The sequence below is a fragment of the Pteronotus mesoamericanus genome, unplaced genomic scaffold (assembly GCF_021234165.1).
Source record: "Pteronotus mesoamericanus isolate MK-2021 breed Mesoamerican mustached bat unplaced genomic scaffold, CSHL_Meso_final scaffold_12, whole genome shotgun sequence".
NCBI lineage: Eukaryota > Metazoa > Chordata > Mammalia > Chiroptera > Mormoopidae > Pteronotus > Pteronotus mesoamericanus.
In genome coordinates this window covers 1,410,479-1,554,657 of record NW_026555303.1, presented here as the reverse complement: position 1 = coordinate 1,554,657, position 144,179 = coordinate 1,410,479, and the positions used below count along the sequence as shown (strand labels likewise).

Below are 144,179 nucleotides of genomic sequence, written 5' to 3'. Positions count from 1 at the left end.
TAGATGCAGGAAAACATTTGACAAATTGTTTTTCAAATTTATGACACCCACTTATGATTAAAAAAAAAAAAAAACCCAGCAAAGTGGGAATAGAGGGAGTATACCTAAACATAGTAAAGGCCATATATCAGAAACCTACAACTAACATCATTCTCAGTGGGAAAAACAAAAGAAAGGAAAAATAAAGTGTTTCCCTTAAGGTCAGGTACAAGACAAGAGTATACAATTTCATGACCTTTATTCAAGATATTGCTGGGATTTCTAGCCACTGCAATCAGACAAGAAGAAATAAAAGGCATCCAAGAAATAAAGCTGTCATTATTTGCAGATGATATGATATTGTATGCAGAAGACTTACAGGTTCCACCAAACTACTTGACCTTATAAATGAATTCACTGAAGGAGTGGGATACAAAGTCAATATTAAGAAATAGATAATAATTTCATACACCAATAATGAATTATCAGAAAGAGAAACTAAGAAAACAATCCCACTTACTAATTGCAATAACAACAACAAAAATACCGAGGAGTAGATTTAACCAAAGAGGCAAAGGACATGTACTCAGAAAATGTAGGGCACAGAAGAAACTGTGGAAGAAACAAATAAGTGTAAGCATATATGATGTTCATCGACTGTAAAAATTGATATCATTAAAATGCTCATACTACTCAAAGTGATCTATAGATTCCGCGTAATTTGTATTGAGATACCAATGGTATATTTCACAGATTTAGAACAAATATTCAAAAAAAAAATGTATACGGAACCAAAAAAGACCCTCAACAGTCTCAGCAAACTTGAGAAAGAAGACACGATAGAAGGTGTGACGACAACACCTGATATCAAAAATACTGCAAGGTCACTGTAATCAAAACAGTCTGCTACTAGCATAAGACCAGACACATAGATCAATAGAACAGAATAAAGAGCCCAGAAATAAACCCATGCCTTCATGTTTACTTAATACTTGACAAACGAGGCAGGAGCATACAGTGGAAGGAAGACAATCTCTTCAATAAATGGTGTTGGGAAAATGTGACTGGAACATGTGAAAAATGAAACTAGATCATCGTGTTATACCATTCATCAGAATTAAACTCAAAATTAATAACAGACTTAAAAATCAGTTGTGATACCATAAAAATACTAGAGGAAAACATAAACAGTAAAATGTCAGATATCTCACATAGAAATATTTTTGATGACATATTTTAAGGTCAAGGGAAATAAAGGAAAAAAATAAACAATTTGAACTACATCAAATTAAAAAGTTTCTACACTGCTAAAGTAACCATCATCAAAATAAAAAAGGAACCAAATGTATGGAGAACATATTTGTCAATGATACTTTAGAAAATGGTTTCATCTCAAAATACATAAAGAATTTATACAAATCAATGCCAGGAAGACAAATAGTCAAATTAAAAAATTGACAAAGGGCCTGAATAAATACTTCTCCAAGGGGAACATACAAAGGTCCATAGACATGAAAAATGATCCATGTCCTACCTGGTATGGCTAAGTGGATTGAATGCTGGCCTGAGAACCAAAGCATTACCAGTTTAATTCTCAGCGTAGAGCACATGCCTGGGTTGCAGGCAAGGTCCACAGAAGGGGGGCATGCGAGAGGCAACCACACATTGATATTTCTCTCCCTCTCTTTCTCCCACCCTTCCCTAAAAATAAATACATAAATAGATAGATAGATAGATAGATAGATAGATAGATAAATCCTTACATAAAGGAGAGAACTATTCTTTAAGGAAAAATGTTCTACATGATTAATCATTAGAGAAATGCAAATTAAAACTTCAGTGAGATATCACTTTCTACCTGCCAGAATTGCTACCATCAATAAATCAACAGAAAACAAGTACTGGTGAGGGTGTAAAAAAAGAAAACCTTAGTGTTCTGTTGTTGGGAATGTAGACTAGTGCATCTACTATGGAAAACAGTATGGAATTTCCTCAAAAAAACTAAAAATTGAACCACCTTTAGACCCAGCAATTCCACTGCTAGGAGTATACACAAAGAATCCCAAAACACCAATTCAAAAGAATTAATACATCCTCATGTTCATAGAATTTCTATTAACAATCAGCCTAAGTGTCCATGAGTAGATGAATGGTTAAAAAAACCGTGCTGCATCTACACAGAAGAAAGAAAAAAGGAATCCCTACCTTTTGGGACACCATGGATGGAACTGGAGACTATTATGCAAAGTGAAATAAGCCAGTCAGTGAAAGACAAGTACAATATGATATAATTTATGGAGAATCTAATGAAAAAATAAATATAATAATGAACAAAATTGAACCAAAGATATAGAATCATGGAAGAGACAGATATCTGTAAGAAGGGAAGAGGGAGGTGGGGACCAATTCAAAGAAGGTGATGGGATTGGTTAAAGAATATATATATGTACCCATGGACATGAACAATGGCAACGGGACCGATTATGGATTTGGAGGGCTGGTTGCTTGTAGGGGATGTAGTGGGAATAGGTGTGTCAGTTGTAATAGTATAAACAATAAAATTTTAGAAAGCATGCCTAAGTGGGTACATATATGTTGAATCAGGCCTGAACTTGTAAAACTTGTGTGGAACTTCTGAAAAAAATCTAAAGCATGAAGGTAAAGAAAAATTACCATGCCATCTCAGGAATAAAAAAAATACTTATTATAATAATTTCATATAAATATACACATGAAAGTTCTAGAATATATGCGATTTTTACTCTCAGAGGTAAAATAATAGGACATTAAGTGTAAAATAGTATCAGATAGCTGTAGAAAGAGAGCAGACTGAAGTAAAAGAAGACAGGCAAAGTAGGCTCACTAAAATGATGAAAGAACACAAAGAAACACATATTATAATAGAATATTTATAATCATATTATAAGCAATATATTGATAGAACAAGAAGTCAGTAGAGTATCAAACCAAGAATATAAAGAACATTCTTCACCACAGAAGAAACAAGAAAACATGTCTTAAAGTCTCAAAAAGTGGTCCATAACATTTCAAGAGTGATTATTTCTTTTCAGAATTTAATATATTTTTTAATAAAAAATACACTCACAAACGAGTAAAATATTAGCCTAAAATTTCAAGGTATTTAGAGGAACGAAGATGGCAGACAAGTGAGTGGAAGTCACACTGAACTCCTCCCAGGACCAATCTGGAATTACAACAAAACTGAGGAGAAATCATCTGGAAGAAACAACTGAACAACAGAAAAAGAGGAGCCTTTGAACCTCAGACAGACAAAATAATCAGATTTAGCACAACCTAACTGAAAGAGAGTGTGATAGAGACTCAAGAAGGTGGGTGGAGTGCTCATGGGTGGCAGCACCTGAAAGATATTGAAATGGTCAGTTGCATCCCCATGAGAAGAGCAAGGTCTAAACCATAAGTGGGGATCTTCAGTCTACAGCACCAGATTCCAAAAGTACACAGATAACAGCCAACTGTGAAGAGCTGCAGGGTTGCTTTCTTCCAGAGATGAGCAGCTAGAGACACAAAAAGCTGTTTAAAGGCTAACACATAAATTTTTATGTGCAGCCACTTACTCTGGGCTCCAGCAAAGGTGGGGGCATAGTGGTCTAGAGTCACATGAGAGGAGACAGGGGAAGAAGACTTTGGGAAGGGAACTGAGAGAGTAGCTGCTGGGATCCCAGTGCTGTTTTGTCCCCCAGACAGCAGCAGCCATCTTGCTCAGGCAGACCACTCCCCTGAGCAGCAACAGTGTGAGAGACCCAATAGCCCTGCCACAAGGAGGGCTTTGGCCCCACCCTGTGGTGTATTTCAGTCAGCCTTCTGAGTGTGTAGTGACAGCCACAGATAGTAGGTCCCTGGCTAAAGGGGACACAGAGTGATCTGGAGACATGAGGAGAGGCTAGAGATGGAAGCTTTGGGGAGAGAATTGAGAGAGTAGCTGTTGGGATCCTGGTGCTGACTCCTTCCTCCTTTGGCAGCAGGCCTCAGGATTAGGCAGACCACTCCCCTGAATAACATCAGTGTGAGAGGATCCAATGACCCTGCCCCCAGGGGGGACTCTGCCCCTCCCTGTGGTGTCTCCAAACCAGCCTGCTGAGTACAGAGGGAATAGATTAATAGATGAAGGAGACAGCCACAGACAGCAGATTCTGGGAAGTCTCGAATAGACTGCCTAAGGTCAGACAGGGGCAACATCTGACATCATCAGGTGCAGATCCAGAGAGAGAGAGAAAAAAAAAAAACACCACCACAAAAAACAGTGGTCTCCTGCCATAGAAGTTCACACCACAAAGTCAGGAAATGAAGACAAAACAATTTAAGAAACAGAAGCAAAAGAGAAGAGCCTCACAAATAAAGGGAAGACAAAGAAACAACCCTCAGTCAAAGGGAAAGTAGGAATTCCCAGAAAGAGAACTAAACAAAATAGAGGCAAGTAAACTATCAGACATTGCGTACAAAACAATGGTTCTAAGGAAGCTCAATGAGCTCAGTGAGCTCAGCGAGAAGTTCAAAAAAATTCAGGGAAACTATGAGGAACATACTACAAACTATATGAGCATGAAAAAGGACATAGAAACTATCAATAAGATATAAGAGGAAATGAAGAATACAATTTCTGAATTGAAGGGCACAATAGAACGAATCAAAAGCAGGATCGATGAGGCAGAGGATCAAATAAGTGAGCTGGAGCATAAGGTAGAAAAAAGGTCCGAGAAAGAGCAAGAAAAAAAAAAAAAACTCAAAAAGAATGAAGAAGCATTGAGGGAAATGTAGGATGACCTGAAACATAATAATATCTGTATAATAAGGATATCAGAAGGAGAAGAGGAGCAAGAGATAGAAAACCTGTTTGAAAAAGTAAAGATGTAAAACTTCCCTAATTTCAGGAGAGAAAAAGTCAAACAAGTCCATGAAGTACAGAAGGTCCCATACAAGAGGAATCCAATGAGACCCACTCCAAGACACATCATCATTAAAATGGTAAATATCAAAGACAGACAGAGAATCCTAAAGCAAACAAGGGAGAAAGAAACAGTAACATCTAAGGGAGCCCCAATACAGCTAGCATCTGACTTCTCAACAGAAAACCTGCAAGCCAGAAGGCAATGGCAAGAAATATTCCAAGTCATGGAAAGCAAAGGTCTGCAACCAAGACTGCTCTACCCAGCAAGGCTCTCAATTAAAATGGGAGGTGAAATAAGGAGGTTTCCTGAGAAAAGAAGGCTAAAATAATACATCTCCACCAAACCAGCACTGCGAAATATGCTAAAGGGACTGCTTTAAGTAAAGAAAAAGAATCTATGAATACCTAGTTCCTCTTACAGTCACCAATACTTGATATTACCAATATTTTTAATACTTATTAATCTGATTGTGACAATGATGTGTTAATTTAACTATTACTTATTTGTTGAAACTAAACCTGTTGTTGTATATTTCTTGCCTATTTCTATTATTTTTAAAAAAGCTTTAAATGACTTTTTGATATTTTTATCCATCTTTCTTATGGAAGGTTTGAAGAATTTTTGCCCTAACAAAGCAAAACAATCTATTAACCCTGTTTTAGATGTGTTGCAAATATTTTGTATTCTATTACTTGTCCTTTAATTTTTAATAGTTATATTACTAAATAGCCTTAAATGTTTAATGTCATCATATGGTCAATATTTTGCTTTATAGCTTCTGGGTTTGAATATGTTACTTCAGGGTAAGAAAAATATCATTTTGTATTTTCCCCAAAAACTCTTTAGATTTTACATATTGATTTTTAACTCACCTGAATATTTCTTGTATAATGTGTGAAATAGGGCTCTATATTTTGTTTTATTTAAAGCAATAGTGGTCCAGGCACCTTATTTGTTGAATAAGCCTCATTTTTCCCATCTATTTGAAACATCAATTAAATCATATATTACATTATTAGACATATAGGTATGCACACATACATTTGTTTCTAGAATGATCATTTTATTTCATTGATCTACTTGGTTACTTCTGTGCTAGTGTCATGTTGTTTTAATTGCTGAAACTTTATAATGGATTTAATTTTTTTAAATATTTTATAATGGATCTTGACAAAAAAGTAAATAAAAAGAATCAATTTTCATTGAAAGAAAGAAAGAAGAAAAGAAGGAAGAAGGGAAGGAAGGAAGCAAGGAAGGAAGGAAGGGAGAAAAAGAAAGAAGAAAAATAAGATCTACCTTTTGCAACATCAGGGATGGAACTAGGGAATATTATGTTAAGTGAAATAAGCAAGTCAGTGAAAGAAAAATGCCATATGATCTCATCTATAAGTGGAATCTATTCAACAAAAACAAACTAAGAAACAAAATTAATGATAGCAAAAGAATTATGGAGCAGTATGAAAGTGACCAGAGGGGATGGGGAAGGTGGACAATGGTGAAAAGAAGGAGGAGGGACTAAACAAAGACTATGTATGAATGACCCATAGACATGGACAACAGAGTGAGAATTGACTGTGGGTGAGGGTGGGCAGGGTGAGATGGGTGGAGGCTGGCAATGGGGTAAAAATTGAGATGCCTGTAATAGAATAAACATAATTTAAAAATAAAGTATAATAAATAAAAAATAATGTTATATAGGTAAATCGATCCTGTTTCAAAGGGTATTTTTTTTCTTTTTTTATAATTGAGTAGTATTCCATTGTATAAATGCACCATGGTTGTTATATCTACTCATCTACTGATGGACATGAGCTGCTTCCAAATCTTGGCTAATGTAAATAATGCTGCAATGCCTATATTTTTTCAAATTAGTTTTGTGGGGTTTTTGGGATAAATTCTCAGAAGTGGAAACACTGAGTTGTAAGGCGGTTCCATTTTTAATATTTTGAAGTAACTCTATAATGTTTTACGCAGTGGCTGCACCACTCTGCATTCATTCCAACACTGTGGAAGTGTACCCCTTTCTCCACATCCTCACTAGTTCTTGTTTCTTGTCTTTATTAATTTTTATTGTATTTCTTCCATTATCACTTAACCCTTCTATATCCCCTTCCCTTTGCAATCACCACAGTGCTGTCTATGTTCATCAACTTTTTTTTTTCATTTTTCCTTGATCTCTTCACCCCCTAGTCTCCCCTCACAAATAGCTATCATCCTGCTCTCTATCTATGAATCTGTCTCTATTTTTCTTGTTAGTTCAGGTTATTCATTAGATTCCACATATGAGTGAAATCATATAGAATTTGTCTTTTTCTGAAAAATGATTGTACTGGTATATGGAATATTAAGAACAATATAGGAAATGAACTTTAAACATACTTTTAGATAAGAGGACATAATGATGGTTGCCAGAGCATTGGGAGTTTGTGGAAGTGGGTTAAAAAGATGAAGGGATTAAAAAGTACAAGTTGATAGTTACAGAATAGTGAAGAGAATGTAAAGTATAACATAGGGAATAGAGTCAATATTGTAATAATGATGTATGTTGCCAGGTGAGTACTGGAAATATTGGGGTGAATACTTTATAAAGTATATGATATTCAAATTACTATACTGTATACCTGGAACTAATACAAAATGATATGGAATATAAACTGTAATTTAAAAAGAAGAAAAATAAATAAACATAGTAAATTCTCAAAATTAATGTAATGCTGTATTTCATATTGCCATACAGTTTACAAATACATCAAAAAGCATTCTCTACTTCGCTCCAAGTATTGACATTGCTGTTTTGTTTTTATTAATAACATTCCTATTTTACAGATGAGGACTGTTCTACTTATAAGTTCATAACTTCCACAATTAAATTTAGTATCATAATTGGATCATTACAAATGCTGGACCGATATCATTATTTTCTGACTCCTAATTCAGTGTTTTCTTTATAATAGAAATTCTTCAGCATTTTAAAAAAACTAAAGATGCATGCATTCACAAATCAAATACTTATTGGGCACCTTCCATGCATCACACAGTGAAAAGTTTAGAAATACAGGTGTGAATATGTGAAGTTTGAATATTATATATTCAGCAGACAGAACCAGCTTTGGATGAGAAAAGTTGATGATGGATCCAAGCCAGTTTACAGAGAAAACAATGCCTTTTGAAGAAGATCATATATTTCCAAATGCATTGAAATAAAATATCATGTTAGCTTCAAGTATACAGTATAGTGATTACACATTTATATACCTTACAAAGTGCTAAGTATAGTATCCATCTGTCACCATAGTTATTATAATATTATTGATGTTCCCTATGCTGAACTTTACATCCTTGTGACTATTATAATTGGCAATTTGAACTTTTTAATCCTTTTCACATTTTGAAACCATCACCCAAGCCTACTCACAACTGGCAACTATCAATTTGTTCTCTGAATTTATATTTTTCTGCTTTGTTCATTTATTTTGTTTTATGAATTTCACAGATAAGTGAAATCATATATTTTTTTCTTTGTCTGACTTATTTCACTTAGCATAATACCCTCTAGGTTCATAAATGTTATTGCAAATGACAAGATTTTATTCTTTTTTTGGCTGAGTATGTTCCATTGTGTATATCTATCACCCCTTCTTTATCCACCTGTCTATCAATGGACACTTAATTTGTTTCCATATCTTGGCTATTGCAAATAATGCTTTAATAGACATAGGGATAAATACATATTTTAAAATTAGTGTTTTGGATTTTTAAATCATTTTTTAAAGATTGCATGTACTTATTTTTAGAGAGAAGAGAAAGGAGGGAGAAAGAGAGGGAGAGAAACATCAATGTATGGTTGCCTCTTTTACATCCCCAACTGGGGACCTGGAACATAACCCAGGCATGTGCCCTGACTGGGAATTTAACCTGTGACCCTTTGGTTTGCAGGACAGCACTCAATCCACTGAGCCACACCAGCTAGGGCAAGAAGATATTTTATTTTTAAGATAAATAAAAATATATGAAAAGAACTCTTAAGGTTAATGTGGTCCCATTTGTTTATTTTTTTCTTTTGGTTCCCTTGTTCAAGGAGACATATCCAAAAATTATTCCTAAGAATAACATCAAAAAGTTTACTGCCTATTTTTTACTCTATGAGGTTTATGGTTTCAGTTCTTATATTTAAGTCTTTAATTCATTTTAAGTTTATCTTTGTATTGTATAAGAAAGTGTTCTATTTTTTGTAGTTTTTCCAATATCATTTATTGAACAGTTTTTTCTCTCTCATATATTTTGTATTGCTTTTAATAGATTAGTTCACCATGTAGATGTTGGTTTATATCCACTCTCTCTATTCTGTTCCATTGATCTATGGCTGTTTTTATGCCAGTACTAGGTTGTTTTATTAAATGTAACCTTGCAGTATAGTTTAATATCAGGTAGCATGATACCTCCATCTTTGCTCCTTCTCAAGATTGTTTTGGCTATTTGGAGTCTCATGTAATTCCATATAAATTTTAGGATTACTTGTTCTAATTTTGTGGATCAAAAAAACTATGGTACATTTATACAATGGAATACTACGCAACAGAAAGAAAAAAGAACTACCTTTTGCGACAGCATGGATGGAACTAGAGAGCATTATTCTAAGCAAAATAAGCCAGGGGGTGAAAGATGAATACCATATGATCTCACCTATAAGTGGAACCTAATCAACAATACAAAGATGCAAGGAAAATAAGTCCAGCAACACTGAAAGGAAAAGAAATGAACAGAGACAAGAGGGATGGAGGGAGGGGGGGACGGGGGGAAAAGGAACGGAATGGGAGGGTCAGGGAACATGTAGCAAGGTCTCATGGACAAAACCAAAGGGGAAGGATTGAGGGAGGGAGGGGGAGGGGGCAGGGGAAGGTGGTGGGGGAAAGGCAGAGACAAATGTATTTGAAAAAATAAAGAAAATAAATTTAAAGAAAGAAAAAATACCATTGGCATTTTGATAGGGATTACATTGAACCTATAAATTTCTTTGTGTAGTATTAACAGTTAACCCATGAGCATGACATATCTTTCCTTTTATTTTTGTCTTTTTCAATTTCTTTCTTCAATGTCTTATAATTTTCAAAGTATATGTCTTTTACCTCCTTGGTAAAATTTAATCACTGTTTTTATTGACCAAGGAATCAACAGGCAAAATTCTCATGAGGTTTGTTTTTCATTTTCAGTACTCATAAACCAAGATCTAACTCCATCTCTTTCAGTTTATGTTAACCAGTCAGTTGCTAGAATGGCAAGCGAGCTATCCATATTTGTTTGAATATTTACTAAGAACTTGAACATTTTATTATAATTTCTATATAACCCAAAAGTTTTATAAAGAAACACAATAACTGAGCATGAATATACTTGACAGAGGGCAGCTGTGAGCATGCATATACAAGGTCTGTCCAGGAGGTATACAACCATGTAAAATGAAAAAAAATAAAGACATTTATTTAAGAAGTATGAAATACAAGAAACATTGTATATAGGGCAATGATGCCTCAGTCCCCTTCAAAGTAGGCACCTTCAGACATCACAGTGTTCTCCCAATCACCATCAGCTGCTGTATCATATTTTCCTGAATCTCATGGACAGTCTTAAACCTCTTTCCTTTCAAAGGTGATTTTAGATTTGGGAAAATTCAGAAGTGGCAGGGTGCCAAATCTGGGCTGTAGCAGGTCTGAGTCATCTGGATGATTTGATGTTTCACAAAAAAACTCTGCCTGAGATGTGATACATAAGCAAACAGATTGTTGTGATGAGCCGCCAATCACCAGTGACCCATAGCTGTGACCTCCTGAAACATCTGGATAGTTTCTGAGGAGGAATGTTCAAGCTTAATGCAAAATTTGATGGAGATTTGTTGCTCTACTCACTCAGCCACTTTGAATGTGGTGGCCACACTATACACATGCTCACTCAGTGGTGTCTACCACCCCACTGACTGGTGCAGTGAAGTCACCATTGTTCACACATATGCATTCCAGTCCACTCTCCTTGGCTGCCAGGTTACATCGGTGTCATGCAAAACCATTCTTTATACATTAACAATGGCTGGACTTTTTCCCAATAGACCTCATATATACAGCTATCTTATGTAATGACATAAAAATTTTAAAAAACTGGAAACAAAGGTTCTTTGTTTTTGAGGACATGAGAATTTTTTTAATTGGTGATAAAAAAGACATAATATAAAATTCACCACTTTAATACTTTTTGAATGTGCAATTTTGTAGTGTTAAGTATATTCACATTGTTGTGAAACAGATCTCTAGATTTTTTCCAACTTACAGTTCTGAAACTTTATATACAATAAACTAAAAACCCCCTTTGTACTTCCCCCTATTCCCATAACCACCATTCTTTCTTTTTCCATAAGTTTGACTATTTTAGATACCTCATATAAGTGAAATCATTCAGTATTTGTCTTTTGATATCTGACTTATTTCACGTTGTCTAATTTCCACAAGGCTCATCTATGTTGTAGCATGTGACAAAATATTTTTTCCTGTTTAAGTCTAAATAATATTTCATTGTGTGTGTGTACACAATATATAAACACACACACACACACACACACCAAAATGTGCTTACTCATTTTTCCAATGATGGGCATTTGGCTGGCTTACAGCTTTTGGCTATTGTGAATAATTCAGATATAAACCTTGATGTGCTTGTAATATGTTTTATAATTAGGAAGCATGAGTCCTCCAAGCTTTTTATTTTCTTTTGTACAGTTGATTTGGCTATTTTAAACCCCTTAAGATTCCACGTGGATTAACATGAGAATTCCTCCCTGCCAACAAAAAGTGAGAATACATTAATTTTAAATTTTATTTTTTTACACATTTTTGTACTTTAAATATTTTTTAATTTTAAATGGATTTTTTTATATTTTCATAATAATTTACTATAAGCTTTTAACTAAATATTTAAATTATGTTTATTCAATTACAGTTGTCTCAATTTTTCCCCCATTACCTCCTCTGCCCTTCCCACGCCCACCGCCACACAGTCAATTATCACTCTGTTGTCCATGTCCTTAGGTCATTCATACATGTTCTTTGTTTAGTCCCTTCCCTTTCTTTCCACCATTGTCCTTGTCCCCCATCACCTCTAATCACTTTTCGACTGCTCCATGTTTCCATGCTTCTGTTTTATTTTGTTTGTTAGTTTATTTTGTTGAATAGATTCCACTTATTGGGGAGATCATATGGTATCTGTCTTTCACCAACTGGCTTATTTCACTTAGCACAATATTCTCCTGTTCCATCCATATTGTCGCAAAATGTAGGTGTTCCATCTTTCTTTCTTTCTTTTCTTTCTTTCTTTCTTTCTTTCTTTCTTTCTTTCTTTCTTTCTTTCTTTCTTTCTTTCTTTCTCTCTTTCTTCTTTTTTACATGTAGATTGATTTTATTTTTTAATATCAAAGTCAATTATACAATATTAAAAAAAATGAAATCCATTATAAAGTCTCAGCAATTCAAACATGATACCAACAGAGAAACACTGAAGTAGAGCAATGAAATATGAGCATTCTAGAAAAAAACATATATATATATATATATATATCTCTAAGAATGTAATATATGATTAAACTGATATTTCAAATAAATGGGGAAAATAAGGTTAAATGAACAGCAAAGGTGCATGGACCAATATTACTTGAAATAAAAAATCTAGAGCCCTATTTCACACATTACTGAAGAAATATTCAGGTGAGTTAAAAATCAATATGTAGAATCTAAAGAGTTTTAGGAGAAAATTCAAAATAATATATTTTTATCCCAAAGTAAAATATTCAAATCCAGAAGCTATCAAGAAAAATATTGATAATATGACTATATTAAACATTTAAGAATATTTAGTAATATACAAATTAAAAAAAGTAAAAAGACAAGTGATAGAATGGGAAAGTATTTGCCACACATCTAAAAAAGGGTTAATAGTTGTGCGTGTTTTTTTGTTTTTTTTAGGGAAAAAAATTCTACAAATCTTTAATCACAAATGGATAAAGAATACAAAAACATCATTTAAAGCTTTTTTTTAAAATAATAGAAATAAGCAAGTAATATGCAAAAACAGGCTTAGTTTCAACAAATAACAAAGTAACAATTAAAATAACATATTGTTGTCACAATCAAAATAAAAAGTATTAAAATATTGGTAATATCAAGTATTGGTGACTTTGAAAAGAACTGGGTATTTCATAAACTCTTTTTCTTTGTTTTTTTAAAGCAGACCCTTTAGCATATTTTGCAATGATGGTTTCTTGGAGATGTATTCTTTTAGCCTTCTTTTGTCTGGCTTTTGGCTGGCTTATTTTGCCTTGCATTTTGAGAGCCTTGCTGGGTAGAGCAGTCTTGGCTGAAGGTTCTTGTTTTTCATGACTTGGAATATTTATTGCTATTCCCTTCTGGCTTGTAGTGTTTTTGTTGAGAAGTCAGCTGCTACCACATTGGGGTTCCCTTGAATGTTTTTTTTTAATTTATTTACTTTTTAAATACATTTGTCTCTGCCTCCCCCCCCCCCACCTCTTTCCCTTGCCCCCTCCCTCCTTCCCTCCCTCAGCTCTTCCCCTTTGGTTTTCTCCATGAGTCCTTGCTATATGTTCCTTGACTTTCCCCTTCCCTTCCCTTTCCCTGCCCCCCCCTTCCCTTTTGTCTCTGTTGATTTCTTTTCCTTTCAGTGTTGCTGGTCATCTGTTTCCCCCTTGCTGCCTTTAGGATTCTCTCTTTGTCTTTGATAGATCCCATTTTAATTTCTACGTATTTGGGATGGACCTCATTGGGTTCCTCTTGAATGGGACCCTCTGTGCTTCCTGAACTTGTGTGACTTTTTCTTTCCTCCAATTTGGGAAGTTTTCTATCATTCTTTTTTCAAACAGGTTCTCTATCCCATGTTCCTCTTCTTCTCCTTTTGGTATCCCTATTATATGGATTTTTTTACATTTGAGGTTGTCCTGCATTTCCCTCAATGCTTCTTCATCCTTTTGGAATCTTTTTTCATTTCTTGCTCATTCTGGGAGCTTTCTCCTACCTTACCCTCCAGCTCACTGACTCGAGTCTCTGCTTCATTAAGCCTGCTTTTGATTCCTTCTACTGTTTTCTTCAATTCAGAAATTGGATTCTTCATTTCCTCTCGCTCTTATTGATAGTTTCTATGTTTTTTTTTTTTTCATGGTGATATGGTTTGTAATAAGCTCCTCATACTTTTCCTGTAGTTTTTAGTAATTCTCTTTGAGCTCACTGAACTCACTGAGCTTCCTTAGAACCATTATTTTGAACTCAATATCTGATAGTTTAATTGCCTCTATTTCATTTAGTTCTCTTTCTGGGGATTCCTCCTTTTCATTTGATTGAGGATGTTTCTTTTTCTTCCCACTATTTGTGAGACTCTTCTTTTTTGTTTATCATCCTTAAGTTGATATGTATTGACTTCCTGACTTTATGGTGTGAACTTCTATGGTAGAAGACTGCTTTTTATTTATTTATGTATGCATGCATGCATGTATGTATGTATGTATGTATTTATTTTTGTTGATCTGCTTCTGATGATATCAGCTGTTAATTCTGTCTAACCTTAGGCAGTCTTTAAAAGATTTCCAGGAATCTACTATCTGTATCTTTTTCTTCCAGTTGTTAATCTAGCCACTCTGCCCTCAGCAGTAAGAGGTGGGCAGAATCCCTTCTTGAGTGGGGCTATTGTGTCCATTCACTCTACTGCCACTCAGGGGATTAGTCTGCCTGAGGAAAATGGCAGCTGAAGAATGGGAGAGGAGTCAGCACCAGCATCCCCTCAGCTACTGCCTCAGTTCTCTCCTTAATACCTCCATCTCCAGAATATCTTTAAGCATCTCTAGGTCACTATGCGTCCCCTTTAGCCAGGTGTCTACTATCTGTGACTGCTGCTCTGTACTCAGCAGTTGGTCTTGCCCAACATCCAGCCATGGCTGAGCCTCCTGGGGTGTGTCTATTGTGTCCTTTCATCTGCTGCTGCTCAGGGGAGTGGTCTGCCTGAGCAAAATTGCTACTGTTGTATGAGGGAAGAGTCATCACCAGAATCTCTCTCACTACTCCTTCAGTTCTCTCTTCAATTCCTGTGTCTCTGGACTCTCTTCAAGTGCCTCTTGACTGCTCTATATTCCCTTTAGACAGGGACTTACTATCTGTGACTGCCTCTCTGTACTCAGCACCCAGGACTGTGGAATGCCTGACCAGGGCAGAGCCTCCGTTGGGCAGGGCTATTGTGTCCTCTGACACTGCTGCCACTCAGGGGAGTGGTCTGCCTGAGCAAAATGGGAGATGTATAATGTGGGGCGAGTCAGCAACTGGGCCCCGCCATCCACTTTCTCAGATCTTTCCCCAAAGCCTCCTTGCCCAGTTTCTCCTCAGGCGGCTCCAGCCCACTCTGCCCACACCTCTGCCAGAGCCCAGGGAAAGTCACTGCCACTAGTAATTCATGTGTTGGACCTTTAAATGGTTCTTTGTATCTCTAGCCACCTGTCTCTGCCAGAGAGCACACTGCTGCTTTTCACAGCTGGCTGTTATCTGTGTTCTTTTTGGGCTCTGGTGCTGTAGGCTGTAGATCTGTGCTTATGGTTTAGATCCTGCTCTTCTCAGGGGGATCCAACTCACCATTTTAGTATCTTTCTGATATTGCCACCCATGGGATACCAGTCTACGTTCTCGAGCCTCTACCGTATTCCTTACCAGGTAGGTTGTGCTAAAGCTGATTCCTCTGTCTGTCCAAGGTTTTAAGGCTCCTCTGTCGCCATTGTTCAGTTGTTTGTTCTAGGTGATTTCTCCACAGTTTAGTTGTAATTCCACATTGGATCTGGGGGGTGGTCAGTGTGACTTCTACTCACTCCTCCACCACCTTGAAGTCCCCCAGTTAAATATTTTTTAAGCATCATATAAATCAGTGCCTCTAAAATTATCTGGAGTGAAAGAGCTGTTAATCTTCCACACTTTCAATTTGTTCCAAGCCAAAATTTTGTAAAGTACAATAAAAATGACTAATAAAATAGAATAAAAATAATAAAGATATACAAAAGACATGGCAATATTTTTTTTTAAATTATAGGTTCGATGAATACAGAATCACTCTATCAAGTTGCTACTAAACTTTCTGAAACTTACTTTTAAATTCTATATTTGCTTGTCGTAGGCCAGTAACAGTTAGTAGATGCATATATCTGAAATCTCACCATAGGTATTATTTAATACAAAAATAAAGAAATGTTTTTAGTAAACATATACTCATGAAAAAGAAACCCCAAAAAGTTAAACAGTTGGTAATGAACTTTACCAACTAAAAATATTTTACATTATATGGAAAGGGACTACTCTCTCTTGGCTTAAGTGTAAAGAAACAATTTGTTTTGCATGATGTGTAAAACACCTCTTTTAAGTACAAACCTTATAAGTACACAATACAAATATTTCTAAGATCTTTCCTAATCCCTAAACAGTAAAACATTATCTGTATTTGCAATCAATCAACTATCTGTATTAAAATGATAAATTTATGTTAATTAATTTTATAATATTAAAATTATAAAACCAATCTTTTAAAATAAGTTTCAAATAAGATTTATGCAATAGATATTTATGGATAGTCCATTATAAGCCAGGTACAATGCTAAGCACTAAAGCAGTGTGTGTCAAATCTGGCTATAAATAATGTTGGTGAAACACTAAAACGTTATGCTTACAGATTCTTTACTACCAAAGGTATACTAGGTGAGGCCATCTCCAGTTTCATTAAAATTTGGATTACTACAAGTTTTATGTGGGTCTACCATTTTTCTTTTTTTGATGTTTTTTCTTTAATAAACACAATACACTAAACCATTAATAATATGTCATCTGTTCCTTAACTGATTTGCAAAAAAAAAAAAAAATCTAAGTATTAATACATTATTGCAAGAATTTGGAGAAATATGCAGTAGTATTCTACTGTTGGCTGAGCAAACAATTAGCACTTCTTTAATGATAATATGACAAAAATTACCAGTAATTAAAATGCGTATGCTGTTTGATGCATCGATTTTTCTTGTATTAACTTATCCTCTAGATATCCTTGTACATGCAAATTTTTGTGATTAAGGATGTTTATTTCATCATTATTTTAAAGACTGAACAAAACTAGAAAACCACTTAAATACTGATCAGTACAGAACTGCTTTTATAATACACATATAATCACACCATATTTATAATGTCATGCTAAGCAGGATATTGCTGGAATGAAAAGAAAACTCTCTTTTTGCCATATACCTTTTAATTTTACTGTAATATTTTCATGTCCATGTGTTATTAAATAATATAAAATTAATAAAAAGGTGAATGGATTACATGTCAGAAGTTTAGGACCATGTCAATTGAGAGAAAAGTACAGAAATCATAGGGTAATATCATGCAGAATTTATTTATTTATTTATTTATTTATTTATTATTTTTATAGACAGAAGAAGAAAAGGAGAGAGGAAGAGAAACATCAATATGTGGTTGTGTCTTGCACACCCGGGTTGGGAATTGAACCAGCAACCCCTTGTTTCTCAGGCCATCACTCAATCTACTGAGCCACACAAACCAGGGCTGGAATTTAATACATACATGCAAAGATATAAAACTCCAATTTTATTGAAGAAAGGGAATGGTTTAATAGACTAAACTTCTACAAAGTTTTGAGCAGTGTTATAAAATAACATTAAACTTCTAGATCTCTAGTAAAAAAAACACTTTGGTCAATGTCACAATAATATCTGAGTTTGAAAGGTTATGAAAATATTTACCTAGCAAAAATGATATTAAAAAATCTGTCCTCATTGAAAAATAAGAGGGGAAAAGGCCTGAATGGGAAAAAAAAAGAAAAGAGGGAGAAAGACAGAGAGAGAGGGGGGGGGAGAGAGAGAGAGAGAGAGAGAGAGAGAGAGAGAGAGAGCCATATATATGCTATCACCAAGAAACCCATCTCAGAAAGAAAGATACACATAAATTAATAGTAAAGGAATGGAAAATATATTTTATACAACACAAAATGAATAAAAAGCTGAGGCAGCAATATTTATATTTGACAAAATAAACCTTAAAAAAACCTAGAGTAAAAGACAAAGAAATGTACAAATAAACATAAAAAAAGCAATTTAACAAAAAAATAACCCTTTAAACATTAATACACCCAACATAGGGACACCTAAATACATAAAGCAAATTCTGATGGACAAAAAGGAAGAGATTAACAGAAATACAGTCATACTAGGAGGTTTTAACATCCCAGGGACATCAGTTGATAGATCTTCCAGGCAGAAAATCAACACACTATATCAGGTGGATTTAACTGATATTGTCAGAGAATTTCATCCCAAAGCAGCAGAATATACATTCTTTTTCAAGTGCACATGGAATGTTTTCTTGGATAGACCATATGTTAGACTGCAAAACAAGTTTCAGTACATTTAAGAAGACTGAAATAATATCAAGCATCTTCTTTGACCAAAATGGTATGGAACTAGAAATAAATCACAAGAAAAAAAACTGAAAAACAAACAAAAATATGGAGGGTAAACAACATGTTTTTAAACAATGAATGGGTTAGCAATGAGATCAAGAAAGAAATCATAAGATAAATTGGAGCGAATGAAAAATTGAGAACACAATAACCCAGAATCTATGGGACACAGTGAGAGAAGTCCTAAGGGGAAAATTCATAGCACTACATGCCTATCTCAAAATATTAGAAAAAACTCAAATAAACAATTTAACTTTACACTTAAAGGAATTTGGAAAAGAACAAGAAAACCCAAAGTGTGTACTATAAAGAAATAATTAAGATCAAAACAGAAATAAGAAATTTAGAGTCTAAAAAATGATCAAAGAAACCAAGAGCTGGTTCTTTGAAAAAATAAGCAAGATTAACAAACCTTTAACCAGAATCATCAAGAAAATAGGAGAGAGAACCAAAATAAATAAAACCACAAATGAAAGAAAAAGTAACAATAGACACCAAAGAAATGCAAAAGATTGTAAGAAAATGTTACAAACAACTATATGCCAACAAATTGAACAATCTGGAAGAAATGGATAAATTCTTTGAAACATGGAATCTTCCAAACCAGAATGAGGAAGAATCAGAAAATATTAACTGATAGATTATAATGAAGCAGTAATAAAAAAAGCCCAAATATACAAACGCCTTAGACCAAATGGCTTCACAGGTGAATTTTGTCAAACATTAAAAGATCTAACACATCCCCTCCTCAAACTATTCCAAAAAATCCTAAAGGAGGAAAAAACTCCAAAGCTCATTTTATGAGGTTAACATTATTCTCATTGCAAAACCAGATAAAGACAATGCAAAGAAACAAACTTGTAGACTAATATCCTTGTTGAATGTAGATGCTAAAAAATGTCAACAAAGTATTAGCAAACTTAAACAATACATTAAAACAATCATACACCATGATCAACTGGGATTTATTCCTGGGATGCCAGATTGGTACAGTATGCACAAATCAGTAAATGTGATACACCACATTAAACAAATGATAAAAACACATTATCATAACAATATACAGAAGCTTGGTAAAATTCAGCACTTATTTATGATAAATCTCTCAAGAGAGTGAAAATAGACAGACCATACCTCAATGTAATAAAAGCCATATATGACAAACTCACAGCTAGCAAAATGAGCAAAAACTCAATGAGCAAAAACTAAAAATGTTTTTCTTAAGATTGAAAACTAGGCAGGGATATCCCCTTTCACAATTCTTATTCTGCTAGTTTCTGTAGTGGAGTGGTTTTCACATTAGCCTCACAATTCTTATTCAATATATCACAGGGAGTCTTGACCATGATAATCAGTTAAGAAAAATAAATAAAAGACATCCAATTTTTTTAATTTTATTTATTTTTAGAGAGAGGGGGCAGGAGGGACAAAGAGATGGAGAAAGGCATCAATGTGTGAAGGAAACACTGATTGGAAACTTGGGTGAATCAGGCTGTTATCAAACTACTAGAAAGCTATAGTAATCCATATAATATGGTAAAACAATATAGTATAAAAACAAGCATATAAATCAATGAAACAGATCAGATACCCAATAAGTAAACCCACACCTTTTTATTAAATTAATAGTTGACACAGAAGGCAAAAACATACAGTGAGTTTAGGGTTAAGGTCTATTCTAAAAACAGTAGTGAAAATACTGAACAGATACATGCAAAAGAAAAATGAAAAAAAGAAAGAAAGAAACTAAGCTACCTTTTTACACCATACACAAGAATAAACTTAATATAGATTAAACTTAAATGTTATCTCCAAACCATAAAAAATCTAGAATAGACCATAAGCAGTAATATCTCAGACATATTACTTGTAGAAATATTTTTTTCTGATATATCTCCCTAGACAAGGGAAACAAAAGAAAAATGAAAAATGGAACTATCTAAAACTAAAAATATTTGCAAAGCAAAGGAAACCATCAACAAAATGAAAAGACAACACACTGAATAGGAAAACATATTCATCAATGACACATATGACAAGGAAACCCTAAACACTAATTGAAAAGAACATATATACCCCTAAATTTATTTATTTATATGTTTGTCTGTTTGTTTATATTTATAAATCATGTTTATTCTATTACAGTTGTCTCAATTTTACCCTTTTACCCCTCCTCCACCCATATTACCCCAACCCGCTAGTCCCACAGTCAATTCCAACTCTGTTGTCCATGTCCATCAGTCATTCACGCATGTTCCCTGTCTAGCCCCTTCCCCTTCTTTCCACCATTGCCCCCTTTCCTCATCTACTCTGGTCACGTTCAGTCTGCTCCACGTTTCCGTGCCTGTGGTTTATTTTGATCGTTAATTTTATTGAATAGACTCCACTTATGGGTGAGATCATATGGCATTTGTCTTTCATCAAATGGCTTATTTCACTTACCTTAATATTCTCCAGTTCCATCCATGTTGTTGCAAAAGGTAGGAGTTCCATTTCTCTCTTTCTTTCTAAAATGCAGATTGATTTTATTTATTTCTGTACATGTCAAAGTTAATTATAAAATATTAAAAAATTAAAACCATTACACAGTCTCAGCAATTAAAGCAACATGACATTGACACAGAAATAATGAAATATATTAATGAAATATAATGAGCATTCTAGAGACAAACATATATATCTAATAATATAATATATGATTAAGTTGATATTTCAAATCAATGGCTTAAATAAGGCTTATTAAATAAATAAGATGCATGGGCTACTATTACTTGAAATATAACAAATATAGAGCTCTATTTCACACATTATACAAGAAGTATTCAGGTGAGTTAAAAATCAATATGAAGATTTAAGGAGTTTTAGGAGAAAATACAAAATTATATTTTTCTTATCCTGAAGTAAAATATTCAAGCCCAGAAGTTATAAAGTAAATATTGAAAATAACACTATATTAAACAATGAACTATATAGTAATATGCATATAAGAAAAGTTAAAGGACAAGCAATAGACTAGAAAACTATTTGCAAAATATCTAAAACATGGTTAATAGAGTTTGTATTTTTTATTGTTTTTTAATTATTATTTTTTTTAGGGAAAAATGTTCTCTAAACCTTTAATCAATAAGTGGATAAAGAATGCCAAAAAGCCATTTAAAGCTTTTTTTAATAATAAAATTAGGCAAGAAATACACTAAAACAGGTTTAATTTCAACAAATAGTAAAGGAACAATTAAAATATCATTGTCACAATCAAATTAATGAGTATTATTGTTGGTTAGGTTCTGCTTATAGGTGAGATCATATGGTATTTGTCTTTCGCCCCCTGGCTTATTTTGCTTACCATAATGCTCTCCAGTTCCATCCATGCTGTCACGGTTTAGTAGTTCTTTTTTTCTTTCTGCTGCGTAGTATTGCATTGTGTATATGTACCATATCTTTTTGATCCAATCATCTACAGATGGGCATTTAGGTTGCTTCCAACACTTGGCTATTGTAAATTGTGCTGTGATGAACATTGAGGTGCATAGGTTCTTTTGTATTGGCGTTTTGGTATTCTTAGGGTATAGTCCCAGCAGGGGAATCACTGGATCAAAAGACAGTTCCATTTTCAGCTTTTTGAGGAAATTCCACACTGCTTTCCACAGTGGCTGCACCAGTCCACATTCCCACCGACAGTGTACTAGAGTTCCCTTTTCTCCACAGCCTTGCCAGCACCTGTTGTTTGTTGATCTGTTTATGATGGCCATTCTGACTGGTGTGAATTGGTATCTCATTGTGGTTTTAATTTTCATTTCTCTGATGGCTAGTGATGTTGAGCAACTTTTCATATGTCTCTGGGCCCTCCATTTCTCTTCCTTGGATAAGTGTCTGCCCAGGTGCTTGCCCATTTGTTTAAAAAAATCATAGCTTTTTAAATCAAGGAAATACAATCTTTATTAAGAAGACAAGATAAATACAAGTGGAATGAATCATAACACACAGAATATGATCAAATTCAAAACATACTATTCAGCCTCTATATGATATGGGACCTACCTAAAGGTACCTGTTTGAGTCTGGGATCAGTCATGAGGTGAAATTAAAACTGGATATTACTTAGGTAGATATTATCTTTTGTAAGCATGAAAGGGAGAAAAGAAAAATTCTGTCCTTCATTCCCCATCACACCATAACACACACAGATGCACACTAAAAATGGGTTTTAGTTTTTGTTTCCAAAATCTGTAAAGTTTATATGAATAGTAGAAAGATACATGAGAAATTAGACATATAAACTATATTATTACAGAAGAGAAATTTATATTTCCCAAATAGCTTTGAGTACCTCTAAGTCCTTTGGGTAACAGGAAATGTGAGATAATTGGAAGTTGAAATACTAAAATAATTTAGTTGGTTTTTCACAGAAGACATAAAATGAAACTTTACAACCTTAGTCATGGACATTGTAGGTACCGAAAAGGCTGCATGCAAGTAGCCTTGCATTTCCAATTGAAGATCTATGGGTCTCTTTTTCAAAGGGCTCTTTAATTGCCCTTATGATCAAGAATACCTGTAGGTGAATTAAGCAGTTTAGAGAAAATATCTTCAATATACTAAATAATTGCAAATGATTATTTCTAATATTTTTATAACTCAGCCATATATGTAACTAGGCATGATTATATTTATAATACATTATCCAATACATGTACCACAGTAAGTATATATTCAGCTATAAATCCAAGGTTTTCTATAACATATACACCTACATACACTTGTTATTTTCATTTTTATATATTTTTTTTTACTTCAGCGATATATCCATGAGCTGGATCAGAAGTATCAAAGCATAGTAATAGAAGTTATGCACAAACAGCCTAATCAGTATAACAGTCTACATTCTAAGTCTAAATCAGATGTAACAAACTCTCATTATTTAATTTGATTAGCACTAACAGTCATCCCAGAATTCTGAGTAATATGAACCTCTTTCTGTCCAGCCTGCATGTATGAATGCCAATAACACTACATTGTGTGAATGTTATCAGTCCTCTTTAAGTATCACAGACTACATTAAAACTTTCTCTCAAGATCTTTTCTCCTTTCTAATATGTCCATTATGGTTGGTGGCACTGCAATTATTTCTGTCTATCAGTTTCATAAACTGTAAGTCATCTTGGATTTATGTCTTGTTTTAACCCATTATTTATACTCAGTAACAATTATTGTGTTCTTCACCCTTAGATTCACTGGGATTTCACATTTCTGTTGACTTTCCTTTTTCTTCTCAGATGAATTTTCTTGTCAGACTTCTAGACTCTTCTTTTTGACAATCCCTTAAATACTCATATTCTATATATCTTTGTTCTTAACCATCTTAGTTTTTCACTCTCTCTTCCTTGGTAAACTCATCTAAGAACACAGACATCAACACAACATTTGAAAATTCTAAATTCTATCTCTAACACAGGCACCTTTCTAACTTACAGATTTGTTTTACAGAAGTTCCAAATTTCCTATTCAAAAATATTTCTTCATTTTTTCTAATTCATTTGATTGACTCATACTTCACTTAGTCTTTAAACTTAACTCATTCCTCCCTCTCATTTTCCTTTACATATAACTTCTATACAATAGGTCACAATGTTTTTAAATTTCCATCAGAAATATGTCTGACTGGCATTTAGTCATTCTCCATCTCCACTGTCACTGACACTGTGTCTAATTTGAAGACCTAATTTATCCTTAACTTGGACAGTTAAACTACATTTTAATTGGTCTTTTGCTCCCTGTAATTTACCTTTCATATTTTCTCCAGAATTGCATTCTTAAAATGGAAATTTGATTTTATTTCCTTCTGGGACAAAGCCCCTTAACTCACCATTGATTTGACTTTAGCTATAAAATTCAGATTGTTTCACAAGGTTCCAAACTTCCCCTTCACCATCATTTTTCACCATTACCTGCAATGCAATTTTAATCTAGTAACACTGAATTATTTATTATTCTCTTGCTATTACTCTCTTCTTTCCCATCTTCCCAATTTATATTAAAACAACCCAATCGTTCTGTAAGACTGAACCTGAATCACTTCCTCCATGAAACTGCTGTTCTTTTTGTAGGCAGAAAATTTCTCCATCTTTTCTAATTCTATAGAAAAACACATTAAATTGTACTGACATTAATGTTTATATACATATGCCGCCCCTCATGCATTAGAATACGAAATTCTCCAGAGTGAAGGCTGTCTTGTTTTAATTGTATATCCAGAGTTTGGGAATTAGTAAGCATGAAATAGGTGTCAGGGGGAAATAAGGAAAGTAAGAAGAAAGTGAGGAAGAAAATAAAAAAAAAATATGGAGGAAGAAAGGATTTCTCAACTATGCTATTTTTTTCCTAATTACCATAGCCATTAAGTTATCAGACCCTCATAACATCACAACTACATTACTTGTTTTGGCTGTTATGCGCTTGTAGACCTTACATAAAATTTAAAACAAAGCCTAAAGATAAATAGAATCACTGCTAAAGTATAGGGCTTAAAGTGTCTTGGAAGAAAATGTCACTTGATTTAATGGGGATATAAAGTACAGCACTAGGAAATGTAGTCAATAATATTGTAGAAACTATGTATAGTGCCAGGTGGATACTGAAAATATCAGGGGAAAGACTCTGTAAAGTATAGGATTATATAACTACTATGCTCTATACCTGAAACTAATACAAAATAATATTGAATGCAAATTGTAACTGAAAACAATTAAAACTTAAAACTAAATAATACAAATATTAATTTAAGAAAATATTGAAATTAGAAAATTTCTCTTACAAACACTTAAGAGATGAAAAGATTAGTCAGAGATAACTCAGGGCAGGAAGAAATGCTAGTATCAATCCTCCAGTACTTTGTAGTGATCTGTGACATTTCATTGCTTAAGTTTAAGCTAAGGGAGAAGAAGAACAAAAGAAAAATCATTATTAGTACAAATAATGCATGTATTAAAAAATGAACCTACTCATTCATCCCTTCAAAAATATTGATTTAATATCAACTATTATGCTAGCTGATTATGAGTGCAACGGTAAATAAGACCATTTAAATTCCCTCAAAAGATTGACAGATCAAACTTATTTTATAAAGATATATACATGGGGGTGGATGAGTATGTGGAATCTGCACAGACCCTTCCTCAGGACCAAACTGGAATTACAAGTAAATTGTAGATAAATCATCCTGAATAACCAACTGAACACTAGCTGGAGAAAAGCCTTGTAATCAAGGTAGACAGAAGAAACCACTTCACGACAACATGACTGGTAGGGAGTGTGGAAAAGGTGTGAGAGAGCTGACTGAGCTCCCACAGATGGCAATTGAAGTGTCAAAGGAATATTTCATTTCAGTCGCTGGGGTGTTTCCCCTGAGAGGTGGGGTCTGAACTCCAAGCTGCACTCCCCATATGACACCCAGCTATGAGAATCAGGGGGGTTTCTGTCCAACAGGGAGACATTACTGGAGATGAAGAGAGCTTCTTAAAGGGCCAGCACACAATATTGCATTTGCAACCACTTACCCTGGACTATGGCAGAGAGGGCGGTGAATGGACTAGACATACATGACGAAAGACTAGGATTGGTGGCTCTGGGGAGAGAATGGAAGAAACACCTGTCAGATTCCCTGTGCTGAGTCATTTCTCATACTGCAGAGGCCATTTTTCTCAGGAAGAGTAATTCTCTCCTTGTGTCATCAGGCTAAAGAGAAGCAATAGCCCTGCTTGCATGAATTATCCTGCCCCACACTTTGGAACTTAAGCTGTGCTGTTGAGTAATGTTTAAGGTTATATCAGTGATTAAGTTTAACTAAGGTGGATCTCTGGGAGCTCTGAAACTTTAGCTGATACTCCCCCAAGACCAACACTGGTAAAAGCCAGCCTGTGTGCACAGCAGGTTCTTTCTGTACACACCCAGATCCAGGAGAGAAAGTCACAAGCTTTAGATTGCTGATAGTTCCAAACAGGTTGTCTAGAGTCAGTCACAGGCAGCATCTGATATAGATCTGAAACAAGAGTCTTTGCATATCTACCTAATATATAGAAACAAACACAAAGGGACAGCCAATATGGAAATACAAAGAAACAGACCCCAAATGAAAGAAAAAGAAACCTGTAGAAGAAAAACTAAATGAAATGGATATAAACAATTTATCACATACAGAGAGTTTGGAGTAATGCTTATAAGGATACTCAACAGTATGGAAAAAAAACCAGATATAGAAACCATAAAAAAGGAGCAGTCATAAATAAATAAAGGATTTGTTTCTTACCTACTCAACTAGTAAGATGTTAAAATAATTAGCTTTATTTGATGTGTTAAATTACATGGGAAGTATTATCAAACAGAGTGATGTTAACCTTAAATTATATTTATATGGGTGTATGTTATTATAATCATTGTTCTAGAAATTGTATGGAATTCCTAGAAATCTGTTATGTCCTGATATTATCAGTCATAAATCTAGTTATCTTAAAATGTCATAATTAACAGAAATAAACAAACTTCCTTGTCAATTCCATGAAAAAGAAAAAAAGAATGCACTATCAGAAATAAATAATGCACTGGCAAGATTAAAGATTATGTTATATTAAGCAGAGGACTGAATCATTAATATGTAAATCAAAGAGAGAAAAACCTAAGTAGTGCAGCAAAAAGAAAAAAAATAAAAATAATAAAGATAGCTTAAGAAACCTTTGAGGCAACAAGAAGCAAATCAATATCTGAACCATGGGAATACCAGAAGGAGAAGAGAGTAAGCAAGGATTAAAGAACATATTTGAAGGAAAAAAATGACCAAGAACTTCCCTTTTCTAGTGAAAGAAAAAAAATGAAAAAAACAAAAAACAAAAACAAACACAAGTCCCAGAAGCTCAGAGAGATCCAAACAAGATATACTAAAAGAGGTCTACACCAAGGTACATCATAATAAAAATGGCAAATTTTAAAGATAAGGAGGAAATCCTGAAAACTACAAGAGAAAAACAGGTGGTCACTTAAAAGGTAGTTAATATTTCACTGTCATCTGATTTCTTCACAGAAATATTCCAGGCTAGAAGGGATAGGCATGAAATATTTGAGGTGATGTAAAGCAAGGACCTACAACCAAGGTTACTTTACATAGCAATACTATCATTTAAAATCGCAGGTGAAATGAAGAGTTTCCCAGACAATAAAAAATTAAAGGAGTTTTCTTATAACAAAAAAGTACTGCAAAAAATGTTAAAGGACAAGAAGAAGAAGAGGAGGAGGTAGGGGAGGGGAGGGGAGGGGAAGAGGAAAAAGAAAAACAGAGAAAGAACAATCAAGACAGCAGAGGAGTGAGTGGAAGTCTCATTGATATCCTTGCAGGGTCAACCTGGAATTACAAGTACATTGTGGAAAATCAGCTGGAAAAAACAACTGAACGATAACGAGAGAGGAGCCTTATAACCTCAAAGAGAGAAGAATCAGCTTTAGCACAACCTAACTGGTAAGGACTGTGGTGGACTCAAGAAGGTGGGTGGGGCTCCCATGGGTGGCAGCAACAGAAGATATTGAAACCCAGTTTGATACCCCTGAGAAGAGCAGGGTCTAAACTATAAGTGGCAATCTCCAGCCTATAGTACTAGAGCCCAAAAGGTACACAGATAACAGGCAACTGCAAAAAGTGGCAAGGTTGCTTTCTGTAAGAGATGGGCAGCTTGAAATACAAAGAGCCATTTAAAGTGCCAAAAAACAAATTTTTGTTGGCAGCGACTTACCCTGGGCTTTGGTAAAGTCGGGGTCAGAGTGGACTAGAGATGCTTGAGCAGAGACTGGGGAAGGAGGCTTTGGAAAGAGAATTGAGAGAGTAGCTGGTGGGATCATTGTGCTGACTCATTCCCCATTCATCGGCAGCCATCTTGCTCAGGAAGACCATTCCCCTGAGCGGCAAAAGCATAAGAAGACACAACAGCCCCACTCCCAGGAGGGACTCAGTCATGCTAAATACAGAGTGGCAGCCACAGATAGTATATCCTTGGTTAAAGGGGGGACAGAGTGGTCTGGGGACACTTGAGCAGAGACTGGAGAAGATTTTGGGAAGAGAACACAGAGAGTAGCTGTAACAATCCTGGTGCTGACTCCTCTGAAATATGGCAACCGCCATCATGCTCATGCACACCATAACAATGGGTGGCAGCAGCATGAAAGGAATCAATAATTCTGCCCCCAGGAAGCACTCTGTCCCACACTGTGGTGTCTCTAAGCCAGTCTGCTGAGTGCAGAGAGACTAGATTAACAGATGAAGGAGACAGTCACAGACAGTAGATTCCTGGAAATCTCTAAACAACTACCCAAGGTCAGAAAGGGTCAACATCTGACATTTTCAGAGGGAGATCCAGAAAGTAAAAACAGCAGTCTCCTCCTCTAGAAGTTCACACCACAAAGTCAGGAAATCAAGACAGATCAATTTAAGAAGCAGAATATAAAAAGAACAGTCTCACAAATAATGGGAAGATAAAGAAACACCCCCTAGTCGAACAGAAAGGAGGAATCCCCAGAAAGAAACTAAGTGAAACAGAGGCAAGTAAACTATCAGAGATAGAATTCAAAACAACAGTTCTAAGAAAGTTCAATGAGCTCACTGAGCTCAGAGAGAATTACAGAAAAACTACAGGGAAACTACAAGGAACATACTGCAAACTATGTCACCATGAAAAATGACATAGAAACTATCAAGAGATAAGAGGAAATGAAGAATACAGTTTCTGAATTGAAGAACACAGTAGAAGGAATCAAAAGCAGGCTAGATGAAGCCAAGGACCAAATCAGTGAGCTAGAGGATAAGGTGGAAAAAAGCTCCCAGAAAGAGCAAGAAAATGAAAACAAGACTAAAATAGAATGAAGAGGCATTGAGGGAAATGCAGGACAACCTGAAATGTAATAATATCTCATAATAGAGATGACAGAAGGTAAAGAGGGTGAGGAAGGGATAGAGTACCTGTTTGAAAAAAAAAATGATGGAAAATTTCCCTAATTGGAGGAGAGAAAACGTCTCACAAGTCCAGGCAGCAGAAAGGGCCCTATTCAAGATGAACCCAATGAGGCTGACTCTAAGACATATCATTAAAATGGCAAATATCAAAAACAAACAGAGAATCTCTAAGGGAAGCAAGGGAGAAAGAGGTAGTAACATATAAGGGAGCCCCCATGTGGGGCCAGCTGACTTCTCAACAGAAACACTACAAATTAGAAGGGAATGGTAAGAACTGTTCCAAGTCATGAAAAGCAAAGGCTGCAACCAAGAACGCTCTACCCAGCAAGATTCTCAATTAAAATGGAAGGCGAAGTAAAGAGTTTCCCAGACAAAGGAAGGCAAAAAGAATACATGTCCACCAAACCAGCATCACAAAATATGCTAAAGGGCTGCTTTAATAAGATGAGGAAAAAGAATCTATGAATGCCCAGTTCTTTATGCAATCACCAATACTTGATATTATCAATATTTTTAATACTTAGTAATCTGATTGTGACAATGATGTTATTTTATGTTTCTTTATTTTTTGTTGAAATTAAACCTGTTATTGTGTATTACTTGCCTATTTCTATTATTTTTAAAAAGATTTAAATGACTTTTTGATATTCTTTATCCACTTTTTAATTAAATGTTTGTAGAATATTTTTCCCTGAAAAACAAACAAAAAAACTATTAACCAGTTTTCAGATGTTTTGCAAATACTTTCGTATTCTATTACTTGACACCTAACTTTACATATATATATATATATATATATATATATATATATATATGTAACTATATAACTGTATAGTCTTGAATGTTTTTCTGTTCATATTGTCAATATATTAATTTATATCTTCTGTGTTTGAATATGTTACTTCAGGGAAAGAAATATGTTATTTTGAATTTTCTCCTAAAACTGCTATGATTTTACATATTGATTTTTAACTCACCTGAATATTTTTTGTGTAATGTGTAATAGGGCTCTATATTTGTTTTATTCAAATAATCGTGGTCCATCCACCTATGTGTTGAATGTCTTATTTTCCCCATTGATTTTAAATATCAATTTAATCACATATTACATTGTTAAACAGATATATACATTTGTTTATACAATGCTCATTTGAGTTCATTGATCTAGTTGATTATTTCTGTGATGGTGTCATTTTGTTTTAGTTGCCAAGAGTTTATAATGAATTTAATTCTTTTAATATTTTATAATGGATCTTGACATTAAAAAATAAATAAAATTAATGTGCATTTAAAAAGAAAGAAGAAAGAAGGAACTCTTACCTTTTGTGACAACATGGGTGGAACTGGAGAATATTATGCTAAGTGAAATAAGCCAGTTGGTGAAAGACTAATACCATATCACCTCACCTATATGTGGAATCTATTCAAAAAATAAACAAACAAAATAAACCACAGGTATGGAAACATAGTGCAGACTGAAAGTGACCGGGGGGATACGGAAGGTGGACAGTGGTGTAAAGAAGTAGAAGTGACTGAACAAAGAACCTGTATGAATGACCCATGGACACGGACAACAGTTTGGGAACTGTGTGTGAGGGGGGTAGAGTGTGATGAGTTGAGACAGCAAAGAGTGAAAAATTGAGACAACTGTAATAGAATAAACATCATTTAAAAATTTTAAAAAAAGGTAAATCAGAGGAAAAAGTTTTAAAATATAATGGCATTACATAGATATCTATCAATAACCACCTTAAATAAAAATGGCTTATATGCTACAAACAAAAGACGCAGGGTAGCAGAATGAATAATAAAACAAGATTCCTATACGTGCTGTCTCTAAGAGACTCACCTCAGATCAAAAGGTGCACACAACCTAAAATTAAAGGGATGCAAAAACAGATATTTCAAGCAAATGGGAAGGAAAAAAAAAAGCTGGGTAGCAATTCTTATATCTGACAAAATAGACTTTAAAATCAACGTTATAGTAGGAGACACTACTATATAGTACCAAATGATACAGGGAACAATTTATCAAGACAAAATAATCCTAGTACACATTTGTGCACCCAATGTAGGAGCACCAAAATATGTAAAGCAAACCTTAACAGGCATAAAAGGAGAGATCAACAAATATACAGTCATAGTCAAGGATTTTAACACCCCATTGACATCAATGTGTACATCTTCCAGACAGAAAATCAACAAGGAGACAGTGGTCTTAAATGACACATTAGATCAAATGGATTTAATTGCTATCTTCAGAGAATTTGACACAAAAACAGCTAAATATACTGCTTTTCAAAACCACGTGGAACGTTTCCTAGGCTAGACCACATGTGAGGTCACAAAACAAGTCTCAACAAATTTAAGAAGATTGAAATCATCAAGCATTTTATCTTACCACAACACTTAGAAATATAAATCAATCACAGGAAGGACACTGAGATATATACAAAGACATGGAAGCCAAATAACATGTTATCAAACAAAGAATGCAACAACAAAAGATCAAGGATAATATAAAGATTCCTTGTAATGAATGCAAATGAGAACACAAAAATCCAAAACCTGTGGGACACGGGTTTAGTGTCCTAAGAATGAAATTCATAGCATTACATTACTACTTCAAGAAACAAGAAAAAGCTCAAATAAGCAATCTAACTTTACACCTAAAGGAACTTGAAAAAGAGCAAAAAACAAAGCCTAAAGTGAGAAGAAGAGAGGAAATGATAAAAAATCAAAGCATTTATAAAAAGATGCAATATGTCAATGAATTCAAGAGCTTCTTCTTTGAAAAGAAAAACAAGACTGACAAACATTTAACCAGATTCATCAGGCAAAACAGAAAGAGAACCCAAATAAATAAAATAAAAATGAAAGGCTAGAAATAATAACTGACACCAAAGAAATAAAAAGGAGTATAAAAAATATTATTAAAAATATGTCAACAATTTGACAAAATGGATGAAATGGATGAATTCCTAGAAACATATATCTTCTAAAATTAAATCAGGAAAAATTCAGAATATCTGAATAGAGAGATTACATGTAGTGGAATTGAAGCAGTAATCAAAAATCTCAATCAATCAAAAGTTCTGGACCACATGACTTCACAGGTAAATTTTACACAATATGCTGGAAAAAACTAACACTCTTTTTTCTCAAACTATTTCAAAAAATCAAGTGGAGGGAAGGATCTCATATACATTTTTTTTATTATTGTTCAAATACTTTTGTCTCAATTTACCCACCACCACTTTAACCTTCCCCTCTCACCCCCATCTCCCTCCCTCAATCCCTCCCCACCTTGGCTCCATCCATGTGTCATTCATACATGTTCCTTGATTTGACCCTTCTCCTTCATTTCCTCACTACCCCCTCTCTCATTCCCTCATACCACTATCAGTTTATTTCTTTTTTTTTCAATATTGCTGATTATATTTTCATTGCTTGTCTGTTTTGTTGATTAGGTTCCACTTATAGGTGAGATCATATGGTATGTGTCTTTGGACCCCTGGCTTATTTAACTTAGCATAATGCTCTGCAGTTCAATCCATGCTGTCATGAAGTGTAGTAGCTCTCTCTTTCTTTCTGCTGAGTAGTATTCCATTGTGTTAATGTACCGTGGTTTTTTGATCCACTAATCTACTGATGGACACTTAAGTTGCTTCCAACACTTGGCCATTGTAAATTGTGCTGCTTTGAACATTGGGGTGCATAGGTTCTTTTGTATTGGTGTTTTGGGATTCTTAGGGTATAATCTCAGCAGCAGGATCACTGGGTCAAAAGAGAGTTCCATTTTCAGCTTTTTGAGGAAATTCCACACTGCTTTCCACAATGGCTGCACCAGTCTGCATTCCCACCAACAGTGTACTGGGGTATCCTTTTCTCTAGAACCTCACCAGCACCTGTTTGTTGATTTATTTATGATGGCCATTCTGACCAGTGTGAAGTGGTATCTCATTGTGGTTTTAATTTGCATTTCTCTAATGGCTAGTGAGGATGAACATCTTTTCATATGTCTCTGGGCCCTGGTTATATCCTCCTTGGAGAACTATCTGTTCAGGTATTTTGCCCATATTTTTATTGCATTGTTTGTCTTCCTGGAGTGGAGTCATGTGAGTTCTTTATATATTTTGGAGATCGAAACCCTGTCCAAGATAACATTGGCAAATATATTTTTCCATACGGTTGGTTCCCTTTTCTTTATGCTGATGTTTTCTTTAGCTGTGCAGAAGCTTCTTATTTTGAGGAAGTCTTATTTGTTTCCTTTTTCTCTTATGCTCTTTGCTCTAGGGGACATATCTGTGAAAATTACTGTTTGGGGTATATAATAGTTTCCTACCTATGTTCTCCTCTAGAACTTGTATGGTGCCATGACTTACATTTAAGTCTTTTATCCATCTTGAGTTTATTTTTGTTTATGGTATAAGTTGGTGATTGAATTTAAATGTTTTGCAGTTAGCTGTCAAGATCTCCCAACAGTATTTGTTGAAGAGGCTATTTTTATACATTTTATGCTTTTACCCCCTTTGTCAAATATTAATTTACCATAGAGACATGGGTTTATTTCCATTCCATTGATCTATGTGTCTATTCTTATGCCAGGGCCAGACTGCTTTGTTTACAGTGGCCTTGTAATATAGTTTAATGGCAGGTATGTGATCTCCCCTACTTTGTTCTTCTTTCTCAAAATTGCTGCAGCTATTCGGGATTTTTTATGGTTCCATATAATTTTTTTGAATTTTTGTTCTATGTCTGTGAAGTACGTCATGGGTATCTTAATAGGGATTGTGTAGAATCTCTAAATTGCTTTGGGTAATATGGACATTTTGATGATGTTAATTCCTCCAATCCATGAACACAGTGTATGCTTCTATTTATTTCTGTCTTCCTTGATTTCTTTCTTCAGTGTTGTACAGTTTTCTCTGTAACGGTCCTTTACCTCCTCGGTTAAGTTTATTCCTAGGTACTTTATTTTTCTTGTTGCTGTAACAAATGGGATTTTTTCCCCTGATTTCTTCTTCTGATATTTCATTGTTGTAAAAAATGCTTTTGATTTCTGAATATTGCGATTGTATCCTGATGTTTTCCATATTCATTTATTAAGCTGAATAATTTTTTGGTGGAGTCTATGGGGTTTTCTATGTACATTATTATATCGTAGGCAAACAATGATAGTTTTTCTTCCTCTTTTCCAATTTAGATGTCATTTTTTAATTTTTCTTTTCTGAATCCTGTTGCTAGAACTTCCAATACAACGTTGAATAGAAGTGGTGAAAGCGGACATCCTTGTCTTGTTCTCGATCTTAGTAGGAAAGCTTATAGACTTTGCCCATTGAGTATGTTGTTGGCAGTATTGTTATAAACTTCTCTCTCAAGACTGCCTTCACTGTGTTCCATAGGTTTTAGACTGTTGTTTGTTAATTGTTATTTGTTTCCTGAAACTTTCTGATTACTCCTGTGATGTCTTTATTGACCCATCATTGTTTAATAGCATGCTATTCAGTCTCCATGAGTTTGAATGATTTTGAGTTTATTTTTTTCCTTGAGGTTGGTTTCAAGTTTCAAGCCTTTGTGACCTGAGAATAGTTATTATTTCAATTCTCTTGATATTGTTCAGGCTTGTTTTCTGTCTTATCATGGTCTGTCTTTGAAAATGTTCCATGTGCATTTGAAAAGAATGTGTATTTTGCTCCTTTGAGATAAAAGGTTCTATATCTATCAGTTAAGTCCATTGATCTAATGCATCATTCATTTCCACAATATCCTTGTTCAGATTTTGTTTCAAAGAGCTATCCATTGTTGACAACAGTTTGTTTATATCCCCTACTATCAGTTTGTTGCTGTCTGCATCTTTATTGAAGTCCTTCAGATATTCCTTATATATTTGGATGTTCTTGTGTTCGGTGCATATAGGTTTTCAATTTTAGTTTCTTGATGGATTCTTCCTTTAAGTATTATGCATTGCAATTCTGGTTCCTTTTTTATGACCTTTGATCTCTACTCTGAAATCAATTTTGTCTAATATAAGTATTGCTACCTCTGCTTTTTTTTTCCTGTCCATTTGCTTGGAATATAGTTTTTCCATATCTTTATTTTTAGTCTGCATAGGTCCGTTCTTCTGATGTGGGTCTTTTGTAGGCAGTATATGTGTGGGTCATATTTTCTAATCCATTCTCCTACACTGTTTTTTTTTTTATTGGAGCTTTTAATTCATTCACATTTAAAGTTATTATTGATAAGTACTTATTTATTCTTTACCATTTAACCTGTGTTCCTCTCTTTCTCACTCTTTTTTTCATTTTCTTAAAGCAGTTCCTTTAGCATATTTTGCAATACTGTCTTGGTGGAGGTGTATACTTTTAGCACTCTTTTGTCTGGGAAACTCCTTATTTCAACTTCCATTTTAATTGAGAGCCTTGCTGGGTAGAGCAGTCTTGGTTGCAGGCCTTTGCTTTTCATGACTTGGAATAGTTCTTGCCATTTCCTTCTGGCTTGCAGTGTTTCTGTTGAGAAGTCACCTGCTAGCTCTATTGGGGCTCCCTTATATGTTACTACCCTTTCTCCCTTGCTTGCTTTAGGATTCTGTTTTTGATATTTGCCATTTTAATGATGATGTATCTTCGAGTGGGCCTCATTGGGTTCTTCTTGAATGGAACTCTCCTGCTTCCTGTACTTGTGTGAATGTTTTTCTTCCCCAATTAGGGGAGTGTTCCATAATTACTTTTTCAAACACACTATTTATCCTTTCCTCCTCTTCTTCTACTTCTGGTATCCCTGTTATACAGATGATATTACGTTTCTGGTTGTCCTGCTCTTCCCTAATTGCCTCAACTTTCTTTTTTATTCTTTTTTTCCATTTTCTTCCTCTTTTTGGGAGCTTTTCTTTCACCTTGTTCTCCATCTTGATGATTTGATCTTTTGCTTCTTCTAGGCTGCATTTCATTCATTCTACTGTGTTCTTCAACTCAGAAATTGTATTCTTATTTCTTCCTGGCTTTATTGATAACTTTGATGTAATTTTTCATGCTGATATAGTTTGCAGTAAGTTCCTTGTAGTTTTTAATATTGTTGTCTGATCTCCCTAAGCTCATTAAACTTCATTATAACCATTCTTTTAAACTTGATATTTGAGAGCTGACACATCTCCATTTCATTGAGTTCTCTTTCTAGGGATTACTCCTTTCTCTTCCTATTTGGGTGTTTCTTTGTCTCCCATTTTTTCTGAGACTCTTATTTTTTGCTTCCACTTTTTAAATTGATCTGTTTTGATTTCCTGACTTTTTGGTGTGAACCTCTGTGATAGGAGACCTTTGAGATTCAGTGGTGTATTCTTCTTCATATTCTGAACTCGCTGCTCTTTTGATGACTTTCATGCCTTTTATTTTGGTTCTTTGGAAGTATTTTGGCTTGGATTGTTGTTTGGTCATTCTTTGTTGGGTTGCACCCTCTACTTTTTTGACTGAGCATCACTCTGCCCATGACATCTTGTGGGTTTTGTGCAAGTGTTACCAGAACAAAACCACAAGACCCAGGAAACAAACCTACATCTGCAAAAAGAATTCCCCCCTGCAATCCCAATTTCACCAGCAAATGAACCAATATTAACAAGGCTGTAAAAAGATTAATACTGTGATAAGAGTTGAGATAAATAAACTATTAATATAAGATCTAATGACTTAATACCTACAAACCTGATTGGCCCAAAATGGATGTTAAAAGGCCATGTAGTAATGAAAATATCATAAATCATAGAGAAGACCACAGTGCATTTCATCTCAGTAGCCTCCAGTATTTACTGCTCTTTTTTCTTTCTGGATATGCCTCTGATGATGTCAGATGTTGAGCCCTTCTTACCTTATGCAATCTGTTCTAGATTTCCAGTAACCTACTGTCTGTAGCTGTCTCCTTCAATTGTTAATCTAGTCCATCTGCACTCAGCAGTCAGAATCAGTCATCAGAAGGCAAGGGCAGAGTCCCTCTTTCAGTAGGGGAGAGTTGTGTCCTTTCATGAGTTGATGCTAAGGAGAGTGGTCTGCCTTAGCAAGATGGCTGCTGCCATATGGAAGATGTGTCAGCACTGGGATCCTGCTGGCTACTCTCTCATTTCTCCCCCCAAGCCTTTTTCTCAAGTCTCTCCTCAGATGTCTGTAGCCCACTCTGCCCCCACTTTTGCTGGAGCCCAGGGTAAGTGGCTGCAAATAAAAATCAATTCATTGGCCCTTTAAACAGCTCTCTTCATCTTCAGCCTCCCATCTCTGTCAGAGAGCAACCCTGCTGCTTTTTGCAACTGGCTGTTATCTGTGTATTTTGGGGGGCTCTGGTGCTTCAGGCTCTTGTCCCCTCTTATAGTTTAGACTCCACTCTTCTCAGGTTTATCCCACTATCCACTTAAGTATCCCTCTGCTGTTGCCACTTGTGGGTGCCCACCCTGTCTTCTGTAGTCTCCAGCTCATTCCTTACCAGTCAGGTTTTGCTAAAGCTGATTCTTCTGTCTGTCTGAGGTATAAGACTTCTCTTTCCCATATTATTTTCTATATGAATAAGTGTAAACCTACTTTAGCTCATCCTGTATATGTCATATTTTCTTAATTTATTTATTCATCAATGTAAACCTAGTTTTTTTCCCCATGTTCCATGTCAAGACTATTGTAAATAATGCTGCAATGCATTTGGGGATCTAGGTATCTTTTCTTGATAGTAATTTCATTTTCTTTAGATAAATATCCAGAAGTGGAATTGCTAGATCATATGGTAGTTGTATTTTCAAGTTTTTGAGAAACCTCTACATTGTTTTTTGTTTATTTGTTTGTTTTGTTTTGTTTTGTTTTTGCAATGGCTGTGCCAAATTACATTCCCACAAAGAGCAAACAAGGGTTTCCTCTCTTCACATCTTTACCATTACTTCTTTAAGTTGTTTTGATTCTTTCCAGTCTAACAGGAGTGAGGAGATACCTCATTTGGTTTATATTTGCATTTCTATGATGATTAGTGAATTTCAGCACCTTTTCATGTACCTGTTAGCCATTTGTATGTCTTCTTTGGAAACAGGTTTATCCAAGGACCACATGTTAAGCAATTTTTTTTCTCACTTCACTTCTGAGAATAGCATGGGCTGCATATGGAATTACAATGTATACTTATAGATCACAGTGGATTTTTATTCAGTTGGATGTGATTATGATAACTCCTCTATTTATATCCTCAGGCACAAGTGCCTAACTTATTATGAATTGCATAATAGGTACATGACACAATTATAAAAATCAAATAAATATGTTAATAAATCAACATGGAATTTAAAATATATGAGCATTTTTTAATCCAAAATGAAAAGCTTTTCTTTCTTATTTCATGTGATTAATACTTAGACTGTGTTGTTTTTTTTTTTAGTTCTGCATAGTGTGACTAAGTTCTTATGTCAATTTCCAACTATTGTACAGAATAAACTCCTGTTAATGACAGTTCATTGTATTGTCCCTATGTGTGAATTGGTGTAGCATTTCAAATGCTTGAGAAAAAAATCTTATTTTTTGTTAGAGCATTCTCACTAAATTCAAGATTTCTCTTCTTTTAGCTTCATCTTCAAGTCATTTAAAACTATATTACAGGAGGATCATCTTGTCTGGGGTCAGAAATGATCATCTAACCATATTTCAGTAATAGTTTCTCGGCATGCTTTCCATTAACATAAAATATATGTTTCATATGATGTTAAATGAAAAAAAAATACCTATGAGGTCTGGAATGTGGGTTCCATATGATAATTCAACATGGGACATTTATCTTATTCATATTAAAGGAAGTTGGTGTCAATATCTGTAAGAAACCCTCAGTAACAAATGTTGGGTGACAAACTCATCTATTCATTAGTGCCACAGAGTGCTATCAATTCACGTGATCAACACCCAGAGGTATCACCTAGAAACTTGGCTTATGAAAAAGGCAAGAGAGATAGCACTTTTTCTTAATATAGACCAATAACAACAACAAAAACAAAACAATAAGATGATAATTAGTTGTGGTTTTGGAGTATCAACTCACAACAACTTCTTACACACATGTATAGGTATACCAGAAAGAAAACATCAGGAGTTGTATTATATCCATGAAGAAAAAAGGGACATAATTTCACTTGGCTTTTGAGGAGTGTGGTATCCCCAGGCTTCTCTGTGATTTTTGCAAGGCTGAGAGAGTGTTTCCTAACAGCAGCAGGTTTCCTCATGAACCACTAGTTGCTAAATTGTGGGCAGCTAATTATAATTATCCCCATCATCCAAGACTGGCTGTGTGCTGGGTCAACAAGCAAGGTCATGCTTAGCTCAGTGAGTGGCTAGATGGGAGTGTCATAAATCAGGAGTTCTGGGGTCTTCTGCTGGAGCTAATATGATCTCCTCTAAGGGAGGTCTCTTCCCATTCAGCACATACTAAAATGAGACAAGTTGCAGATCTCCAAATTATCAGGGGACTGTTAAAAATGGTCTCTCATTCTAACGTAATTTTCTTAGGGGTTAACAGAGTCTTCTTCAAATTCTTTTCTCATTACTAAAATATCCTGACTTTTAAATTGGAAAATGAAGAGTTGATACTTTGGATCCTGAGGGTATACTTGAGAGCTTGAGAAAATTTGTGATATGTATTTTATTTTTTTCAAAACCACTTCTCTCTCAAAAGGATTTACTTAAAAAATAATACTTTCAAAAATAGACAATCTGCTCATGCTATCCTACAGATTATTCAAATGAGGCAATTTTGAAATATTCAACAGAGAAGTTCTGGCTGCTATTTTTTATTATACCATTAAAGTTGGCTAAGACTCTATTATCAACAAATCCCAGCCTCATTTGTTTTCTAATTTTCCAAATAATAATCTTTGAAAATTATGATCAAAATTAATAAAGAGCTAGAGAAGGGCATAGTTCACTCAACATATGTCTATGGGAACACCCAAAGACATTTATAGTCTTTGTAAATTCTGATACTCAGGAAGCATTCAAGTAAGGGAAAGGTGGTGCAAATGTATTTTATTTCCCACAGACACTTTTTACTTACACTACATCCCTGTAGAATATAGTGTTCAAAAATACAAATACAATACTCACCCCTCATATGGATTAGCATATGACCTTTGGGCATACCACAGCTTTGGGCAGCTGTTTTCAGTTTAGTATTTCAGTGGAAAGAAGCAATTAACAGGTAGAGTTTTGTCTCTTCACAACACTAAGGAATCTTTCAAAAACAGCAGATCGACATTACAGAAAATCGGTCAATGCTTTGTTGGCTGTGTGTTTGCATCTTCCTTTCTCTACAAAAACATCAGCCTTCATTAGGCAGGGCTCCATATATGTTTTTAAAATTCCCTCATACATATTACAACATATCTTGCCTTCTGTTGGGTCTAGAGAATACTTCAAAAACTAGGAAAACTAGGAATATAATCATGTATAAGGATGCTCATTGCAGCATTGTTCATATTGATATAAGAATGAAAGTTACCAAACAATTCATCAGTACTAAAATTATTAAATGAAAATGGTGTTATTTAATAATAAAGTACAATACAATGATAAGCAACAATTCAATCAAAGCTTATGTATATACTGATACAGAAAATTTTCCAAGATATTTGTGACATATCAGGTATTGTATAAAAAACAATAAATGATATATAGTTTTGTAAAAAGTTAAAAAATATATACAAACATGATAGCATTTTGTAAGTGTGTGTTTGTATTGTTTTAATAATACAATACAATAATACAATAAGTGAGATGACCATCAAGATGGTGGAGGAGTGAGTGGAAGTCTCACTGACCTCCTCCCAGGACCAACCTGGATACAACTAAATTGTGGAGAAATCACCTGGAACAAATAACTGAACAATAGTGAGATAGAAGCCTTATAACCACGGACAGACAGAAGAATCAGCTTTGGCACAACCTAACTGGTAAAGAGTGCAGTAGAGACTTGAAAAAGCAGAAGGGGCACTCAAGGGTGGCAATTCCTGAGGTATATTGATATGGCCAATTGGATCCCCCTGAGAAAAGCAAGGTCTAAACCATAAGTGGGGATCTCCAACCTACAACACCAGAGCCCCCAAAATGCAAAGATAACAGTCAGCTGTGAAAGGCAGCAGGGTTGCTTTCTCCTGGAGATGGGCAGTTGGAGATACAAAGAGTTGTTTAAATGGTCAATGCATAAATTTTTATTTGCAGCCACATACCCTGGGTTTAGGCAAAGACGGAGGCAGCGTGGCCTAGAGACACCTGAGGAGAGATTGGAAAGGAGGCTTTGGGGAGAGAACTGAGAGAATAGCCGATGGGATCTTTGTGCTGACTCATCACCCAGATGGAAGCAGCCATCATGCTCAGGAAGACAACTCTTCTGAGTGGCATCAGCATGAAAGGACACAATAGCCCCAACCCCAGGAGGGACTCAGCCCTGCTGAGTACAGATTGGCAGTCAAATATAGTAGATCCTTAGCTAAAGGGGGTGCAGAGTGGTCTAGAGAACCTAAGGAGAGACTGGTGAAGAAGATTTTGGAGAGAGGATATAGAGAGTAGCTGGCAGGATCCTGGTGCTGACATCTCCCCAATATGGCACCAGCCATCACAATCAGGCACACCATGACCCTGGGCTACAGCACCTTGAGAGGATCTCTAATCTTTCCCCAAGAAAGGACTCTGCCCCACGCTGTGGCATTTCTAAGCCACTGTACTGAGTACAGAGTGACAAGATTAACAGCTGAAGGAGACAGCCACAGAAAGTAGATTACCTGAAATCTCTAACAGACTGCCTAAGGTCAGATGCGGACAAGATCTGACATCATCAGACACAGATCAAGAAAGAAAAATCAGCAGCCTCCTACCATAGAAGTTCACACCACGAAGACAGGAAATCAAGACAAATCAATTTAATGAGCAGAAGGAAAAAATAAGAGTCTCATAAGTAATGGGATGACAAAGAAACACCCCCTGCCCCAGTAGAAGGGAAAGAAGGAATCCCCAGAAAAAGAACTAAATGACACACAGAGAGTAAAAAATTAGAGATAGAGTTGTAAACAACGGTCTTAAGGAAGCTCAGTGAGCTCAGAGAGAATTACAAAAAACTACAGGGAAACTATAAGGAACTTACTCCAAATTACATCAAGAAAAAGGACATAAGAACTATCAATAAGACATAAGAAGAAATGAAAAATACAATTTCTGAATTGAAGAACACAGTAGAAGGTATTAAAAGTAGGATAGATAAAGCAGAGGATCAAATCAGCAAGCTGGAGTGTAAGGTAGAAAAAAGCTCCAAGAGCCAGCAAGAAAATGAAAAAAAAAGACTCAAAAGGAATGAAGAGTCATTTCAGGAAATTCAGGACAACCTGAAACATAATGATATCCTCATAATAGGGATACCACAAAGAGAAGAAGAGGAGCAAAGGAGAGAAAACCTGTTTGAAAAAGTAATGATTGAAAACTTCCATAATTATAGAAGATAAAAAGTCACACAATTCCTGGAAGCACAGAGGACCCCATTCAAGAGGAACCCAATGAGGCCCACTCCGAGACACATCATAATCAAAATGGCAAATATTGAAGACAAACGGAGAATCCTAAAGGAAGCAAGGGAGAAACAGGTAGTAACATACAAGGAAGCCCCAATAGAGCTAGCAGCAGACTACTCCACAGAAACCCTGCAAGCCAGAAGGGATGGGCAAGAAATATTGCAAGTCATGAAAAGCAAAGACCTGCAACCAAAACTGCTCTACCCAGCAAGGCTCTCAATTAAAATGCAAGGCAAAATAAGGAGTTTCCCAGACAAAAGAAGGCTAAAAGAATATACCTCCACCAAAGCAGAATTGCAAGATAAGCTAAAGGGACTGCATTAAAGATGAATGAAAAGAGTCTATGAATACCTAGTTCCTTTCCCAGTCACCGATACTTGATATTACCGATACTTTTAATACCTATTAATCTGGTTTTGACAATGATGTGTTATTTTACTTGTTCCTTTGTTATTTCATGAAACTAATCCTGTTTTTGTATATTTCTCCCTATTTCTATTATTTTTAAAAAACTTTAAATGACATTTTGGTATTCTCTATTTATTTTGATTAAAGTTTTGTAGAATGTTTTTCCTTAAAAAAAAGTCCCTATTAACCTTTTTTTAGATGTGTTGCAAATATTTTCCTATTCTATTACTTGTCCTTTAATTTTGTATATGTATATTACTATATAGTCTTAAATGATTAATATAGTCATATTGCCAATATCTTACTTAATATCTTCTGAGTTTGAGTATGATACTTCAGGGTAAGAAAAATATTATTCTGTATTTTCTCCTAAAATTCTTAGATTTTCCGTATTTAATTTTAAGTCACCTGAATTTTTTTGTATAATGTGTGAAATACAGCTCTGTATTTGTTTTATGTCAAGTAATAGTGGTCCAAGTACTTTATGTGTTGAATAAGCATTACATTCCCCATGGATTAGAAGTATCAATTTAATTATATTTTACATTGTTAGACAGATAATATACATTTGTTTCTACAATGACCATTTTATTTCATTGATCTATTGGATTATTTCTGTGTTGTTATTATGATGTTTTAGCTGCTGAGACTTTATAATGGATTTAAATTTTAAAATATTTTATAATGGATCTTAGCATTTAGAATAAATAGGAATGAGTATATGGCAGAGGAGTGAGTGGAAGTCACACAGACTTCCTCCCAGGACCAAACTGGAATTGCTACTAAATTGTGGCAAAATCTCCTGGAAAACAATGGAACGATAGCAAGAGAGGAGCCTTAGAGCCTCAGACAGAAAGTGGAATCAACTTTCGCACATCCTAACGTGTGAAAAGTGCAGCGGAGGATTGAGAAAGTGGGCTGGGTGCCTACAGGCACCAGTACCAGAGAGATATTGAAATCACCTGTTGGATTCCCCTAAGAAAAACAGGGTCTGAATCATAAGCAGGGACCTCTAGACTACAACATCTGAACCCCAAAAAGCACACAGACAAAAGATAACCACAAAAACATAGTGGTGCTCTCTGTCAGAGACAGGTGGCTGGAAACACCAAGAGACATTTAAAGGGACAACACAAAAATATGCAGTGGCAGCCACCTTCCTTGGCCTCTGCCCAGGGAAGAAACAGAGTGGGCTGGAGGCTGAGGAAAGATTGGTCAAGAAAGGTTTGTGGAGAGAACTGAGATGGTGGCCAGCAGGGCCTCGGTGATGACTCACCTCCCACTCCACAGCTTTCATCTTGCTCAGGCTTAAAGGAAAAATACCCCTGCCCTCAGAGCACTCCGCCCAGGAATTGTGTATGCGGGCCTGCATGCTGAGTGAAGTGCAGCTGGCAGAGATAGTAGATCCCTGGCCAAAGGGGACACAGAGCTGCCTAGAGATGCTTGAGAAGAGACTGGAGATGGGAGCATTGGGGAGAACTGTGAGAGTACGTGGAGGTTGCTGGTACTGACTCCTTCCTCATTCTGTGATTTCCATTTTGCTCAGGTAGGCCATAACCCAAAGAGGCAGCAGCAGGAAAGGAAATAATAGATCTGCACTCAGGACAGTCCAGCCCAGCCCAGACAGAAGTTGCATGTGGGACTTGGTGCTGAGTGCAGAGCTGCTTGCAGAGACAGTAGACCCCTGGCTAAAGGGGACATAGAGCTGCCTAGAAACTCTGGAGGAGAGACTGGAGTCAGAGGCTTTGGGGAGAGCAATAACGGAGTAATTGGGGGGATCCCAGTGCAGAATCTTTTCCCATCCCACAGTCTCTATTTTGCTCAAACAGATCACTCCCCTGAATGACAGCAACCTGCAAGGACACAATAGCCCCAACCACATGAGGCATTGCCCAGCCCTGTGGTGCCTAAGCCTGACAGCTGAGGGTAGAATAACTAGGTTACCAATTGCAGGAGATAGACACAGACAGTAGATTCCAGGAAGACTCAAACACACTGCCTAAGGTTAAATGGGGTCAATAACTGACATCATCAGAGGCAGACCAACAAAGAAAAAAAAAAAAGACCCATCTACTGCCATAGAAGTTTAATCTATGAAGTCAGGAAATGGAAACTGATTAATTTAAGAAGCAGAACAACAACAACAACAACAACAAAAAGAAAAACTTGCAAATAATAGGAAGGAAAAGAAACACACCCCAAATGAGGGGAAAGGAGGAATCCCCACACAGAAAACTAAGTGATATAGAGGCAAGTAAAATATCAGATATTGAATTCAAAAACAATGGTCCTAAGGAAGCTAAATGAGCTCAGGAAGCTCAAAAAGAACTATGAAAAACCACAGGGAAACTATCAGGAAGTTACTGCAAACAATATCAACCTGGAATACGACATAGAAACTATCAATAATACACAAGAGGAAATGAAGAATACAATTTCTGAATTGAAGAATAAAGTAGAAGAAATCAAAATCAGGCTAGATAAAACTGAGGATTGAATCTGTGAGCTGCAGGACAAGGTAGAAAAAAGCTCCCAGAAAAAAAAATGGAAAAAAAAAAGACACAAAAAGAATAAAGAGGCATTAAGGGAAATGCAGGACAATCTGAAATGCAATAATATCCATATAATAGGGATACCAGAAGGAGAGAGGAGCAAAGGATAGAGAACCTGTTAGAAAAAGCAATGATAGAAAATTTCCTTAACTGTAGGAGAGAAAAAGTCTCACAAGTCCAGGAAGCACCAAGGGTCCATTCAAGAGGAACACAATAAGGCCCCCTCCAAGAAACATCATCATTAAACTGGCAACTATCAAAGACAAAGAAAAAATTATAAAGGCAGCAAGGGAGAAACAGGTAGTAACATACAAGGGAGACCCGATAAGGCTAGCAGCTGACTTCTCAACAGAAACACTGCAAGAAAGAAGGGAATGGCAAGAAATATTCCATGTAATAAAAAGCAAAGTCCTATGGCCAAGACTTCGCTACCAAGTGAGGCTCTCAATTAAAATGGAGGGTGAAATAAGGAGTGTGCTAGACAAAACAAGGCTAAAAGAACACATCTCCACCAAACCAGGACAACAAGATATGCTAAAACGACTGGTTTAAGAACATGAAGAAAAAGAGTGATAAAGAGAAGAAAGAGGAAAAAAAAAACCAAATATGTTCCTATCAGCAATAACTCAAAATGTAAATGGATAAATGCCCCAATCAAAAGACACAGGGTAGCTGAATGGATAAGAAAACATGACCCGCACACATGTTTCCTACAGGCGATCCACCATAGAACAAAGGAGCTACACAGATTGATAGTAAAGGGATGAAAAAATATTCCAATCAAAGACAGAGCAAAATAGTGGGGTACCAATACTTATATAAGACCAAATAGATTTCCAAAAAAGTACATATAAAAAGACCAAGAGGGGCAGTTTATAATACTCAAAGGAAGAATCCATCAAGAAGATGTTTACATCAAGATGTTAGAGGCAAGTAAACTATCAGATATTGAATTCAAAGCAAGGGTTCTAAGTAAGCTCAATGAGCTCAGCAAGCTCATTGCAAGCTTCATGTAAGAAGTTGTTTACATCAAGAAGATGTAAACATTGTAAACGTATGAGCACCCCAAAAAGGAGCCACCAACTATATAAGGAAAATTATGGAGGAATTTAGGAAAGATATAGACAGCAACACACTGATAGTAGGTTTTGACTTCAGTGTCAAAAATGGAAAGATGTTCCAAACAAAACATAAACAAGGATATTATAGAACTCAATGATGAATTAGATCAAATACACTTAACTGACATGTACAGAACATTTCATCCCCCCCAAAAGCAAAATACACATTCTTTTCAAATGCACATGGAATTTTTTCAGAGATAGACCACATGATAGGACACAAAGCAAGCCTCAGCAAATTCAGGAAAATGGAAATGATAACAAGTATTTTCTTGGACCACAAGAGCTTGAAACTTGAAATCAACCTCAAGGAAAAACCTCAAAAACTTTCAAACTCAAGGAGACTGACCAGCACACTATTAAACAATGAATTGTTCAATAATGAGATAAGGAAAAAAAATCAAAAAGTTTCTGGAGACAAATGAAAATGAACATACAACAGTCCAAAACCTATGGGACACAGGAAAGGCAGTCCTGAGCAGGAAGTTTATACCAATACAGGCCTACATAGAAAAGATAGAAACATTTTGAAAAAATGACCTAAACATACAACTTCAAGAACTGCACAAAAAACAACAAATAAATCCAAGAGCAAGGAGAAGGAAGGAAATAATCAAGTTCAGATCAGAATTTAATGACATAATTACTAAAGGAAAAAATAATACAAAGAATCAACCAATCCAGCTGTTGGTTCTTAATAAAGATAAAGTAAATGGACAAACCTTTAGGTAGACTCATAAAGAAAAAAGGGAGAGGACTCAAATAAACAATATAAAAAATGAAAGAGGAGAAAAAACAAGTGATACCACAGAAATACAAAGGAATGTAAGAAATTACTATGAGCAATTATATGCCAAGAAATTTGAACACCTTGATGATATGGAAAAAAATCTAGAAATCTATAACCTTCTAACACTGAATGAAGAACAAGTAGAAAACCTGAACAGACAGATAATAGGTGGGGAAATTGAACCAGTAATCAAGAATCCCCTGGCACACAAAAGCTCTAGACTGGATGGTTTCACAGGAGGATTTTACAAAACATTTAAAGTAGAGCTAACCCATGTCCTTCTCAGACTATTCCAAAAAATCCAATATGAGGGAAGACTCCCACACTCTTTTTATGAAGCCAGCATCACCCTAATCCCAAAACTAGATGAAAAACTACAAAAAAAATAGTACAGGCTAATATTGCTGATGAACATAGATACTAAAAGCCTCAACAAAATACTGCAAACCACATCCAGCAATACATTAAAAAGATCATCCACAATGATCAAGTGTGATTCATGCCAGGGATGCAAGGATGGTTCAATAAATGCAAATTAATAAATGTAATACATCGCTTAAATGAAAGGAAAGACAAAAACCACATGATCATCTCAACACATGCAGAAAAAGGATTCGATAATGTAAAGCACCCATTTATGATGAAAACACTCAACAAAGTGGGAATAAGGCAGCATACTTCAACATAATAAAGGCCATATAAGAAAAAACTACAGCCAACATCATACTCAACAGTCAAAAACTAAATGCTTTCCCACTGATATTGGGAACAAGAGAAAGATGTCCACTTTCACCATGTCTATTCAACATAATATTGACAATCCTAGCTACAGCAATCAGACAAGAAAAATAAATAAAAGACATCCAAATTGGAAAGGAGGAAGTAAATCTATCATCATTTGTAGATGACATGACAATGTACATAGAAAACCCTATACACTCCACCAAGAATCTACTCAATGTAATCAGTGAATTTGGCAAAACAGCAGGAAACTAAGTCAATAGTCATAAATTAAAGGCATTTTTTACACCAGCAATGAAATAGAAGAAACATAAATTATTTTTAAAAATACCATTTGCTGTAACAACAAGAAAAATAAAGTACCTAGGAATAAATTTAACCAAGGGGGTAAAAGATGTCTACACAGAAAACTATACAGCCATGAAGAAAGAAATTAAGGAAGGCACAAACAAATGGAAGCATATGCCATGTTCATGGATTGGAAGAATTAATATCATCAAAATGTCCATGCTACCCAAAACAATTTATATTTTCAACACAATCCCTATTAAAATACCAATGATGTATTTCACAGACATAGAACAGACATTTCAGAAAGTTATATGGAAACTTTAACAACCCCAAATAGCAGCAGCAATTTTGAGAAGGAAAGTAAAGTAGGAGAGATCACAATATGGGACATGAACCTATATTAGAAGGCCACTGCATTCAAAAGAATCTGGTACTGGCATAAGATTGCACACATAGATCAGCGGAACAAAATAGAACACCAAGAAAAAAAAAAACCTGTCTCCATGGTAAATTAATATTTGACAAAGGGGCAGAAGAATAAAGCGGGGTAAAAATAGCCTCTTCAACAAATGGTGTTGGGAGAGCTGGACAGCTACATGCAAAAAAACCCCAAAAAAACAAAAAACAAAAGCCTGAAATTTGCTCACCAACTGACACCATACACAAAAATCAACTCAAGCTGGATAAAAGACTTGAATGTATATCATGACACCATAAAAGTTCTAGAGAAGAACATAAGCATGGAATTCTCAGATATCCCATGCAGCAATATTTTCACTGATATGTACCCTAAAGCAAGGGACATAAAGGAAAAAATAAACAAATGGGACTTCATCAAAATGAAAAGCTTCTGTTCAGCTAAAGAAAACATCAGCAAAATGAAAAGGGAGCCAACCATATGGGACAATGTATTTGACAATGATACATGAGATAGATGTTTTATCTCCAAAATATATAAAGAACTCATATGACTCCACTCCAAGAAGACAAACAATCCAATTAAAAAATGGGCAAAGTTTCTGGGCAGACACTTCTCCAAGGAAGAGGTATCAAGGGGCCAGAGCCCTATGAAAGGATGTTCAGCATCACTAGCCATCAGAGAAATGCATATTAAAACCACAATGAGATACCACTTCACACTGGTCAGAAATGGCCATCATAAATAGATCAACAAACAACAGGTACTAGCAAGGCTGTGGAAAAAAGGGAACCCTAGTTCACTCTTGGTGGGAATGAAGGCTGGTGCAGCCACTGTGGAAAACAGTGTGGAATTTCCTTAAAAAGCTGAAAATGGAACTTCTGTTTGACCCAGAGATTCCACTGCTAGTATTATACTCTAAGAATCCCAAAACACCATTTAAAAAGCACCTATTTATTCCACTGTTCATAGCAGCACAATTTACAATAGCCAAGTGCTGGATGCAGCCTAAATGCTCATCAGTAGATGAATGGATCAAAAAAACAATGGTATTTTCACACAATGGAATACTACACAGCAGAAAAAAAGAACTACTACCCTTTGCGACAGCATGGATGAAACTAGAAAGCATCATGGTAAGTGAAGTGAGTTAGGGGGAAAAGGCAAATATCATATGATCTCACCTGTAAGTGGAACCTAATAAACAAAACAAAAAAGCAAGAAAAATATAACCAGTGACATTGAAAGAAAAAAGAAACCAACAGAGTCAAGAGTCAATGACAGAGATGTGGGCAGGGAAAAGGAAAGGATCGGTCAAGTCAAGGAACATGTATAAAGGATCCATGGAGAAAGCCAAAGTGAGGTAGGGTTGAGGGAGGGAGGTGGAGGAGAAGGGCAAGGGAAAGTGGTGGCGGGAAGATGGAGACAAATGTATTTGAACAAAAAATAAAAGTTAAAACATATAAACATTTCAAAAAATAAAATAAAAATGAATAATATCTGTATTAAAAAAAGGAGAAAGTAGGAACTCCTACCTTTTGCAACAACATGAATGGAACTGGAGAATATTATGCTAAGTGAAATAAGCCAGTCAGTGAAACATTAATACTGTTATGATCTCACCTATATGTGGAATCTATTCAATAAAGTAAACTAATGAACAACACAAACCACATTCAAGGAAACATGGAGCAGACAGAAAGTGACCAGAGGGGAAGGGGAAGGAGTACAATAGCGAAAATAAGAAAGGACTAGACAAAGAACACGCATGAATGACCCATGGACATGGAGAAGAGCATGGGAATTGACTGTGGGAGTGGGGTTGAATGAGTGGGGTAGACAATGAGGGAAAACTGAGACAACTGTAATAGAATAAAGATTATTTAAAAATAAAAAAGTAATTTGTTTTGTTAAAATATTAATATGAGGTATATGGATAATTAAGTAATAAACTATTTTTATGATTGTATACTTTTATAAAAATATGAATAATTGATATTTTCAAATGTGTACATTATCCCTCAATAATCCCACTATACCAGAAATTTGGTGTGCCATATTATAAGTATTTCACTTTATGAAACTTGAATGAACCAGCACACCATAAATACTTAAATAAATTTTCTTGGATTTCCTGATCAGTTCTCAGAAACACTCCCTCAGCAATCTCTAAGGAGAGCTACTAGGTGGGTAGAAAAGATGGAGCAGTTTTCACCCTGACTCAGCATATCCTAAGAGTTAAACTGTCTGTCAAATTAATTCTTGAAAAAATAGTTTTTTGAAGCTGAGACTTAAAGTTTACACTAATGATCTGTTAATTAACTTAATGACTTTTCATTGAACTGTGAAATCTTCAGTTAACGTATTAACAAGCAGAAGTGACACTGTTTCAGTAGCCATAAGATGTTTTAAATATTATCACATTGTATGTTTTCCTCTTTCCATCTTCAAGATGGGGGCTGTTGTTTCAGCTGGTGTTCCAAAAAAAAAAAAAAGAAAGAAAAAAGGAAAAAAAGAAAGGAAGAAACATGGAGAATAGCTGCAAACAACTCACAGAGTGGTAAAAGAAAATACATATTTTGTGCTGTAAGCCATTATGATTTTAGGGTTGTATTTAATCCCAGAAAATGCTCCTGAATACATTTACTTACTATTATTTTATATAGTTAAACTTTATTTAGCTTTATCCCTATAATTATAATCTTTTAGAATTGTTTATTGTACTGCTGACATTTCTCTGGGATTACTTTACTTCTTCTTGAAAAGCAACTGTTAAAAATTCATTTAATGAGAAACTTTTTGTAGTAAACCTTACAGTTTATGTTTGTCTGAATATATATATATTTATTCTGCTGTAATTTTAGAAAAAAGCTGCTTTGTTTACATATACAATCTTAAATTGATAGTTACATATTTTCTTGACTCTTTAAATATTGTTTCACTCTTTTCTGGCTTCCATTGCTGTTGTTGAGAAGTCAGTTTATGATCTAACTGCCCTTTCGTAGCCTATCTTTCTTTTTTCTTGGCTGCTTTATTGTTGTCTTTGTTCTGACTTTTCACAATGTAATGTCAAACCATAGATTTTTTTTTCTGTTTATCCTTCTTGAAATTCATTAGTATTTTGAAACTTTGACAAAGAAAATTCATGTCTCTCAATTCTGAGAAATTGTTAATTATTTTCCAAAGATTACCTTTTCCTTATTGTCTCTATTAGCTTCATTTGCCTCTCAAATTATATTTATGTTGGACTTTCTTGCTTCATATTTTGTGTCCCTTAATCCCTCTCTCATAATTTCCATCACTTTTTCCCTCTGCTGCATTATCTCACAATGTTCTTATCTATCTTGTAGCTCTCTTATTCTTTCTGTGCCTAATCAGCTGTTTAACTTGTTCATTAAGTTCCTAATTTCATGTATACATATACACCTGACAGTTCTGAAGTTCCGTTTTGTTCCTCAGATGTGCCTGTTCATTTTTTATATCCACTTATTCCATGGTTACTAATTTTAAAAATCTCCTCCATGACTCTTATTGAATTGATCAACCTGCATTGGGGCTCTTTTCCCTTCTATTTGGTATAGTGGTTAATAAGCTTATGAGTCATTTTGTGATTAATTACACATTTTTAACATTCATCTTTAAAGTTTAACAATATCTTTAAGTTGATTCCAATATATCAAGGTTTTGGGTTTGATCCCCATCAGAGCACATATAAGAAACAATCAATGAATGCATAAATAAGTGGAACAACAAATCAATGTGTCTATGACTATCCTCCCTTCCTATTTCTTAAATCAATAAATACAAATTTTTAAAAATCAAAGCATGTGCACCATTTAGAGCTATTTAATTCTGATAAGCACCTTTCTATCTTTCTAGCTTTTTTTCCTCTTTAGATGTGTTATAGTTTTCCAGTCCACCTTCCACATCTCTAAAACCTGCTTTATATGTATATTTTTATCTCTCTATGACACATTCTAGGTAGTTTTTTCTTATCTACCTTCTGGTTCTCAATAATTCTCTATCAGGTTTTGTATAATCTGCTATTTAGCCTGCTTACTTTGTTTCATTTTTAAAAGTACTATTTAAAAATTTTAAAAATCTGTTCTTTTTACATGATGTTTTTTCCCTGTGGTTTCTGTTATTTAACATATTTTATTATTAAAATAAATGTATAATTTCTTTCAGATTATTTTGTATCTTGTGTTCTTATATTTATCCTCCTGTTTTCTGTGACTGTTGACTCTCCCTAAAAATATATTGTTCTAGTGAAGGAATTATTTCTTATAGAAATATCACAGTATTGAGTACTGTTTCTTCCTTATGCCCAAGGAATATCTTTGGCCTGGGTGAGATCTCTGCTTCTCTCTCATATATGTGTGTGCATGTATTACATGATTTACTCAAACCAGTTTGTGATTCCCCAGCTTTGTGGAAATGGTAATCTAGTCTCTAATCCTGTGTGTAGGTTGTGTTTGTGGTTTTAGCTTCTCAGAGTATAGCGCATTCTCCCATTCAGAATATTAGGTATAGCAAGTATTATTACATTCTGCCTGGATCAGTGAAAAGAAATCTTCTACTCCCCCATTCATTGATATGCAAGCCTTCAATATTTATAGTTTTATGCAGTAGTCTCAGATGTAACTTCTCACCTCACAGAGAGTCAAGGCTTAATGTTCTTTTCAAGTCTTTTTTTTTTTTTAGATGTTAAGACATAAAATGAAGTTTATGGGCTTATGAAGATCTGCTGTTCTCTAGTTTCTTGTTTTGTTTATTTTCCTCTTAATTTTTATTCTTTGTTCAAATACATTTGTCTCCACCTTCCCACCACCACTTTCCCCTGCCCCCCTCCCCCACCTCCTTAATCAAGTCCTTAATGTTAGAACCTCTGACTTTGATTACTCATGTCAAGGACTATCTCCATTCCACTATAGCAAATTTATGAGATTACCATTCTGTTCTTAATTTTTCTCTTTACTTCTAGCACCTGATTATTTTCCTTAATTACCTTTGGAGTGAGCTATATATCTCAGTGTACTTATTATTATTTTTCTCTATTAAGGATATCTAGGTATTTGTACCTGATAAAATTTCCTATTAGCTAACTCTACTATGTTAGAGCCATAAGTCAAAAATGAAGTTATAAAAACAAAGGCTTTACGGCCAGCAAACATAAAAAGTTGCTAAACTTTATCAGTCATCAGGGAAATGCAAGTCAACATCACAATAAAATACTATTACATGCCACCTGAATGGCTAAAATGAAAGAGATAGAAAATACCAAATGTTGTCAAGGATATGAATAACTGATAACTGCTGACAAGAAAATATACTGTCACAGCCAAGCACTTTAAAAACTTTTGACAATGCCTACTAAGATGGATACATGTAAACACTATGACTCAGAAATTTCACTCCAAGATCTAAACCCTATAGAAATGCATTCTTATGTTCAGCGAAAGGCATGTGCCAGAAATTTATCAATCTATTCTACTGTTAATGTACATTTGTGTAAGTTTGAGTTTTAGATTACAAGTTGCCTGCTATGGATAAGTCATGGGAATCATTTAATATTTAACTCATCTCAAAGTTATAAAAATTCAAACCTATAGAATTTAGCTGATTTAACCAAAGCAGACAGTGGAAGTTTTGGAAATAGAAACGAGAATCTTTGACTTCAAGTTCAATTATATTTTAAATAAGCATCTTTTAATGTTGCCTAGGACCTCAAAATCTCTATAAAAAAATAAAACATTGTGAATATGACATGAAAAGAGTATATGTGTGTCCTTTTTGAATTGATAATATAAGAAAAAAACATTTTATGCTCTTTGAGTTGTTAACTATTTGATATTTTTACCATCAGATTCCAACAAAATTTCCTTATTGTTCTGATTTGAGGGTTCATAAACGGAACAGCTATCTTCATGCCCAAGTTTTAAATTCAGTTAAGAGATAGACAAGGAGTGAAAAAACAGAAATAAAAATAGAGTCCCTTTTACTCATAAAGCAAATATTGCAGGATGTGGCTTATGTAAATTTGCTTTCTTTGCTGGTGTAGGCCTCTTTACATTTAGGGCATGAGGTAGTGGGGTAGAAAGTGGGGTTTTTGCAAGTATACTTAGTTTACAAGGAAGTAAAGAACAGATGGGGCTTTGGAATTTTCTAAATGGAATGAATGTGGGCCCCTCAAGACCTCAGAATTTGTATTGCCAACTCTATAAATTATTACTGTTTATGAAAAACGTTGACTTACCATAGCTGAAACTGTGGTATTTAAAGTAATAGAGCAATAACCAAAAAACTAGTAATTTTGGTTTCAGATTCCCCAGATGTCAGGAAGTCAGGATGCTAGGATGTCAGTTTAATAGAGTTCATAACCAGTGAAGTTCAGTGAAACCAATGAAGAGAAATCTCCCACAGAGATTAATTTTGCAGCTATGCATTAACTTTTTTTCTGGGGAAGAACATCTATCTAGTTACATTCTTTATTCTTTCAGAGAATGTTATTCAAGACATTTGTGACTTCTGGCAAAGATTATACATTTGAATTGGTGACAATTCCAATGAACATTCCTTTTAATAGGGTTTGACTTATTTTGTTAATTTTAATAATTATTTTATTTTATTTTTTAAATTTTTATTTTTTGTTCAAATACATTTTTCTCCAACTTCCTGCCACCACTTTCCCCTGCCCCCTTCCCCCACCTCCCTCCCTCAATCCTTCCCCAATTTAGCTTTCTTTATGGGTCCTTTATACACATTCTTTGACTTGACCCTTTTTCCCCTTTCCCCGCCCCCCCTTCCTTCTTAACTTTGTTGGTTTCTTTTTTCTTTCAATGTCGCTGGTTATATTTTCCTTGCTTTTTTGTTTTGGTGGTTAGGTTTCACTTATAGGTGAGATCATATGGTATTTGTCTTTTGCTCCCTGGCTTATTTCGCTTAGCATAATGCTCTCTAGTTCCATCCATGCTGTCACAAAGGGTAGTAGCTCTTTCTTTCTTTCTGCTGTGTAGTATTCCATTGTGTAAATGTACCATAGACTTATTAATTTCCTTTTTTTTTTTTTGGTCCCACACCTCTGGAATCCCAATGCTACACTGATGGTGGATTCAGCCTAATAACATAGCCTTCATTATCTTTCAGAACCAATATTATCAGTCTTATGTCACATTAGTTACTCCTACTCTCTCCTGCTAAGTGCATACTTAAACTTGTGAATATTTTCCCTTAAAGAAAGGGTCATGCTTACCTCAACTTTTATTTCTGTTGGAGTACCACCCTCTGAAAATTTGTGAAGTGAAGCTGATGTTGACACTTTTGAAGTTTCTCTCCCTAAAGATCTAATATTGACTAATAACACTCTCATGTGTGTTCCTTGAGTCAATGCTTTTCTTTGTCTTTTAATTTTCCAAGACACAAGTAGCATGTGTATCTGCTATGTCCCTTTTTTCCCTTTTAAATGTGGATACACTTTTAATTTTTTACTCCCCTCTGTTGTTTTCCCATGCTTTTCAGTAACAGTTTAACCAGTTGCTTAAGTTTCATTTCTGGCATATGTAGGGTTGGCCCATTTTACTAGATTTAGATGTTTTCTTTCTTTTTGTTTTCCACTTGATTTCTGACTCAGACATTTGTTTTGCTAACATATTCTTCTGGTTTTCATCTTGTGGAGCTTTACATAGTAAGGGAAATGCAATCAATTAAAGTTGGGCTTGTCACAAGTATCTACTCTTCAGACAAATCATGTTCACCTTCCCCTTCTAGAGTTGGATAATAATACTCAAGAGATATTCTCACATTAGACTAACATCTAACCCAGGTCAGAATTCGGTTTGTCATTGTCCTTTCTCACTCTTCTTTAAAATGTCTCATTTTTTATGTACATTTATTTTGAGTCCTAGTTCATTAAATTTCCCAGACTTGTTTTTTAAGGCACAAGTTATAACTAAATTTCCATTTGAAATGCAATTTATTAAGGATAATAAAAATAAATAGAAATAATTGTAAATTATTAGGAATGCTTGAACTTACCTAACAATTACTTTATAATATTTTATAGTTTTATTTATAATTTCTTCACATGAAATCTATCCATATCCTCTGTAATTGCTTAGTACAGCTGTCTTTGATGATTAACTTTTGTTCCCCAATTGCTCTTTTACCTCTAAATTATTTTTCTTCGTCTTTCAATAATCTCCTGAATTTTGACCCCTACAGGAAAATTGCATCTGGTTGTTTTCTGAGCACTTTCATATTGTTTTTTCTGTTAGATTTCATTGGGTTCTAGTTACTCTTTTCTCTCTAGTTAAAACTTGTATACCCCCTATTTTAATAATATCATTTTCAAAGAACTTAAATTGGGAGTAATTTTATTTTCCATTTATTACATTCTACTTGGCCTTTAATATCTCATTTATTTCTTTCACAAAAATAAAGTCATCTATACTTTACCTTTCTTCTAACTAAACCTCTTCTTTTCATTCTTCTATCACTTCTATTATGATATTAAAACTGAAATATATTTTCAAATTACTCTAGATTTTCTTGATTCCCTAAACACCTTTAATCTTATGTTTTCCATCATTTTGTTACATTATTTCTTTACTTCAACCTAAGATGATATGTTACATTTATTAGTTTATAATAAAATTCTACTACTTCAATAGAGGTAAAGCCACAATTATGTTCTCTGTAATCGAAAGTAATAATATTCAAGAAATCAATAAATTTAGAGTCTTCTCAAAATCATTTGGTGAGAAGATGAGAATTGAGTCTATGGAATAAACAGATGAATTTAAGGTTACCACCATCACAGCGTTATTCCTAAACCCAGACACAAAACATAATTTGTAGGGGAAAATGTGATACTCTAGCCCTTATGAGTTTGGCATTAACACTTCAAAGTTAGAAAAAGACACACTAGTGTCTTTTCTGAAACACACTTTCACAATATATTTGTTTAAAGAATTAATGAAAAACATTATAACAGAAGCCAGTAATCTTTGTCTAACATGTTGATATCTAGAAAGATTATTTTTTAAAAATATTAGTTGAACATTGATCCAGCTGCCTATCCTTACTAAAGTTTTGTCAATAAGCATGCATCTGATGAGAATCACATGAGGTACCAATCATATGCTTCAGCCAGTATTTATATACTTCAAGTCAAACAGATACTGTATGAATTATAAAGCCCCCACCATATGACCAAGAAAACCTGAAGTATGCCATATCAGACTAAGGCTGCATTGGTCTGCTTCTTTTCTGAGGTTTAAGATGGAGTTGGAGGTTCAGCTCCACCAAATGGAAGAAAATACACAACTGCTTTTATTACAAAAGCTTTCTGATGAAGCTTCCCAAGATTTCTGATTCAGAGACCATGGAGCCCAGCAAGCAGTGGATAAAAAACAGAATTTTAAATGTTATGCCCCACAGACACTTCTGAGACTGCAAAAAATAGAAACAGCAGAAGAGAAGTGTTTCTACTTTTCAAAAATAAATGTATCTCATTCTAGACAAAGAACATAGTTTGCCCAAAGAAGTCAATACAGAAATATAAGCCTTGAATTTTATGGGTAAGATTTTTCTTCTACTATATCAATGCTGCCTTTCAAATTTTGGATTAAAAAAGGAGATAAACAAAAGGAAAGACAAAAATAACATGATCATAGCAATATATGATGAAAAATCATGTGATAAAGTCCAGCACCCATTTATGAGATAAATACCCAGCAAAATGTGAGCAGAGGGAGCATAAATCAACATAATAAAGGCCATATACAAGAAATCTAAAACCAACATTATAATCAATTGGGCAAAAACTAAAAGCTTTCCCACTAAGATCAAGAAGATGACAAGGGTGTCTGCTTTAACCACTTTTACTCAACATAGCATTGGAAGTTCTAGCCAGAGTGATCAGACAAGAAAAGAAAAGAAAAAAGCATCCAAATAGGAAAGAAGGAAGTAAAACTGTCATTGTTTGCAGATGACATGATAGTGTACATAAAAAACCCTACAGATACCACCAAAAAGCTTCTTGACATAATAAGTGACATTGGCAAAACAGCGGGATGGAAAGTCAATATTCAGAAATTGAAGGCATTTTAGTATACTAACAATAAAATAAAATAAACAGAAATTAGCAAAAAAAAATCCACTTACTATAGCAACAAGAAAAATAAAGTACATAGTAATAAACTTAACCAAGAAAGTGAAAGACCTATATTCAGAAAACTATAGTACACTGAAAAGAGAAATTAAGAAAGACACAAATAAATGGAAGCATATTCCATGTTCATGGATTGGAAGAATTAACGTCATCAAAATGTCCATACTACCCAAAGCAATTTATAGAGTCAATGCAGTCTTTATTAAAATACCAATGACATATTTCACAGCCATAGAACAAATATTTCAAAATTTCATATGGTACCCTAAAAGACACTGAATAGTCTCAACAATTTTGAGAACAAAGAAAAAGGTAGGAGGGATCCCAATACCTGGTATCAAACTATGTTACAAGACAACAGTAATGAAAACAGTCTGGTACTAGTATAAGAACAGACATCGGTATCAGTGGAACAAATAGAGATCCCAGAAATAAACCCATGCCTCTAGAGTCAATTAATATTCATCAAAGGAGTCAGGAGCATAAAATGGAGTATAAATAGCCTCTTCAATAAATGCTGTTGAGAGATCTGGACAAGTACATGCAAAAAATGAAACTAGACCACCAATTTACACTACACTACACACACACACACACACACACACACACACACACACAAATCAAGATGTATAAAAGACTTAAATATAAGTCACAACACCAAAAAAGTCCAAGAGGAGACCATAGCCAGACATTCTCAGATATCCCATGCAGTAATATTTTCACTGATATGTCCACTAGAGCAAGGGACATAAAAGAAATGATAAGCAAATAGGAGTGCATCAAAATAAGAAGCTTCTGCATGGCTAAAGAAAACATCAGCAAAATGAAAAGGGAACCAACCACATGAGAACATATATTTGCCAATGATACCTCAGACAGGGGTTTGATCTCCAAAATATATAAAGAACTCACATGACTTCACTTCAGGAACACAAATAATCCAATTAAAAAATGAGCAAAAGACCTGAATAGACACTTCTCCAAGGAGGACATAAACAGGGCCCAGAGACATATGAAAGGATTCTCATCATCACTAGCCATCAGAAAGTTGCTAATTAAAGCCACAATTAGTACCAATTCACATCACTCAGAATGTCCATCATAAACAAGTCAATAAAAAAACAAGTTCAGGAGAGGATGTGTAGAAAAGGCAACTCCAGTATACTGTTGCTGAGAATGCAGACTGGTGCAGCCACTGTGAAAACAGTATGCAATCAAAAAACTAAAAATGGAACTGCCTTTTGACCTGGTAATTCTAGCACTGGGAATATACCCTAAGAATCCAGAAACATTCATTCAAAAACACCTATGCACTCCAATGTTCATAGCAGCATTATTTGCATAAGCCAAATGATGGAAGAAGCCTAAGTGTTCATAAGTAAATGAGTGGATCAAAAAAATGTGGTACATTTACACAATGGGATACCATGCAACATAAAGAAAGAAGGAGCTCCTATCCTTCCCAACAGTGTGGATGAAATTGGAGCATATCATGCTAAGTGAAATAAGTCAGTTAATGAAAGACAAATACCATATGATCTCTCCTATAAGTGTAACCTAATCAACAAAACCAACAAATGAGCAAAATAGAGCCAGAGATATGAAAATAAAGAACAAACAGACAGTGACCAAAGGGGAGAAGGGAGGAGGATAGTGGGGGATAGAAGGGAAAGGATCAAGTCATGGAACATGTGTAAAGGATGCATGGACAAGGACAATGGGTGGGAGGATTGAATGTGGGAGAGAGTAGGTGAGCAAGGCTGGGGAGAGCAATAGGGGAAAAATGGGAACAAGTGTAATTGAACAGCAAATAAATTTTAAAAATAAAATAAGTCAACAAAAAAAAAACATAACAGGAAAGTTGGTAAAAGAACACAGATTCCTTCTTTAATGTTATGAAAAGTAATTATGTAGTCTTGAAAATCTTGCATGAGTAAGCAATGTATTACTACTCCTTTACCTGTGGAGCAATTAATTTATGGTTGACAATCTATATAGCAATTAATAGAAACACAGGAAATAGCTTAGTAACATAACAAAGCTTGTAGCAAAAACTATAGGTTACTGTAGCATTTTAAACTTGGAATAGAGATGAAGAAATGTATAAAATACAAACATTTTGGAAAACAGCACAATGTTCATAGTGCTGTCATTGATAAGGCAGTTTTAGCTATCAGAATTCATATGATATGATGCCTGCTGCTAATGATTGATAACCACTGTAACTCTTCTCCCAAAACACCAGTATTGGAGAGGTGTAAAACAGAAGGCTGGTATTGGTTTGGTTTGGCAAGAAAATGTCTTTTTTTGAAGAGTGTGTCTCTCTTAGTTACGCTGATGACACAAATAGTAATTGTAAGCTGACCATGGAAATTAGCATGAGTATCTATCTTTGGAGAAGTTTTGAGAACATCAGTGGGTGAAAAGTGACTTCACTCACCCTGTATGATAACTAAAAACAGGGGTGAGGGCTTCTTGGCATTCATAATTTTATTACCAAATAAATGTATGCATTTTAACAGTCTTTCACTGCAGCAATTGTATGGGATGTCCTTTATAAGGAAATTGTACAACTGAAACTACTAGTACTGCAAATGTTTCTTCAAGTGAAAGAGAGAGTGTGTGCTTATCCAACCACATTGACTCCTGGATCTCTTTGAAAACTATAACACATATTTTAATAGGGTTGATTGGAATTACAACAGCCAGCAAACAAAATACAGCTATTTGTACTGTGAAGGGAGCAAACCCTTGGAATCAGCTGAATTAATGATGCTTTAATGAAGCTAAATGTCCACACTGAATATAAATCATAAACTCAAATAGAATGAGGGTATCATTCAGCTACAAAGAGAATGGATTTTTACTAGGTATCTGTACTTTTTGTGACGGACTCCATCCCAAGGAGTTCTCTGATTCACCACAAATGAAATAACAAGTCCTTCCAGGCACCAACTGTCTGTTTAGAGAAGGGAAAGGCGTTTCTCTCTAGTGAGTAATGCCCAGAGCCCCTGTGCTCAATGGCTTTTATTGAGAGAATGGCAGGATAGGGATAGGCAGCAGGAATGTATAGGTAATCAAATTACATCAGTGGTTTAAGATTACAAAGAATAGATATTGTTTAAAGGTGACAATGGGAGGAGCACACCTGAACTACTTGTGGTCTGGGTTGAGCAAATATTATGGCTCCAGGTGGGTTCTGAGTCAGAGTTCAGAAGCTTTGTAAATTTATTTCCCAGCATTGAGCTGGTTATCTAGTATAAGATAAACAGAGCTTGAGGGAGAAACTTCAAGCTCTTCAAGGAGTGTAATTTACTTCTAAGTCAGATTTCCCTTGGGGGCCTTTGGAGTCATTATCAGGTCTTGCCTGCCTCCAGCATTACTGGTATTCCAGCCAAGACTTACAGATCCTTTCTCAGGCCCCAGCTTGTGAGGGGCCACAGTTTCCAATATAATGCAAAGTGGCCCCCTACATTTTTCTTTCAAACATCTGAAAAAAGATTTTCTACAGATTTATTTCTAAGCTATTCTGGATACCTCATCCAAAGAGAAAATGGCATATGGAAAAAAGTCCCCTAAAACATAAGAAGAAATTTTGAGGATAGAGAAGCTTAAAATAATTTACTGAAAAGTATTATGGATTCTCTTTCTATGCCTGAGATTATGTGAGCTTGATCTTGATTGAAGGCAATGCTTTGGAAAATTTCATTCTACCTGATATAATATAAATATGCTATACACTGTGTTTATGACTGAGTCTAATTATTTATGTAAAACTGAAAAGAAACATGGCTTTTGAAGTGTGAAATTTTTTTATCATTTGTTAGGTCAACATAATTTATTAAATAATAAGAAGAGATTGTGTAACGGGGCACAGCCAGGGCCCCCACAAAGGATATTTGTAATGGAGTCCAGAGATCAGTGTTTCCAAGAAAAATATATTTTTCCCACCCCAGGGCAGGTTGCCATGGGGGATGGAAACCTTGAGCCAGGCCATTGAGAGTCATTTTACATGTCAATAACAGGATAGGTTCATTCCTCATTTGCAAAATGGGTTATTTTGCCTATCACAAAAGCTAATCAGGAAGGCTAAAATAGACTTAATAGAGAATGTAACTGGGAGAGAAAGAGGGGAGACAGGGGCCTGCAGAAGAGACAAAGAGACACAGACTCTGGGGAACAGTGTGAAGACCACATGGGAAGAAAGAGGGGAGAAAGGACTCTTGCTAGTGGGCCAGGAGAAGATGCCACATGGTTATGGATTAAGAGTTGGGGATTGCTGTGAAGCAGCAGATGGTGCAGAGATCCGCAAGAGGCCTGCCTAGCCGAGCCCCAGACCTGTTGTTTTTCTTCTGAAGGACGATACCCCTCACTGGCCTGACTGGCCTAACTGGGCAAAGGAGGGGAAGGCAGGACGGTATAGGTGCTGGTGATTGTTTTGAAGGTTTAAGGGTGACATTTAGCCATTAATCAAACCTGCATAACTTTTGAATAAATAATTCCTTTCCTTTTCATCAAACTCTGCCATTCAGAGCCATAATTCCAAGGGTGGCAAGCAAAGGACTTACAACCTAGAGACCCCAGGGGAGGCGGGTGTCATTCTTTTGGTAATAGCATCTGAGCATCCCCCACCCATGGGTCCTTTTGTTCAGTAACAATTGTATTTAAGAACTGTATTTTCTGCTGACAAGTGTTCCAAAATTTCACTTCGCATGAATTAAAATTAATAGTGTTCAGACACAGCACTATAGCTTTCAGAGAATGAGAATCCAACTAAGGAAAACAGGTAAAACAGACATATTTTCCTTCTAGACTTCAGTAACATACTGATTACAAGTCAAGTAATACAGTGCACTGGCATTTTTTACATAGAATATGTTTCTGTATATGAAAGAATATGTTGATGGATACAGTGGACAGAAGGCTTCTTTTTCTAGAAACATCTTTCTTATATAATGCCATTTACGATTTTTGAATTGTATGCCATGTAGTTTTGTAGTAGCTCTTGAGAACACTGTTGTTTTTTTTTTTTAAATTTATTCTTGTTCAGTTACAGTTGTCCTGTCTTTTCCCCCATTTCTCCCCCATGCCATTCTCCCCACAGTCAATCCCCCACATTGCCCATGCCGATGCATCCTCTATGCATGCTCCTTTCCTTGCTCTATTACCCTTCTTTCCCCTGTTATCACTCTCCCCACCCCTCTGATCACTTTCAGTTTGTTCTTTATTGACAAGACTCTGGTTCTATTTCACTCATGGTTGTTTTGTTGATTGGGTTCCACTAATAGGTGAGATAATACGGTATTTGTCTTTCACTGCCTGGCTTATTTCATTTAGCATGTTACTCTCCAGTTCCATCCATGCTGTTGCAAAGGGTAGAAGTTCCTTATTTATTTCTGCTGCAGAGTATTCCATTGAGTAAATGTACCACAGTTTTTTGATCCACTCTTTTGTTGATGGGCACTTAGGCTGTTTCCAGCACTTAACAGTATACATAGAAGACTCTATAAACTCTACCAAAAAACTATTCAACCTAATAAGTGAATTTGGAAAAATAGCAAGATACAAAGAAATCAATGGGATTTTTGTACACCAACAATGAAATAATAGAAACAGAAATTAGGAAAAAAATTGTAAATTTTTTAGTGGCTATCATAAATAACACTGCTATGAACATTGGGGTGCAGAGTAATTTTCAATGGGTAATTTACGTATCTTAAGGTATATTCCCAGTAGTGGGACCACTGGATTGAAAGGCAGTTCCATCCTTAGTTTTTTGAGGATATTACATACTGTTTTCCACAGTGGCTGCACCAGTCTGCACTGCCACTAACAGTGTACTAAGGTTCCCTTTTCTCCACATCCTTTCCTGAACTTGTTTTTTGTTGATTTTTCTATGATGGCTATTCTGACTGGTGTGAAGTGATATCTCATTGTGGTTTTAATTTGCATTTCACTGATGGTTAATGATGTTGAGCATTTTTTCATGCATCTACATGTCTGCTGTATAGTCCTCCTTGGAGAGGTGTCTGTTCAGGTCCTTTGCCCATTTTTTAATTGGATTGTTTGTCTTCCTCACATTGAGTCATATGAGTTCTTCATATATTTTGAAGATCGAACCTTTGTCTGATGTATAATTGGCAAATATATTTTCCCATACGGTTGGTTCCCTTTCTATTTTGTTGATTTTCTTTAACCATGCAGAAGTTTTTTTTTTAGTTTGATGTGAACGAATGTTTATTCTTTCCTTTACATCCCTTGCATTAGGGAATGTATCAGTGAAAATATTGCAGCCTAGGGTATTCAAAATTTTCCTTAGTATATTCTCTTCTAGGACTTTTATGGTATCATGAGTTATATTTATGTCTTTTATCCATCTTGAGTTTATTTCTGTGTATGATGTGAGTTGGTGGTCTAGTTTCATTTTTTGCACATACTTGTCCAGATCTCTCAACACCAATTATATTAATTGAAGAGGCTATTTTTACTCCATTTTTTGTTCCTGCACCCTTTATCAAATATTAACTGACCATATTGACATGGGTTTATTTCTGGGCTCTCTGTTCTGTTCCATTGGTCTATGTGTCTGTTCTTATGCTAGTACCAGACTATTTTGATTACAGTGGCATTCTAGTATAGTTTGATATCAGGTATTGTGATCCCCGCTACTTTGTTCTTTCTCAAGATTGCTGAGGCTATTCAGGGTCATTTATAGTTCCATAGAAATTTTTGAAATATTTGTTCTATATCTATGAAATATGCCATTGGTATTTTGATAGGGATTGTGTTGAATCTATAGATTGCTTTGAGTAATATGGACATTTTCATGATATTAATTCTTTCTATCCATGAACATGATATATGCTTCCATATTTGTGTCTTCCTTAATTTATATCTTCAGGGCCATATAGTTTTCTGAGTACAGGTATTTTACTTCCTTGGTTAAGTTTATTCCTAAGTATTTCATTTTTCTTCTTGCTATAGTAAATGGGAGTTTTTTCCCTAATTTCTGTTCCTATTATCTCATTGTTGGTATACAAAAATCCCATTGATTTCTTTGTATCTTGCCATTTTTCCAAATTCACTTATTAGGTTGAATAGTTTTTGGTCGAGTTTATAGAGTCTTCTATTTATACTGTTATGTCATCTGCAGACAGTTACAGATTTTTGAAGGATGAAAAATGTTAAAAGAGAGACTAGTTTATTTGGACCTACTAAATTGTACTTGGTTCTATTCCAATATTGGGTAATGTGTTTCACATGCAGAATAATTCTATTCCTTGGCCATTGGCAATCTCTCCCAGAACAAGAATCACTCGAAGAAATTAAAAAGTCACACAACTATAATAAGTTGAAGGAAATCCACTTCTAGGTAAAAAATAGCCTTAGGAACTACTGTTCAAAAAATAACTGCATGTAGAAATATATGCATTTGTATTGATATGAGAAAATACAAGACCATCAAATGACTTTAGGATTAATAAGTGAAAATGATGGAAGTAGATTTTTTCTCCTTTAATGCAAAACAGGAAACAGTGTTTTTCTAAATGGTATAACCACCAGAAGTCTTTAAAATCCCATCCATGTTAAGCCTCTAATGGAATTGAGATATTTATTGTGTCCTTCATCTAAGAGAATTTTGCCACTGGCCATTTGGAAGAGCTAGTAAATTATTCCTTCCCCCTTTTTTCATAGTTTTAGAGATAAAGAAAATAATAGAACTCAGGAGCAGACTAGATATCTCCCCCAAAATAAGTTCTATCTTTATATTTGGTGTTTTAGTACTGATAGATAAGTTGAGTAGTGTTTCAGAAGCCTCTATCTTTGCTGATATGTTCATAATCCATTAAAAAGTGAATGTGATATTTTTTTAATATGCCATATCTACAGCATTGACTATCTTAGTACAAGTGATATGTGCAGCTTCCAAATAATATGATTTAGAGAAGAAATAGCCTACCTATCACTTCTTTTTTTTAATCTTTTTTTCTTTATTTTTTCAAATACATTTGTCTCTGCCTCCCCCGCACCTCTTTCCCTTGCCCCCTCCCACCTTCCCTCCCTCAGCTCTTCCCCTTTGGTTTTGTCCATGAGTCCTTGCTAAATGCTCCTTGACTTTCCCCTTCCCCTCCCTTTCCCCACCCCCCTCCCTCCTTCCCTCTTGTCTCTGTTGATTTCTTTTCCTTTTAGTGTTGCTGGTCTTATTTTCCTTGCATCTTTGTATTGTTGGTTAGGTTCCACTTATAGGTGAGATCATATGGTATTTGTCTTTAATAAAGTGTTCACTGAGGCAAGCTCAGTTTGTTGTCAATTTCAGAAATGCAATCAGTTGTTCAAAGCCACAGTAGGAAAGAAAGCACAAAAATCACTTTCCGTTTTAAAAATGTATACACTGAGAACAGTGTTTTAAAAAGCTTGTGTTGTTTTGTGTTGTGAATAATTATCTTACAACCGCTGAGCCATCGGTGAAACAGAGCAGTTTTGACTATTCAAAAACTTGAACTTTATAGTCTTTTTAATTTCAATAAACAATTTTTGTTTGAATCCCCTAAACAACAAATATTCCAATAAATAACTGTTCCTGCTATCAATGGGTCAATTCAAGTATGAAGGGATAACCTATTTTTTTTTAATAGAGAAAAGACAGCACACTCACACCTCTGAAGTCTTTCAGCTACACCATCTGTGGCCAAGTAAGAAATTATGTTTGGCATTTATTTTAACCTTGAAAGACTAGCTCTTTTTTCTTTTGTTGTCTCTTTTTAATTGTTTTTCAGTTACAACTGTCATGCTTTTTTCCCTATTGTTCTCCCCTGTCCCATTCCCCACATTCCCACAGTCAATCCCCCTGATTGTCTGTGTTTATGGGTTTTCTATTCCTGTTCCTTGGCTTGCAACTTCTCCTTCTTTCCCCTACTATCTCCCTCCCCTCTTGCTCTTAAGTGAAAAAATGTGGAGGGCTGTGCAACCAATGGCATAATTTCTACATATTCAGATTTTTGACCATCAGATTCTTCCATAATTTCTCATACCCTAATAATGTTTCTAAGCTGTTGAATAAATGCAGTGCCCATAATTGTGTTACATGAATGCTGATTAGTGTAGTACCTCCAATTTTTTGAACACAATACACTACCTTCATATTACTACCTCAACATGTGTTGAAATAAGATTATTTTCATAAAATTTAAAATGAATTGGTTTAGATCTCCATAAAATTTCATCATTTCAGTAATATTCATTTCTTTAGAAATAGCACATGACTATGGAACAAACCCACTCAAAACTATAAGATGTTTAGTGTCTTAATTCTATGTATTGTTAGATAATTTATAAAAACATAAAATATTACTTAAGTGCGGTCAATAGCATCTGTTGAGAAACTATAATTTTTAAGCTAACCACATGCTCTATTCTTAAATAATATAGGATACTGCACTAAATTTAGACTCCATTATTTATAGTCCTTTGTGAGTCATATTAATGGGATTAAATTATAGTTACCTATAACAGGTAATATGGTAGTCAGCACTATGTTAAAAAGGAACCAGTAATCAGGCTTCCCCTCTAAATGAGAACAAATTTGTTATTTAATAGCAAGTAAAATGTATTAACTACCCTTTATGTATTAGAGACAGAGGTGGTCAAAGCTGAAAACAATATAATTAAATGATATGTATTCTCACAAAAATAGATATATTTCAAAACCAATTATATTTTCTACCATGACCACAGTGTCCTCCTATGTTGCTAGATTTTCAGTGAATCAAGGTAAGGAGAGGAAGGGGAAGAGCATCAGAAATCCAGGGACTGGGGAAGGGAAGGGGGAGATGGACTGGAAAAAGACAACTTAAACAATTTCCGACAAACTTCTTAGATAGAAAAAATAATAAACTTTTTGACTTGGTACATTATGACATTTTTTAAATGTTTAAGTTAGAAAACATTTGGAACTAAGACTAAGAATTTGTTATCAAAGAGGATATTTATAATTAGCATTTTGTTAATGAGTAAACGAGAGAGAAGCATGATACAGATAACTGCTTAACGGAAGACTTTGTTTTGTTTTGTTTTCATATATCAACAAACCAACTTGGTGAATGAATCATAGTAAGTGCTAAGAAAAGAGGCTTGTTGTGTGAATGGATGAGAAGACTACAAAACAAAATCAGAGGAATCAAGATGGCGGAGGAATGAGTGGAAGTCACAGTGACCTCCTCCCAGGACTAACCTGGAATTACAACTAAATTGTGAAAAAAAAATCACCTGGAACAAACAACTGAACAAGAGTGAGAGAGGAGCCTTGTAACCTCAGCGACATAAGATTCGGTTTTAGCACAATCTAACTGGTAAGGAGTGTGGTACAGACCTGAGAAGGTGGGTGGGGCACCCCCAGGCAGCAGCACAAGAAGGATATTAAAATGGCCATTTGGATCCCACTGAGAAGAGCGGGATCCAAACCAAAAGCAGGGATCTCTAACCCACAGCATCGGAGCCCAAAAAGTACACAGAAAACACCAGTTGCGAAAAGCAGTGGGCTTGCTCTCTGCCAGAGACAGGCAGCTGGAGATGCAAAGAGCCTTCTAAAGGACCAACAAAAAATTTTTATTTGCAGCCACTTACCCTGATCTCTGGCAAAGGCAGGGGCAGAATGGGCTAGAGACGCTTGAGGAGACTAGGGAAGGAGACTGTGGGGAAAGAACTGAGAGAGTAGCAGGTGGGATATCAGTGATGACTCACTCACATGCGGCAGCAGCCATCTTACTCAGGCAGGGACCACTCCCCCTGAGCGGTACCAGCATCAAAGGACTCAATAGCCCTGCCCACAAGGGGGATTACACCCCACCCTCTACTGTCTAAGCTGCCTGCTTAGTGCAGACTGGCACCAACAGAAAGTAGATCCCTGGCTAAAGAGGGCAAAGAAAGGTCTGGTGACACTTGAAGAGAGACTGGGGATGGAACCTTTGGGGAGAGAATGGAGAGAGTAGCTGGCAGAATCCCGGTGCGGACTCCTCCCCCTTACGGCAGCAGCATGACATACCCAATAACCTCGCCCCAAGGAGGGACTCTGTCCAGTCCTGAGCTGCCTAAGGCATCCTGGTGAGTGCAGCGTGAATAGATTAACAGCTGGAGAAAGTCACAAACAGTAGATTCATAAAAGTCTCGAACACACTGTCTAAGGTCAGACAGGGTCAACATCAGATATCATCAGAGGCAGATCTGGAAAGTAAAAACAGCGGTCTCCAAACAGAGAGGTTCACACCACAATGTCAGGAGATCAAGACAGATCAACTTAAGAATCAGATGCTAAAGAGAAGAGTCTCACAAATAATGGGAAGATAAAGAAATGTGCCCCACTCAAAGGGAAAGGAGAAATCCCAAGAAAGATATCTAAATTAAAGAGAGGCAAGTAAACTGTCAGATACTGAGTTCCAAACAATGGTCTGAGGGAAGCTCAATTAGCTTATTGAGCTCAGAAAGAATTACCAAAAACTACAAAGAAACTATGAGGAACTTACTGTAAACAATATCAGCATGAAAATGGACATAGAAAATATCAATAAGAGACAAGAGGAAATGAAGAATTTCTGAATGGAAAAACATAGTAGAAGAAATCAAAAGCAGGCTAGATGAAGCTGAGGACAAAATCAGCAAGCTGCAGGACAAGGTAGAAAAAATCTCCCAGAAAGAGCAAGAAAATGAAAAACGACTAAAAAAGAATGAAGAGGTATTTAGATAAATGCAAGGCAACCTGAAACATAATAATATCCATATACTAGGGATACAAGAGGGAGAAAAGGATGAGGAAGGGATAAAGAACCTGGAACCTAACCAACAATACAAAGATGCAAGGAAAATAAAACCAGCAACACTGAAAGGAAAAGAAACCAACAGAGACAAGAGGGAAGGAGGGAGGGGGTGGGGGAAAAAGAAGGGAAGGGGAAATTCAAGGAACATATAGCAAGGACTCATGGACAAACCAAAGGGGAAGAGTTGAGGGAGGGAGGGAGGGAGATAGTGAGCAAGGGAAAGTGGTGGGGGGTAGGCAGAGACAAATGTATTTGAAAAAATAAATTAATTAATTTTAAAAAAAGAACCTGTTTGAAAAAGTCATGATGGAAAACTTCTCTAAATGGAGGAGAGAAAAAGTCACACAAGTCCAGGAAGCACAGAGGGTCCCGTTCAAGAGGATACCAGTGAGGTCCACTCCGAGCCACATCATCATTAAAATGGCAAATATCAAAGGCAAACAGAGAATCCTAAAGAAAGCAAGCGAGAAAGAGGTAGTAACATATAAGGGATCTCCGATACAACTAGCATATGACTTCTCAACAGAAACACTGCAAGCCAGAAGGGAATGGCAAGAAATAGTCCAAGTCATGAAAAATAAATTCCTGCAACGAAGACCGCTGTACCCAGCAAGGCTTTCAATTAAAATGGAAGGCGAAATAACGAGTTTCACAGACAAAATACTAAAATAACACACCTCCACCAAACCAGCAATGCAAAATATGCTAAGGGACTGCTGTAAGATGAAGAAAAAGTTTCTATGAATACCTAGTTCCTTTTAGAGTTGGCAATACTTGATATTACCAATATTTTTAATACTCATTAATCTGATAGTGATGATTATGTTATTTTAATTGTACCTTTACTATTTGTTGAAACTAAACCTGTTTCTGTACATTTCTTGCCTATTTCTATTATTTTTTTTTAAAAAAGCTTTAAATGACTTTTTGGTATTCTTTATCCATTTATTGATTAAAAGATTTTAGAACTTTTTATCCCTAAAGAAACCCCTAAAACTATTAACCATGTTTTAGATTTGTTGCAAATACTTTTCTATTCTATTCCTTGTCCTTTAACTTTTTTTATATGGATGTTAACTATAAAGTTAAATGTTTAATATAGACATATTGTCAAAATTTATAGCATCTGGGGTTGACTATTTTACTGCAGGTCATGAAAAATATTAGTCCTATTTAGTTTACTTCTAAAACTCCTTAGATTCTATATATTGATTTTTTTAATTTCAATTTATTTATTAATATATGCATATGTGGGTATGAAAAATGCCCTTTTCACTATACTTGACTTAAAAAAAAGTAGTTTGCAAACACCTACCTTAAGAAATACACAAAATAGTGGAAGAGTTCGGATAATATCTCAAATTTTTTTTCTTTTTTTTAACTTAATTATTTTTTTTCTTTATTTTTTCTTTCTTTCTTTCTTTATTTTTAAATATATTTGTCTCTGCCTACCCCCCACTACTTTCCCTTGCCCCTTCCCTCCTTCCCTCCCTCAGCTCTTCCCCTTTGGTGTTGTCCATGAGTTCTTGCTATATATTCCTTGACTTTCCCCTTCCCTTCCCTTTCCTTTCCCTGCCCCCACTCCCTCCTTTCCTCTTGTCTCTGTTGATTTCTTTTCCTTTCAGTGTTCCTGGTCATATTTTCCTTGCATCTTTGTATTGTTGGTTAGGTTCCGCTTATAGGTGAGATCATAGGGTATTTATCTTTCGCCCCCTTGCTTATTTCGCTTAGCATAATGCTCTCCAGTTCCACTCATGCTGTGGCGAAGTTTAGTAGTTATTTTTTCCTTTCTGCTGCGTAGTATTCCATTGTGTATATGTAACATAGTTTTTTGATCGAATCATCTACTGATGGACACTTAGGTTGCTTCCAACACTTGGCTATGGTAAATTGTGCTGCTATGAACATTGGGGTGCATAGGTTCTTTTGTATTGGCATTTTGGTGTTCTTAGGGTATAGTCCCAGCAGGGGAAGCACTGGATCAAAAGGCAGTTCCACTTTCAGCATTTTGAGGAAATTCCACACTGATTTCCACAGTGGCTGCACGAGTCTGCATTCCCACCAACAGTGTACTAGTGTTCCCTTTTCTCCACAGCCTCGCCAGCACCTGCTGTTTGTTGATCTGTTTATGATGGCCATTCTGATCGCTGTGAGGTGGTACCTCATGGTGGTCTTGATCTGCATTTCTCTGATAGCTAGTGATGCTGAGCATCCTTTCAAATGCCTCTGGGCCCTCTGTATCTCCTCCTTGGAAAAGCATCTGCCCAGATCCTTTGCACATTTTTTGATTGGATCATTTGTCTTCCTGGAGTGGAATCGAGTGAGTTCTTTATATATCTTGGAGATGAAACCTCTATCTGATGTATCATTAACGAATATATTTTCCCATATGGTTGGCTCCCTTTTCATTTTGCTGATGTTTTCTTTTGCCGTACAGAAGCTTCTTCTTTTGATGAGGTCCCACGTGTTTATTCTTTCCTTTATGTCCCTTGTTTTAGGAGACATATCGGTGAAAAAATTGCTGCATGGGATATCTGAGAGTTTCCTTCCAATCTTCTTCTCTAGGACTCTTATGGTGTTGCAACTTATATTTAAGTCTTTTATCCATCTTGAGTTTATTTTTGTGTATGGTGTCAGCTGATTATCTACTTTCAATTTTTTGCATGTAGCCGTCCAGCTCTCCCAACACCATTTGATGAAGAGGCTCTTAGGGCTCCATTTTATGCTTCTTCCCCCTTTGTCAAATATTAGATGTCCATAGAGACCTGGGCTTATTTATGGGCTTCCTATTCTCTTCCACTGGTCTGGGGGTCTGTTCTTGTGCCAGTACCAAATTGTTTTGAGTGTAGTGGCTTTGTAGTAGAGTTTGATGTCTGGTATTGTGATCCCTCCTACTTTGTGTCTCTTTCTCAAAATTGCTGAGGCTATTCGGGGTCGTTTATGATTCCATATAAATTTTTGAAATGTCTGTTCTATTTCTGTGAAATACGTCATTGGTATCTTAATAGGGATTGTGTTGAATCTATAAATTTCTTTGGGTAGTATGGACATTCTGTTGATATTAATTCTTCCAATCCATGAGAACGGCACATGCTTCCATTTATTTGTGTCTTCCTTAATTTCTTTTTTCAATGTTGTATAGTTTTCTGCATACATGTCTTTTACATCTTTGGTTAAATTTATGCCTAGGTACTTTATTTTTCTTCTTGCTATATCGAATGGTATTTTTTCTCTGATTTCTTCTTCTTGTATTGCATTGCTGGTGTACAAAAATGCCTTTGATTTTTGAACGTTGACTTTGTATACTGCTGTTTTGCCAAATTCACTTATAAGGTTGAGGAGTTTTTTGGTAGAGTCTACAGGGTTCTCTATGTACACTATCATGTTATCTGCAAACAATGATAGCTTTAATTCCTCCTTTCCTATTTGGATGTGTTTTATCTCTTTCTCTTGTCTGACCGCTGTGGCTAGGACTTCCAATACGATGTTGAAAAGAAGCGGTGAGAGCGGACACCCTTGGCGTGTTCCCGATCTTAGTGGGAAAGCTTTCAGTTTCTGCCCATTGACTATGATGTTCGCTGTAGGTTTTTCATATATGGCCTTTATTATGTTGAGGAATGCCCCATTCATTCCCATTTTGCTGAGTGTTTTGATCATAAATGGGTGCTGTACATTATCGAATGCTTTTTCTGCATCTATTGAGATGATCATGTGGTTTTTGTCTTTTTTTTTATTTATGTGATATACCACATTTACCGATTTGCGTATATTGAACCATCCCTGCATCCCTGGGATGAATCGCACTTGATCGTGGTGGATAATCTTTTGAATGTATTGCTGGATGCGGTTTGCCAATATTTTGTTGAGGATTTTAGAATCTATGTTCATCAGCGAAATTTGCCTGTAGTTTTCTTTTCTTGTAGGGTCTTCATCTGCTTTGGGATCAGGGTGATGCTGGCCTCATGGAAAGAGTCTGGGAGTCCTCCCTCCTCTTGGATTTTTTGGAATAGTCTGAGAAGGACAGGGGTTAGCTCTTCCTTAAATGTTTTGTAAAATTCTCCTGGGAAACCATCCGGCCCTGGGCTTTTGTGTGCTGGGAGTTTCTTGATGACTGCTTCAATTTCCCCAGCTGTTAAAGATCTGTTCAAGCTTTCTGTTTCTTCCTCCTTCAGTGTTGGAATATTATACTTTTCTAAAAGTTTGTCCATTTCATCAAGATTTTCAAAAGTCTTGGCATATAATTGATCATAATTGTTTCTGATGATCATTTGTATTTCTGTGGTATCAGTTGTCATTTCTCCTATTTCAATTCTGATATTATTAATTTGGGTCCTCTCCCTTTTTTTCTTGATGAGTCTGCTTAAAGTCTTGTCAATTTTATTTATCTTTTCAAAGAACCAGCTTCTGGATTGGTTGATCCTCTGAATTGTTCTTTTTGTCTCTATGTCATTAAGTTCCGTTTTAATCTTGACTATCTCTTTCCTTCTACTTGCTGTGGGATTTATTTGTTGTTGTTTCTCCAATCTTGAAGTTGTAGTGTTAGGTCTTTTATTTGAAATGTTTCTATCTTTTTTTAGGTAAGCCTCTATTGCTATAAACTTCCCTCTGAGGACTCCCTTTCCTGTGTCCCATAGGTTTTGGACTGTTGTCTGTTCATTTTCATTTGATTCTAGAAAATTTTTGATTATTTCTCTTATCTCATTTTTGACCCATTCATTGTTTAATAGCCTACTGTTCAGTCTCCATTAGTTGGCAAGTTTTTGAAGTTAATCTTTGAGTTTAATTTCCAGTTTCAAGCATTGTGGTCTGAGAAAAAGTTTTGTATTATTTCAATTTTACTGAATTTGCTGAGGTGTGCTCTGTGTCCTATCTTGTGATCTATCTTTGAAAAACTGCCATGAGCATTTGAAAATAATGTGTATTTTTCTTCTTTGGAATGTAAAGTTCTATATATGTCAGTTAAGTCTCTTTGATTCAGTGTGTCATTCAGCGCCACAATATGTTTATTAATGTTTTGTTTGGAACATCTGTCCATTTTTGACAGTTAGGTGTTGAAATCCCCTACTCTCAGTGTGTTGCTGTCTATATCTTTTTTGAAGTCGTCCAACAATTTCCATATAAATTTGGGGACTTCTATATTGGGAATATATAAGTTTACAATGTTGATGTCTTCATGATAGATTCTTCCTTAAAGTATTATAAAGTGCCCCTCTGGATATCTTTTTATGGCCTTTGTTTTGAAATCTAGTATGTCTGATACAAGTATGGCAACCCCGGCCTTTTTCTCTTGCCCATTTGCTTGAAATATTTTTTTCCATCCATTTACTTTCAATCTGTGTAGGTCTTTTGCCCTGAGGTGGGTCTCTTTTAGGCAGCATATGTGTGGGTCATGTTTTCTTATTGATTCAGCTGCCCTGTGTCTTTTGATTGGGACATTTAGTCTATTTGCATTGAGAGATATTACTGATAGAAACTTACTCATCTTTTCTCTTTGTACCTGTGTTCCTCTCTGTCTCATTCTTTTCCTTCATGTGCTTAAACCAGTCCCTTTAGTATATCTTGGAGTGCTGGTTTCGTAGAGAGGTATTCTTTTAGCCTTCTCTTGTCTGGGAAACTCTGTATTTCCCCTTCTATTTTAATTGAGAGCCTTGCTGGGTAGAGCAACCTTGAATGTAAACCCTTGCTTTTCATGACTTGGAATATCTGTTGCCATTCCCTTCTGGCTTGTAGTGTTTCTCTTGAGAATTCAGTTCCTAGGCATATGGGGCCCCCTTGTATGTTACTTTCTCCTTCTCCCTTACTGTCTTGAGGATTCTCTCTTTGTCCAATAGTTGCCATTTTAATGATGATGTGTCTTTGAGTGGACCTCCTTGAGTCCCTCTTGAGTGGGGTCCTCTGTGCCTCCTGGATCCACAAGAGCCTTTCTCTCCTCAAATTAGGGAAATTTGCCATCATTAATTTTTTGAGGAAGTTCTCTATTACTTGCTCAGCTTCTCCTCCTTCTGGGATCCCTATTATACACACATTATTGCATTTCAGTTGTTCTGCATTTCCCTCAATGCCTCCTCATTCTTTTTGAGTCTTTTTTCCATTTCTTGTTCTTTCTGGGAGCTTTTTTCTACCTTATCCTCCATCTCACGGATTTGATCCTCACCTTCATCCAGCCTGCTTTGCATTCCTTCTACTGTGTTCTTCAATTTGGAAATAGTATTCTTCATATCTTCTTGTGTCTTCTTGATAGTTTCTATGTCCTTTTCCAGGTTAATATAGTTTGTTGTAAGATCCTGATTATTTTTCTGCAGTTTTTCATAGTTATCTTTGAGCTGGCTGAGATTATTGAGCTTCCTTAGAACCATTGTTTTGCATTCAGTATCTGATAGTTCTCTTGCCCCTATGTCATTTAGCTCTCTCTGTGGGGAGTCCCCTTTTCCACTCATTTGAGGGGAACGTCTTTTTTTTCCTCAGTTTTGTAAGAGTCTGTTCAGTAATTTACTTATTTTTTTATTTATTTTTGCTTCTGCTTCAATTTGGCTGTCTAGATTTCCTGACTTTGTGGATAAAACTTCTGTGGTAGTAGGCAGGTCTTTTTTATTTATTTATTTATGTATGTATGTATGTATGTATGTATGTATTTCTCCCTTTACTTTTCTTTCTGGGCCTGCCTCTGATGATGTCAGTTGTTGACCCTATATGACCTTGGGTTGTTTCTTTGAGCCTTCCAGGGGTGTACTGTCTGTTTCTGACTCCTGCTGTGGTCAGATTTGTGACCCCTTCAGTCAGGGATGGACTCTGTTTTGGAATCGCTCTATACTCTCTCCCGGCTCCTTGAGAGTGCTTCCTGGTGCGGCAAGATCCTGCTCCTGCCTGGGCTCACAGGTGTTTGCCCCAGACCCGGGGGCTTATTCGCCACCTCGCAAACTCGTCTGGTCCCCCAGTCCAGCGAGCTCTCTGGCACTGGTCAGTTTAGGGTCTTCTATTGTGTGTTTTCCCCGCTTTTGGTTCTTTGCTTGTGTTGCTTGCCCTCGCCAAATGGAGACTATGGAAATGGGAGGAAGACAGCTTCACGGCTCTCTGGTTAATCCTGTCTCCAATCTCTCCTCCAGGGACTCTGGGCAGCTCTGTGACCCCTTCAGCTCAGGATCTACTAATTCTGTGAGACGCTTCGCAATCTCAGGCCAGGTGGTTCAATTTACACCTGCCTTTGCCCCTCTGTACAGTCTCTTGCAGGCCATATCGGTGCCAATCTGTGGGAGGCCTTCCCAGCCAGTGCAAACGTTTCCCAGCCTACACGGGCCACACACAGGCTCGTCAACCCTCACCGGCCACTCGGTGTGCATGCCTGCACTGGGTGGTTTTGGGGTTTCTGTGTGTGCTTTCCGGCTTTTGGCTCTTTGGCGGTGTGGCTTCTTCCCGTGCAGTGGAGACTAGGGAAAGGAGAAGGAGTCGGGACTCCCCGGTTACTCCTCCGGTTCTTTCCCCAATGCCTCCATCTCCAGTCTCTCTTCAAGGCTCTCCCAGCCAGTCTGCACTCAGTCCCCCAGCTCACACACACAAGCTTTGTGCAGCGCAACCAAAAGGCAGGTTAATTGATTCTCTTATGCCTGAGCGAGATGGTAGCTGCAGAGTGGGAGGTGCCTTATCACTGGGGTTCCACTGGTTGCTGTGTCAGTTCTCTTCACAAAGTTTTCCTCACCAATCTTTTCCCAGCCACCAGCGCACTCTGCTGCCGCCTCCACCCTAAAATCAGGGAGGGCAGCTGCCACTCCAAATTTTTGTGTTGGCCCTTTAAAAGTCTCTTTGCATCCCCAGTCACCTGTCTCTGGCAGAGAGTGCCCCTAAGCTTTTCCGGGTTGTGTTTTGTCCATATTTTCTTGGTTTTAGCTGCTGTAGTTTAGCTGTCCCTGTTTATGATTCAGACCCCATTCTTCTCAGGGGAAGCTAACTGGCCGTTTCAATGTATCTCTTGTGCTAGTGCCCGTGGGCACCCAACCCACCCTCTTGAGCCTCCACCGTCCTTCTCACCCTTTGGGATGTGTGAGAGTCGAATCCACTGTCCTTGGCTCCAAGGCTCCTCTCCCACTATCGTTCCATTGTTTTCCAGGTGATTACTCCAGTATTTAGTCGCAATTCCAGTTTTGTCTTGGGAGGAGGTCAGCGTGACTCCCGTTCACTCCTCCGCCATCTTACTCTCTCTATATGGAATATTTTCAAAGATAGATCACATCAGCGGACACAAAACAAGCCTCAACAAAGTGAGGAAAATCAAAATCATAACAAGCATATTCTCTGACCACAAAGGCTAGGAACTAGACCAACCTCAAGTAATAAAAAACTCAAAAACATTCAAACTCATGGAGACTGAATAGCATTCTATTAAACAATCAATGGGTCATTAATGAGATAAAAGATGGAATCTAAAGTTTCTGGAAAGAAATGAAAATTAACACCCAAGAATCCAAAACCTATAGGACATAGCAAAGGCAGTCTTGAGAGGGAATTTCATAGCAATACAGGCCTACGTAAAAACAAACAAACAAAAAAAAAAAACATTTCAAAGAAAGGACCTAAGCCTCCAACTTAAAGAAGTGGAGAAACAACAACAAAGCCCAGATCAAGTAGAATGGAGGAAATAATGAAGAACAGAGCAGAATTGAATGACATAGAGATTAAAAGAACAATTCAAAGGATCAATGAATCCAGGAGCTGGATCTTTCAAATGATGAACAAAATCGACAAGCCTTTAAGCAGAGTCAAGAGAAAGAAGGAGAGGATCCAAATACTAATATCATAAATGAAAGGGGAGAAATAGGAACTGATACCACAGAAATATAAAGGATTGTAAGAAACTACTATGAACAATTATATGCCAAGAAATTTGAAAACCTTAATGAAATGGACAAATTTCTAGAAACATATAACCTTCCAATACTGAATGAGGAAGAGGCAAAAAGCCTGAACAGAACAATAACAGCTGGTGAAATTGAAGCAGTACTCAAAAAACTTGCAGCACACAAAACCCTGGACCAGTCGGTTTCACAGGAGAATTTTACAAAACATTTAAGGAAGAGCTAGTCCTGCCCTTCTCAGATGATTGTAAAAAAAAAAAAAAAAAAAAAAATCAAAGAGGAGGGAAGACTCCCAAACTTTTTTTATGGGGTTAATATCATCCAAATTCCAAAACCAGATAAGGACCCAACCAAGAAAGGAATCTACAGGCCAATATTGTTGATGAACATAGACACTAAAATCCTAAAAAAATTGGGAAACTGCATCCAGAAATACATTAAAAAGATCATCCACCATGATCAAGTGGAATTCATCCCAGGGATGTAAAGATGGTTCAATATTCACAAATCAATAAACATAAATCACATTAAAAAAAGGCAAAAACGACATGATCATATGAATAGATGTGGAAAAAGGTTTTGATAAGGTACAGCACCATTTATAACAAAAACCCTCAGGAAACTAGGAATAAAGGGGACATACCACAATATAATAAAGGCTATATATGAAAAAGTGACAGCCAACCTCATAGTCAATGGGCAAAATCTAATAGCTTTCCCACTAAAATCAGGAAGAAGACAAGGATGTCTGCTTACTCCACTTCTATTCAACATAGAATCGGAAGTACTAACCACAGTGATCAGGCAAGAAAAAAAATAAAAAGCATCCAAATTGGAAAGGAGGAAGCAAATTTATAATTGTTTGCAGATAACATGATAGAGTACATAGGAAACCCCATACAGTCCACCAAAAATCTACTCAACCTAATAAGTGAATTTGGCAAAACAGCAGGGTACAAAGTCGGTATTCAGAAATTGAAGGCATATTTGAACACCAACAATGAAATAGATGAAAAAGAAATCAGAAGAAAAGTATATATCACTTTTGCTATAGCAACAAGAAAAATGAAGTACCTAGGAATAAATATAACCAAGGAGGTAAAAGACTTGTATGCAGAAAACTATTAAGTGCTGCAGAAGGAAATTAAGGAAGACACAAAGAAATGGAAGCACATATCACGTGCATGGATTGGAAGAATTAATATCATCTAAATGCCCAAACTACCCAAAGCAATTTATATATTCAGTGCAATCCCTATTAAGATACCAATGATATATTTCACAGATATAGAATGAACATTTAAAGAAATTATATGGAACCATAAATGACCCAGAATAACTGCACCAATTTTCAGGGGAAAAAAAAAATAGTAGGAGCGATCACAATACCTGACATCAAACTATATTACAAAGCCACTATTATCAAAACCGTTTGGTACAGGTATATGAACAGACACATAGATCAATGGAAAAGAATATAGAGCCCAGAAATAAACCCATGTTTCTATGGTCATTTAATATTTCACAAAAAGTGCAGAAGCATAAAATGGAGTAAAATTACCCTCTTTAACAAATAGTGTTGGGAGAGCTGGACAGGTACATGCAAAAAATTGAAATTCAACCACCAACTGACACCATACACAAAAATAAACTCAAGATGGATAAAAGTCTTAAATAGAAACCATGACACCATAAAAATCTTAGAGGAGCATATAGGCAGGAAACTCTCATGTATTCCATGCAAGAATATTTTCATCATTATGTCCCCTAGAGCAAGGGACAGAAAGGAAAGAATAAACAATTAGGACTTCATCAAAATAAGAAGTTTCTACAAGGCAGAAGAAAATATCAGCAAAATGAAACAAGAACAAACCATATGGGAAAATAAATTTTCCAATGATACCTCAGACAGGAGTTGGATCTCCAAAATATATAAAAAACTCACAGGACTCCACTCCAGGAAGACAAAAAATACAATTAAAAAATGGGCAAAAGACCCAGTCAGACACTTCTCCAAAGAGGACATACACAGGGCCCAGAGACATATGAAAGGATGTACAACATCACTAGCCATTAGAGTAATGTAAATTAAAACCAGAGTGAGCTACCATTTCACATAGGTCAGAGTGGCTATCATAAACAAATCAACAAACAACAAGGGCTAGTGAGGTTGTGGAGAAAAGGGAACCCTAGTACTCTGTTGGTAGGAATGCAGACTTGTGTAACCACTGTGGAAAACAGTGTGGAATTTTCTCAAAAAGCGCACAGTGGAACTGCCTTTTGACCCAGTGAATCCACTGCTTGGATATTACCCTTAGAATTCGGAAACACGAATTCAAATGAATCTATGCACCCTAGTGTTCATAGAAGCACAGTTTACAGTAGCCAAGTGTTGGTAGCAACTTAAGCACCCATCTGTAAATCAGTAGATCAATAAACTATGGTCCATTTACATAATGGAATACTCTGCAAAAGAAAGAAAGAAAGAAAGAAAGAAAGAAAGAAAGAAAGAAAGAAAGAAAGAAAGAAAGAAAGAAAGAAAGAAAGAAAGAAAGAAAGAAAGAAAGAAAGAAAGAAAGACAGAAAGAAAGAAAGAGCCCTTCACTGTTTCAACCCTTTGCAACAGCACGGAGGAAGTGGAGAGAATTATGATAACCAAATAAGCTAGGGGGGTTGGAAAATACCATATGATCTTACCTGTATGTGGAATGTTATCAACAATAACAACAAGGAAGAAAAATATAACCAACAACATTAAAGAAAAAACAAACTAACAGTAACCAGATGGGCGGATGGAGAGGGGTAAAGGGGAGAAGAAGGGGAAGGGTTAAATAAAGGAACATGTATAAAGGACCCATGGACAAAGCCAAAGTGGAGAAGGATTGAAGATCGGTGGGATGGGTGGTGAGGGTGGGACAAGAGAAAGTGGTAACTGAAAAATAGAGAAAGATATATTTGAACAAAAATAATTTAAAAATAAAGATATTAAAACATTTTTAAGAGACCCTGCTATGCTACATTATAATTTATCATTTATCAAAATTGTCACATCATTCTGTGACATGTTAATTTGTCAGTATATTTTATTGCTGCCTGTGTCATTTAGAATTTTGGAAAAAATGGCACGGTCTCTGCTTCCGAACTGATGATTTCTTGAATTCATGTTTTTCGAGGGCTGACTTTTACAATAAATTACATGTTATTAAGAAACTAATGGTGTTTAAAAAAAATCTCATTTGAAAAACTATGAAAAACATGTTGATAAAATAAATGCATAATGCTTTGGGTCTTAGGGAAAAAGCAGATGTTTAATAGTGACAAATAAAAAGGTCTCTTTGTGATAAAAAAGAAAAGAAAAAGAAAAAAGTCAATTCCTTGTTTTCTATACCTGATTATAGAAATTTATGTGGTAAGCTGCTTTTGCATGTAAAATATGTATAAATCATTAAATCCACCTTCACAAGTATCTATTCTTTCGTTCTTGATAGTGAAAGAAGAAATGTATAATAAATAAAAAAATAGAGGAAACATGGTTTATGTTTTTCCCGAACTGTTTGGGTGTGGGTAGGGCAGGGGACAGTAATGTGGGAAAAATAAGGACAGCTGTAATTGAATAATACAAATTAAAAAAAAAAAAACAGAGTAACAGCACACATTTATAATCAAAACACTCAGAAAAATGGGAATAAATGGGGGCATTCCTCAATGTAATAGAGGCCATATATGAAAAACCTACAGCCAACATCTTATTCAATGGGCAAAAACTAAAAGCTTCCTACTAAGACTGGAAACACGACAAGGATATCTGCTTTCACCACTTCTATTCAACATCGTATTGGAAGTCCTAGCCACAGCGGTCAGACAAGAGAAAGAGATAAAAGGCATCTAAATTGGAAAGGAGGAAGTAAAACTCATTGTTTATAGATTACATGATAGTGTACATAGAAGACCATGCAGACTCCACCAAAAAAACTATTCAACCTAATAAGTGAATTTGTCAAAACAGCAGGATACAAAGTCAATATTCAGAAATCAATGGCATTTTTGTATACCAACAATGAAATAGAAGAAGAAGAAATCAGAAAAAAAAATACCATTAGATATAGCAACAAGAAAAACAAAGTACCTAGGAATAAATTTAACCAAGAAGGTAAAAGACCTGTATGCAGAAAACTATACAACACTAAAGAAAGAAATTAAAGAAGACACAAATAAATGGAAGCATATACCATGTTCATGGATTGGAAGAATTAATATAATCAAAATGTTCATACTACCCAAAGCAATTTATAGATTCAACGCAATCCCTCTTAAAATACCAATCGCATATTTCACAGAAGTAGAACAGACATTTCAAAAATTTATATGGAACCATAAATGACCAGGAATAGCCACAGCACTTTTGAGAAAGAAAAACAAAGTAGGAGGGATCACAATACTGGACATCAAACTATATTACAAAGCCACTATACTCAAAACAATCTGGTACTGGCACAAGAACAGACCCATAGACCAGTGGAACAGAATAGAAAGCCCAGAAATAAGCCCAGGTCTATTTGGGCAACCAATATTTGACAAAGGGGGCAGAAGAATAAAGCGAGGTAAAAATAGCCTCTTCAACAAATGGTGTTGGGAGAGCTGGACAGCTACATGCAAAAAACTGAAACTGTCAACTGATCATCAGCTGACACCATTCACAAAACAAACTCAAGACGGATAAAAGACTGAAATATAAGTCACAGCACCATAAAAGTCCTAGAGGAGAACATAGGCAGGAAACTCTCAGATATCCCACACTGCAATTTTTTCACTGATATGTCTCCTAAGTCAAGGGACATAAAGGAAAGACTAAACAAGTGGGACCTCATCAAAATAAGAAGCTTCTGCATGGCTAAAGAAAACATCAGCAAGATGAAAAGGGAGGCAAACGTATGAGAAAATATAATTGCTAATGATACATCAGATAGAGGTTTGATCTCTAAAATATATAAAGAATTCACACAGCTCTACTCCAAGAAGACAAACGATCCAATAAAAAAATGGGCAAAGGACCCGGGCAGACACTTTTCCAAGGAGGAGATACAGAGGGCCCAGAGACATTTGAAAGGATACTCGGCATCACTAGCCATCAGAGAAATGCAGATCAAAAGCACTATGAGATACCACCTTACACTGGTCAGAATGGCCATCATAAACAGATCAACAAACATCAGGTACTCGTGAGGCTGTGGAGAAAAGGGAACACTAGTACACTCTTGGTGGGAATGCAGACTGGTGCAGCCATTGTGGAAAGCAGTGTGGACATTCCTCAAAAAGCTGAAAATGGAACTGCCTTTTGACCCAGTCATTCACCTGCTGGGACTCTACCCTAAGAATCCCAAAAATGCCAATTCAAAAGAACCTATGCACCCCAATGTTCAAAGCAGCACAATTTATAATAGCCAAGTGTTGGAAACAACCTAAGTGCCCATCAGTACATGAGTGAATCAAAAAATTATGGTATATTTACACAATGAAATTCTATGCAGCAGAAAGGAAAAAAAGAACACAAAAACTACTACACTTCATGACAGCATAGATGGAACTAGTGAGCATTATGCTAAGTGAAATAAGGAGGAGATGAAGGAAAAATACCATATGATCTCATCTATAAGTGGAACCTAACCAACAAAACAAAGATGCAAGGAAAATAAAAGCAGCAACACTCACTGAAAGAAAAGAGAAACCAACAGAGACAAGAGGGAAGGAGGGTGGGGTGTGTGGGGGAAAAGGAAGGGAAGCGTCAAGTCAAGGAACATATATCAAGGACTCATGGAAAAGCCAAAGTGGGGAAGGATTGAGGGAGGGAGAGGGAGGAGGGGGCAGGAGAAAGTGGTAGGGGGAAGGCCAAGACAAATGTATTTTAATGAATGAATGAATGAATGAATGAATGAATGAATAAAGACTTCAGTGCACTTAGTCAGTGGGCACGGTAGACTCTGTCAAATGAGTATGTGTACTCTGTTGCCATCTCATTCAAAATGACTGAGTGAGTAGTGTAATGAATCTGTATCAAATTTTAGAGTAAGCTTGAACATTCCTCCTCAGAAACTATTCAGATGATTCAGAAGGCAGCAGGTATGAGCAGCTGTTGATTGGAAGCTTCATCATGACCATGTGCCCACTCATGCATTACATCTCATTCAGAGTTTTTTGGTGAAACATCAAATCACCCGGGGGACTCATCCCCCCTACTGCCCAGATTTGGCACTCTGCAACTTCTGACTTTTCCCAAAACTAAAATCACCTTTGAAAGGGAAGAGATTTCAGGCCATTGATGAGATTCAGGAAAATATGATGGGTCAGCTGACAACTGGGAAAACTGTGTGAGGTCCCAAGGAGCCTCCTTTGAAGGGGACTGAGGTACATTGTCCTATGTACAATGTTTCTTGTATCTTCTTCAATAAATATCTCTACTTTAAAAAAAAGCAGAATAACAAAAAAATTCAGCTTATTCTCACTTATGTAAAATGTCATTTTATTTGAACAATTGTATTTAAACAGCTAAAATATTCTTCCATTCCCCCAATGTAATTATTTTCCCACTAACTGACAAGTGATAACTCCATTAAGACAGCTAATAAGACAGGTTTTCCCCTTGAATTTCAGGCTTTTCTGTGAAAGTTAACAATATTCAGTGTCAAATTGGTAACAGAATACAAGATAATAGAAGATTATAACAGTAAATCAAGAGACAAAGTTTCTAGTGGAATGAATTTGAAATGCAAATGTGTACTGAATAAAGTGGAAATTTCCTGCTAAATCAGCGTCATTAATAAATGGCATGTGGCACACTTCCAGAGAGTAAGCTAATGGCCATAGTCCCTGTTAAATGAATTCATATACCAAGTAAAGTTTCTCTGGGTAATAAAAAAATTGACATTGTTTCAAGCTTAGACCTTTTATACAGCTATCATCTTGTAAGTTGCCTTTTGGAGTTTCCCCTATTTCATAAACAGCTGTGTGATTTCAAAGACTAAAACAACAAAAAAGCTAGAACAACTAATGTAAAATAGAATATCAGTGTGTGAGATGCTACTATAGTATGGAAACATCTTTTATAAAAAAGTTAGAACACCAGAAAATGAGTAACAAATATTTTTTGATGAAATATGGCCTCCAAACTATGACATCATTTTTAAGAAATTTCATATTATTCAATAAATACGGTTAATTTTCTCTTATATTATGCTGCTAATTGAATTGAAAATTTCCATTCATCCGGGTCACTACTCTTCATCTTATGTATAGCTCTTGGTATATTTAGTTTTTTTTCACTTTTAATAATTGCTCTGATGCAAAAACAAAATAAAAACATTGTTTCCTTTGTTTTTTGTTGTACTAGCTTAATATTCTTTCTATTATTTTAATATTAAATATTCTTAGAGCTTTTCTCCTGCTTATCACTTAGCTCTTATTAGGACAGCCCTTCGACTCTGTCATGTTCTCCAGTTGCTTGTTCAAACTTTACTAACATTTTTCCCTTTAAACGTTATAGTCATCTTCAGCATTCAAATTAAAAGCATCTACCAGAGGGTGGAATGAGTAAAGAGCAGAAGGAGGCGAGGAGTTCCACTATGTGATCTTCCTTTTTGTGAAGGAAACATAAGGTGTAGAGAGGAAATATTTTCCCCAGTAAACAGATTTTAGGGAGGATTTGGGAAATAAAAGATTAATGAGTATTTATTCTATACTCCCTCTGACAAATAAGTTATTTTATTAATTATGAAAACACTTTGTACTCTTTGTAAAAAATAAATTAATCCAATAATTGGAATAAAATTGCTTACGATTTGGGAAAAAATAAATAAAAGCAGCATTATTTTAATAATGGCCTATCTTCAAGTCTTTGATGCTCATATTTTCACTTGGTACATTCTTGAGTATTAACCTCATATATTTGCAAATACACTTAGTAATTTCAATTGCCTTGTCTTTTCAAATATAACTTTATCCATTGCTTGGAATTTAGGACAAAGTTTGTCTATGTAGAGGTGGCTGTAATACAGAATTGATATGTCTAGCAGAACAGTAGGTGACACAACTTCACTGAAGATGACAATATAGCACAGGATAAAATGTCTATTTTCACTTCTCGAAATTAGTTCTCAAGTCTTCTTTATTGTCTTTAAGGACAGATTATAAAACCATCAGATTTGCTCTCTATTCTCATAAAATATATTATCCAATCAGAAATATTGTTTCTAAATCTATTTCCTGGAAAGCTGCAACTCCTTCATATTACACTCTTGTAAGAAAGTGAAACAATAAAACAATTCTGTAGAGAAAATCTATGAATTCTAACATTATTATATTACTATGTATTCTATAATTCTTTTTCCAGTAGTTGTCTTGGAATCTGGCTGAAAACCACAAACTCATGTCATCCCACCATTAAGATAAAACAGAAAAAATTCCAACTCCCTTTGATATAACTTATTCTGTACCCCCCAATAAATTAAGAATCCAAGTGTATTTTTGATCTCACCCCTCCTCCACACATATATATTAAGCATACTTATTTTTCTCCCCTACATGATAGTAAACTTAAGTTTAATTAGTTCTGCCACATATTAAGGGAAAGACTGGTTTTCAAACTGGGCTTGCCTTTACCAAACAGGTCTGTAGTCTTTGAATCTTTGTTTCTGAAACTGGATTTGCATACTTCTTCCTTTATTATCTCTAAATTAAATTGCTAAGACATAACACATATTGAATTCTGTTCAAAGACATTCTGTCATTATGAAAATGTGATCCTCTTTGTAAAAGGTAAAAATAATTCATATTCATGAGTATGTATGCAGAACAAATTGTATGTGGGAGTAAAGTGTGCAGTGCAGAGGTTGCCTGCCAGCAGCCCATAAATTGAACATTCCTTGTTTTTCCAAATTCTGAATAATTCCCATCTACCATGGCTCCCTCTGAGTATGAAATCCAAATCTTTTAGTGCAGGAATAGGGAAAGGTGCAAGCTGGAGTACTGAGACAGTTGAAGAATATTAGCTTTGCTTCATGGGGAATAGAGAGCAAAGATTTCAAAGGACTTTTTAAAATGTTGCTTGTCCCTTAAGCAACATGAAATTGCTAAGATGATAATATGCTACACTGATTATCAAATCAACTCTGGGTTTGTATACTTGCATTTGTTATGTGTAAATATTTTCTCCCAGAAATGATATTGGTGCACTGTAGCCTTTTGCTTTATCTGACTAAATATAGCTTTAAGTTCTATGCTACTGTTATAATTTAAATCTTGCACATAGCAGTCTGTTACCTTCATTGATATAGAGTTGTTCAATTTTATATTCCCAGGGTCATCTTATAAACTTACACTACCCCTCCCTTCTCTCACCCATTTGCTTTGCATTGGTAGGAAGATGGGATCTCATCCCTAAGTCAGCTGCTTTTTAATTTATTATTTACCCTACAGTACATTCAGGTTTTCAATAAAAAAAAAAAACAAAAAACAGCTCTTTGATTCTTGTATACAGAGAGAATTGGTCTTTTATTTCTTTTGGGGGCCCAATTACAAATTTATGAATTTTCTGAACTTGATACAAACAAATAATGACTCATTATTATTTTATTGTTCATTATAGGTAAGTTTTCAATTTTCTGTTTTCATCAGAATACTTTATATAATGCCTCTTCCATCCAAATTGTACATTTCATAGTATTTTGCCACTGAAAGCTTGCTCTGCAATAATACGCCATACTGATAATATATCAACTTAAAACCAAGTTCTGCATTTGATCACTCATCTCTATCAAAACACATCATATGTATTTCTCTCATATTCCTCAAATTTTTATCTTCATGAAATTGTTCAATTTCTTCAAAGTAATATTTTCCCCAAGAAGAATCTGGAGGCTTGAATTAAGTTCACTTAGGACACAGTTAACATTTATAAGCATGTAACAACATCCTGCTTTCTGAACAAAATGCTGTTTTCCTAAAAAACCTAGTCATGCTCGTCCTTTGTCCCTTCATTCATCTTTCCCTCTTGTTGCAATTATCTTCCCACCTTTATATGTACTCTCTTCTCACACTGACATATTCTATACTTGGGTAAAGTGTTTAGGAGTATTGTGGGGGCTCATACTTCAAGGAGTTTGGAGAGATGTTATTGAAGAAGGAGAGATTCTCCCTTAGCAGAAGATAGAAGTAGCTGTCAGATATGATATTCCCAGGATTTAAGTAGGCTTGCCTTAACAAGTTTGAGAATCTAATCTCTTCAATGGTACTAGGGAGTGCCATGGAGGGAGGGAAAAAAAAAGCTACTGCATTTTATTAATTGCCTCAACACAGCAACTATTTTTTTTTTCAGCACAAAGTAGATTTATGCTCTCTAAAGTTTCCTAGTGTGTTTTATATTCTATATAATTTCAATGTAAGTAATATTATAAGTTCTAGTTGGTATAATGTCTCAAATGTGAGTCAGGCAAGACTCACATTGTTCTCTGGAAAAGTGCTTCTCCCCCTCCCCCCCCCAAAGACATGTTGTCAAAATGAATCACCTTTTACCTACTTCTAATTTACTCTTCCGAGGAATACAATTTATATCAAGGAAATATTCCAAATGATAAAAATTAGCATTACATAATTAATACCCTAGAAATATTGAGGTCAAATATGTTCTACTGCATTAAAGAGAAGGTTATGATACTTAGAAAATTTCTTCAGATAGGACTTCACCAAGAGTGCTGGGGCAACATTGTTGTGTGTTGTGTACTCATTCAACCTGTAACCAAGCATAAACAGCAAGGATTTAGCTCAGGAAAGTCAAAGGTATCTATTAGAGTAAACCAGTTACTTACAAATGAACACTATCTGAATTATGCTTGAAATTGTATGTCTTTTGTGTTTGTCTTTACCATTCAGGTAGTGGATATTTCATTTCTAACCACATAAGAAAAAAGAAAAGTAACAAAAGCTTTAATAAAAGTTAAGGAAGACTTCCCTGTATGCAGTTGAGGACTCATATTGCCTTGCAACATTTTTGGCATATTACTCTGTTTGACCTAATTATTTCTTTTAAGGTTGGTGTCATAACATATCAAAAAAAAAAAGTTCTTGTCTGAGGGAACAAATGAAAATAATACCCATTTTTAGCTAAGTGTAGCTGTTGTTGAAAGCCACTTACATCCAGAAACTAGGAAAATATTGCAATCTGATGCCATAGTTTTTGTTTCTACCTCCTAGTAATTATTAAATCAGTTCTTTTTCAAAAGTTCTTTGAAGAGCTACTGCCATGTAATGAGTTCTATTAATAGTTTGCTGCTGCTATGACTATATCATTATTATTATTTCCCTGGCCTAGCCCACTTTGTAGACATTGTACTGGCATGCCTTAAAGGGATCCAAGGACGTTATAAGCAATATGTAAATTCTTGGAAGACTGACTGTTCTTTTACTTTTACAAAGATAGTAGAACATTTAAGATACCGCTAATTGACATAAGGGACAATGTTGTCTCCATGTAAACTTGTCTCCATTTTCTTTCCTTTTAATATTAATTCTGAGAGTTAGTGGATTACAAAGAATTACTTGAGTTTGGAAAGAGAGATTAAAGAGTGAGAAATTGAAGTAATGTTATTAATATCATGAGGTGACAGATAAAAATATGAAATAGAGCATATCAAGGAAGTTGACTGAGTATAACTTAGGACTTAAACCACCCCAGGAGTTAGAATTAGAGCCACCTCTTTTTTCCTACCAATCATTGCAAGAGCCTGATTAGAATTATTGAGCCCAGGTGACATAATCTATGAACTGGATTAAAGCTTTGTTTGCAAGAACTTCGCATAATAAAGTTTCAACTCATAATTATATTCTCTATATACTGATTTTGGTTAAAAATAATTTTAAAAAAATGTTATTCCACCACTGATCAAGGGCAGGATAGGTTAGGGAAAACCTGAGAATGGTAGCCACAGAGGATCAGTAAGAGAAAACAATAGTTTACCTTAAAACAAATATGATCGCTTGAAATTGGTACAAGGCACTGCTACCGACACATTAGAATAAGGATCTTTTGTTTTCATTCATCGTTATTTTAATTTCTTCCCAAATAACTCCTTCATAATTCAAATTGTTTCTCCTATTAAGCTAAATAATTCTTCATTCTTCACTATCTAGTCATGATCAACAGGTTTTTTTAAGTATATTTTATTGATTATGCTATTACATTTGTCCCATTACTTTTCTCCCCTTTATTTCCCTCGACCCTGCACTGCTCTTCTCCTCAGCATTCTGCCACTCTTTAGTTCTTGCCCATGTATCATATGTACAAGTTCTTTGGCTTCTTCATTTCCTACACTATTCTTAATCTCTCCCTAATTTGTACCTACCAATTATGCTTCTTATTCCCTGTACCTTATCCCCCTTTCTCCTTCCTCCCCCTCCCCCTTGATCACCCTCCTTGTGATCTCCATTTCTGTGATCCTGTTCCTGTTCTAGTTGTTTGCTTAGTTTGTTTTTGTTTTTTAGGTTCAATTGCTGGCAGTTGTGTTTGTTGTCATTTTACTGTTCATAGTTTTGATCTTCTTCTTTTTCTTAGATAAGCCCCTTTAACATTTTATATAATAAGAGATTGGTGATGATGAACTCCTTTAACTTTACATTATCTGGGGAGCACTTTATCTGTCCTTCCATTCTAAATTATAGCTTTGCTAGATAGAGTAATCTAAGTTGTCGGTCCTTGCTTTTCATGACTTTGAATACTTCTTTCCAGCCACTTTTTGCATGTAAAATTTATTTTGATAAATTAAATGATAGTTTTATGGGAACTCTTTTAGAGGCAGCTCTCTCCTTTCCTCTTGCTGCTTTTAAGATTTTCTCCTTATCTTTAATCTTGAATAATTAAATTATGATGTGTCTTGTTGTGTTCTTTCTTGTGTCCAATTTCTTTGGTATTCTCTGTGCTTTCTGGACTTCCTGGAAGTATATTTCCTTCACCAGAAGGGGGAAATTTTTCTCATTATGTTTTTTAAGTAAGTTTTAAAAATCTTGCTCTTCCTCTTCTGCTTCTGATACCCCTATGACTTGGAGGTTGCGACGTTTGAAGTTGTTCCAGAGGTTCCTAAACCTCTCTTCAATTTTTTAAAATTTTTCCTCAAGTTTATTTCAGTTCTTTTATTATAATTTATTTTATTTTTTTATATTTTTTATTGTTTCTATACATTTGTCTCCATTTACCCACCACCACTCTCCTCTGCCCCAACCACCTCCACCTCCTCCCCCAATCCTTCCCCACTTTGGCTTCTTCCATGTGTCATTCATGCCTGCTCCTTGATCTGACCCCTCCCATTCCCCTCCCTGCTACCCCCCCTTCCCTCCATCTCTCTGTCTCTGTCAGTTTCTCCTTTCTTTCAGTGTTACTAGTCATATTTTCCTTCCTACTTGCTTTACTGATAAGGTTCCACTATAGGTGAGATCATATGGTATTTGTCTTTCCCTGCTTGATTTATTTCTCTTAGCATAATGCTCTCCAGTTCCATCCATACTGTCGCTAAGGGTCGTAGCTCTTTCTTTCCTTCTACTGTGTAGAATTCCATTGTGTAAATGTACCATAGTTTTTTGATCCACTCATGTGCTTATGGGTACTTAGTTGCTTCCAGCACTCGGCTATTGTCAGTTGTGCTCTTGTGAACTTTAGGGTACATAGGTTCTTTTGAAATGATTTTCTGGGATTCTTAGGGTATAATCCCAGCAGTGGAATCACTGGGTCAAAAGGCAGTTGCATATTTAGCTTTTTGAGGAAATTCCAAACTGTTTTCCACAGTGGTTGCACCAGTCTTCATTTGCACCAACAGAATACTAGGGTTCCCTTTTCTCCACAATCTCGCCAACACCTACCAGAATTTGTGATTTAAAAAGACACATATCTTGATTTTATTCAGGAGAAGAAAACATTTATTAACAAAACTGTAATGTCAAGTAAGTTTGTTGATTTATTTTTGATGGCCATTCTGACCTTAATGCATCTAATCTCATCTTCATTAAAAAAAAAAAAAATCTTTCTTCATTCTGTTCTGATTGAGTGGTTATTTCTTCCTTCTGCTCCAAATCATTGATTTGAGTGCCGATTTCCTTCCCTTCACTGTTGGTTCACTAAATATTTTTCTTTATTTCACTTTGCATAAACCTAACTTCTTCCTCAATTTTGTGTCTGTACTCAGTCATTTCTGTGAGCCTCTTGATTACCAGTGCTTTGAACTCTGCATCTCATACACTGGCTATCTCTTCATCATTTAGTTCTTTTTCTGGAGTTTTGATCTGTTCTTTCATATGGGCAATATTTCTTTGTCTTGGTGCTCCTGTTGTGTTGTACGGGGGCTGAACCTTAGGTATTCATCAGGGTGGGGCAACCCCACCTTGCTGCATCACAGCACTGTATGTATGGGAGTGATCAGATAGGGGACAATGCAGTTGGCTTGGATCTTGCCCCACTTTCAGTCACTTCCCCCACTACCCATAAGCAAATTGGACCCTTTTGGTGCTGACTCCGAATGGGTGGCCTTGTGTATGTATAGGACCTCTTGGGTTACTCTAATGGGTCTCTCTAATGTACTCCTGTGAGACTGGGAGTTTCTCCTGCCACTGCAACCATCACAGGTGTTTACTGCCAGAGGTTTTGAGGATTTAGTTTCCCACTCTGGAGCCCTGGGTTGCAAAGCCTGTCTCACTCCCGAGTTGTTCCTCCTGGCTTATTCTCACATGAATGTTGGACCACCCAGTTGGCCAGCCGCCACCTTGCCCACCTGTTCCTTTGCCTTGCCATGTGTCCTCTCTTCCCCAGCTGGCCATCTCTGCCTCTCCTACCAGCCTGGATGAATATTCCTTCTTTAACACCTTGGTTGTCTGGCTTCCATACAGTTTGATTTTCTGATAGTTCTGGTTATTTTTTTTTTGTTTTTAAATTAGTTGTTGTTCTTCTTTTGATTGTGCAAGGAAGCAAAGCATATCTATGCCTCTATCTTGACCAGAAGTCTGATTAACAGGTCCTACCTAAAAATTTAGCCTTATGCTTTTAGAAAGACTCAGAATTATCTTTCAAAATTGGTGTATCTCAGAAAGTATTATCTGAGATAAAAAAAACCCAGTTTTAAAGCCCTGAAGATCTTTTTTAAGATTTATGTATTTATTTTTAGACAGAAGGCAAAGGCATGGGAAAGAGTGGGAGAGAAACATCAATGTGTGGTAGCCTGTCTTGCCCTCTACTGGAGACCTAGCCTGCAACCCAGGCATGTGGGAATCAAATGAGCAACCCTTTGGTTTGCAGGCCAGCATTCAGTCCACTGAGCCAAACCAGCCAGGGCTGAAGTTTTGTAGCAACACCTATACATAGGGTTTGTGAAATAAACAATGACACCTACCAGAATTTGTGATTTAAAAAGACACATATCTTGATTTTATTCAGGAGAAGAAAAAATTTATTAACAAAACTAATGTCAAGTAAGGCAAAGAGGTAAATACAGCAAGATTAACAAACTACTTCAGATTACATATAAGGTAATAATAGTAACCAAAAACATTCCAACACCTGATATTTATTTAATATTATGCAAAATAGAAGTTATGCTTTTTGTTTTTTGACCTAATCTGCTGCTAAGGGACACCCAGGTAATTAAGAAGGGGTGTTTCCCACAAATTATAGCCAATGGTTAATTAAATGAAAGACAGATTGGTGAAGCATCTATGGTCTGATTATCGCTGGGAAAAAAATTAGATGAGCTGGCTCTATGTCATTGCCCTAATTAATAATACCCAGCAAATAACCACACTACCATTTCCAGACCTGTACTCATGGAGTTTATATTTTTAGTATCTGGCATTTGACAGTTATATGTGTATTGCAAATGTCCTCCCTCAGTTTGTATGTTGTCCATTCACTATATTTTACTAATGTATTTTAATGAAAATAAGCTGGTAATCTTAACATAGTGTAAATAATATTTTATTTTGTGATGAACCTGGTTACATTTTGTTTTTTTTTTAATATTTTTATTGAAGAAATGCTCTACTAAACTAAAGTGATAGTCAATAAATTTTATACAAATAATGTTCATGTTTTATTTTACCATCATAACACTTAATTCATCTGGAGTTGTTTTTTAATATACTTCAAAAGATAGGAATTCAATTTTATTTTTTCCATATGGGTCAATATATTTTTCTAGCTCTACTTATTGACAATATATTCTTTCATTACAGATTATCTTTGAAATCCCTGACAAATGTGAAAGTTTCAAAAATGCATGATATACATGGTATTTAACCATCTGCCTATAAATAATTTGAAAACCATGCTACAAACAAATAAAAGCTGGAATCACTTTCTATAGATGAGGTAGTTGCAATAAAAGAGAACATTTGAAAGTTCATTCAAGTGAAAAGGGAAAGGTTCTGTAAATAGTTTTTACCTCATCATTTATTGGGAAGACTTTTGCTTCATAATGTAATGTCACATGAAAAAGAAAAGAGGGGGCAATTGGGCAACTCTAATAGAGAAACATTAAAATATTTTTTAAAAGAAATGATCAGGACTGAATTGTCTTTGTGTTTGTGCTGCTAACAATAGACCACTTATAAGCTATTTGGAAGAAGCTGAAAAAGATAAGATATTTAATTTTGTTGAATGTTATCAAATGGGTAGGTCATGAAACCTCCTAAAAAAATCACTTAGCATGAATTTTTTGGTGGGAATTAAAAAGAAAACTGAGGGGAAAAACTTTTTAGACCTCCATGGTTCATAATATTATAATCTGTTACTGAAGTGACAAGATATCTGACCATAGTGAACTTGAAAAAGCAAAAGAATTGCTGATACAGTCAATGAAATATAGGTATTTGACTTCAAAATGACTTTGAATTTAGCAGATAGTATTTAAAGATTACATGCATTCCATATTGTAGAATGGTACTGAATTCATTTTATAAATGCAGAGCTATTTGTGGAAAGAAAATTATAACTTATGAAAAGAGTCAAGAGTTTTAATGAGTAAAAACCATGCTTCCAAAGTCTGCAGCTAATGAAATAACGTTAAGGGGGAAGAGAAAGATATGTATAGTATGTATTTGCAATACATGATATATGATGTGCTCATATTTTAATATACTAAGATCACCAATAAATCAACAAGAAAAAAGATTTAAAAAATCAATAGAAAGAAATGCACAAAGGACATGAAAATGCATTTCACAACAAAAATAAATACAAATGTCAAAATAAAGACAAGAGAGCCCTGGCCACGTGGCTCAGTTGATTGGAGCATTGTCTGGTACACCAAGAGGTTGCAGGTTTGATTCCTGGTCAGGGCATATACCTAGGTTGTGGGTTCAATCCCCAGATGGAGCATGTACAAGAGGCAGCTAATTGATCACTCTCTCTCTCTCTCCCTTTTCTTCCTTCTCTGAAATCAATAAAACAAATCCTCTGGTGAGGATTTAAATAAATAAATAAATAAATAAATAAATAAACACTAGAAGATATTCAATCTCACTAATAAAAAAAGAAATTAAAAATTTCAGAACACGAATAGCCACAGCAATCTTGAGAAAGAAGAACAAAGAGGTATCACGCACCCTGATATCAAACTATACCACATAGCAATAGAAATCAAAACAGCATGACACTGGGATAAAAACAGCCATGCAGACAAATGAGACAAAATGGAAAGCCCAGATATAAGTAAACTTTTGCCTATATGGTCAACTAATATATGAAAAAAGAGGTAAAAATATAAAATGGAGTTAAGACAGTCTATATCAATAGAAAGTGTTGGGAAAATTGGACAAGTACATGCAAAAAAATGAAACTAGACCAACATCTTACACCATATATAAGAATAAACTCAAAATGGATTAAAGACTTAAATGTATAATATGAAAGCATAAAATTTCTAAAACAAAACAGACAGTAAAATCTCTGATGTTATTCTTAGTAATATTTTTGGGGGCATGTCTCTTTTGGCAAGGGAGAAAAAACTAAACACATTGGATTAAAAGAATAAATAAACATGTGATTAAAAAAACTAAAAAGTTTTTTTTTTTTTTGCATAGCAAAGGAAACCATCAATAAAACAAAAAAACAACCCATTGTATGGAAGAAGAGATTCAAAAATGATATATCCGATAAGGACTTAATATATTAAATTTATAAAGAATCCCTTTGCGGCAGCATGGATGGAACTAGACTGCATTATGCTAAGTGAAATAAGCCAGGAGGCGAAAGACAAATACCATATTATCTCACGTATAAGTGGAACCTAACAAACAAAACAAACGAGCAAGGAAAATATAACCAGAAACATTGAAAGAAAAAAAGAAACCAACAAAGTCAAGAGGGAAGGAGGGAGGGGTGGGTGGAGAAAGGGAAGGGAAGGGTCAAGTCAAGAAACATGTATAAAGAACCCATGGATAAAGCCAAAGCGAGTAAGGATTGAGGGAGGGGAGAGTGAGGGGGGCAGGGGAAAGTGGTGCGGGGGAAGGCGGAGACAAATGTATTTGAACAAAAAATAAAAATTAAAAAAAACTACAACAACAACAAAAGAATTCATGAAACTTAACACTGAAAAAATCCAACTAAAAATGGACAGAGTGTTTGAACAGACACTTCTTCAAAGAGGCATACAAATGGCCAAAATACATTTGAAGACGCTCAATGTCATTAATCAGAAATGCAAATTAAAACCACAATATCACTTCATACCTGTCAGAATAACTGTCATCAAGGTAAATTGTGAAACTATAAATATCCTAGAGTAAAACATAGGTAGAAAATTTTCAGATATTCCATGTAGGAATAATTTTTCAGATATATCTCCTAAAGCAAGGGAAATAATGAAACAAAAATAAGCAAATGGGACTACATCAAATTAAAAAGCTTCTGCGTGGCTACAAAAACCATCGCCAAATGAAAGGGAACTGACTGTATGGGAGAACATATTTGCCAATGATACCTTGGTCAAGGGTTTGATCTCCAAAAAATATATAAAAAACTCATACAACTGAACACCATGAAGACAAATGATCCAATTAAAAATGGGAAAAGTATCTGAATAGATACTTCTCCAAGGGGAACATATAGATGGCCCACAGACATATGAAAAGATGAGCAACATTACTAGCCATAAGAGATGTGCAAATTAAAACCACAATGAGATGTTACCTCACACTTTTCAGAATGGCTAGTATTAATAAAGCAACAAACAAGAAGTGCTGGCTAGGATGCAGAGAAAAGGGAACCCTTGTGCACTGTTGGTGGGAATGTAGAGTGGTGAAACTATTGTGGAAAACAGTTTGGAATTTCCTCAAAAAGCTAAAAATGGAACTGCCTTTTGACCCAGTGATTCGACAGCTAGGACTATACCCTAAGTACTGTGAATTCTCAATTCAAAAGAACTTATGCACCCCATATGTTCATAACAGTGCTATTTATTTAAGCCAAGTTCTGGAAACAGCCTAGATGCCCATCTGTAACTAAGTGGATCAAAAAAATGTGGTACATTTATGGAGACTCAACATGGCAGAAGAGTGAGTGGAAGTCACACTGACCTCCTCCCAGGAACAACCTGGAATTACAACTAAATTGTGGAAAAATCACCTGAAACAAACAACTGAACAATAGTGAGACAGGAGCCTTTTAACCTTGGACAGACAGAAGAATCAGCTTTAGTACAACATAACTGTTAAGGAGTGTGGTAGAGACTCAAGATAGCAAGCGGGTGCCCATGGGAGGCAGCACCAAAATGAATATTGAAGCAGCCAATTGGATCCCCCTGAGATAAGTGAGGTCTAAACCATAAGAGGGGATCTCCAGCCTACAGCACCAGAGTCCCAAATGTACACAGACAACAACCAGCTGAGAAAAGACACAAGGTTGCACTCTGCCAGAGAATGGTGGCTGGAGATGCAAAGAGCTGTATAAAGGGCTGAAGCATAAATTTTGATTTGTACCCATTTACCCTGGGTATGAGCAGTGGTGGGGGCAGAGTTGGCTGGAGACATGTGAGGAGAAACTAGGGAAAGAGTCTTTGGAGAGATAACTGAGAGAATAACAGTGGGATCCCATTGCTTACTCCTCCACCATATAGCAGCAGCCATCTGGCCAAGGCCAACCACTCCCCTGATGGTCAGTAGTGTGAGAGGACCCAATAAATCCACCCCCAAGGAGTGATTCTGCCCCACCCTGTGGTGTTTCTAAGCCTGACTGCTGAGTGCAGATTGACTAGATTAACACCTGAAGGAGAAAACCACAGACAGTAGATATTTGGAAGTCTCAAACAGACTGCCTAAAGTCAGTCAGGGTCAACATCTCACATCAACAGAGGCAGATAGCCAGATCCAGGGAAAAAAAGAAAAAAATAATAAAAAAACAGCAGTCTCCTACCATAGAAGTTCACAACACAAAGTCAAGAAATCAAGACAGATCAACTTAAGAAGCATAAGCAAATAAGAAGAGTCTCAGTAATAATGGGAAGACAAAGAAATACACCCCACTCAAAGGGAAAGGATGAATCCCCAGAAAGAGAAATAAACAAAAGAGAGGAAAATAAACTATCAGATATTGAGTTCAAAACAATGGTTATAAGGTAGCTCAATGAGCTCAGTGTGCTCAGAGAGAATTACAAAAATCTACAGGGAAACTACAAGGAACTTACTAAAAACTACATCAGCATGAAAGAGGACATCAAAACTATCAATAAGAGACAAGAGGAAATGAAGAATACAATTTATGAATTTTAGAACATAGAAGAAGGAATAAAAAGCAGACTAAATGAATCTGAGGATCGAATCAGTGAGCTGGAGAACAAGGTTGAATAAAGCTCCAAGAAAGAGTAAGAAAATGAAAAAAAGACTCAAAAAGAATGAAGAGGCATTTAGAGAAATTCAGGACAACCTGAAATGTAAAAATATCCATATAATAGGGATACCAGAAGGAGAATAGAAGCAAGGGATAGAGAACATGTTTGAAAAAGTAATATTGGAAAACTTCCCTAATTGGAAGGCAGAAAAAGTCACACAAGTCCAGGAAGTACAGGCAATCCTATTCAAGAGGAACCCAAAGAGGATACTCCAAGACACATCATTAAAATGGCAAATATCAGAGACAAACAGAGAATCCTAAAGCAAGCAAGGGAGAAAGAGGTAGTAACATATAAGGTAGCCCCGATACGGCTAGCAGCTGACTTCTCAATGAAACACTTCAAGCCGGAAGGGAGTGGCAAGATATTTTGCAAGTCTTGAAAAGTAAAGGCCTCCAACCAAGACTGCTCTACCTAGTAAGGCTCTCAGTTAAAATGAAAGGTGAAATAAGGAGTTTCTCAGACAAAAGAAGGCTAAAGGAATACACCTCCATCCAACCTGCATTGCAAAATATGCTAAAAGAACTGCTTTTTAAGAGGATGACAAAAAAAGAGTCTATGAATACCCAGTTCCTTTCACAGTCACCAAAGTTGATATTAACAATATTTTTAATACTTATTAATCTGACTGTCTCAGTGATGTCTTATTTTAATTGTGACTATTATTTGTTGAAACTCAACCTGTTTTAGTATATTTCTTGCCTATTTGTATTATTATAAAAAAAGCTTTAAATGACTTTTTTGGTATTCTTTATCCATTTTTTGTTTAGATGTTTGTAGAATTTTTTCCTAATAAAAACCAAAACAAAACAAAAATAAACATTAAACCTTTTATATATGTGTTGTAAATACTTTTATATTCTAGTACTTGTCCTTTAACTTTTTTTTTACATGACTATTACTGTATAGTCCTAAATGTTTAATATAGTCATATTGTCAATATTTTATATATCACTTCTGGGTTTGAATATGTTCTTTCATGGTAAAAATTTACTTTGTATTTTTCTTAAAACTCCTCAGATTTTACATATTGATATTTAATTCACCTGGATATTTGTTGTGTTATATGTGAAATAGGGCTCTATATTTATTTTATTTCAAATAATAGTGATCCATGCACACTATATGTTGAATAAGGCTTATTTTCTCCATTGACTTGAAATGTCAATTTAATCATATATTACATTGTTAGAAAGATATATACGTTTGTTTCTAGAATGTTCATTTTATTTTATTGATCTACTTAATTATTTCTGTGTAGCCATCATGATTGCTGAGACTTGATAATGGATTTATTTTTTAAGTATTTTAGAATAATCTTGACATTAAAAGATAAATAAATAAAATCAATCTGCACTTAAGAAAGAAAGAGAGAGAGAACTCGGACCTTTTGCGACAACATGGATAGAACTGGAGAATATTGTGCTCAGTGAAATAAGCCAGTTGGTGAAAGACAAATACTGCATGATCTCACCTATAAGTGGAATCTATTCAACAAAATAAAATAATGAACAAAATAAATCTCAGCCCAGGAAACATGAAGCAGACTGAAAGTGACCAGAGGGGATGGAGAAGGAGGACAGTAGTGGAAAGAAGGAGAAAGAACTAAACAAAGAACATGTATGAATGACCCATGGACATGGGCAACAGAGTGGCAATTGACTGTGAGAGAGGGGGGCAGTGTGAGATGGGTGGAAGAGGGCAAAGGGTGAAAAATGGAGACAACTGTAATAGAATAAACATGATTAAAAAATAAAAACATTAAAAAAGTGTGGTACATTTATATAATGGAATACTGTGGAGCAAAAAGAAAGAGCCCCTCCCTTTTGATACAGCATGGATGGAACTAGAGAATATTATGTTGAGTGAAATAAGCCAATTGGTGAAAGACAAATTATGGTTTCACCTATTAGAGTAGTCTAATGAACAAAATAAACTAACATACAAAATAGAACCACATGCATAGAAACATGGAACATACTGAAATCCCAGATGAGAGGGGAGATGGGAGATAATGGTGGAAAGCAGGGGAAGGGTGACAAAAAACATGTACTAATGACCCACAGAGATGGACAACAGTGTGGGAATTGACTGTGGGAGCAGGGGTTTCCTAGGCAGAGGAGTACAAAGGGGGTAAATTGGGACATCTGTAATATAATAACAGTAAAATTATCTTTTAAAAATAAAAAATAATAAATTTCAATAAAATTATACAAACAACAGTGCTGGCAAGAAAATGGACAAAAAGGAAATCTTCTGAAGTACTCATGGGAATGTAGACTGGTGTAGCCACTGTGGAAGACAGCATGGAGGTTCCTCAAAAATTTCAAAGTAGAACTACTTTATGACCCAGAAATTCTATTTCTAGGAATATATCCAAAGAAATCCAAAACACTAATTTTAAAATATATATGTACCCTTAAATTCATTGCATCATTATTTACAATAGCCAAGATATAGAGGGAACTCAAATGCTAATCAACAGACAATTGGATAAAAGAATAGAATATGGTTGACTATTTAAAAAAATGAAATATTACCATTTGTGACAATATGGATGCAGCTAGCAGGTATTATGCTATGTGAAATAAGTAAGGCAGAGAAAGACAAATACCATATGATTTTACTTACATGTGGAATTTAAAGAACAAAATATATGAACATGAAAACAGAAACAGACATAAAAACAGTGAAAAACTGAGGGTTACCAGATTGATAGGGGTAAGGGAGATGGGAGAAAAGTTGAAGGGAGTAAAAAGTTATAAAATAGTCACAGGAATATAAAATACACCATAGGGAATATACAGAATATTGTAATAACTGTGTATGGTCCTATGTGAGTACTAGAATAATCAGCACTTTGCAAATTATACAGTTCTCTAACCAGTATGCTGTCTATGCAGTAAACCTGAAACAAATATAAAATAAAAAATTAAAAAAGAAAATTTGAAAACATTAAGTGCCATTTTTTCCCAATCATAGCTAAAATTTAAAAGCCTGACAAAATTTAGTGTAGCTGAGGGTGTGGAGAAATAGGAGTACTCATGAATCATTGTTAAGACTATAAATTAGTGTAAAATATAAATAAGGCATTTTTGGCAATACTTACAATGCACATGCATTTTGACCTATTAATCTACTGGAAGACAATGACCAACTCCTTGGTTTCTCTAACATTACTAACTATTTTAAACATCAGACAATAACTGTTCTTTATCCTGGATTATCTTTCCAAGGATGTTTATGTAGTGGAAGGGAAAGATAATGTCTCCCACAAGTGCAAACAGGCAAGTTTTCTAAAAAATATTGGCAGAAGATGGTGGAGGAGTGAATGGGAGTCACGCTGACCTCCTCCCAAAACCAAACTGAAATTGGGACTAAATAGTAGATAAATCACCTGGAAAACAATGGAACGGTAGAGGGAGAGGAGCCTTGGAACCACGGACAGACAGTGGATTCAACTCTCAAACATCCCAATGGGTGACAAGTGCGGTGGAGGCTTGAGAGGGTGGGCTGGGCGCCCATAGGCACCAGCACCAGAGGGACATTGAAATGGCCAGTTGGAACCCCCTGAGAAGAACAGGGTCTTAACCATAAACAGGGACACCTAGACTACAGCAGCTGAAACCAGGAAAACGCACAGACAAAACGCAACCCCGAAAAGCTTAGGGGCACTCTCTGCCAGAGACAGGTGGCTGGAGATGCAAAGAGACATTTAAAGGGCCAACACAAAAATTTGCAGTGGCAGCCACCCTCCTTGATCTTAGGGTAGAGGTGGCAGCAGAGTGGGCTGGTGGCAGGGAAAAGATTGGTGAGGAAAACTTTGTGAAGAGAACTGAGATGGTGGCTGGTGGAGCCCCGGTGATAACTCACCTCCCACTCTGCAGCTACCATTTCACTCAGGCATAAGGGAATCAATTAACCTGCTTTTGTGTGCTCTGCACACAGCTTGTGTGCACGTGAGCTGGGGGGCTAAGTGCAGACAAGCTGGAAAAAATAGAGGATCCCTTGCCAAAGGAGTCACACAGCTGCATAGAGAGCCTTGAGGAGTAACTAGAGACGGATGCATTCGGGAAAGAAAAGGAGGAGGAACCTGGGAGACCCGACTCCTCCTTTCCATAATGTCCATTGTGCGGGAACAGGCCACACTCTCAAAGAGCCAAAAGCTGAAAAGCATACAATAGACAGCTCAAAACCACCCAATGCAGGCATGCACACTCATGCTGTGTGGCCGGCGAGGGTTGGAGAGCATGTGTGTGAACACGCGTGGGCTGGCGAGGGCTCCCACAGGTTGACATCAACAGGGACTGCAAGGGTGTACGCAGATCAGCAAGGGCAGGCGAAAACCAGTTTGCGCAGTACCGTGAGTGCAGAGCGGTCCACAGAAATAGTGGATCCTGAGTGGAACGGGTCACAGAGCTGCCCAGAGTCCCTGCAGGAGAGACTGGAGACAGAATTACCAGAGAGTCCTGGAGCTGCCTTCCTGCCATTTCCGTAGTCTCCATTTGGGGAGGGCAGGAAACGCACCCAAAGAGCCAAAAGCCGGGAAAGCACACAACAGAAGACTGTAAACTGACCAGTGCGGGGTGCCCGCCGGCCTGGGGGGGCAGACTAGTACGGGAGGTCAAGAAGAAGCCCCCTGGGCTGGGGCAAGCAAACACGCTGGGCTAGAGAGCACGCTCAACGAGCCAGAGTGAGAGTGCAGAACGATCCACAGAAATAGTGGATCCCTGGCCGAAGGGGTCACAGAGCTGCCCAAGGCAGGAATCAGATACAGAAAACAGACTCCTCGAATGCTCAAACAAACGACCCAAGGTGATATAGGGTCAACAACTGACGTCATCAGAGACAGACACAGAAAGAAAACTAAAGACTAAATAAATAAATAAATATATAAATAAATTAATAAAAAGACCTGCCTACTACCACAGAAGTTTAAATTACAAAGATAGGATATCTAGAGGGCCTAATTGAAGCAGAAAAAAATAAATAAACAAACAAACAAATAAATAAATTACTTAACAGACTCTTACAAAGAGGGGAAGAAAAAGAAGTTCCCCGCAAATGAATGGTAAAGGGGACTCCACACAGAAAGACCTAAATGAAATAGAGGCAAGGGAACTATCAGATATTGAATTCTAAACAATGGTTCTAAGGAAGCTCAATGAGCTCAGCCAGTTCAAAGAGAACTATGACAAACTACAGAGAAACTACCGGGATCTTACAACAAACTATATCAGCCTGGAAAAGGACATAGAAACTATCAAGAAGACACAAGAGGATATGAAGAATACCATTTCTGAATTGAAGAACACAGTAGAAGAAATCCAAGGCAGGCTGGAGGAAGCCAAGGATCGAATCAGTGAGATGGAGGATAAGGTAGAAAAAAGCTCCCAGAAAGAACAAGAAATGGAAAAAAGACTCCAAAAGAATCAAGAGGCATTTAGGAAAATGCAGGACAACCTGAAACACAATAATATCTGCATAATAGGAATACCAGAAGGAGAAGAAGAGGAGCAAGGGATAGAGAACCGTCTCGAAAAAGTAATGATGGAAAATTTCCTAATTTGAGGACAGAATGGGTCTCATAGAATCAGGAGGTACAGAGGACCCCACTCAAGAGGCACCCAAGGAAGTCCATTCCAAGGCACATCATCATTAAAATGGCAACTATCAAAGACAAAGAGAGAATCCTCAAGGCAGCAAGGGAGAAGGAGAGAGTAACATTAAAGGGGGCCCTGATACGACTAGGAGCTGACTTCTCAACAGAAACACTACAAGCCAGAAGGGAATGGCAACTAATATTCCAAGTTATGAAAAGCAAGGGCCTACAACGAAGGCTGCTCTACCCAGCAAAGAACTCAATTAAAATGGAAGCGGAAATACAGAGTTTCCCAGACAAAAGAAGGCTAAAAGAATACATCTCTACCAAACCAGCACTCCAAGCTAAGCTAAGGGGACAGGTTTCAGAAGATGAAAGAAAAGAGTAAGAAAGAGAAAAACACAGGTACAAAGAAAAAATGAATAAGTATCTATCAGGAATAACTCTTAATGTAAATAACTAAATGCCCCAGTCAAAAGACACAGGATAGCTGAATGGATAAGAAAACATGACCCACACATATGCTGCCTATAAGAGACTTACCTCAGAGCAAAAGACCTACACAGATTGAAAGTAAAGGGATGGAAAAAAATATTCCAAGCAAATGGGCAAGAGAAAAAAGGAGGGGTTGCAATACTTCTATCAGACAAAATAGATTTCAAAACAATGGCCATAAAAAGAGACCCAGAGGGGCACTTTATAATACTCAAAGGAAGAATCTATCAAGAAGACGTAAACATTGTAAATTTATATGCTCCCAATATAGGAGCTCCCAAGTATATAAAGAAATTGTTGGATGACTTCAAAAAAAGATATACACAGCAACACACTGATAGTAGGGGATTTCAACACCCCACTGTCAAAAATTGACAGATCTTCCAAACAAAACGTCAATAAGGATATTATAGAGCTGAATGACACACTGAATCAAATAGACTTAACTGAAATATATAGAACCTTACATCCCAAACAAGAAAAATACACATTGTTTTCAAATGTTCATGGCAGTTTTTCAAAGATAGACCACATGTTAGGACACAAAGCAAGGCTCAGCAAATTCAGGAAAATTGAAATACTACCAAGCTTTTTCTCAGACTACAATGGCTTGAAACTGGAAATCAACATCAAAGAGAAACTTCAAAAACTTGCAAACACATGACTATTAAACAATGAATGGTCAATAATGAGATAAGCGAATAAATCAAAACATTTCTGGAAACAAATGAAAATGAACACAGTCCAAAACCTATGGGACACAGCAAAGGCAGTCCTGAAAGGGAAGTTCTTAGCAATAGAGGCTTACCTAAAAAAGATAGAAACATTTCAAATAAAAGACCTAACACTACAAACTCAAGAACTGGAGAAACAACAGCAAATACATCCCAGAGCAAGGAGAAGGAAGGAAATAATCAAGATGAGAGCAGAACTGAATGACATAGAGACAAAAAGAACAATTCAGAGGATCAACCAATCCAGGAGCTGGTTCTCTGAAAAGATAAATAAAATTGACAAGCCTTTTAGCACTCATCAATAAAAAAAAATGGGAGAGGACCCAAATTAATAATATCAACAATGAAAGAGGAGAAATAACAGATACCACAGAAATACAAAGGATTGTCAGCAACTACTATGAACAATTATATGACAAATAATTTGAAAAACAATGAAATGGACAAATTTCTAGAAAAGTATAATCTTCCAACACTAAAGGAGGAAGAAACAGAAAGCTTGAACAGACTGATAACAGCTGGGGAAATTGAAGCAGTCATCAAGAAACTCCCGGCACAAAAAAGCCCAGGGCCGGATGGTTTCACAGAAGAATTTCAAAACATTTAAGGAAGGGATAACCCCTGTCCTTCTTAGACTACTCCAAAAAATCCAAGAGGAAGGGAGACTCGGAGACTTTTTTAAAGAGACCAGCATCACCCTAATCCCAAAACCAGATAAAGACCCTGCAAAAAAAGAAAACTACAGGCCAATTTCACTGATAAACATAGATGCTAAAATTCTCAAAAAAAAAGAAAAAAATATTGGCAAACTGCATCCAGCAACATATTCGAAAGATTATCCACCACGATCAAGTGGGATTCATGCCAGGGATGCACGGATGGTTCAATATACGTAAGTCAATAAAAATAATATATCATATAAATAAAAGAAAAGACAAAAACCACATGGTCATCTCGATAGATGTCGAAAAAGCATTCGATAAGGTACAGCACCTATTTATGGTCAAAACACTCAGAAAAATGATAATAAATGGGGCATTCCTCAACGTAGTAAAGGCCATATATGAAAAACCTACAGCCAACATCATACTCAATGGGCAAACACTGAAAGCTTTCCCACTAAGATTGGGAACACGACAAGGATGTCCGCTTTCACCACTTCTTTTCAACATCATTTTGGATGTGCTAGCCACAGCGGTCAGACAAGAAAAATAAATAAAAGGTATCCAAATTGGAAAGGAGTAAGAAAAGCTATCATTGTTTGCAGATGACATGATAATGTACATAGAAAACCCGGTAGACACTATCAAGAAACTCCTCAACCTAATAAGTGAATTTAGGAATACATCAGGATACAAAGTCAATATTCAGAAATCAAAGGCATCTTTGTACACCAGCAATGAAATAGAAGAAGAAGAATTCAGAAAAAAAAATACCTTTCGCTATAGCAACAAGAAAAATAAAGTACCTAGGAATAAATTTATCCAAAGAGGTAAAAGACCTGCATGCAGAAAACTATACAACATTGAAGAAAGAAATTAAGGAAGACACAAATAAATGGAAGCATATGCTGTGCTCATGGATTGGAAGAATTAATATCCTCAAAATGTCCATACTACCCAAAGCAATTTATAGATTCAATGCAATCTCTATTAAGATATCAATGACGTATTTCACAGAAATAGAACAGACATTTCAAAAATTTATATGGAATCATAAATGACCCCAAATAGCCGCAGCAATTTTGAGAAAAATAAAGTAGGAGGATCACAATACCGGGCATCAAACTATATTTCAAAGCCACTGTACTCAAAACAATCTGGTACTGGCACAAAAACAGACTCATTGACCAGTGGAATAGAATAGAAAGTCCAGAAATAAGCCCAGATCTATATGGGCATCTTATATTAGACAAAGGGGGCAGAAGCATGAAATGGATCCATAATAGCCTCTTCAACAAATGGTCCTGGGAGAGCTGGACAGCAACACGCAAAAAATTGAAATTGCATCATCAGCTGACACCATACACCAAAATAAACTCAACTAAGATGAAAGACATAAATAGAAGTCGCAACACCATAAAAGTCCTAGAGGAACACCTTGTCAGGAAACTCTCAGATATCCCAAACAGCAATTTTTTCACTGATATGTCTACTAAAACAGGGGACATAAAGGAAAGAATAAAGAGGTGGGATCTCATCAAAATAAGAATCATCTGCACAGCTAAGGAAAACATCAGCAAAATGAAAAGGGAACCAACTCTATGGGAAAACATGTTTGCTAATGATACATCAGATAGAGTTATGTTCTCCAAGATATATAAAGAACTCACTCGACTCCACTCCAAGAAGACAAACAATTCAATCAAAAAATGGGCAAAGGACCTGGGCAGACGCTTTTCAAAGGAAAAGGTACAGAGAGCCCAGAGACATTTGAAAGGATGCTCGGCATCACTAGCCATCAGAGAAATGCAGATCAAAACCACCATGAGTTACCACTTCACACTGGTCAGAATGGCCATCATAAACAGATCAACAAACAACAGGTGCTGGTGAGGCTGTGGAGAAAAGGGAACACTAGTACACTGCTGGTGGGAATGTAGACTGGTGCAGCCACTGTAGAAAGCAGTGTGGACATTCCTCAGAAAGCTGAAAATGGAACTGCCTTTTGATCTGCTGATTTTCCTGCTGGGAGTATACCCTCAGAATCTGAAAATGCCAGTTCAAAGAACCTGTGCACCTAAATATTCATAGCAGGACAATTTACAATAGCCAAGTGTTGGAAGCAACCTAAATGCCCATTAATAAATGATTGGATCAAAAAATTATGGTACGTTTACACAATCGAATAGTACGCAGAAGAAAGGAAAAAAGAACTACTAAACTTCGCGACAGCATGGATGAACTAGAGAGCATGATGCTAAGCGAAATAATCCTGGTGGTGAAAGACAAATACCATATGATCTCACCTGTAAGTGGAACCTAACCGAGAAAACAAAGATGCAAGGAGAATAAGACCAGCAACACTGAAAGGAAAAGAAACCAACAGAGACAAGTGTGAAGGAGGGCGGGTCGGGCGGGGGAAAAGGAAGAGAAGGGGAAAGTCAAGGAACATATAACAAAGACTCATGGACAAAACCAAAGGGGAAAAGTTGAGGCGGAAGCGAGGGGGCAAGGGAAAGTGGTGGGGGGTAGGCAGAGACAAATATATTTGAACAAAATAAATAAATAAATTTAAAAAATAAGAAAATAATCATTGGCAGATATTGTATCTTAGTGCATACGAAAGAACAAGCATGATCATTGTCCATTATAAAATGCTCAAGTTCTCTATCCTCAGGTTTTTTCTCCTGCAGTGCAACTCACTGTTATCTGGCAGTCTTTTCAGTCACTGTGTGATCAAAGAGACTTGGGATATTGACACACACACACGTGCACAAACATAAATTCTGATACGCTGGCTACTGTTAATGTTGTAAATGGTAAACTGTTGTCTATTATTTATCCAGGAGTCTCATGTTTTCTACCAGAATCCATGGAACTGTTGTCGGCCAACATGTTTGCTTTGCAAATAATGTAAAATCTCAGACCCTTCACTCTTACTGACAGACATTACTTTGAATATTTTATCCTAATACTGTATAATACTAGCAAAAGAATGCAAAAACATTTGAATGCATGTATACATGGCAGTAATCCTTTTATTGTAGAAAAATGAAAGTAATCTAAATGTTCATGAAAAGAAAGCACATTAAGTCATTATATACTATCTATAAAATACTATGAAGCCATAAAAATTAATATATACCCCTATATTGAAAATAAAAGATATCCATGGAATATTGTTAAGTATGAAAATAGTTTATATAGCACTATAGTATGTTATATTTTTGTTAGTAAATATATATATATATATATATATATATATATATATACACACACCTCACACATATACACATGTGAATAATATGTTAGCGATGGTTAATTCTGAATAGTAGGATTTGGAAGGAGTTTATTTTTTTCTACTTATTTATACTTTCTTGTTTTTCTAAAATGATCATGTGTTTCTGGGTATTTAAAAAATATATAATTCATGCTGAAAAATTCCTACAGCTCTCTTCAAGAATTCATATCTCAGGAAGTATCTGAATTATCACACATCTGACCCATTCATGAAGCTAATTTCAAAGAGGAACTGATTGAGCTTAAAGCAAACTATATCTACTACATAGACATAATATCTTTCAAATTTTGGAGAGGATACTGCAATTGCACAAATTTTTTTCTAAAATTTCTGGTTATGTGGCCAAACTCTGGGCTATGTTTGGGTACGTCTGGGTCTATGAAAGCATATTTTCTCTTATGTAATTTCTGAAATTACTAGGAAGACCTTCAGTTTTGGAAAGCAGAAGTTAGTTTTAAAAGTAAATTCACCCTTGGTTCCAAGATAAGTCTTCTCTTTGTAATATTATTCTTATCGACTTGTAACTGTACACTTTGCATGAATACATATTTTTTAATGTTTGAACTGATTTTTGTATCACTTATGCTAAAATTTACATTTTAAAGTATAGAAGACTATACTTTACCATAATCATTATATGTAGAATATGTAGATATGCCATCCTTTTCTGAATTCAAAATCCCCAAACTCTCTTAATTAGTAACTATTTAAATATGCTGTACTCTGTTATTACCAAAAATACTTACAGTGTTTCATATCTAAAATTCTATTACATGTATCCTTGTTTATTCTTATGTTGTTTAAAAAGACAGGGCTAAAATATTCATGTTTATAATTTAGTTCAGCTATCATCCTTTCCAAGAAACTCTCCCCAAATCACAGGCTGTGATTTTCCCTCTTTTCTGATCCCATAATATCCAACATATATTTCTGTTCATTCGTTCAAAATTTATTGATAATTTACCATGCATGAGACAAGGTGCTAGATAATCAGGATATATGAGTGAGCAACATTATGCATGTCCCCTGACAAAATGGAGCTTACAGTTCATTTGGTCAGTTACCACATTAAAAATGAAATTCACCATTTTGTCTTTCTAACCTCTATAAATTATAAGTTACTTAATACTAAGGCCTAAGTATATTCACATTATTACTGTTAGTGCCAAGGAATGTTCTGAAATATAATAGGCACACACCAATTGTTTATTGAGCTGAACTTTTTTATTATATAAAATTTAAAAAGAATGTTTTTCCAAATTTTTACTGCCATGATCTTCTTCTCCTTTATATATATATATATATATATAATGTTATATATTATATTATATATTATAATTATATATAATATGACATATAAATTATATTATATATACAATATATAATATATATACTTTACTTTCTGCTACTGTTTTTTATATCACAAGTATAAGAGAACACATCCCATTGAGATGGTTGGAATGTGGGAGATGTTAAAGGAAAAGAAGTTATAACTCAGATACATGAAGAGGTTGTGCCAAAATCATTTGTAAGATTTTTTTTTTCTATTTGCTCTGCTTGCATTCTCACCACATTAACTCCCTACTGTTATGTATTCTCAAATCATGTCTTTTTTCAGATAGCTGAGTTGAAGAAAACTGTGTGAGAGAGAGAGAGAGAGATTGGACCTCTTTCTAAATTTCGACGCAGATGAGCCTCACATATGAGTCAGCATTAGGTAGCAATCGTAATGCACCTGAGATGCAAAGAGTGCAACCAGATGGTTGGATGAAATTGGGTCAATGTTAGAATAAATTTAGCATTTATATTTCACTTCTGTTGCCCTTATAAGTCAGTTTTAATGCATCAACCTTTATTTTTGGGTCACAAGCTACTGACGTCCACATTATCACATACTATTACATGTGGACTCTTGGGATAGTACTTTGCCATTTACTTTTGGAAACAATAGAATAACGTTGACTAAGGTAGCCGTTGCAAAATATTTAACTAATAGCATTACATAACGTAAAAAACAAACAAGGTATGAAGAATTTCCACTATATGTTACAGTGGCTAAAACATAAATCTCTGGCTTGACCTAATTGTTAACAATTATCTAGATATAGTTGCTAAGATAATTTAGGAAAAATAGACTGTGCATCAATATTTAACTCTTCCGTCCTCTACCCATTTCTTCCTCCTTACTGGTTCTCTCAAATGTTCTCTCCCTCCTTTCCCCTCTCCTCTCCCTACACTCACAGATACATACACACACACACGCACACTTTCACATTGTACGAAAATTTGTCCGTGCTCGATGATAGTGTGGCTCTTGCATTTGTCTTCACCAGCTTCTTATTATTTTCATAATGAGAAAAAACAAACCTTGTTGATTTTAAAATATAATTCTTGACCATTTTACTTTAGTGTTAATCATGTTTTTTTTTCTTTTGTGCTTGAAGAGAAAAAAATGAACATTCAAAAATGTAGCCACCTACAAGGATATCTTTGCCAAGACAGGTAAATCTCTTTAAATTCTATTTTTGCACTGATTAGTTCTTATAAAAGAACTAATGGTAAAGAATTATTGGCAAATAGAGGTGACTTAGTATTTATAATGGGAATAAAGTTCCCATTATGCCCAATAGATATGTAATTTTATTTAAAAAGGCTAAAATAAAAATAAAATACCCATAATTAAATTGTATTTCAATCTTCTAAATATTAGAATTTGAATCAAATCATTTGGCCATTTTTCTCTTTACCTATGTTGTAAAAGCCATTTGGTAGGAAACATTTCAGACTACTTCCCACTAATATAAAGAAAAAATGAATTAGGTACTTTTCCTCTGGAAGTTCTACAACTATCCATATGTATGTATTTTTTTTTTTTTTTTTTTTGCTCTTCTCTCATCTGGCTTCTGTCTTGTCATCTATCCCAGAATGGGTCTTTCTTCGCTAAATGTCAGCAACCAGGTTTTACTCCTTTTTGACTCCTCCTCAAGCATGACAAACTCTTTTCTTTTTTTTTTAATTTATTTACTTTTTAAATAGGCCCAGAGGCATTTGAAAGGATGCTCTGCATCACTAGCCATCAGAGAAATGCAGATGAAAACCACCATGAGGTACCACCTCACACCGGTCAGAATGGCCATCATAAACAGATCCACAAACAACAGGTGCTGGCGAGGCTGTGAAGAAAAGGGAACCCTAGTATACTGTTGGTGGGAATGCTGACTGGTGCAGCCACTATGGAAAGAAGTGTGGAATTTCCTCAAAATGCTGAAAGTGGAACTGTCTTTTGATCCAGTGCTTCCCCTGCTGGGATTATACCCTAAGAACACCAAAATGCCAATACAAAAGAACCTATGCACCCCAATGTTCATAGCAGCACAATTTGCAATAGCCAAGTGTTGGAAGCAACCTAAGTGTCCATCAGTAGATGATTGGATCAAAAAATTATGGCACATATACACAATGGAATACTACGCAGCAGAAAGGAAAAAAGAACTACTTCGCGACAGCATGGATGGAACTGGAGAGCATCATGCTAAGCGAAATAAGCCAGGGGGCGAAAGACAAATACCATATGATCTCACCTATAAGCGGAACCTAACCAACAATGCAAAGATGCAAGGAACATATGATCAGCAACACTGAAAGGAAAAGAAATCAACAGAGACAAGAGGGAAGGCGGGGGCAGGGAAAGGGAAGGGAAGGGGAAAGTCAAGGAACATATAGCAAGGACTCATGGAGAAAACCAAAGGGGAAGAGCTGAGGGAGGGAAGGAGGGAGGGGGCAAGGGAAAGATGTGGGGGGGAGGCAGAGACAAATGTATTTTTTTTATTTTATGCAAGAATAACTCATGTTCCATGAATGTACTACTTAAATGCAGGCAAATCCTCCATTTTAAGATTGTCATCAATTCTGAAAGAAGGAAGCACAGGTTACCTTCCTTGTTTCATTAGAAACTAATTTCATTCAAGGTTCCTTCTCTCCTGAATTTGGTATTGGAGTTCTACGTAAATTCTATCAAAAGTACTGTCAAATAGGATTGTACCGAGTTCATCAATGTTTATGCTAGGAACCATTTTAGATATCTTCTAACACTGAAAATGCAATTCTTCAGTTATTCTTGCCAGATAAAATAAAATTACCTTGAATACATGGTCTAGGGGGGCTTACTTCTGATAATACAATGCTAAGTCATCAAACTTGTCCTTACAGCAAAGTGGATCTGATCAAAAATTTAGTACATCATAAAAAAGAAAGAAGCTAAATAAAAAACAGAGCAAGGACCTAGTAAAATGTGATCTCCCAAACATTTTGCCATCTAAAATACTGAACTAATCCCTTCATGTGGATGGATGTAATTATATGCTGATTTGTTGGATTTATCTTTTTCCTATCTGCACTCTGTCTTCACAAATATATTAAAAGGAACATTTATTCAAGCTGGCTCTTTGCTACCTTGAGGGCTTTCAGTCTTCTGAAATATTATCCTCTTTATGTCTAATGATTTTTAATAACTTTTGAATAACTCATTTTTATGTAGTCTCTGAATGGATTCATATTTTGTTTTTCAAATGATATTTACATTGAGAAATTAGTTTCAGCAACTTAATGTAAACATTATGAATTATTATTATTATTTTTTCAATCCTCACTTGATGGACATTTTTATCATTGCTGGACCTTATCCCAGTGCTGGAAATGCATCAAGGAAACTTTCTCTTAATCATGGTTTCAACATGTTGACGTAGCAGCTTTCATCTCATCATATGAAGGCATCAGAAAGCTGAGTCCTATTCCAGCCTCTTCCCTGACCATCTACCCGAGTAATCTGAAAGCACATCACTCCCCTTCTCTGGACTGTGCCTCAGACCGCTTATCTATTCAATGGAAGTATTATTATTGTAAATATTGAAACTGAATGAATATCTTTTGGATTTTGTTACCAAAGTACAATTTTGAAATACTACCGAAGTGATTATGTATATTTCTAAGCACACAGGATTTTACCTTAAAGTCAGATAGAAACATTTGTTTACTGCTGCAAAGAGTTTAATTTTGAAGTCTGACATGTCGATATTAATATTTCTTCAATCATTTGGATAAAAGGATGTATTTTAAAAAAAGAAAAAATAACAAAGGTAAAATCATTTAAAATACCATGAAGACCAATAATGTTTTATATTTAGTATTTTCAATATAACCATTGGTATATAAATACCATAAAGTTATTAAAATTATGTCAGAGTCTTTATTTAAAATTAAATTATGTATATTTCTAAGTCATTACATATGATCTTAAAACAAGATTTTTAATGCCACCGATATTCCATCATTTGGATGCATCATAGTTTATTTAAAAAATTCTTAATCTTTGGATACTTAAGCTGATTTCAAATGTTTGCTATAAAAATAATGTTGCAATGAACCTCCTTTTAAATATGTATTTATTTTTATCTTTTTTTAATGCCTTTTATTTATTTATTTTATTTTATTTTATTTTATTTATTTACTTGTTAAATACATTTGTCTCTGCCTCCCCCGCACCTCTTTCCCTTGCCCCCTCCCACCTTCCCTCCCTCAGCTCTTCCCCTTTGGTTTTGTCCATGAGTCCTTGCTATATGTTCCTTGACTTTCCCCTTCCCTTCCCTTTCCCTGCCCCCCCCCCCCTTCTCTCTTGTCTCTGTTGATTTCTTTTCCTTTCAGTGTTGCTGGTCATATTTTCCTTGCATCTTTGCAGTGTTGGTTAGGTTCCGCTTGTAGGTGAGATCATATGGTATTTTTCTTTCGCCCCCTGGCTTATTTCGCTTAGCATGATGCTCTCCAGTTCCATCCATGCTGTTGCAAAGTTTAGTACTTCTTTTTTTCTTTCTGCTGCGTAGTACTCCATTGTGTATATGTACCATAATACTTTTTATCACTGATTATTTCTTCAGAATAATTTCCAATCTGTGAATTTACTAGATCATAGTATACAAGGTTGTTTAAGAGTCTTCACAAATATTGCCAAGTTTTCCTCAAGATAATTTGTGATTTACACTCCATTATCAGAAGACTGATTTCACAGTCTTCTTTCCACAATTAACTATATATTTAAAATTTCTGTCTAGATTAATAGGGGAAAAACTATATCTTGTTATTTAGGAAGATTTTGGATTATTTGGAGGGTAAATATTTTTGATAGATTGACAATGTTTATAAATTTTTATGCCCCATTTTAAATTTTTATCTAAAATGCCTTATGTTTTCTAACTGACATACATGTGATATTCATGTTTTAATGAAAGTAACCTTTTCCTGTTACTTATTTAATTATTTCTCCAATTTGCTATTTTTATTTTGTCAGTAATTTTTTCTTAATTTTTGTTCAGTCAAATCTACCAATTGTTCAATTTTTTCTTATATGGTTTTTGCTTTAGAAACACTACTTGGAAAGTCCTTAAACAGCCACATAATTGTTTTATAATATTCACCTACAATATTCCATTATTTAATATAAATATATACACATACACATACATTCATAAATGAGGTTAGATCATATTATGCATCAGAGCTATGCTTATAGTGAAAATAAACTTGAGTTTATATTATCAGAAAATAAATTATTTCTATTATTTTTAAGATTTATTAATTTTTTCAGGCACCTTTTTAAAATTGATTTATTTTTAAAAATTTATAAATCATATTTATTCTATTACAGTTGTCTCAATTTTTACCTCTTTATGCCCCTGCACCCACCCCACCTTCACCACCTCTCCCATAGTCAATTCCCTTTCTGTTATCTATGTCCATGGGTCACCCGTACATGTTCTTTGTCTAGTCCCTTCCTCTTCTTTCCACCATTGTCCTCTTTTCCCATGCCCTCTGGTCAATTTTAGTCTGCTCCATGTTTCTGCACCTGTGGTTAATTTTCTTCATTATTTTATTTTGTTGAATAGAAACCACTTATAGGTGAGATCATATGCTATTTGTCTTCCATCAACTGGCTTATTTCACTTACCTTAATATTCTCCAGTTCCACCCATGTTGTCACAAAAAGTAGGAGTTCCATCTCTAAATCTTTTTTTCTTCCTAAATACAGATTGTTTTATTTATTTTTAGTTTTTTTTTTTTTTTAATTAATTTATTTACTTTTTAAATACATTTGTCTCTGCCTTCCCCCCCCCTTTCCCTTGCCCCCTCCCACCTTCCCTCCCTCAGCTCTTCCCCTTTGGTTTTGTCCATGAGTCCTTGCTATATGTTCCTTGACTTTCCCCTTCCCTTCCCTTTCCCTGCCCCCCCCTTCCCTCTTGTCTCTGTTGATTTCTTTTCCTTTCAGTGTTGCTGGCCATATTTGCCTTGCTTCTTTGCATTGTTGGTTAGGTTCCGCTTATAGGTGAGATCATATGGTATTTGTCTTTCGCCCCCTGGCTTATTTCGCTTAGCATGATGCTCTCCAGTTCCATCCATGCTGTTGCGAAGTTTAGTACTTCTTTTTTTCTTTCTGCTACGTAGTATTCCATTGTGTATATGTACCATAATTTTTTGATCCAATCATCTACTGATGGGCATTTAGGTTGCTTCCAACACTTGGCTATTGTAAATTGTGCTGCTATGAACATTGGGGTGCATAGGTTCTTTTGTATTGGCGTTTTGGTGTTCTCAGGGTATAGTCCCAGCAGGGGAATCGCTGGATCAAAAGGCAGTTCCATTTTCAGCTTTCTGAGGAAATTCCACACTGCTGTCCATAGTGGCTGCACCAGTCTGCATTCCCACCAACAGTGGACTAGAGTTCCCTTTTCTCCACAGCCTCGCCAGCACCTGTTGTTTGTGGATCTGTTTATGATGGCCATTCTGACCGGTGTGAGGTGGTACCTCATGGTGGTTTTGATCTGCATTTCTCTAATGGCTAGTGATGCAGAGCATCCTTTCAAATGCCTCTGGGCCCTCTGTATCTCCTCCTTAGAAAAGCATCTGCCCAGGTCCTTTGCCCATTTTTTGATTGGATCGTTTGTCTTCTTGGAGTAAAGTCGAGTGAGTTCTTTGTATATCTTGGAGATCAAACCTCTATCTGATGTATCATTAGCAAATATATTTTCCCAAATGGTTGGCTCCCTTTTCATTTTGCTGATGTTTTCTTTAGCCGTGCAGAAGCTTCTTATTTTGATGAGGTCCCACTTGTTTATTCTTTCCTTTATGTCCCTTGCTTTAGGAGACATATCAGTGAAAAAATTGCTGCGTGGGATATCTGAGAGTTTCCTGCCAATGTTCTCCTCTAGGACTTTGATGGTGTTGCGACTTATATTTAAGTCTTTTATCCATCTTGAGTTTATTTTTGTGTATGGTGTCAGCTGATGATCCAATTTCAATTTTTTGCATGTAGCCATCCAGCTCTCCCAACACCATTTGTTGAAGAGGCTGTTATTGCTCCATTTTATGCTTCTGCCCCCTTTGTCAAATATTAGATGTCCATAGAGACCTGGGCTTATTTCTGGGCTTTCTATTCTGTTCCACTGGTCTATGGGTCTGTTCTTGTGCCAGTACCAGATTGTTTTGAGTATAGTGGCTTTGTAGTAGAGTTTGATGTCCGGTATTGTGATCCCTCCTACTTTGTGTTTCTTTCTCAAAATTGCTGCAGCTATTCGAGGTCGTTTATGGTTCCATATAAATTTTTGAAATGTCTGTTCTATTTCTGTGAAATACGTCACTGGTATCTTAATAGGGATTGCGTTGAATCTATAAATTGCTTTTGGTAGTATGGACATTTTAAGGATATTAATTCTTCCAATCCATGAGCACGGTATATGCTTCCATTTATTTGTGTCTTCCTTAATTTCTTTTTTCAATGTTGTATAGTTTTCTGCATACAGGTCTTTTGTGTCTTTGGTTAAATTTATCCCTAGGTACTTTATCTTTTTTCGTGCTATATCGAATGGTATATTTTTCCTGATTTCTTCTTCTTCTATTGCATTGCTGGTGTACAAAAACGCCTTTGATTTCTGAATGTTGACTTTGTATCCTGCTGTTTTGCCAAATTCACTTATTAGGTTGAGGAGTTTTTTGGTAGAGTCTACAGGGTTCTCTATGTACACTATCATGTCATCTGCAAACAATGATAGTTTTACTTCCTCCTTTCCTATTTGGATGCCTTTTATCTCTTTCTCTTGTCTGACCGCTGTGGCCAGGACTTCCAATACGATGTTGAAAAGAAGCGGTGAGAGCGGACATCCTTGGCGTGTTCCCGATCTTAGTGGGAAAGCTTTCAGTTTTTGCCCGTTGAGTATGATATTGGCTGTAGGTTTTTCATATATGGCCTTTATTACGTTGAGGAATGCCCCATTGATTCCCATTTTGCTGAGTGTTTTGATCATAAATGGGTGCTGTACCTTGTCAAATGCTTTTTCTGCATCTATCGAGATGATCATGTGGTTTTTGTCTTTTCTTTGATTTATGTGGTGTATCACGTTTACTGATTTGCGTATATTGAACCATCCCTGCATCCCTGGGATGAATCCCACTTGATCGTGATGGATAATCTTTTGAATGTATTGCTGGATGCGGTTTGCCAATATTTTGTTGAGGATTTTAGCATCTATGTTCATCAGCGAAATTGGCCTGTAGTTTTCTTTCTTTGTAGGGTCTTTATCTGGTTTTGGGATCAGGGTGATGCTGGCCTAATAGAAGGAGTCTGGCAGTCTTCCCTCCTCTTGGATTTTTTGGAATAGTCTGAGAAGGACAGGGGTTAGCTCTTCCTTAAATGTTTTGTAAAATTCTCCTGGGAAACCGTCTGGCCCTGGACTTTTGTGTGCTGGGAGTTTCTTGATTACTGCTTCAATTTCCCCAACTGTTATCGGTCTGTTCAAGCTTTCTGTTTCTTCCTCCTTCAGTGTTGGAAGATTATACTTTTCTAAAAATTTGTCCATTTCATCCAGATTTTCAAATTTCTTGGCATATAATTGTTCATAATAGTTTCTGATGATCATTTGTATTTCTGTGGTATCAGTTGTTATTTCTCCTCTTTCATTTCTGATATTATTAATTTGGGTCCTCTCCCTTTTATTCTTGATGAGTCTGCTTAAAGGTTTGTCCACTTTATGAATCTTTTCAAAGAACCAGCTTCTGGATTGGTTGATCCTCTGAATTGTTCTTTTTGTCTCTATGTCATTCAGTTCTGCTCTAATCTTGACTATTTCCTTCCTTCTACTTGCTCTGGGATTTATTTGTTGTTGTTTCTCCAGTTCTTCAAGTTGTAGTGTTAGGTCTTTTATTTGAAATGTTTCTATCTTTTTAAGGTAAGCCTGTATTGCTATGAACTTCCCTCTCAGGACCGCCTTTGCTGTGTCCCATAGGTTTTGGACAGTTGTCTGTTCATTTTCATTTGTTTCCAGAAATTTTTTGATTTCTTCTCTTATCTCATTATTGACCCATTCATTGTTTAAAAGTGTACTGTTCAGTCTCCATGAGTTTCCAAGTTTTTGAAGTTTCTCTTTGAGTTTGATTTCGAGTTTCAAGGCCTTGTGGTCTGAGAAAAAGTTTGGTATTATTTCAATTTTCCTGAATTTACTGAGGCTTGCTTTGTGTCCTATCATGTGGTCTATCTTTGAAAAACTGCCATGAGCATTTGAAAAGAATGTGTATTTTTCTTCTTTGGGATGTAAGATTCTATATATGTCAGTTAAGTCTCTTTGATTCAGTGTTTCATTCAGCTCCACGATATGTTTATTAATGTTTTGTTTGGAAGATCTGTCCATTTTGGACAGTGGGGTGTTGAAATCCCCTACTATCAGTGTGTTGCTATCTATATCTTTTTTGAAGTCATCCAACAATTTCCTTATAAACTTGGGGGCTCCTATATTGGGAGCATATAAGTTTACAATGTTGATGTCTTCTTGATAGATTCTTCCTTTAAGTATGATAAAGTGCCCCTCTGGGTCTCTCTTTATGGCCTTTGCTTTGAAATCGACTTTGTCTGATACAAGTATGGCAACGCCAGCCTTTTTCTCATGTCCATTTGCTTGGAATATTATTTTCCATCCCTTTACTTTCAATCTGTGTAGGTCTTTTGCTCTGAGGTGGGTCTCTTGTAGGCAGCATATGTGTGGGTCATGTTTTCTTATCCACTCAGCTACCCTGTGTCTTTTGATTGGGGCATTTAGTCCATTCACATTGAGAGATATTACTGATAGAAACTTACTCATCTTTTCTCTTTGTACTTGTGTTCCTCTCCGTCTCATTCTTTTCCTTCATCTGCTTAAACCAGTCCCCTTAGCATATCTTGGAGTGCTGGTTTGGTAGAGATGTATTCTTTTAGCTTTCTTTTGTCTGGGAAACTCCGTATTTCTCCTTCTATTTTAATGGAGAGCCTAGCTGGGTAGAGCAGCCTTGGCTGTAGGCCCTTGCTTTTCATGGCTTGGAATATTTGTTGCCATTCCCTTCTGGCTTGGAGTGTTTCTGTTGAGAAGTCAGCTCCTAGGCGTATCGGGGCCCCCCTTGTATGTTACTTTCTCCTTCTCCCTTGCTGCCTTGAGGATTCTCTCTTTGTCTTTGACATTTGCCATTTTAATGATGATGTGTCTTGGAGTGGACCTCCTTGGGTCCTTCTTGAGTGGGGTCCTCTGTGCCTCCTGGATCCATGAGAGCCTTTCTCTCCTCAAATTAGGGAAATTTTCCATCATTACTTTTTCGAGGAGGTTCTCTATCCCTTGCTCCTCTTCTTCTCCTTCTGGTATCCCTATTATACGGATATTATTGCGTTTCAGGTTGTCCTGCATTTCCCTAAATGCTTCTTCATTCTTTTTGAGCCGTTTTTCCATTTCTTGCTCTTTCTGGGAGCTTTTTTCTACCTTATCCTCCATCTCACTGATTCGATCCTCAGCTTCATCCAGCCTGCTTTGGATTCCTTCTACTGTGTTCTTCAATTCAGAAATGGTATTCTTCATATCCTCTTGTGTCTTCTTGATAGTTTCTATGTCCTTTTCCAGGCTGATATAGTTTGCTGTAAGATCCTGATAGTTTCTCTGCAGTTTCTCATAGTTCTCTTTGAGCTGGCTGAGCTCATTGAGCTTCCTTAGAACCATTGTTTTAAATTCCATATCTGATAGTTCCCTTGCCTCTATTTCATTGAGCTCTCTCTGTGGGGAGTCCCCTTTTCCACTCATTTGGGGAGAACTTCTTTTTCTTCCCATTTTTGTGAGAGTCTGTTAAGTATTTTTGTCCTTTACTTTTCTTTCTGGGCTTGCCTCTGATGATGTCAGTTGTTGACCCTATAGGGCCTTGGGTTGTTTGTTTGAGCCTTTCAGGAGTCTAATGCCTGTGTCTGACTCCTGCTTGGAACAGCTCTGTGACCCCTTGGGTCAGGGCTGGGCTATTTTTTGGGATCTCTCTGTGCTCTCAGGAGAGCTCCTTGAGCGCGTTCCCAGCGCGGCAGGGTCCCCCACCTGCCTGGGCTCGCATGTGTTTGCCCCAGACCAGAGGGCTTATTCGCGACCTCCCGTGCTCATCTGACCTCCCTGGCACGCGAGCTTCGCGGCACTGGTCAGTTTAGAGTCTTCTATTGTGTGTTTTCCCCGCTTTTGGCTCTTTGGGTGCGTTGCTTGCCCTCGCCAAATGGGGACTATGGAAATGGGAGGAAATCAGCTCTCCGGTTAATCCTGTTTCTGGTCTCTCCTCCAGGGACTCTGGGCAGCTCTACTTATTTTGTGGGCCGCTCTGCAATCGCGGCGGGCGGGTCAATTTACGCCTGCCCTTGCCCCTCTGTGCAATCCCTCGCAGGCCGTATGGGTGCCAGTCTGTGTGAGGCCTTGCCGGCAGGTGCAAGCGTTTGCCAGCCCGGGTGGGTCACACACACGCTCGCCAACCCTCGCCAGTCACTCGGCGCAAGTGTGCGCGCCTGCTCTGGGTGTTTTGGGGGTGTCTATGTTTGCTTTTCGGCTTTTGGCTCTTTGGGGGTGTGGCCTCTTCCCGCGCAATGGAGACTTCGGCAAGGAGAAGGAGTCAGGACTCCCCGGTTCCTCCTCCCGTTCTTTCCCCAATGCCTCCGTTTCTAGTCTCCCCTCAGGGGCCTCTGGGCAGTTCTGTGTCCCCTTCGGCTGAGGATCCAACCCCTGTGCGGACCGCGTTTCAATCGTAGGCAGTCTGGTTCATGCGCGCCCCGCTTCTGCCTCTTTGGGGTCGCGCCTTTCCAGCCCACAATGGAGACTACCGAACGGGGAGGGAGTCGGGACTCCCCGGTTCCTCCTCCCGTTCTTTCCCCAACGCCACTGTCTCCAGTCTCTCCTCAAGGCTCTCCCAGACAGTCTGCACTCAGCCCCGCAGGTCACAGGCGCACAAGCTGTGTGCGGAGCGCACAAAAGGCAGGTTAATTGATTCCCTTATGCCTGAGCGAGATGGTAGCTGCAGAGTGGGAAGTGCGTTATCACCCGGGCTCCACCGGCCGCAGAGTCAGTTCTCTTCACAAAGTTTTCCTCACCAGTCTTTTCCCAGGCACCAGCTCACCCTGCTGCCGCCTGTACCCAGCGATCACGGAGGGTGGCTGCCGCTGCAACTTTTGCGTTTGCCCTTTAAATGTCTTTTTGCATCCCCAGCCACTTGTCTCTGGCAGAGAGTGCCCCTAAGCTTTTTGGGGTTGCGTTTTGTCTGTATTTTCTCGGCTTTAGCGGCTGTAGTTTAGGGGTTCCTGTTTATGATTCAGACCCCTTTCTTCCCGGGGGGACGCTAACTGGCTGTTTCAATGTCCCTCTGGTGCCAGTGCCCGTGTGCACCCAGCCCACCCTCTCGAGCCTCCACCGCAATTCTCACCCGTTGGGATGTGTGAGAGTCGAATCCGCTGTCCGCGGCACCAAGGCTCCTCTCCCACTATCGCTCCACTGCTTTCCAGGTGATTACTCCATTATTTAGTTGCAATTCCAGTTTGGTTTTGAGAGGAGGTCAGTGTGACTCCCTTTCACTCCTCCGCCATCTTTTTTCCTCCTGTTTTATTTATTTTTAAATATCAAAGTCAATAATAAAATATTTAAAAAAATTAAACCATTATAAAGTCTCAGCAATTAAACTAACATGACAACAGCACAGAAATAATCATGAAGATCAATGAAGTATAATGAGTGTTCTAGAGACAAATATATGTATTTGTCTAACAATATATGATTAAGTTGATATTTCAAATCAATGGGTAAAATAAGGCTTATTCAACAAATAAAGTGCATGGACCACTATTACTTGAAATAAAACAAATATAGAGCACCATTTCACACATTATATAAGGAATATTAGGTGAGTTAAAAGTCAATATGAAGAATCTAAGTCGATTTAGAAGAAAATTGAACTAATATTTTTTCACAACCTGAAGTAATATATTCAAACCCAGAAGCTATAAAGTAAATATTAACAATATGACTATATTAAACATTTAACTATATAGTAATATACATATAAAAAAAACTTAAAGGACAAGGAATAGAATAGAAAAGTATTTGCAACACATCTAAAACATGGTTAATAGTTTTTTTTTTAATTTCTATAAACCTTTAATTAATAAATGGATAAAGAATACCAAAAAGTCATTTAAAGTTTTTTTTTAAATAATAGAAATAGGCAAGAAATATACTAAAACAGGTTTAGTTTCAACAAACAGTAAATGAACAATTAAAATAATATCATTGTCACAATCAGATAAATGAATATTAAAAATATTGGTAATATCAAGTATTGGCAACTCTGAAAGGAACTGGATAATCATAGAAACTTTTCCTTCATTTTAAAGCAGTACTTTAGCATATTTTACAGTGCTGGTTCGGTGGAGGTGTGTTCTTTTAGCTTTCTTTTCTCTGGGAAACTCCCTATTTCACCTTCCATTTTAATTGAGAGCCTTGCTGGGTAGAGCAGTCTTGGTTGCAGGCCTTTGCTTTTCATGTCTTGGAATATTTCTTTCCCTTCCCTTCTTGTTTGTAGTGTTTTTGTTGAGAGGTCAGCTGCTACCATATTGGAGTTCCCTTAAACGTAACTATCTGTTTCCCCCTTGCTACCTTTAGGATTCTCTCTTTGTCTTTGATATTTGCCATTTTATGATGATGTGTCTTGGAGTGGGCCTCATTGGGTTCCTCTTGAATGGGACCCTCTGTGCTTCCTGGACTTGTATGACTTTTCTCTCCTCCAATTAGGGAAGTTTTCCATCATTACTTTTTTCAAACAGGTTCTCTATCCCTTCCTCATCCTCTTCTCCTTCTGATATTCCTATTATACGGATATTATTACAATTCAAGTTGTCCTGCATTTCCCTCAATGCCTCTTTATTCTTTCTGAATCTTTTTTTTTTTTTTTTCCCGCTCTTTCTGGAACTTTTTTCTACTTTGTCCTCCACCTTGCTGATTTGGTCCTCAGCTTCATTGAGCCTGCTATTGATTCCTTCAACTGTGTTATTCAATTCAGAAATTGTATTCTTCATTTCCTCTTGTCTCTTGTTGATAGTTTCTATGTCCTTTTTCATGCTGATATGGTTTGCAGTAAGTTCCTTGTAGTTTCCCTGTAGTGTTTGGTAATTCTCTCTGAGCTCACTGAGCTCATTGAGCTTCCTTAGAACCATTGTTTGGAAATCAATATCTGATAGTTTACTCATCTCTATTTCTTTTAGTTTTCTTTCTGGAGATCCCTCCTTTCCCTTCGAGTGAGGTATATTTCTTTGTCTCCCCATTATTTGTGAGATTCTTCTTTTTTGCTCCTGATTCTTAAGTTGATCTGTCTTGATTTCCTGACTTTGTGGTGTGAACTTCTATGGTTGGAGACTGCTGTTTTTACTTTTTGTACCTGCCCTCTGATGATGTCAGATGTTGACCCTGTCTGACTTTAGGCAGTCTTTTTGAGACTTCAGTAATCTACTGTCTGTGACTATCTCCTTCAGCTGTTAATCTAGTCACTGTTCACCCAGCAGTCCTCCTTAGACAGCTCAGGGTGGGGCAGAGTCCCTCCTGGGGGCTGGGTTATTGGGTCCTCTGATGCTAGTGCATATGGGGGAGGAGTCTGCACTGGGATCCCGCCGGCTAATCTCTCCATTCTCTCCCCAAAGCCTTCATCCCTGGTCTCTCCTCCAGTGTTGCCAGATCTCTCTGCGTCCCCTTTAATCAGGGATCTACTGTTTGTGGCTGCCACTCTGCACTCAGCAGGCAGGTGAGACTGCACAGGGAAGGGTGGAATCCCACCTGGGGGTGGAGCTATTGGGTTTTTTGATGCTGGTGGCACTCAGGGGCATGGTCTCTGCCTGACAAAGATGGTTGCTGCCTCATGGAGGATGAGTCAGCACTGAGATCCCACCAGCTACTTCCTCAATTCTCTCCCCAAAGCCTCCTTCCCCAGTCTCTCCTCAGGAATCTCTAGCTCACTCTGCCCCCTGACTTTGCGGGAGACCAGGATAAGTGGCTGCACATAAAAATTTATGCGTTGGCCCTTTAAACAGTTCTTTGCGCCTCCTGCCGCCTGTCTCTGGTCGAAAGCAACCCTGTCGCTTTTCGCTGCTGGCTGTTTTCTGTGTACATTTTGGGGTCTGGTGTTGTTGGCTAGATATCCCCCTTCTGGTTTAGACCCTGCTCTTCTCAGGGGAATCAAACTGGCCATTTCAATATCCTTCTGGTGCTGCTGCCCATGGGCATCCTGCCCACCTTCTGGAGGCTGTACCACACTCCTTACCAGTTAGATTGCGCTAAAGCTGATTCTTCTGTCTCCAAGATTACAAGGCTCCTCTCTCGCTACTGTTCAGTTGTTTATTCCAGGCAATTTTTCCACAATTTAGTTGTAATTCTAGGTTTGTCCTGGGAGAAGGTCAGTGTGACTTCCACTCATTCCTCTGCCATCTTCCCCTTACTAAATTTGTTTAATCCCTCTTATACCTTCCTCCACCTCTACCCACTCACGCCCTACCTGAAATCAGCACACCATTGTCCATGTTCATGAGTTCTTTCTCTTTTTTTTCTTTTTTGCTCAAACTCTTCACCCCTGCAGCCCATGAAATAAACTCTTACATAATATAAAAAAAAAGTTGAAAATTTCCAATTCCTTGAAGATTTAAAACAAATCAGCTGTAAAACAATTTGAACCAGAGAAATTTTTCAGACAATTGTTTTAAAGTTTATATTTTCCAAATTTTTTTTCTTATGGTTAATGGCCAATTTTGTGATTTCTTTTCTGGAATCAATTTTAAAAATTTACATTTTTTTTTCTAGAAAAAGGCCCATTTCACCATTTCACCCATATATTCAAATTATTAGTGTAAGTCTTGACGTAGTTTTAGTCTTATTTATTAAAAAAAAAAGGACTGTAGGAATTTTGTCTAATATTATTAGTCTTTCCCTAGACTTCTGAGATATTTGGAAGATGATGATGTAAAAAAAATGACTGTGACAGAAAACAGTAGTCCAGATCATTTGAAATGGATGACCTAAGTACCTTTATAAGTTAAGTTGGCAAGAAATACTTTATTAAGTAAAAATGGGTTTACAATTATTTTTTCTGATAACTACTGCACTTGGGAGGGGAAAATCTTTGGGTACTGTCTTATTAAACTAGATTTCAATGGGCTTTACCAATAAGGTACTTTGTATAAATTTTGATAAATTATTAACAATTGATTGGATTACTAATTGTATTCTCTTTTTTTTGGAGGGGAATAATTTTTTTTTATTATTATTGGAAAACAAATATACAATGTGGAATGGATTTGAGACAAACTGTGCATTAAGCAGATTTTCTTTAAGTGGCTAAACAAAATTTAAAAACAAGTAAAAAATGTTTTAGTTTTTGCCTGTTGAATATGATATTGGCTGTAGGTTTTTCATATTTGGTCTTGATTATGTTGTGGTATCCCCCATTTATTGTCATTTTGCTGAGTGATTTTATCATAAACGGGTGCTGTACCTTATCAAATGATTTTTCTGCATCTGTCAAGATAATCATGTGTTTTTTGTCTTTTTTTTTTGTTTATGTGATGTGTTACATTTATTGGTTTGCTAATATTGAACCATCCTTGCATTCCTGGCATGAATCCCACTTGATCATGGAGGATAATCTTTTTAATTTATTGCTGGATGTGGTTTGCCAATATTTTGTTGAGGATTTTAGCGTCTATGTTCATCAGCAACATTGGCTTGTAGTTTCCTTTCTTTGTAGCGTCTTTATCTGGTTTTTGGATTTGGGTTATGCTGGCCTCATAAAGAGAATCAGGGAGTCTTCCCTTTTCTTGGATTTTTTGGAATAATCTGAGAAGGAGAGGGGTTAGCTCTTCCTTAAATGTTTTGTAAAATTCTCCTGTGAAACTGTCCAGCCCAGGACTTTTGTTTGCTGGAAATTTTTAAATTACTGCTTCAATTTCCCCAGCTATTATTGGTCTGTTCAGGCATTTTGCTTCTTTTTCATTCAGTGTTGGAAAATTATACTTTTCAAGAAAGTTGTCCATTTCATCGAGGTTTTCAAATTTCTTGGCATATAATGGTTCATAGTAGTTTCTTACATTCCTGTGTATTTCTGTGGTATCAGTTGTTATTTCTCCTCTTTTATTTCTGATATTATTTATTTGGGTCCTCTCCCTTTTTTTCTTGATGAGTCTGCTTAAAGGCTTATCAATTTTATTTATCTTTTCAAAGAACGAGCTCCTGGATTGGTTGATCCTTTGAATTGTTCTTTTAATCTCTATGTCATTCAATTCTGCTCTGATTTGATTATTTCCTTCCTTCTACTTGCTCTGGGATTTATTTGTTATTGTTTCTCCAGTTCTAGAAGTTGTAGGGTTAGATCATTTATTTAAAATATTTCTATCTTTTTTAGGTAGGCCTCTGTTCCTATGAACTTTCCTCTCAGGACTGCCTTTGTTCTGTCCCATAGGTTTTGGACTGTTGTGTGTTCATTTTCATTTGTTTCCAAAAACTTTTTGATTTTGTCTCTTATCTCATTATTGACCTATTCATTGTTTAATAGTCTACTGTTCAGTCTCCATGAGTTTGCAAGTTTTTGAGGTTTGTCCTTTATGCTTATTTCCAATTTCAAACACTTGTGGTCCAAGAAAATGCTTATTATTTCAATTTTTTTGAATTTGCTGAGGCTTGCTTTGTGTCCTATCATGTGGTCTATCTTTGAAAGAGTCCCATGCACATTTGAAAAGAAAGTGTATTTTGCTTCTTTGGGATGTAAGGTTCTATATATGTCAGTTAATTCCATTTGATTTAATGTGTGATACAACTTCACAATATCCTTGTTGATGTTTTGTTTGAAAGATCTTGCCATTTTTAACAGTGAGTTGTTAAAATCCCCTACTATCAGTGTGTTGCTGTCTGTATCTTTTTTGAAGTCTTCCAAGATTGTCCTTATATATTTGGGTGCTCCTATGTTGGGAACATACATATTTACAATATTTACATCTTCTTGATGGATTCTTCCTTTGAGTATTATATAGTGTCCCTCTGGGTATCTTTTTATGGCCTTTGTTTTGAAATCTATTTTGTCTGATATATGTATTGCTACCCCTGCTTTTTTTTTTTTTTTTCTTGCACATTTGCTTGGAATGTTTTTTCCATCCCTTTACTTTCAATCTGTTTAGGTCTTTTGTTCTGAGATGGGTCCCTTGTAGGCAGCATATGTGTGGGTCGTGTTTTCTTATCCATTCAGCTATCCTGTGTGTTTTGATTGGGGCATTTAGTCCAGTTACATTGAGAGTTATTATTGATAGAAACATTCATTTTTTTTTCTCTTTGTACCTGTGTTTTCCTCTTTCTCACTCTTTTTTTTTTTCATCTTCTTAAATCAGTCCCTTTGGCATATCTTTTAGTGCTGGTTTGGTGGAGATGTATTCTTTTAGCCTTCTTTTGTCTGGGAAAATCCTTATTTCCCTTCTATTTTAATTGAGAACCTTGCTGGGTAGAGCAGTCTTGGTTGTAGGCCTTTGCTTTTCATTACTTGGAGTATTTCTTGCCATTCCCTTCTGGCTTGTGGTCTTTCTTTTGAGAAGTCAGCTGCTTGCCATATTGGGGCTCCCTTCTATGTTACTACCTGTTTCTCCCTTGCTTCCTTTAGGATTCCCTCTTTGTCTTTGATATTTGCCATTTTAATGATGATGTGTTTTGGAGTGGGCCTGATCATATCCCTCTTGAATGGAGCACTCTGTGCTTCCTGGACCTGTGAAAACTTTTCTCTCCTCAAATTTTGGAAATTCTCCATCATTCCTTTTTCAAAGATGTTCTCTATCCCTTGCTCCTCTTCTCCTTCTGGTATTTCGTTTCAGGTTCTCTTGCATTTCCCTAACTGCTTCTTCATTTTTTTTTTTTTTAGTCTTTTTTCCATTTCTTGTACTTTCTGGGAGCTTTTTTGTACTTTGTCCTCCAGCTCGCTGATTCGATCCTCTGCTTCATCTAGCCTGCTTTTGATTCCTTGTATTGTGTTCTTCAATTCAGAAATTGTATTCTTCATTTCCTCTTTTGTCTTCTTGATAGTTTCTATATCCTTTTACAGGTTGATATAGTTTGCATACATTCCTGATAGTTTCCCTGTATTTTCTCATAGTTCTCTTTGAGCTCACTGAGCTCATTCAGCTTCCTTAGAGCCATTGTTTTGAATTCAGTATCTGATAGTTCACTTGCCTCTATTTCATTTAGCTGTCTCTGTTGGGTTTCCTCCTTTCCCCTCACTTTGGGGGTTGTTTCTTTTCCTTCCCATATTTGTGAGAATGTTCTTTTTTATATAATTTATGGCATTAATAATTTTTATTTTATTACATATTAAAATATTTGGAATATATTAGGTTAAATGGAACATTATTATTATTAATCTCTCATTTCTTTTTGTTCTTTTCAATGTGAGTACTAGAAAATTTAAAATTATATATTTTGTTCACATTTCACTTCTATGGGACAGTGGTTTTGTAGAGATAGTTAGAAATTATATATAGTAATTTGGAGACTTAGTATATTAGGCATGAGGGGCAGGGTGATCGATTCATTCATTTCTATACATCTAACATCTTATAATATGAGGCAACATTTAATGAATTTTTCTAAATTGATTGGTATCCATATTTTTCGGGTAAACAATATATGAATTGGCTGCTTTCTCCTACTCAAGAAGAGGCAATTCTGAGTAGAGATCGATATTAAAAACTACACTTTTTTTACAGACAAGGAAATTGAGATTCAGAGAGGTCAATTAAGTCATCCCATGTCACAGAACAAGGAAGAAATAGAAGTGAGAGGTAAAAGCAATCCCATCAGCTTCCTTGACCCATGCTGCCTCTTTCCAATTTGGGTTACCATTTAGGGGTAGACATATGGGTTGAAGAATGAATAGGGTTCCAAATTCTGTCAGTCATTCATCTTCTTAAATGGTTTCTCTCAGTCCTGTGGGTCCTCAGTCCCTAACGTTGAACTGAAGGTCCTATATGCTACAAAATGTAGGAGATGCAAGTTCTTTAAGCCAACTTTTCCAAGATATTTACATTTTTCATAGGGCTTCCTCAGCAGCCAAATCATCCTCACATCAAGTATTTCCCAGATCACACATTCCAGTGGGTCAAACATCTTGACACTGTAATCATTCCACTGACATTAACAGGGAGATCCCTCTGAGCTCCCGAACCAGGGTAGCAGCTTGAAAGTCACCAGTGGCATACAGGGAGAAATTGAAGTGTCTGGCATCAAGGGGAGCAGAGGTCATTGTCCCTTTGCTGAGCCTTTCCCCCACAGAGCCCATAGGCTGGTGCCATATCTGAGACTCCATCAACCTGGCTAACACTGTTTGACCAGCCTTAGAGAACCCCAGAGACTCTGCCCCCACTAACTGTATTCTTATGGTCAAAGAACAATGTTTGGCATAACCAAGGTGCTCAATAGAGAATAAATGTACCTGATATGATTTTTTAACACTAATGCTCTTGGAAATAATGGAAATTTTTTTTTAAATACCTAGATTTTGCAACCAATTTGCATTGATAATCATGTTTTTAAAAATACAGAACACACAAAATAAGATTTAAAAATACAAACTCTAAGATAAGGTTAATTTCTTAGTAATCCTGAACCAAAAATCTTAATTATTAACCTAATTAATTTATATTTGCATGTATTCTCAAGATTAATGAGAATGTTTCTTAATTTAGAATACAAAACTTTCTCCTGCATCATTACAATTTTTTAAGCCTTTTTAAAATTTAACAATTCTTAAAAATCTTGTCTCTAACGAGAGATCACACTGCTTCCAAATATCAAACTAGGAAGTTGTTTTTTAGCATCTCCAATAATTATTATAAATTTCCACTATTTTTTCCTACCATTTGAAAAATGAAGACAGAAAAGATATAAATAAATGTCTGGTTAGTGTGACATCCTTCTGTTAAAATAGGTTATTTTTCATTTATCAGTATTAATTATTTACTTTTTGAAACAATGTTTATATATTTGAATCAAACCATGCCTTACAAATTAACACACAATACTGTGAATGTTTAAAATTTCAGACTGTTTTGAAAAAGTTTGATATTAAAAATAAAATTTAGATACTGCAACCATAGCCCAATTTGTCCATAACCTTGCACAGAAGGCCCCAGTGCTGGTAAATGCTTCTGTGACTTACTCTAAACCTTGATTGGCCACATTTTGGCAGTATGCCAAGGTCAAGCTGATTCTTCCAACCCCTCCTGAGATCCCAGCAGCTATTCAGAGCTTGGAAAAAAAAAACAGTCAATAGTGCTCAAACTGGTAGCTTCAAACAGCTCACAGTTAAGGAAGCTCTGCTGAATGGTTTGGTGGCCACTGAGGTGTGGATGTGGTTTTACCTCGGGGAGATCATAGGCAAGTATGGCATCATTGTCCATAATGCTTAAAGACCAATCTTTAACATCTATTTCTTTTTGGTTTATTATTTTAATGTTCTTGGACCATGAATAATCAGAATGGTATTTGAATTAAAAAAATATAAAAAGAAAAAGTTTAGCCCTGGCTGGTGTGACCCAGTAGATTGAGTGCCTGCCTGCAAACCAAAAAGGACACTCATTTGATTCCTGGTCAGGGCACATATCTGGGTTGCAGACCAGGTCATGTCCCCAGTAGGAGGCGCTCTGAGATGCAGCCACATGCTGATGTTTCTCTCCCTCTCTTTCCCCTCCCCTTACCCTCTGTCTAAAATAAAGTCTTAAAAAATGTATCCTAGTTTAGTTTAAGAAGCACATTTAGACACAACTGAAACTTTGAAACCATGTTTCATCTAGAAGAGTTTCAATGTAGCCTCTAGAAAGTAACATGTACAAGGAATTTCAGTGTCCAGCTATAATGTTAGTACATTTTAAGATAACCCTGTCTTATTAAATCAAATAAAGAACCTATATAGATCTGTTCACTGATTGTCAATATAGTAGAAGATAATTTCAATGTAGATATAATTTATATATCTAGCATCTAGTAATATTTCTAGTATTTATATATGTCTATCTTTTCATTTGGTGATAGCAAATGAGAGAGATTGTGAAAAAAAATATTGTCTCACTAGATTATGTAAGAATGCTGAAAGCTACATGAGTAAGTGCATTATTACATTTTAAATCTCCAAATCTATGAACATTGGCCACTGATACTTCCTTTTTGAACAGTGTTCTCACAATGTAAAATATGAAGTAATCTTGATCAAACAGCACTCCTTGAGTATATGAAATTTCTGGCACACCAAATAAAGAACGTTCTCACAGGTACATTGAATCAAATTGCGATGGAGCTTGTCTTTGCTGAAAAATGAGATTAACAAAATATACCACAACATGCAACAAAACTGACATCTTTGGCTATTGTAAAGATATAAACAATCACCAATGTTTAAGTTCCATTATTTATCCCACAATCCAAAAGAGATGTGGTCCTAGTTTAATGTGAATGAAGTATGGTGACCATGAGGCCATACTATCTTTGAAATCAGCCCAAAAGATCCTCTGAGTCTTCCAAATCTAGTGATTGTTTACGCTGATTCTGAAGTGGTATAACCCATCTCTATGAAATCTAAAATCCAACTACATCTAGAAGGCCAAGCATTTGCAAGAATCTGTGGAACTTCCATACTCTAGGCCAAAGATGAGAGATAGAATCACATCAACTAACCAAATATTTGCTGAGCACATATGATATTCTAGACACTATACTAGCACTGTAAACAAAGAGAAAAACAGCCTTGCCTGGTATGACTCAATTGGTTGGAGTGTCCTCCTAAAAATGAAAGGCTGTGGGTTCAATTCCCAGTCAGGGCACATACTTAGCTTGTGGGTTCCATTCCTGGTATGGTCATGTAGAATCCTCAGTTGGGGTGCCTACAGGACTCAAACAATATAGGCAACCAATCTGTGTTTCTCTCACATGGACATTTCTCTTTCTACCTTCTCCCCTTAATGTCTCTGTGAAAGCAATGAAAAAAAAAATATCCTTGCATAGGGATGGAAAAAAAAAGAGAGAGAGAGATAGAGAAACTAATCAGACAGGATCCCTGACCTTCTGAAACTTAAATCCTGATTTAACAAAAAAATAGGAAGAATCTAGAAAAAAAATGTTTATGTTTGATTATTTTTTCTGAGAAGAAAGTTTTTCTAGAACACCAATTTAAAGATGTAGAGGAAGACACTATGATCAGCAAGATTTAAAAAAAAAAAAAAAAAAAAAAACCAGTTTCAGAGACCTGAGACAATTGGAACAAAGACCCTTATAGAAAAGTGAATCTATAAATTGCTTTGGGTTGTATGGACATTATGATGGTGTTAATTCTTCCAATCCATGAACATAGTATATGCTTCCATTTATTTGTGTCTTCCTTAATTCTTTCTTCAGTTTTGTATAGTTTTCTGCATACAGATCTTTTACCTACTTGGTTAAATTTATTCCTAGGTACTTTATTTTTCTTTATGCTATAGCAAATGATATTTTTTCTGATTTCTTCTTCTTCTATTTCATTGCTTGTGTATAAAAATGCCTTTGATTTCTGAATATTGACTTTGTATCCTACTGTTTTGCCAAATTCAATTATTAAGTTGAGTAGTTTTTTGGTGGAGTCTATTAGAAGGAAAGAAAGAGCTACTACCCTTCGTGACAGCATGGATGGAACTGAGAACGTTATGCTAAGTGAAATAAGCCAGGGGGTGAAAGACAAATACCATATGATCTCACCTATAAGTGGATCCTAACCAACAAAACAAACAAGAAAGAAAAATATAATCAGCAACATTGAAAGAAAAAAGAAACCAACAGTCAAGAGGGGGTAGAGAAAGGGAAGGGAAAGGTCAAGTCAAGGAACATGTATAAAGGACCCATGGACAAAGCAAAAGTGGGGATGGATTGAGGGAAGGATGTGGGGAAGGGGGGCAGGGGATAGTGGTAGCAGGAAGGGGGAGACAAATGTATTTGAACAAAAAATAAAAATTAAAAAAATAAAATTATAATAATAAAAATAAAATAAAATATTTATAGGATTATTTAGTTTATTTCTTTCTTCCCCGTGCCAACTTGGTAAATTAAAAAGAAAAAAATGAGTAATAGGAGCAAAGTCTAAAGATTGTTTCATCATAGAAAAATGAAATAGGGTAGAATGCAGTACAAGAAATAAGAAAAATAAGTGTACACCTGAAACTAATATAATAATGTATGTCAACTATAACTGAAATTAATTAAAATAAGTTGCAATTAAAAACAAAGGAAATAAAATAAGAAACACACACACACACACACACACACGCGCGCGCGCGCGCGTGCGCGCATGCTACTTTCCTAAAACTAATTATTGTTATAAATTAAACCTAGCCATATATACAAATAGCTCTGACTGGTTAAAATCCAAACATATCATTGAATAATTTTATTTATATTAATTATTTAGTACCTGTTCTATGCCAGGCATTATATTAGGGATACAATGATAAATAAAATACACTAATTCCTTGTTCTCCATCCTGGAATCAAAATGAAGTGTATTGAGAATAATGATGGAAAGTACAGTGGTCTATAAGAGTATGTATTAGAGATTCCAACTAGTTTTAAGGGTAAGGGAAGCAAGCCTCATTCAGAAAGTAACATTTTATTTGAGAGTTGAAGAATGAATTAGAAAGGGTAAGGAGACAGAGGAAAGACTGTTTCACGCTGATGGAATAGTATATGTGAAGACTTAAACTAAGAGAAGGAGCATGGCACATTTCAAGAACAGTTAAGAAAATCAAAGTACTGGAGGAGATATGGACAGAAGATCCATTTTTTTAATGGGGTGCAGAATTATGGGAGTAACATGAAGTGTTGTTTTAGATACCCTTTCCCCTGTTAATTATTCTTGGATGATGTGATTGGAACACATCTGTAGCTCCCTTTCTTATATTAAACTTCAGGGTCCTTGCTCCTGGTTTCCAACCCTTGATATCAACATACATTAACCTATTCTAAACTTATAAATTGAGGAGGGATTGATGTCGTTGTCAAAATTTATTAATTCATCGACAAATTCATGAATGTCTACTCCAACACAGGCACACCCATAAATATTAAAGATATAGCTGTGAATAAAACAGCAAGGCCCTACTTTCACTGGGCTTGTATTCTAGTGACATATGGAGGACTCCAGCCCGCAAAGTCCCCCTATTCACTGCCGATGGAAGGAAGAGTTGTTCCAGACACTGTTTGTCTGTCAAAGAAAGGGGAAGGTGATTCTCTCTCAAGGAGAATGCCCTGAACCCCCATGCTCAATGGATTTTTTTGAGAGGGTTACAAGAGGGGGGTAGGTAGCAGGAATGTATAGTTAATCTATTAGATCAGTGACTTAAGCTTACAGAGAATAGGTGATGTTTAAAGAAGACAATGGCAGGAACACACTGAATTGCTGGGGTCTGAAATGAGCAAACATTATGGTGCCAGATGGGATTTGGGTAAGGGTCCAGGAATTTTGTAAATTTCTTTCCCAGCCTTAAACTGGTTATCTGGTATAAGATTAACAGAGTTTGAGGGAGAAACAAAACATAATTTAAGGAGTGTAATTTACTTCTAGGCCTGACTTCCCCCGGGGGCCCGCCGAGTTATTATCAAGTCTTGCTTATCAACCGCATTAAGAGTGTTCTGGCCAAGTCTTATGGGTCCACTCCCAGGCCCCAGCTTGCACAGGACTACAGTCCCTGACACCACTCAAAGAAGCCCCCTACAGTGAGGGGAGACAGGCATTAAAACAAGATAATTCTAAGTGGAGATAAATTCTATGAAAAAACAACTAATATGATAAAGAGTGATTATAAGTAACAGGTAGGGTTTAATAAGCCTAAGCATGCCATTGTAATCAGGGAAGCCCTCTCTATGATGACAATATTTGAGTTGTGGACTGGGTGAAAAGAAGTACATTATCCAAGATCAGAGGACATATTATTCTAGGCAGTAATAATGAAAGAAAGGGCCCCTAGAAGAGAATGATTTTGGTGTGTCTGAGGGGCAAAAAAGTCAAATTGGCTGGGTTTTAGCAAGCAAAGGGTACAAGTATAGGAGAGGATGTTGGAAAGGTATGCAGGGACCAGGTCATCTAAGGCTCATTTTAAGTATTGGTGGTTTTGTTTTAAGTATGATGGGAAGCCAAAACAACTCATTTTTTTAAATTTTTCAATTACACTTGACATTCAATATTATTTTATTATTAGTTTCAGGTGTACAACATAGTGGTTAGAACTATCGTTAAATTTCTAGTCTACATCTATCTAAAAAGTTGTCATCTACTCTTACCTGGAAGGTCTTGTATTAATAAGGAGCATATACCTGCACATCTACATCTAATCAAACCAACGTCTCTAGGAACAACAAGGAGACCAATAATAGCTAGTTGTGAGATCAGTTTACAATAATGATGTGTGTACTTGGGTCTGGAATGAACTTATGCTGATTGATATAAATTCAAAGAGCTGTCAGAGGGCAACTGCACATACACTCAATCTACAAATTTAGATCCATGGTTTGAAAGGCTTTATTTCAGGCAATCTTTTAGATACAGAGGTGTTCAACCTGCAGCCCACGGGCTTCACACAGTCCAGGATGGCTGTGAATGTAGCCCAACACAAAATTGTAAATTTACTTAAAAATTATGAGATTTTCTTTTTGTGAGTATGTGTCACAATCTATTTAATGTGTGGCCCAAGACAACTCTTCTTCCAGTGTGGTGCAGAGACACCAAAAGTTTTGACACTTCTGCTAGAATAATCATCAGTAGAATCATAGGGGAATTTGATTGTCTAACAAATAAAATAATTTCGCAGAAGTCAGGAATCACTCTTTAAATTGTTTCCAGAATTTTGGTTACAGAGTTTTAACTGCCCAACTTCCTGCCTTTAGAAAGAGAAGATTGTCTATATGTAGCACAGCAAAGTAAAATACTACCAACATAATCTTTACATAAAACCTACTTACTTCACATGCAAGAAGGAAAAAAAAACTCTTCCCTTTTGGAGAAAATTATTTTGTAACAATGAGCATATGTAGTAAATAATTTTCTGTATTGAGAGTAATAATAGAGTGAGTAAACCAAAGCAAAAACAGGCAAAAATCAGAAATTATTGCAATTGGAATTGTCCTTTGTTGGGAAATGCCGTGTCTGGTTTCAGGAACTGTAACCCCACCAACAGGCAGGAGGGCCCCAAAGCTGGAAACAATCAGGGAGGTCTTGAAGAAACATGTTCCTTAGGAGACATAACCTGCTCCCCCTGGCAAGGGCATAGTTTCTGCCTCTCTGGCTTGCCCTGTGATTATCGGTAATCCATGACAGGTAAGTTATCTAATACAGAGATGACAACCTCAGGCAGATATCGATCAGGTTTCTGCAGAAGACAAGAAATTGAGGGACACAGAGAAAGGGCAGAAAGGCCTGCATTCCTTGGCTCAGCATGGACATAGCCAAAGTCCTCATTCTATCCAAAAGAAGTCTCCTTGTCTCTTGGCGGCTCTCTCCCCGTCTGGCTCAGGTTTGAAACAATACCAGAGTCAATCCTAAACCAGATATGGTGGTTCCCTGGGAAATCTTGCTTAAAAGTAAATTCTTTAAAGTGTGTTTTTTTCTTCCCTCAGAAGCTCTAGCCAGCTCATGCTGGGAAGGGAATTTACATTATTCACTGACCCTAATCCTATACCCTTAGGCACTCTTATGTTTACTACACTCTCAGGTTTTGTCATCTCTCTTGTTTACTAGTCTCCTCTCAGACCCATGTAAATCATCTGTGTGTTCCTGTCATTTGTTTTCTTCAAAACATCACCCATTCTCTGTGAACATTAACATACAAATGTAATGAGATAACCTGTGCATTCCTGTTACCTGGCCCCACTGATAACCCTTTCAATAAAAGCCTTTGAACAAAGGGACTCTGGGCCTTCCCCACTATAGGAATGTGCCATGTCCCCTCTCCTGGCAAACAAAGAAGTGTTTGCAGTGACTCATGTTTATTCCCCTCATCCATGACAACCCTCGGGATGGGCTCTGCGGGATTCAGAGCTCCCACTCACATCGCAGATGGCCCCAGACAGTAACTCTCAGATCCCTGAGTGCTGAGCTCCCTGCAATGTACTCCATCCCTGTGCAGCCATTCTTGCCTGGGCCCCAGATGAGCAGGCACTCCCTGCAGCAGCGCTCCCCCACTCACCACAACAGACTACAGTCCTTGTTCTCATTTTCCTCAAAGTTCACTTCTGTTTGGCAGTTAAATTTGCCTATTCTCATTTGTCTTGATCCTTTCCCTTAATAATTATTCTTCTGTAACTGTCAAACCTTTACATTTTGACAGCCCAAATTAGTGTATTGTTGATTCTTCCTTTGAAAGATGGCAACAAAAAAGACAACTACTAAGTATATGGCAGGAGTTAGATAAATTGGGGGAAGAGATAGTATACCCCAATAAAACCAGTATAAGTTTCATCTTATTACCTGATTACTTGTTAGCAAGCACTTTCCAGACATGTCATTTGGTAGGTTTTGGAATTTCTTAAACCAGAAAGTATTAGTTTTGCTAGTAATGTGTACGCATATTGAGTGCCCAACAAACATTTGAGTATGTAGGCACAAGCATGACTGATGAAGTAACTAGGGAAGTGAGGTTCATCAATGTAAACTTGTCCAAATTTTCACAATTGTAAGCAGTGGAGCTATAGTTTCAGCTCATCTAATTCTAAAACACATGATATGTCTATCACTATATATTAAATAAGTCAATAAATTAATGGAAAATAATAAAATATGTCTGCCATTAGAAATAAAGTATTTTCTTAGGTAGGTAATGTTCAGAGCTCTATTGGACAGACTTAGCCATTTATTTTATCACAAAATATGCAGACTACAAGTCTTGAATTATATAAAGCTCTGTTCATAACCAGAGTTCTGTCAAAAATTAATTTACATGTTTCTCATTTTTGTATCCTATTACTAAAGTATTTAAGAAGAACAAAAGAAATTGTGTTGAAAAGGTACTAAGAGATCAGAAAATATTTTAAAAATATGCCTCCAGCCACTACTTTGAAAAATGGGGAAAATTGTATCTTTAATTTTACATTGCAAATTATACAGATGTGTCTACAAATATATACTCATAATGCATATCTTCATTTATAATGTATTTAATTAGATTTACAGTTGAAATTCTGCAAGTTTAATTAGCTGTTTGTGTCTTTAAATGCATGTTTTTATGTTCTGTAAAAAGTTTCAAGAACTTGGAGCTGATAAGAGAGAAGATAGGACCATAAGAGGCAGTAACACAAAACAAACTTACCTGTAGGGTTTAAACAGGATTTCATTAGAGCAAAAATCCTTAATAGCTGTGATCTGTCCAGGAGCAAAGGTGAAGGAGTCTTTATTCAGAAGGAGGAGGACAAGGAAACTACTTGAAGGAGAATGGGTTAAAAGAGATGGCTTAGATATATCTAGGTGATACCATTCAGCAGCATGGTGGGGAATCTCTGTCTGGGGGCTCCAAAGGGCCATAGCAACTTGGGCTCTTATAACCATAAGGCTCAAGCTTATGTAAGACCAGCTAATATGAGGTGAGTTTCATAGGGTATGGAAAGCAGGAAGGCCCTAAATGGCTCAAAATATGCTTTGGGGGCCTGCTTTTGAAATAACTGGATATCTACAAATTGAAATTAGTGCCTGCAGGCTTTTGAAGTGATGGGTTTCAGGCTTTAGTAAAGAAATAAACAATCCAGGAGAAAATATACACAAAGGCAATCTTTGGAGGATTCTTTAAAAAAAATTCAGAGTAACAATCAGAACCAATAAGCAAAACATTGAATATCTTCGTATAAAATATATAATCACTTTTTATGAGTTTTAATTATTTCAATATTCCTACACATATACATAGGTGAATGTTTAGAGAGTAGAGACAGATATAATCATGTTTCCAAATCATTCAAACTAAATTTAAAAATAAGTCAATAATTAAAATTAGAGGGCTCCTTTAATGCAGTGGACATTTTTGATAGTTTGAAAAGAAAAATAAATAATTGTTTCAATCAGGAGATAAACAACCATGCAAGTACACAATTTCAAAGATAATAGTTTTGAAATAACTATGTATACACATTTTATTTTAAAGCTATAAATATGAAGGGTGCCCAAACACTGGAATTCTTTTTATAAAAATTCTTATTTTTATACATGTAAGAATACATGTAAGAAAAATGTATTCTTACATGATTAATTTCAGTCACCTTCAAAGTACTCTTCATTTGGTACAATATACCTATTGAAATGTTTTATCCAGCCCTCAAAACGGTTTTGAACTCACCAATTTTGATACCTTTTAGGTGACTCTGCTGGTTTTTTGTTTGTTTGTTTGTTTGTTTGTTTTACCTCTTGCACATTGGCAAAATGATTAACTTTGAGGACTTTTAAAAATTCTTATTCAGTCACAGTTGTCCACATTTTTCACCATTATTCTCCCCTACCCTACAGACCCCAGGTGTCTGACAAACAATCCTCCCCTGCCTTAGTTGTTTTTCGTCCATGGGTCCTTTATACACATTCCTTGATGACCCCAGTAGCCTTGTAATATAGTTTGATATCAGTATTGTGATCATTCTTACTTGTTTTCCCCTCAAAGTTGCAAGGCTCTACAGGGTTGTTTATAGATCCATATACATTTTTGAAATGTTTGTTCTATATTGGTGAAATATATCACTGGTATTTTAGTACAGAAAGTGTTGAATCTATAAATTTATTTTGGTAGTATGGACATTTCGATGATGTTAATTCTTCCAAACAATGAAAAAGGGATATGCTTCCATTTATTTGTGAGTTCCTTAATTTCTGTCTTCAGTGTTGTGTAGTTTTCTGAGTACAGCTCTTTTGCCTCCTTGGTTAGCTTTATTCCTAGAT

The 144,179-nt window shown here is 36.1% G+C and overlaps 1 pseudogene; it reads left to right on the top strand.

The window, feature by feature from the left end:
• The first annotated feature begins 78,078 nt into the window (after nt 1-78,078).
• Nucleotides 78,079-134,664, top strand: LOC129082155 (ATP synthase subunit g, mitochondrial-like; annotated as a pseudogene).
• Nucleotides 134,665-144,179: the final 9,515 nt, after the last annotated feature.